Source organism: Onychostruthus taczanowskii, unplaced genomic scaffold, assembly GCF_017590055.1.
Source record: "Onychostruthus taczanowskii isolate IOZ18803 unplaced genomic scaffold, ASM1759005v1 scaffold9, whole genome shotgun sequence".
Classification (NCBI taxonomy): Eukaryota; Metazoa; Chordata; class Aves; order Passeriformes; family Passeridae; genus Onychostruthus; species Onychostruthus taczanowskii.
Window position 1 is genome coordinate 10,175,218 of NW_024506993.1, and position 135,807 is coordinate 10,311,024.

Sequence of the window (135,807 nt, forward strand, 5' to 3'; positions counted from 1 at the left end):
AGAGGGAATGAGCAGGACAAGACTGATGGCCAGGTCTGGGGCAGAAAATAATTGTCTGTGCTGTCTGATGGTGAAGGAACCTGGGTGGGTTTTGGACTTCTGTTGTTTCCAAAGACTTTTAACAGAAGGATCTTCTCAGAGGGAGAAAGGTACAAACAGTGGGTGCCCCATCTCAAATGACTCTTTAGAAAGTTGTAACAAGGAAATCTGGGAGGAGTTTTTGCAACATCCTTGTTCTCTTTTGCATTCTCTGAGGTCTGTTTTGCTGGTCAAGCCAGACGTTGAATACTCCAAGCTACTCTCCCCTCAGAAGTAGCCCAGATGTTCCACTTGGACTGAGAACTACAAATCTGCCTCTCTCTGGCTGTTCACTTGACTGCCCTCATTAATGCCTTGGTCTTTCTCAAGATGGTTGTGTGGCTCTGGAGCCACAGCTGCCAGTAAGCACAGCTGCTCACACACTCACTGTGTCACATAACCACCAGTGGGGGTCTGCAGGGCTCTGGGGGCTTCTCTGTGACTTCAGATCCCTCTGCAAGTCAGCCAGGAGGGTTAGCTATAGCTGAGCCTGCTACTGACAGCGTGTCCAACCTGGTGCCAGCACACACGAGAGCAGTGGGACCCCAGTGGAGCTGCTGTCCTTGCCTTCTGAGATATTCCCAGCCTTGCAGAATGTGTCTTGTGGGTGTTGGCTGTGCAAGACTCCCAGTATGCCAAGGGGGGCTGGCCACTGCTCCTCCAGCTGTTCCTAAAGTGTTCCATGTCAGTGGTAACCCTTCATATTATATCAGAAACAGCAGCTAGAGATGGAAAATCACCAAAGTGCAAGTCGTGCTGACATGCCCAACTCCTGACATCAGATTCCTCGGAAAGGATCCTGAGGAATCTGGGAACTGTGGCACATGATGGATTATTTCTGGTTTGGCCTGTCTCCCCTATGCAGCTTATTTCTGTCAGTCTCTGCTCCTCTTGACAGCTGGAGGGTTGTGGAAAGGCAGCTTGTCTCTCGCTGCCTTTACTCTTCCAGCCCTGCTAACAGGCTGGCGTCGTCTGAGTGTGACACATACGAATGGTGATCATATGTCCTGAGGTGACAAAGCCCTGGAGTACAGTCTGCTCTGTTCTTTCCAGCAAGGATGCAAAAATAATCGTGCCTGTTTGCTGGAAGCAAAAGACATGATAAAACTCCAGCCCCTGTGTCCCTTCACAGTTTGTAAGCAATTAGGCACCAAGGGAAAGAGCTTACATGGGTTGTAGAGAAAAGGCAGATTTAAAGTGCACTGCTGTCTTCTGATCCCTGCCAATAAAACCTTCAAGCTGCTCCCAGGCCTTTCTAGCTCACTGGGGGGCATGTTCCAAGCTCTCCCACCCCAGCTCTTTCCCTGACCTTGTTGTTGCAGTCAGATGTTAGCAGTCTGCCTGGGCAGCATTGGGCACAACTTGCAAATTGTAGAGCACGATGTCCTCTGCCTGCCAAGCCCTCTGCAAGGCTCTGAGCTCTGTGCAAGCATGGGGAGAGACACAGGGAAAGATGTTCTATGTAAGCACAAGCTTAGGGCCAGCCTGTGAAAGGCTGAAAGCTCCCAGCTCCTCAGTGGTGCCGCTGGGGTTCAGGATATTCAGTGCCTGGTGCATAGAGTGGCCTGCCCAGATATAACAAGAATGGTTTTTATTTCAGGCTTGAGTGATCCTACTTTATCGTGGGAGATGTGGCTTAGGCAGCTTCTTTTGTTCCAGCCTGTTTTGAAAAGACTCAAAGAACAGTACTACAACTCTGTGAAGTTCTTGATAGTTCAGCTTTCACCCTCTAAGAGTGTCTCACAGCAGGAAATAATCTGTCCAAATCTTATCCAGGAGCATGCAGATTAAAAAAAATTAGAGAACAAGCAATGCTGCTGGATGATCCCACATCTGCTGTGGGTCTAAACCCAAGGCTGAAGTCAAGTTTGCAGTGGCATTTTCACTCTGGATGCAAGTGTTCTTTTAGAGTCATATGTTGATGTACTGTGAGTATGGTGGTGGCTGGACTCACAAAATGTTACCAAGCAGCTATTTTATGTGGTTAATGCTGGGGTCAGTATTAAACAGTCAGTCCCTTTTATTAACCTTAAATTTTCATTTCACTCTGCACAGAAATTTATCCCACAGCCTAGGGCTTAGTGAAGGGGTCAACCCATCTTTGAGCTCATTCTCTACAGGGTGGAGCAGAGAATCTCTTCTAGCAGAGATCACAGGAAAATAATGGCACTTGTGGGAAAGGTGTTCTCACTTCAAGGACTGTTTGAATCCCTCTCACACAGGTAGAAGGAGGGATCACTGCAGAGACCAGTCTTTTCTGGGCACTGGGGCCAAATTTGATCTGTCAGCAAATACAGTCTCGTAGCACATGACACCTTCTAGGTATGCAAAGGGGGCAAGATGAGCCAGAAGCTCCTGCAAGAGCTCCAAAAACAGAGTGAAGCTCCTGCAAGAGTTCCAAAAAAAGAGTGAAACTCTTGCCCTGCTTGTCCATGGCCTCCCTGGAGTCAGCACGGGGGAAATTCAGAGCCATTCCCCTGCCATCTTGCTTCCCATGAGTACCTGGCAAAGAATGCCTGATGCAAAAAATAAACCATGGCAAATGCTCTGTTTCCATTACTGTATGGGGAATGACTGGCTTATGTAATGTGCAGTGTGAAGCCACTGCAGGGATCAAATATAAATATTGCCCTATTCTGGAATGTACTGGCGGCATAGCTGATATTTTTGTGGCTGATGAAAAATCAAAGCTCATTATCACTCCTGAGGTTTGTGTGTGTTAGTGTGTGAGTCTGTCTATTTCTATGTATTGAAGGCTCTGGGTCAAATCCTGATAATTCTATTTTTACTTTGTCACTACTCAGGCAAAACTTTCATTGACATTAATTGGAAAGCTACCTAAGGAAGGGTGTTGAGGGAGTGGAGAAGCTGGCTGTAACCTGGCTTGATTTTGGTTACTGAAAATCCCTTTCTTGAGATTTACTTTATATAACATACATTTCTTAATGAAGGTTTAAAGTTGGTGCAAGTTTGCACTGCACTACTGGAGCAATACATTGATTTATTTCAGCTGGGGTCTCTTTTGCTCTGCTTCTAGAGCAGAGGTGTCCTGTGTGCCTGTGGATCTGCACTTTGTGGGACTTTCCCCAGGGAAGGGCTGAGGGAGGGTCTGTGTTTGAAGTCACCCACATGGAGCTGGAGCAGTGCTGACCTTCTGGCTGTAGTTCTGGCATGCAGAGTATTTATCTTTTTTGGATTTTTTTCTCTGCTTTGTCACTGAAGGCATTTGGAGTTTGATGGAGGGATTCAAACAAATCCCTTTCAATCTCAAGGCTTTGCCTGCTCTTTTCCTTCCAACCTGCTGCTTTCCAGCTTGTTCTCTCTGAACTGCTGCCACTCCCTGACACAAAGGTGGCAGTTTGTCACTTGGCATGGCAGACCCCACGTGAAACCCCTGGGGAAGAACTGGCTTGTGGAGTGAAAGGCTTATCCAGCAGAAGAAACATGAGGTTCATACCCAGCAGATGAAACAATCCTCTGGCAATGAGCTGAAAATGTTTGCCAGGTGGGAACTCTAAGTGAGGGGCAGTCCGAAAGATGTGTCTTCTCTTATCACTAGCCTGGTTTATGATTTTGGACTCGCTCAAATTGTGTACTTGCTCCTCAGGAAGAATTTGGTTTGAGGAAAAACAGACAAATCCATTCTGGGCAGATGGTGCTGCAAAAAAGGGTGGCAGAGAGGTGGCAGGAAAGCAAAGGGAGGAGTGGGTGTGGAAGGAGGATGGAGAGAGGGAGTGTGTCTGATACAGGCTCAAGCAAGTCTGTGAGGAATGATGAGAGCCAGCCCTGAAGAGAGCCAGGGAGCTCGTGGTGCATGAAAATCGTGTCAACAAGAAGCAACTTGTGTGAGTGCACAGGGGTTCTCTTTTCCCTTCAGGGGCACTAATGAGAGTTGTCAGGCTGCAGCTACTTACTGGACACAGTCACAGGCTTTGTTCTTGTCTTTCTCTCCACATCCTCAGCTTCTCTTTTTTGGTGCTACCACTCAAACTAGTTCCCAAACTGCCCTGGGAACTCGGGAACAACCATCCAATTCCTTTCTTACCACCAGCCAACTGGGTTATTTTTTAACTATTCCTAGAGAGTGTGGACGAGACCATGCTTTGGGCCACAGTGGTGTCATGGAAAATAAGCATGGCAAATATTCTGATTAATGTTATGTTTTGCTATTAGGCAACCAGTGGTGGAAGAGCTGCCAAGAGCTTGTTGCTGTTCCTGCAGAGAAGAGGTTCCCAAATTGCACAGTGGCATTTAGTGGTACCCAAAGTCCTCTTTGCTGTTATCAGGCCTCTGAATCTCTCCAGAAAAGGGGTATATCCAGCCTGTGCTCCCACATCTACAGAAAGGTGCCTCCTGCCAGAGCAACTTCTGAGAAGAGATGGTGAATAGATCAGGAAATACACAGGCTGGTTATTCTCACTGGCACATGAAGCTCTCTGGAGACAGCAGAAGGAGCATCTCTCCAAAAGAGATGCTTCTACTCTGGCAATATCCATAGAAGAAGAAATTTCTTCTTTGTCAATCAACTTTACCATCAGACTTCAGGTTTATTACTGTTTGATATGATATGTTGTCACAGCTATTGGCCCAGACTGCTGATTCAGCTGAAAGAAGGCAAATTAGGCTTCAGATGCAGCCCTGGACTTCTGGGGAAACCATACTGCTTTTCCTGGGATATCTGTAGAAACAATAAAATGTAGAAATCTCTTTTATTACAAGCCTTTTTCATGAGGTTGCTGACTGACTATTTGGAAAACAGAAAGGACTCTGTAATTTGGATAATTTTGCATATGAAGGCTCTCATGTTTCTCATCTTCATTCATTAATATACTTAATGTGTAATTACAGTCAGCTATTAGCCATTAGCAGTTAATTCCCTGTTACTGATGAAGATGGAATTGAGTTGCCACTTCCAAGTGCCTTATTTCATGCTTCTTACTGCCTGAGCCTCCAGAGAAACATCTCTGAAATATCTCTGTAGAGCAGGCAAAGCATGACATTCCTAGAACTGGGCTGGAGTTGTGTTGCAACCTAAACAATAAGTATTCAGGATTTTCATTCAGTTTTTCATTTCACAACCTTTGAAAATGTTTTGGAGCCCTCCAGGAAGCTTCCAGGGTTAAATGAGCTCCCGAGGAAGGTGGTTTTTCTGGTGTGGGGATGGCCAGCATGACTTTCTGTGTTTAGAAATGTCTGTGTATGACTCCAGCTTCGAATCTAGATTTTCATCCCTCCTTCCCACTGACAGTGTAGGAAGACAGCGGGTGGGGGTTTTGATCAGTTCATCACCCAAAGTTTTCTTCCACTGCACAGGGAGAGGAGTTTTCCCCTTGTGAGACTGTGGAGTCCCTCCCATAGAGACAATTCTCAGTGAACTTCTCCAGCATGGTTCCAATCTCACCAGCAGCAGTACTCCCACACCTGCTGCAACGTGAATTCCCCCCACGGGCAGGCAGTCCTCCCAAAACTGCTGCAGCATGGGTCTCTCTTCCCAGTGTATGTGATCCACAGGAGTGCACTGAGGAGTAAACACATAGCACAGCTCTCTGCACTGACAAAAATCCTAAGGGTGCTGTGTCCTGGAGTGAGCTTGATCCTTTTTTTAAACAGATGTGTGACATGTTTAAGAGCAAAGAAAGGACTGCACATCAAACACTTTAGAGCCTGAGCCTGCCATGGAATATATTCCTGCAAAATACTGGGAGACCTCCAGTCACTGATGAGTGTGAAAGCCAAAGCTTTTTAGCACATAGCAAGATCAGCTCCTTAATAAAAATAGTGTGATATGGGTTGAGCAAAATTCCCTTTCCTGAGCCAAGAAGGAAAGGAAACATCTTCTCCAGGCATCTCTTAGCACTCTGAGACACTCATTCTGTGTTTCTTTGTGCACCTACTTTGATCCTCTGGACAAGAAGTTTCCGTCTTAAAAAACCTGAGCCTCTGTTCCCAGTCTGGTTGCTTCCAAAATGCTCCTTCCTCTCAGTCTGCTCTGTGGAGTGGCTTTTCTGATCACTCATTTACTGGGATCGTGCCAGCCCTTTAAAGAGTTCACGTTCAATTACTCCTCTGTGCCACTTTCTGGTCACCAAGGAAATGCCTCCAACCATCAAGGAGGCAGTGCAGCTGATGAGGAGGTTTCCAGCCAAATCCCTCAGCAGGAGGATAAAAAGACACACAGGAGCTGCTGAGAAAGCCATGCTCAAAGAAAGAAGTGATCACTTTAGGAGTACCCATTCACAGCTCCCCTCCAGCTTGCCTCTAGATTGTAACAACACGCTTTAAAAAAATTATTGCTGCTACTGCGGCTTGGGAATCTAGAAATAGGGGAAGCTCTAGAGAAAAAATAAATCAACCCCACAGGATATTTTCATATGTAGCTTGTTGGCTACAATAATTGATGGCATGGTTGTTATTGTGCCATTGATTAGCTGTGGCTAATCTGACTGAACCATCCACCCCACCCTTTGAGGATGAAGTGCTGAATATTTTTGTTGTCATTATCACAATTCTGGCTTTCAGTTCCATGGACAAGGGCCAGAACTGGAACTCCAGCTCCAGCCACTCCAAACATGGGTGGTGTTAGGAAGCTGACCCACAACTGAATTCCAAGTTTAGCAAATCTTTATCATGGCAGAAAACCCCAGGTGTGACCAGCTTGGGGTCAGTCTCTGGCCTCACTTGAATTGGTGGGGTTTTGGCAGTGGAGACAGGAGATTTGGAGACAGGAGTGCTGGCTAAGAATTTCAAGCCAGGATTGTATTTACAACTTGATCGTACCTTAAACTGGATACTTCAGTGGTCCTCAGTTTGTACCCTCTCCTAAGGACTTAGGTAGAAGCCAGCTAATTAAAAATGTTGTCTTAAGTGTCTAGTTCTCAGTCATTGGGGAAAATGTTATGATCTTGTGCCCCATCTTCCACTCCTGTGGGATACACAGCTCCATTATTAGATGTTCTCACTGCAAATGGTTTAGCAGGTTTGCCCGTCATTTCTGGAAGCATGTAGTGAATTTTGTGCTCTGAAGGATATTTATCCCTTTAGTCATCAATGTCCCTCTGACAGCAGGCTTTCACTCATTGGAAAATGAGTGAGATGAGGGTGGAAGTCCTTAATGGGAATGCGTTATGAGGACCTCTGCCAGAATCAGTGTTGTCTATAGCTGGTTGTAATCAATCTAATCTGGCAGCCTTGTCCTCCCCAGAGACAGCTCAGGTTTCTCTGTCTGAAGAAGACCCTTGTGTTAAGGTGATGACTTTATTCTTCATGTCAATACACAGAGGTTGGAGGTGGAAAGAAAAAAGAGCAGTTTCTTGCAACCACCTCTGTTCCTTTTGCACTGGCACTGTGGTCAAACTTGAGTGGCTGTCAGCCACACACATGCCAAAACACAGAGTGGCTGTGCTTGGGAGGGTAGGGAGCCAGAGCCAGCCCTGCGCCAGCTGTGCAGCAGCTGCTGCCCTGGGGTGGGCTGTGTGACACTGCTCGGGGTGTGCCAGTGTGTGACACTGCTCAGGGTGTCCCTGCTGTGTGACACTGCTCGGGGTGTGCCTGCTGGGTGACACTGCTCAGTGTGTGACACTGTTCCTGTTCCTGCTGTGTGACACTGCTCAGGGTGCAACACTGCTCAGTGTGTGCCTGCTGGGTGCCACTCCTCAGTGTGTGACACTGTTTAGGGTGCCCCTGCTGGGTGACACTGCTCAGGGCGCAACACTGCTCAGTGTGTGCCTGCTGGGTGCCACTCCTCAGTGTGTGACACTGTTTAGGGTGCCCCTGCTGGGTGACACTGCTCAGGGCGCAACACTGCTCAGTGTGTGCCTGCTGGGTGCCACTCCTCAGTGTGTGACACTGTTTAGGGTGCCCCTGCTGGGTGACACTGCTCAGGGCGCAACACTGCTCAGTGTGTGCCTGCTGGGTGACACTGCTCAGGGTGTGACACTGCTCAGGGTGCCCCTGCTGTGTGACACTGGTCAGTGTGTGACACTGCTGAAGGTGTCCCTGCCGTGTGACACCGCTGGCTGTCACCACAGCACAGGGCTCTGACATCCAGCCTGCTCTCTGCAACACTGAGCCACATTACTATGCCCCTTTCCAACTTTGCCCTCCATTTCCAAAGGTTTTATTCTTCTGATGAGTTTTGAGCTTGAGGATTAATTTCTTTGGGCATATGTAAAGGAGAAGTAACACACTGAAAAATGAATATGTTATGAAAGTGTCTGCATTACTTGTGGAAAGGATGGATTGGCAGTAGGCAGAGGCAGACAGTGAACTTTCTACTACCTGGGACAGGGCAGGATATTGGGCAGATACTGGCAAGCAAAACAGTTGTGTGAAAAGGAAGAGTAAGTTTTACTCTGGGAAACTCTACCAAGCCATATCAGTACATCTCATCATGGGCTTTACTTTTTCCTTGCTCTGAAAGGATCACATTGTCAGCATCAGGAAAGGAATGCTAGACACTTATATTCCAGTGTCTCCTTGCACAGAATCCATTGCCATGTGCAAAAGATGCAGTGAGCTGAGGCACTTAGCATGAACTTTGAGGATTAAGGCTGTAATGTGGGAAAATGTTGGGCAGGTTTCCCTTGAGAGGCTCTCACTGTGTTCCTGTGAATGCAAACCTCCCTGCTTAGCTGCAGGGCTTAGATAAGCAGTTCTGCCAAGGGAGTAGTTAACTAGATGTGAAGAAATCCACCTCAGTCTACAGGCACGAACCCTGAAGCCTCTTGGACCTTGTGTTCACTGTAGTCTGAGCAAAAAGCCTTCCTCCTTGTCCTTGTTTAACCAAAACCAGCACATCCATGTACAAGCAGAGAGGTGGGCAGTGTTACTAGGCTTTGTTTACTGCTGAAGATTTCTTCCAAGACTCATGTTGTCTGTTTACTTTAAAATTCAGTGTTTAAGGCAAATCCCTTCTGTAGCCAGCAGAGAACAATGAGCACTTTTACTGGGTCCCATCTGAAGAGACGTGTTTAAGATGGATTTGATGGTTTGCTCCCTGGCTCTCCAGCCTTCCTAATGTTTAATGGGTATGATCCAGCCTGTTTCAATTTTGACATATTCAGTCAGGACGTCTAGGCATTACTCAGCTGGGTTAACAGTGCTCACAGCTTACATTTTCCACCTTATCTGTGAAAAGTAAAGATTTATGCAGCTCAGCTGATGTGCAGTAGCTGAGTAAACCAGAGCAACTCAATTGAGTATCTGAGAATGAGACACATTTAACTGTAATTTATAAAATACCCAATGATGTACCTCTAGTTGCTTAGACTTTATTATCTTCAGAAATTGGGTAGTTGATGTTTATCATAGCTAATTAACAAACTGTGGAGTGGGAAGGCAGCTCTAAAAGCCTTCTCATCCATCCTCTGCTGCAGCTACCAGTGCATAGATGTTTATGCCTGTAAAGATGTCAATTACTGGAGGCATGCTGGCCCAATGCTTCATTATCTCAGTAGTCTGAAACCTCTTCCTAAGCTGAAGCCCAGTTTACCATGTCTTAATTACCTATTTCAACACAGGTAATTAAACTAATGTATTAATTAACAATCAAATAAAGCAAAAAAAACCCAAGGATGTTTAAGTGGACAAGGGAGGAGAAGGGAGATTACAGTGCATCTGCAGGCATAACTAGATTCTGACAGTGAGAAGATAGTCACTGTCTAATCTGCTAAAGAGAAAGTGCTCTGTTTGTGGAAGGTTGGAACATTTACCTTTTCCAAAGTCACTTTCCTTGGGAAAACTGCAAGTGACTTTGAGGACTCTTCCAGTTCAAGTTATAGATATTTATTTATAGAGCACTTTGAAGAGTAAGGAGAGCTTCAGCAAGATCCTTTTTGCACCTGTACACAAGACTCTCCTTGGTACTTGTGACGTGGTATTTGCTGAGTTAGAGTGATAGTCCCTTGGTGTTATAGATGGGAAGGAAGTTGTTTTAAAGCTCATTCCCAGGCAGAGTTTGCTGGAAGGGTGCAAATTCTTCAAAAGCTCATTAAATTATTACCTTCTTCCTGGAGTACACACTGCAAAACATTTATCCCTGGTTCTTAATGTCACCATCCATTCAGACTCATTATTACAGGGCAGGTCACAGGATGTAATGTACTACTGACAGTGCTGCCACAGGCTCCACACACCCCACAAATATGGGAAGCTCAGGGCTCACATACTTATGGCTCCCATTACTCCAAACCACTTTGCTGCCAGGTCAGAGCTTCCAGGCAGGGCAAGGCAGTGTCCATTCACCAGAGTCTGTCTCTTGAGGCACAGCAGAACATTAAACACGTGGTGCTCAGCAGGCTGGTTCTCCTTAGCAGCTTGGCTCTCCGCACAGAGAAACCTGTTTGGCTGTCATTTCAAGGACTCTGGTTTTTTGCTTAGCACACAGATACATAAATAGATCTCGTCTTAAGATATCAAAGCTGGTTCGGGTCCTATTTGTGGCAGAAGCTAACTGCTAATGGAATGAAAATCCATAAATGTTGTCGGCAGCTTTTATCACCCAAATCTTTAAGGAAGCTTTATCACAGACTGTGCTCAGTTGTTAACTGTAATTATCCTGGTAGTAGACATGAGAACACTGAGAACAGGAGAGTAAAATGCTGCTCAAACTAGCAGCACATGCAGATTGCCTCCTCCAAAGCTGCTTTTTCAACAGCTGGGCTGTGCAGTCTCTGAAGTGCCCAGTGCTGCCAGTATCCTTCAGAATCATATCAAAGCTTTTGGTAAACAGATTGAAGAGCTACTTAGCATATATCATGTGCTATGGCTGCTCATTTTTTCTGACCCAGAAGGGCTCTGCATTTAACAGAAACCTCTCACTGCTGATACAGGCAAGCAATGGTTCTCCCTATGGCCAGGAGTGTGTAGGGGATTGAGTAATATTGTAGGTACAGGTTCTTGAGAAGCCAAGGCATGTGATGGCTGCTCTCATGCTGCTACGAGACCTGCAGGCAGCATGTGGGTTGTGCACCCTCTCTGACCATGCACTTGTTGCATTCAGGAACTGAGAATTTCCCTGCACCAAATAAGTGCACACGATAAGATGGCACACAAGCAAGAACATGAGGCCTTTTCCCTTTGCCCAGGCTGCAAACGAAAGGAAAAAACCCCCAAGATTTCCTAGAATTATGTTTGTCTCTGGTGATTACATACACACTTGCATGTAATCAGAATTCTAAGTTATTTTTACAGAGTATCTGGGCTTGCCATATCAGGATGAGATCTCTTTGCATGGTGGGGAATATGAACACTCCAGATTAGAGTTTGAGTCTGGAAAGATGTTCCTCATTATTCGGGACAAGAGGTTAGAGAATAACGAAATGTGATACAATCTAGAGGTTACAGAGTCTTTTTCTACTTGGTTTCCTACAGATATGTCTGTAGCTTTGTGTGAGTTAATTAGAGCTCCTTGTGTCTCAGTTTCCTTAATGCACCGCAAGGGAAATGCAGCCTAAGTTGGAAAGGGAGATCTATGTGTGTGTTTTAGCCAAGTATCTCCAAAGTCTCTCACAAATAGAAAGTCAGTTTCAAAACAAGCTCAGCTGGACAGGGTAGAATGAAAGGCACAGAAATAGTGTCTCCTGCTCCTGGAATGTGCCTGTGTCTGGGACTGAATGTTACAGCAGTGCTTTTTTCACAGCCTGGCACAGCAGTTCACAGCAGGGTAGAGGGATCATGCACTGCATACCTTTGAAGAAGAAGTGGTGATGCAAATTGGAAGAATGCAATCTACCCATGCTGGAACTCAGAGATTATCTGCATAAGGAGCTTCTTTCCTTCAGTCTGTACCCATGTTTGACAGCCTTTCTCAAGTGTCTTTTGCCTTTGTGCTATGGTGGCAGGAGACTGATTGCAGAGAGCTGTCAGAGGTGGGCAGGGCAGCTCCAGAAGCATCTGTGAGTGTCTGCCTGCATCCAGCTGTTTTCTGCACATGGGCACTGCAGCCACCTCACCACCCCCCTGCATGGAGCTACTGAGAAATGCATGCTCACACTTCCTTTGAAGTGGGCATCCCCCCAGCAGATCTCATGCAGTGCTTCTAAACTTGCTGTTTAGGTGGGAGCATGCCCTTGAATTTGGCCTCAAAAGGCAGAAGTGATCTTACTACAAGATCACAGGACAGGGGCTCATGTGGTACTGGTGGCTGCAGCACAAAGCATCAAGTGTATTCAAACACCAATTCTCTTTTTCAAATACAAAATAAGAACACAGAAAAACCTTGAAAAATACTGTCTTCCTTGCCTCTTGACTGTACAATTCTAAGTCTGGATCTTCTGACAGGTTGAGAATAAATATTCCCTCTCTAAGCAGTAAACAATTATGCTATGGGACTCCACTCTGTGGAGGACTGGACCTGGAAATATGATAAGTATAGTAGCTAATGCTCAAATAGAACAAACAAGACCCCAAACCTAATACTACCAGGGTTAATCAGCTGGGAACACTTTCTATTAAATATAGAAACCACTTGTCCATCTCACAAGCCAGTTATAAATAAATACCTTTTCCGTGAGCCTGATCAGCCTCTGCTGTGGAGCTGAGTAACAGGCAGCTGCAAACCTCCTAAAAACGTGAGCAGGCTGACACGCTGCAGCCCAGCTGCAGAGCAGGGACATAAGTTTTCCCCCTCATTTCTTTTTGCCTTTGGGTGACATGGTCAGAACAGGGCTGCAGTGGCTAAGGATGAGCAACATCCCTTTCTCCTGCCTGTGGAGAGCACACTGATGGGGAAAAGAAGCTGGGAGCTTTGCTTGGTATTTGGGAGAAAAAGGAGAAAAGTCATGACTGAAACAGAACTGAAGTGCTGAAAAAGTTGTTGCTGTTGTTTTCAGTGAGGAGAGTTGTCAGATTAGGACTGACATGAATAAATGACACCGTGAGCAAGAGTTTGCAGGTGTGCAGGGCTGCAGCCAGGGAAGCACCCTGTGAGTGCATGGTAACTGATGGGGAGATACCCCAGTATTTGCACTTTGAAGGGGATCGACTCTGGGTTCCATGATCTGCCTTTTTGTGCCTAATAACAGCAGCATCAGGACATTTATGTAACATTTATCAACTTTTCAGAATACTTCTTAACAAATAAATCTTCTTGAGGAAGCTCGTAAATTGCTCAAGGATCCTTGGAGGAAATATGACTCTGTTATTTCCATGCTGCTGAAATGTCTTCCCTGCCACCCAGCCCACAGGCAGGTCCTGATTTTAGAAGGTGATCTGTGGCATTTGTGTGTGCCTGTTCACAGCAGTGGAAGGACACTGGGCCCCCAGGTGACCAAGGGCTGAGTAAAGAGCACAGTCTGAGGGTTTGCCAGAGGTGTGAGCCCAGACCTTGGTGCCTCCCAAGGCTTCCAGAAGGTCTAAATGCTGTCCTGTGAGAGGTTTGCATTGAGACGTCTGGGGATTAAAATACATTTGCATAATAACTATGTGCAGTTTACACATTCATTTGGCAAGTCTTGAGACAGGGTACACAAAATGCACCTGCCTTGTTAGACAATTCCTTTGAAAAGGTGTCCCTGGAATTCTATAACTACATTTTTTAAAAGCTTATTTTTGGTAGTGAATGTGTCCACACTCAGACTTCATAGTCCTCTTTAAGCCCTGAGTTTCTGCTAAGACTGCCAAGCTTGAGGCTATTTCTTGTGGGGATCCTTGGGACACTTCTAGTGTATATTTTGTTTTGCTAAACAATATTGTTGGGACTTCGCAGATGCTTTCTCAAGAAAGCTTCAGCTTTTCTGGAAGGAGTTCAGAAAGGAAAGTTTGTTGCTATTTGCAGCAGCAAACAGCTAAGAAATCAAAGGCAACAATTCATAACACAGATCAGCAAAAGGTAAGAATGAAACTGTTTCCTGAGGAAATATTCTAACAAACCAGAATGACATTTCAAAATGATAATTTTTAAGTCACTTAATAACATTCATTTCAGTACAGCCATGCCCTAAGGAATAAGTGTCTATATTTAATTCCTCTTAAGCAAGAGGCATTTGTCTGTAGGGAAAGGTTGCTTTGTTCATCTTCCTTGGGGGCAGTGACACAGCTCCAAATATATTCAATAGTATCCAAGTTTCTGCAAAACTGAGTGGTTTTGAAAGATGGTTTATTTTAAGAGCTAAAAAAAAAAAAAAAAAAAAAAAAAAGAGAAAAAAAATCAGGGATCACTGGCTTACTTTGAGTTATTAGTTCCAGGCAGAAGTGAATGGAAGAAATTATGCTCTTGTTACCTACATTCCTACATTTGGAGCTGCTGCATCCCAGCAGAAAGAGTTGCTACTGCCACCTCCATCATGCTCAAGCACCTCTAAAACCTGTTATGAGGCTGTGTCCTGTACCAGGGCACTGCAAGTGTAAGTATTCTTGAATGGTTCTGCAAGGTGCCTTGAAGTGATCACTGCAAACTGGGAAACTGAGAAACACTGAGTACAGCTTTTACCTCATACTTTGGTGTGAACTACAGGGAACTAATTGCAGGGCTTAGCATAAATACAGCCATCTTGTTTCTTAGCAAAGGTGCAGTTATGCTAAATTAAACATGCTGAGATGACTAAGAATTATTATTCATCATGATATCTTACTGAATTTTCAGGGGTCAGGAAGATGACTCCCTTTTTAATACTAAAAATAGCATTAGCTGAACGGAGCGTATTTGATGTAGTCATGAGTAAACTTGGGAGATGAAGCAGACTGAGTAACTGCCTGTTGGTAACTAGAAAAAAACTCTGCCCATGGCAAGGGGGTTGGAAATAGATGATCTTAATAATTCCTTCCAACTCAAACCATTCTGTGATTCTGTGAAAACACTGATTTTATTTTTTTTTCTCTCCCTTTTACTCAGTAGCCTGAGCTGTTGTTGGTGGTGAGAAATGTACCCTGCAGAGGCAGCAAAGCACAGGTATGTTCCAGGAGAATGGAAAAAGGCTGTGCTCTGTGTCACTGCTTGTGACAGAGTTATTAGTCAAAATAATGGAAGAGCTCAGAGGTGACTCATGAATGAAAATAACTGGGTAATTAACACCAGTGAACATTTATTTAGGGAAAAACGGGTCCCTTCAAATTAATGCAGTTAGGCTGACAGGTTACAGGCAGAGATCTGTTATTGATGGGCTGAAGTGACACTATAACACACTGACAGTCTCCTGCTGCACAGGCAAACTTCAGGTATGAAAATCCATGGGCCAACGTGCCGCTCTTTAAAGGGCTAGCAGGGCTGAAATGGTCACTGGTTTGACAAAAAATGTCTGCTGCCATAGGGCAGTTAGTTTGGTTCTCTCTGGATTCAGCACTGCTGGCCAGTACTGGGCTCTGTGGTTTTGCACACTATTTGGAAAGTTGGTTAAGTGGGAAGTTTTGGGGAAACTCACACAAGGGAGTGGAAGCTCATCTGCTTCTCCTAACGTGAGGGACTCCAGGAGAATGACAAGAAGGGAAAGGGCAGCTTGGAAATGAGCTTATATCGTCATAAAGATGTAACTACTTTCAGGGGCTGAAAACTGAAATGGGTAAAATTAAACCTCATAAAGACATACTAACAGAATTTCTAACAGAAATGCTCCAGTTCAACCAGGAGTTAATCTGAAGACATATTATCACACAGGACAATGGTCCTCTCTTGCCTTGCAGGATATCAACCATAGATGTGCTGAAACCACAGAGCTCCAGCCTGGGATCTCTGACTTGTAATCAGATGGGTGAGGTTTGGGTTAAATAAAATACAAAATGAATACAATATAATCTGTTTCCTCACATTTTGCTTCAGGGCACTAACTGTGAGAAAATCACAAAGTGCTTGAATTCTTCCCAAGCTTGGGCAGTAGCCCACATCTCAGAGCAAGACAGCACATGAAACAATTCCTGTTTCCAAGCATTTCCTGTAAGGCCACCAGGTGCCTCTTTCCTGCAGTCCTGTAAGCTGTGCTGCTAATTCAGCATGGAGCTCAGTGAGGAAGGGCAGATTCCCTAATGCATTTCTGTTTTCCCTACTGTACTGCTCATGATACTTGAGAGAGCCCAGCGATGTAAACACACCCAGATGTGTGAAGCATGCCCTTGGCCTCTCTGCCATGCTGCTCTGGGAGTGCTGTGGAGCATTTCCATTCTGGGTTACCAGTTTCTCTGGGAAGGGGGCTGTTTGGACAATAATACCCACGTGTACAGCGGGCCTGGCTGCGTGTCCTTAAAAATAAAACAGCTGGATCCCATCCCTGGCTCACACTGTCGTTTTCTGTTGTGTGGTGGCACTGGCACCATGAAATGTCAGCTCTCAAAATGGAAATGGCTGGCATTGCTTAGGACTGATTCCAGCAAATGCCTTTTGGATAGAAGCACTCTTTTGCTGCCCCTTCTCTGTTACCTCGTGAGGAGAAGTATCTCAAATAGGTCATTGTTATGCACGGAGAGAACCCTGTTCCCTAAGCTCCCTGGGTTTCCAAGTAAACGAGCTTTGGAGGTAAGTTAGCAAAAGAGGCTGATTCATTAGCAGCAAGGGAAATCTGTGTGTTGGAGGGGAGCCCAGCTGCCCAGAGGGATTTAAGTAGTGACATGCTTCTCAAATCTTCATAGAACAAGCTGAGCGATACACACACAGGCTTGAACTGTATCACAATCACATGCTTGCTAGGCTCAGTTCTTATCTCATGGGTTTCTCTGGAGAGTATCAGTTGCTCCAGTCCTTCACAGGGCTTTAAAACTGTAAGGGAAGAAGTCACAGTGAGGTTTCCTTTAATGTGAGAAAATTCTGTATCTGTTTTCTTTTCCAAATTAGGTCACCTTGTAAGGCAGTTCTGGATGGAGTTGGTCCCTGCAGTTATAGAGGCTGTAAATAACATAGGTATTACAACATGTTTGACAGGATTTCATTGCGCCATCACTACTCTGTCCGAATATCATATCTCAAATTAATAACAAATTAATTTTATCTGCTGAAAGACCCCAACTGTCACCCTCCTGCCCGGAATGAGATAATTCTGGGCAGTTACTCTCTTAGAGGAGGAATGGGGCCAGCACATTCTTCTGGCATCATTACCGAGGGCAGCACAGGGATGAACGCTCCCCTTTGTCCAGTCATACAGAACTCAGGGAGGAGAATTCATCTCTTTGGAGCATCTTCTGCCTCTTTGTTGGTGTGTCAAGCACTGGTGCCAATTAGTGCCAGTGATGAGAAGGGCACTCCTCCGCAAGATCAGAAGCAGAAATGCACAAACTGCTCCCACAGGTGTCGGCTTATAAAGATCTCTGGCCCCTCCTGACCCGGGCCAGATTTGAACCATTGACCTAGAAGCAAAAAGCTTGAAATCCCTGCAGAAGCCGCAGGATAAACAGGACTTGCAGAGCCTCATTCGCATTCAGTTGCTGCCATCTAATGGCAGATGGAGAGTGGAAAGGCCTCAAGCAATAGAAGGCAACACAAATACCACCCTTGGGACTCTGGTAGGTGGCAAAACCTGCACAGATGGTTCTCATCAGAGTGCTGGGGAAGCGAGGGGATTTAGGCTGGTTTTATTCCTCTGAAGAATAGTTTGACAAAGGACTGCTGTGCTGCAACTCAACACAGAAGTGTCCCTCTACAAAGACCAGGTCTTCGCACTTCTTGTGCTCTTCTCTGCTGGGTTGTTTCCATACAGGAAACCTGAGGGAGAGTCTGTTGTTGTAGCCTGGCTTAACAACTGCCCAAGGGCAAAGGCAACTGAGTGTTGAGTGCCTATAAAAAGGGGAGGTGATGAGAAAAAGAAGGTAGGAGGTGACACTTTTACTTTTTCTTAGTAACACTGGTGCACACAAAACATCTGGACTTTCCAGAACTTTGTATCAGAAAGAGAAGAAGGTGGAGATTAGAACAAAATTAACACAGCTATCTAAAATTTATTTGGCCTGGCCTAGCAGACAATAAAGCTCACTTTCCTTCAAAGATTACATAAAGAAAACCAAAAACACAAGTCTCCTTCTCCCCCTTTAGCAGCTCCAGGAATTTCCTGCTGTTTCCTGCCACTAAACCCTCAGATTTATAACGTAAAAAGTATTGATCATGTATCAGTTTTACACTGCCTGTGTCTGTCTATGCACATATCTCCAAATAATTCTTTGCACTGCCTGTAGCTAACACTGTCTCACAGAGGAGAAAGGCTAGAGAATGCATATTTCTTTATGTGTCCCTGAGCTGCAGCAGGTGGGTATCCAGAGGCATGTCCCATGATGGCAATGCAGCCCGGTAAGCCATGCAGCAGTCTCCAACAGCCTTAATACAACCCCAGTGGTGACATGGGAGCTTTCAAGGCTCAGGAGTCCAACTAAGTCTGTGACCAGGGCTAACTGAAGTCATAAATCAAGATTTATATTTGAGAAATATCTCCAGTACTCCCTACTTACCCAAGAAATGCCATTTTATAGGAGAAAACTGGGAAGGAAATAAAAAAATCACAACTTCAGACAGACTACTGAAGAAAGCTGTAAAATTTCACTCTTCTTGGCTGAGGGAATAATTGCTGGACAGAAAGTCCTGTTGTGAAGCAGCATGGAGGTGACAAAGGGAATACTAATCTTATTCTTTTTTTTTTTTTTATTTTTTCCCTGCTGAAGGAAAGTCTTCAAAAGCACTGCAGAGAGAAACAGAAATGAGTGTATTGAGCCCTCACCTTGCAACTGCTGGTGCTGCCTGCGCCTCAGTGGGAGAGCAGAGGAAAGCAGCACCTGCCAATTGTAACTCAGGGGGGAGATAAAACATTTTAGCATGAGGCTGCTCAGCTTTGTGCCAACAGGCACTTCCCAGGCTGCAAGGAGCAGCTGAGCTATCCTGTCTGAAGGGTCACTGCACCTCTGTTTGCAATCAAGGTCCAGCCACTGCTCCCTTACGTCAAAGCCAGGATCCATCCAAACAGTGTTGCTGCACTTCCGAGAAGGTGCGGCCTTGTGCCGCTGCTGAAAGGCAGCCTGAGCAAACAGAGCCCCTGGGGATGCTCCAGGGCCTGGCACAGCAGCTCATGGCACACGGACAACACAGCTCTGGCAGGGCTGGGAGCTCTTGTGGTGCAGCTCAGCCCCAGGTGAGAGATCCCCGTAGATCAGCTGCATTCCTGAGCTGGAAGCGTTACCGAAGTGCCCTTGTCAATCAAGTTCCCCGGGAGACTTTGTGCTTGCTCTGTAGATATTTTACTTTGAAGCTCATTGGTAAAATGATAGGAGAATACGCTTAACAGGTCTAAAACTGTCTTGGCAACGTTGTTACTTTTTGAAACCGTGTTCCTTCCCCTCTTGTTTCTCACACCAAGACACCGGCTTCTGACCGCTCTCAGGGAAGTATTAGTTGCAAAGTAAAGATGTAAAATTACACCAAGTGAGTTGAAATTTAAAGCCTTGCCCTTACAGAGTGACGTTCAACAGCCACCGTGCACCCTCGACACGCAGCAGCTGCAGGGTTTCGTTACTGCCACTTACCAAAACCTTCAACTCCTTTTGGTGACCCCTGCTTTGAGCCAGGGGCACCATTTTATCTGTAAGAGCCCTTTAGAATAGCATGACATCTGAGAGACTTCAGCAGGATATAAGTTTGCTCTGGTACTGAGGTATGGTTTAATATCCTCAATTGTTCTGGAAATTTGAGCTGCATGATTCAGGAGACTTGCATGAGTATGGTTACTCCAGTGCTTAACGAGATTTATGTGCTTAAAAGTGATGGGTGCTGTAATCACATTTCTAACACGCTGATGCAGAACGGGAGGGGAAGAAAAACCGTATGAACGGGAGCTGTGCTCTGCCGGTGGTGGAGGCAGGCTTCTGCACAGGAAGCTCGCAACGCGAGCTCCCGCAAATGCCAAAACGAGGAGGAAAAAAAAAAAACAAAAACCGCCAACCAACCCAAAAAAAAACCAAAAAAAAAAAAAAAAAAAAAAAAAAAAAAAAAAAAAAAAAACACAAAAACCCAGACGAACCCAAACAGAGGAAACGTCTTTCCGCAGCTCTGAATTGCAGCCTCCTGTTTACGCTGCCCACGCTGGAAGCTGTCACCCTTTCCCTGCTATCCTCCCCGGGCTTCGGGAGCGGCGGGGGGACAGCGCTGGGACAGCGGGGGCCCCGAGCGACACCCGTCCCTGCTGGGAGCGTCCGGCTGCGGCCGGGGGGTACCGGGAGGGGGCCGGGGGCGCTGCCGGCGTGGCGGGGCGTGCGGCAGCAGGGTGCGGGCACGGCGCCGGGGCAGGACCGGCGGCTCTCGCATCGCCCCGGCCCCGCGGGGACAGCCCCGGCTCGGGCAGCGCACGGAGCCGGTAAGCGCCGCGCACGGACGGGGCCGCGGGTCCTCCGCCCGCAGAGCGGGAGTTTCCTCCCCATCTCTCTGCCCGTCTTTCCTCCCTCCCTCCACTCCCCCCCAGCCGTCATTGGGGCCTCCCAGCTGTTTCCTCCGCTCTCCAGATGTTGGGGGAAGAAGAGGGCTGGTCCTGCCTGGGGTAGCGCAGGGCCTCGGGGTGTTCCGTCCTGGAAATGAGAGCATCAGGGAACATCTGGCAGAGGTTAATCCCGATGAGGACTGGCAGGAGGTGATGGGTGAAAGACTTGGGGCACTGCCTGGGCCAGCAGCATGAGTGACAGTTCCATCAAGGAATGAGATTTGATGGCAGCAAAAGGGCTACTGGTTACAATTTTGCATGTTTATTTTTTCTTGTAAGATGTTGTGGAGTCGTGGCGACTTCTCTGTAGATAGATGAGTCATGTAGTGCATGTGTGTCAACTAAGGCACAAAAGGAAGGAAACGTATCCAGATCAGCACGAAGATCAAAGTAATGTCTTGTTACAGAGGAGTGGTGGACAGCTATGCTAGGTAGTAAGCACAGTACACACCTGGATGCTAGTCCATTGCTGAACTGTGGGATGCCAGGATATAAGGAAGTCACCTGCTCCCATTTCTTGGCTAGGGGTCAGGTCCTGAAAAGGGTTGGATTCTGCCGGGCTCATAAGTTCTTTGTGACTCCCAGTGTAAGAGCTGGTGGGTCAAAAGTTCAGGCCATGTGCAGCACTATTCTTCTGGGTGTTCTCAGGGAAACAGCCAGGATGCACAGCAAGCGCTGCAGCATGAGCACTGGTCTAGGAAGAGATGCAACTACAGAAAGGGAGATTGGTTCCACCCTATACAAAATTGAAGATAAAGTACTAGTATTGGGGCCAGCAGAGTATCTTGGGTTTGGGGAGTAAGTGGTAGTTTGCCTCAGGTTAATGGAGTGCACACAGCGCCAAATTTCCTGTCTCTCACCTACCTGATACTTCTTTTTGTTATCTCATTGTTTCTGACTTTGTTTTTCAGAAAAACGGTGATTCAAGAAAGCCACCATGAAAGGTGAGGAAGTTCGGCAGAGGAGAAAAGAGGGCAGGTCTAGGAATGGAGAGCGAGCCCGGCACAAAGGAAGGAGCAAGGGTAAACACAGAGAGAGCCGACTTGGCAGCCAGGAGGCAGAGGATGTCTCTCTGCATGCACAGCAGAAGCTGCTGGCTGAGGAGAAAGCAGCCATGGCAAAGTCACAGGAAGAGTCAGCAATCTCAATTTGCCTGCAAGTGCTCCTGCCATACCTCCTAGCTGGGCTTGGCATGGTCTTGGCAGGCATGGTTTTGGATTATGTTCAGGTAAGGGGAAGAAACTCATCTGACATACCTGCTGTGGGATAAGTGGGGGACTTTTCTTCACAGGCAGGGAATTTGTTCTGGGAATGGCACAGTAAGGGAGGATTTGCAGCAGTTTCCTATGCCAGCATGTCCCTCAAAGTCAGCTATTATGTACTGTACAGCTCTCAAGAGACACGTGGTGCTTTTCTGGTGCCTTTCCTCTGGATTAAAAAGAGAACACGGTACTAAAGAGTACATGAAGGCTGATTGGGAATGTGGAGTCCTAATTGATTTGTGATTAGGAATATGCAGAGATCTCTCCTTGGTCCTGGGAAGAGGGTGGGTGAGTGCAGCCTGGGGTGGCACGGTGTTTCCTGTAGCAGACAGAGGGGTGACATTGCTCATGGATGTGGCTCTGGGCAATCCTGCACCCTCTCCTTCCTTGCACAAGGCATCAACCAGCCCAGCAGTGTTAACATTTCATACAACAGCTCAGCCCTGCCTGTGCACCTTGTCCTTTCTTAAGGCCTCACAACAGAGGACTTGAATTCCTTAAGTCCCATTTCTGACTCTGTGGGAATCAGGATAAGGCCTTTCCTCCTATGCAATACAGACCTTTAAGGCAATGATCAGCACCTAATTTTAGACATTTTAAAGCTGATTATAAATTACCATGCCTTTGCACTCTGGGCTCCTCTTACAGCATGCCTTTTTGTTAACCTTTTTATTTGACTAACTAGCTGTGAGGTCAAGCTACCCTGACCTATCTGATACAGGGACAGAGAATCTGCAGTGCTTACATTGACAACTTTCACAAATGTGGAGCTGTGTTCCTTTGTCATTAACCCAGGGCTGATCTCCCTGAGCTAGAAGAGCTATAGAGGCTTAGGAGTGACACAGTATCCTTAACTGACCTTAGCATGTACTTGATACCCAGCAGAATGCCTAGTCAGATCACAGAACACCAGGCAAATGCAAAATCCAGTGTCAAACTACTTTTTGTCTCCTTAGAGACAAAGGCTCCCAAGAGCCTTGAACACTGAGCAGCCACTTCCATTTTTATTTTTTAGACTTTCTAGAGCTGACTGTTCCTATGGATCTCTGACATTAAATGTATGTTTCTTCCTACTGTGGGTTATTAAAGTGTGAAATGGATTGCAGATGGTTTTATGATGTTGGAGGAGGACTTTTCCTTCAATGTTTCTTCCCTGGGAGTGTTGGTTTGTTTTTTTTTTTTTTTTTTCCTAGAGGGAACGAAACTGAGCCACTAATATGAACAGAATGTGAGGCAGACCTCATTCTCCTCTGAAACTGCAAAAGTCTGTTTTCTGTTTTTGCAAATACAGATCTCACTAAAAGCCATCATAGTAGTGCTCAAAGTATGGGAAGTCAACCCATGCAACATCTCATAGGAAATGTGGCTTTTGGCAATGAGCTCAGTGGCTGTTTGTGCATGACCATGAATTGCTTGAGCACATCTCAGCAAGGACTTGCTGCTGCCCTCCCTTCCTCAGCCAGTCCTGGCCTCTGCCTGGCTGCTGCTGTTGTTTCTGTGGGACAGCAGTGGCTCCCTGAGAGTCCCTGGGCCCCAGGCACTCTCCATCTGCCTGCTTCCATCTCTCCACAAAAGTTCTCTTCTCTGCCCTTTCCTAAAGTGTGGAGGAGAAGAGCAAGGTTAGAAACAAAAATTCCCTGCTTGGTGTAAGAGAGAGCTGCCAGAGTCAGGAGTGTAGAGCTGGAGCAGCTGGACGTGCAGTCCCTGGAAAGCATCGCTCTCCCGGGAGCCCACGGTGCTGGGGTAGTGCTGCCTGCTGCCAGCACTGCCACGTTCTGAGAGCTTCTGTCATGTCTGTGTCTTTGCAGGGATGACAAGGTAGGCATGAAACTGTGCTCTCAGACACTTGCTGTCTTTCTGTTCTGTTTTTTGTACTGTGCCAGGGTCAGGGCTCACCCAGGAGGCTGTCTGTGCTTTGACTCCTCCAGGACAGTGCTACTTGTTGACTCTCTGGCAACATGAGGATGTATCTGTGTGCAGAGCAGGGCAGCAGTGCACCTCTCTAGGTTTTGCCATCTTGAGTGGCACAGCCATGAGCTGTTGGGGTTTTTTTTTTGTTTTGTTTTTTCTCTAGCTAGTTACAGTCTTTTACCCACTGTTGAGCAATGCTTTCTTTCTTCTCAAACCTAATATATGTTTTCTGGACAAATAAGGTCTATTTCTTTGCTAGGAAAAATGTGATGCATCTCTCTGCTGATAAACATAGTGTGGCTCTTTATCAGAGGCTCCTTAAATGCATAATAAAACGGCCCAGTGTACACACATGGGTCACCTGCACCAATTACCTCCCTGCATGCTGATTTATCGGTTGAGGGCTTTTTATGGTGCTTGCTTAGAAGGAGAGAGATGGAGCGTGATAAACTGATAAACCCCGTCAGGCTGATGCTTTAGTACAGGATATGTTGCTGCTGTGTTTTTTAATGTCATTTGAGTCATTCAGTCTCATTGATATTTCCTTTACATTAATGCTTCTGCCTGTCATCAATCTGGTTAGCTGATACAGTGGCAGGTGCGACTAGGTAGGCACATTATTAGAACTGGAAAACCTATGTTTTTGTCCAGAAATTATCTTTTGTTTCCTTGAAGCCTCTGTGAATTACTAACTAGAACTGGGCCTCCATACTGTCATTTCCCTCTTTCCAGCTGGTATAAAGAGGTTGGGTCATGTGTGGTTATTACAGGATTTTTATTAACCTGACTCTTCCAGATATTGTGGGACTTTTTTTTTTCCAGTTAGATTAGCTGAAATGTGCTCTCCTGTTAGCATTCAGCTAACTGGACCATTGTTAGGTGGTGGAGTCACTGTACACACCAAGGCAGCTGGGAGTGGAGAAGGTTTTAGAGGCTGTACCAAAATACCAGCCTAGAAAGCAGCGAAGGACACAGCCTCTGCAGCTTGCATTTGTTTTCCACTCTGCCTTGCTTCCAGGGAGATCTGCTCTGTCACCTCCGTTGGTGTGAACTCAGACCAAAGAAGCACTGTCTAAAGGGCCAAGAGCTTCCTCAGTTCCCAATTTAGCTGCAAGCATGTCATGTTCTCTCCAACTCCCCCGCAGTGCTGGGGACCCTGTCACAAGGACAGAGTCCACAAGCCATTAGCCTTTTCCTCTCTGCAGGGAATGTGAGGGAAGGGGTTGATCCACCCTAAAAGGTGGTTTTTAAAGCTGTTTGACCCTCTGATTCAATTAGTTTGCCCAAAATAATTATTAGAAAAGAGCCCAGGCATAATACCATGACTCTTTTCCCTGCATGCCTGACTTTGAGCTGAAGCCTTTACAGAGCAGGATACAAAATTTTTTTGCCGTATGTAACCACGGTGCAACTCTGATTTTTGACCTTGTGTAAACTCCTTAACCATGAAGCCTGTGGGGTGAGACCCTCCTCTCAAAGACAGTACTTCCCAGGAGCATGCAGGAGGAGCATGTTTAACTTTAGAACAGGAAGAGTGACCAGCTCACAGCATGCCCTTTCCCTCTGTGCAGAGAGATTATGGAGCTACCTTAAATGAGCTCGGCTAGGACTCTTATCTTGGCCTTTGCAAACTAGCAGAAAGTTGAAGTGATGACAGCAGATAAGGGTGCTTGCTTTTGAAGCTTATTGGCCGGTTCTCTGAACTTTTTTTCCCCCTGAGAGCCAGTCATTCAGAGGTACAGCTGGCACAGCCTGATTGTTCTGTCCCACCATGGAGCGGACACGAGGGGCCGGGGTCTAGAAGGGCAGATCTTGTGTCACAGCCGGCTCAGCCGTGTCACCTGCCTGGGGACGGGACCTGCGTAACGCCGTCAGCTGAGAGAAGCCCGGGCTCCTGCTTTCCTTGACCTTTCTTCACCTTGGAGAAGTGCAGAATGGATCCTGGTTGGTAACTCCCCACCTCCTCGGCCTCGGGACAGTGAGGAAAGTTCTGCAGTGCTTGTGGTGGGAGCGAGGGAGCTGGGCTGGTTGACAGCAGGCTCACACATTAAACCATCGTATCAAACGCGCGCCGCGCTCTGACAAGAAATGTAACCCGAGGAGAAAGGACACCAGTGTGTTTGAGCACGCTGAGGGATTCTTGTATGACTTGTTACTCTTTCAGTGCTGTAGCCTGAGCAGGTCTTACTGGTTTTTACTGAAGTGGTGGGAGCTGAATGGGGTGTGGGCTCGTTTCTATTCGTCCACAAGCATCTCTACAATCTTCTCTTCTCTTTTTTAATTCCCCCCTGGATATAAATCAGAGAAATTGTGTCCACCGAGTTTGCTGCCACCTGGGCTCAACCCAGCTGAACCAATTTTGGAGGAAACCCTTGCTGCAATCGTCTGGACGTGCTCCTAGAAGGAGAAGAAACTAAAGGAATTTGGCATCGTTGCTGTAGTTTGAGGAAAAACATTCCTTCTGGCTTTGGAGAGAGCTACAGAGAGGATCTGTGTCATGTCCTGATCTCCCTCCATTTTCCTGCTGAGCATGGGGTAACAGTGTGTGACCATGGTGGTCACCCAGTTACAGCTGGAACTGTGCTTCCACGGCAAGAAGCTGAGAGGTTTCACCTGCAAGTTGACCAGGTCAGCCAGTGGATTTCTCCCAGAGACTTCATTCTCCATTGCCTCCCAGATTTTTGTGCCATTCCTTCTGGCTGGCTTGGGAATGGTAGCTGCTGGCCTCTTGATGGATGTTGTTCAAGTAGGTACCTGTGATTAGGCAACTTGTAGTCAGAGGGTGGGCTAAGGCTCTGACCTTGAGTATTTGAGCTTGTTTGTTTTTAATGAGTGTGGTCCTAGCAGCCAGTCAGCAGTATGGCTGTAGGCTTTTTCTGTGCTGGAGGGACACCATCCATGTCCTTTAGATCAGTAGCTGGGTTCCTTGTGGTGTGGGATACTGGTTTTCAGACGGCTGCCTAGCACTGTCTGGGTGTTAGACTGGGTGCTCCCTTTTCTCTGTGGAGCTGAGCACTTTGGTAAAGATTCCTGTGAAGCAACTGGATCAGGCTGCAGCATATTCCCCTGTTGCATGATATCATTTCTTTCCTTCAAAAATTGCTGATAAGGAGATCTGGGTCAGGGTTGTTATTAACTACCTGTTTTACTTAGAGGCAAGTTCATGCTTTCAGTTCTTTGCAAACAACCTAATATAATCTTTGGTCTAGAAATCATTTAGATACCGTGATGAGAGGCATGCCACCATAAAATGATTAGCCTTGCCTACAAACTGTGTGCTTCTTGGGCAGTTCCTGAGGTGGGTATAAATTTAGAATAACTTCCCCTGGCTGCCAGGGAGTGCTGCAGCATTTACACCATTGTGCCCCCAAGCAGGATCTATCCCATCCGTCTTTCCTTTGTACTGGTGGCACAAATAGAAATGCAAAATTTGATCTCATTTGTGCATCTAATGCTGGTGGATTTACAAATCAAAAGGCTGGCAGAGTTTCTCAAGGATATATCCTACACTCTGAGCTCACTGGAGTACATTGGACTCTCTGGCATTAATACCACAGGAGGAGCTAAATATGGATCCTTGAATGTTTGGAAAGACAATACCTTGCTTGTTTTTTTCTTGCACTGGAAGAAACAAAGAAGGCAGAGAAGTCCAACTAAAGGGAGCACAAGGAATATCAAAGAAGGGTTAACTGGAGTGGCACAGGCTGCTGCTGGGCTGTGTTTGTCATCTCCACCTTGTGCTGTGCTTAGGCACAGACCTGTCTTGCAGCATTACAGAAGTTCTCAAACTGCCCAAGATGTTATGTTGATAGTTAGCATTTGTTTCAAAGAAGGAAAAAGACATAGCACATACCCACTCTGTACCTTGGAGGTACAGGTCTTTGTCTAGCAGAAATCAATTCGCTTGCTAAGAACTGAGCTGTGTTCAAAAACGTAACTGTATCCAAACTGATGGGAAACACAGGCCATGTATGTGTACATTGCACCTGTCCTTTAAATAACAATGGGCAGTCTAGTTTGTGCATTTGCTCACTTGACTCATAGAAATGGGGTCAGGTGTAAACCACAACCACAGGAAGTGTATATTTTGGTGAAGTATGTTGAAATAGAAATGGTCAGTCCATGGGTTCAGCTCCCAGAGGAGGGAGCCCAGTGCATTGAGAGTCACAAATGGCACAATGGCACAGGAGAGATGTCAATTTTATGAGCTGCCTTGGTATCCACAATCCCACAGCTAAAAACAAAACCAGTAGCTGGGAAAATGCAGAGATCTTAGCCTTTAAAGGTTTGGGATATTCTTCTGTGCTTCTTTGTCTTTGAGCTGTTTATTTTCAACTTCCTGCAAGTGTGAGAGACAGAAACTCACAATCCTGTCCAACTAAAACCTGACACTAAGTTTGTTTGCTTAAGGCCAGGTACCATAAGACTCATATTGCCAGGCATGAGGGCTCACATACTGAAACTACAGGTTTTTCAAGTCCAGGAGTCTGTTCTGTGGTTTGCCCATTTTCTAGTGGTTCTTCTGGCTAAGGAATGTCTTGCCCTATTTGTAGTTGCTGCAAAACATTCTTAGGAAACTCTGTGTCTGCTTTGGACAGGGAGATATATGGGCAAGCTTAAGGATGGTATCTAGAGCATAGATAATACTGAGTTTAGTCCTGCTGCCCTTCTTTTATTACATAAAAAATATCTTGAAATAACTTGGTTCTGTGTTGTGAGTCCAGCTGGTGCTGTCTTTTGCAGGTCTCATATGGCTGTAAAGAGAGCAAAGTGTAAATTGCTCATTTGTATCCCATCAAACTTCTCAGGATTTTAGCAGTTTCTGATCTGCTCTGGGATGAAACCAAGAACTGTTCATATTTTACTGTTTAAGAGAAAGATTAACAGAAGAGATTTATCTAGCCCAGTTGACTCTTAGGCACAGACCTGGGTCTCCCATGCTGTAGGAAAAGGATGCCCAAAGAAGAAGATGTTTGCCATTTTCTCTTCCTGTGTGTGCAGGGGATGCAGTCTCTCTGCAGGGCTGATAGCACAGCACAGGTTTTTTCCTTCTGGACATTTCTGCCTCTGTTCCAGAGGTCCTTGGCTGCTGGTCCATCTGGATTCTGGGCTGGCTGGCATTGCTGGAGACCTTGCAGGGCCCTGCCAGTGTTTGGCCCACTTTTTGACAGTAAGGTGAAGAATCATATTGAAGTTGGCTGATCAGATTTCAAACCAGAGAATTCAGGAGGAAAGCTTCGCTTTCATTTTCCCTCTCCACGCCACTGGAGTGGGACACAGTCCAAATAAAAGTCACAGATATAAGATATCTCTGTCCTTTGTTGACAAAATCCATGAGATGATTAGCTTTGAAAAGGATTTTGAATTGGCTTGCATTTTGTACTCTGAGATATTTTGATCTTTCTGTTGACTTGTGCAGAGCAATGGAAAACCTCTGAGGCTTCTGAGCTGTTGCCATGGGAGATGGATGGGGAGGTAACAGGACAGGTTGGGTCTGTGAGGACAGTGTGAGGAGCTGCAGCAGGGCTGCACTGGGGCTGGGGGCTGCAATAGGGCTGGGGGCTTCACTGGGGCTAGGGGCTTCACTGAGGCTGAGGGGCTGCACTGGGGCTGGGGGGCTGCACTGGGGCTGGGAGCTGCACTGGAGCTGGGGGCTGCTCTGAGGCTGGGGGTTGCACTGAGCCTGGGGGGCTGCACTGGGGCTGGGGGCTGGCTCAGTGCATCCATGATCCCCTCCTGGGGCTGGGGGCTGCACTGAGGTTGGGGGCTGCACTGAGGCTGGGGGGCTGCACTGGGGCTGGGAGCTGCACTGGAGCTGGGGGCTGCTCTGAGGCTGGGGGTTGCACTGAGCCTGGGGGGCTGCACTGGGGCTGGGGGCTGGCTCAGTGCATCCATGATCCCCTCTCTTCCTCTGAGGGACCCCAAGAGCAGATCCAGCTGCTGTGGGTAGAACATGGAATTATTAACTGAGCTTCTTCAGAGCTGAGTTGTAGGACTGATACTCCGTTATGAAAATGTGAAGTGGGAAAGAGTCCCTTTCTGGCTCTGTATCTGCCTGTGTGGGTTTGCAATGCTGCATGGAATGTTTTTGCTCTTTCTGGGCCAGTTTTCGTCTCAAAGGACAGAGGCATTTCCTAGGCTTAGTCCAGGTGTCTTCATTCAGGTGGTTTCCTACCTGCATGGCTCCAAACTGCCCCACTCAGCCACTCCTCCAGCTGACAGTCCTGCAAGCTGATGGCACAGGCATCATCTGTTTATTCTGTATTTCTGCAGTCACTAACACAATGAAGTCCTGGCTGTTGTGGTATAAATCATTAAGAATCTTTTCTTAGGCTCTCCGTGAGTCACTAATGAGACTCAAATAGAGGCAATTAAATCAGCTTTTTTTATTTTATTTTATTAGTACAGTTGTGTGATTATTAATTGTTCAGAGCTTTCAGGTGTAATTATATGTAAGGCAGAATCCCAAAAAAATCATACCTCATATGGTGAAACTTCTGTTCTGATGGCCTGAGACGTGCAAAATCTATTATGTCACAAGGATTGGAGATTACCTAGATATACCAAAGTCATATTTCCCATAGATGGCATGCACAGAAAATACAAACAGTTGAGTTTTTCTGTTGCTTTCTATTTATGTCTTTTTATGTGCAAGATATGCAAGGTCTTCAGTATGAATTTCTGCATGCCTCTGTGCTTTAAATGGTTGGGAGTTTTACCTTGTGACTGTGAAGTCTGCGTTTTCTCCTCTTTCTTTTGAAGGTGTCAAAGATGTGTTTGGGTCTTTATTCTTAATTAAAGAGAGAGGAGAGAGGGGGACATGAGTCTTTAAAGGAGATGTCCACCCCTAGCTTTTCTCAGGCATTTAAGTTCCATGTTAACAAATTTAAACAAAACTGTAGTGTGTCAAATAATTTTTGTGTTGTTGGTTGTTTATGCAGCAGTAACGTACCTTGCACATTTTGAAACGTGCCTGTTCCCACCACTGCCAGGAAAAGTGCCTTTTTGATATTGATAACAATGTTTTGCCTGTTATCTGCACTTCTGAGGTCCTTGCACCACATGCTCAGGGCTGGCTCAGCCCCAGTTTCATTCATCCTGACTGAAGGAAGCTGTGAGGTCTTCCCAGCAGACAGACACCACCACCTTCCCACAGCCTCCCATGGCCCAGCCAGAGAAAAACACTGAGCTGTTCCACCCTGGATATATTTCCTAACAGGCTGGCAGCTGAATATCTCACCATTTGTTGAGTCTGTCCAGCCACCTGGGTATTCAGGTTTATAGAATCCCAGTGGATGTGGAAAGGGTGGGTAGGGATGTGCTGGTTTGTTTTGTCCTCTAGTGCCAGAATTCAGGACCACCATGGGTACTAGCCAGTGACAAGTTGGAAGGAATGAACAAATTTATCCTTCATGTGATGTGCAGCTAAACTATGGAAGTGTGTGCCACAGGATGGCACATGGCTTGGAGGGGGGAGTTTGGATGGGGACCTGAAAGAGGAAGCCTTTCAACACTGGGAAGCGTGCAGAAAACCCCCACCAGCTCAGTACCCTGTGGCAGATAGTCAGAGTCTGGAAAATACACAGGAGAGTTATCCCATTCACTTGTTTTTGTAGAGTCTTGTTTTATACACCCAAATTGGATCATTGGCAGAGCCAAGGATGGGTTAGATGGACCTTTGATCATTGCAGCCACCCTTTTCTCCTTGTATTCTGCTCTTAGATGTTGGGCTTGTTACTTTTCCTTCATGCTGAGTGGCCCCGTCCAGTGATTACATCCTGATTTAAACCTCTCTGCCTACAGCAGGACTTTGCCAACACCCTTGAATGCACAGAGGAGGGATGAATTCTATTCCAAGGCACTCTATGGTACAAAAATCAGAGAAGACCTGTCAGTCAACAAAGTTTCTTACGCTTTCGGATTGTCTCTGGTGTTGCAGCTGGTTCAACAGCTTTGTACAGTTCAGCTTCAGAGGAGCAACAACAGACAAGTTATTGGCCCAGAAGTTTGGCTTATGAGATATCTTAATTCAAAACCTTTTCCAGGTGTACCAAGAATGTGCTTGGTAACAGGAAGATTTAGGAACTGCCTGTGGAGAAGAGATGCAAAAGTCTCATTCCGTCCCCCCACCAGTCTTAGATGCTTGACTAGAAGTTTGGTAAGAAAATACAGACACAACTTCTTGTTGTGAGATCATTTTCCAGATCTTTGGTTTTGTTCTTATGAGCTTGGTTAGCAGTAAAGGTTCCTGTGTCTAGTGTCACTGCAAAGGATGGAGAACATGCTTTATCTAATTTGGCTTGTGAACCTTAATTACGTTTAATGTTGGTCTCGGCTGATGCTAAAGGCAGGTTTTAATTTGTGGGTTTCCAAAATCTTCTGTTGCCCTTAGAAGGAAAGAACCTTCCCCATTAGTGCAGTGCTTTGTTGTGCATGAGATGAGGAAGAATACTGCAAGCTGAAAATTCCTTCCTTCCCTCCCAAAATGCAAAACATAAAATGCATCAGGGCAGCATCTGCCCCTGTGTGCACAGCACACCTGGAGGTGCTGAGACAGGAGCCTGCTGCCCTGGGGTGCAGCAGCACAAGCTGAGGTCACTGCCTTTGTTTCCTTCCAGCACTGGGACGTGTTCCGGACAATCACAGAAGTGTTTATCCTGGTTCCTGCCTTGGTTGGCCTGAAGGGAAATCTGGAGATGACACTGGCATCCAGGCTCTCCACTGCTGTGAGTGTTAACAAGCTGGTGGGGAGTGTTGGGAGGGGGGTGATTAGCAGAAGACATCAGGAGATTCTTCATTTATATAATCACACAGTGTATGAGAGATGCCCTTTTCTGCTAAGTAGAAACTAGTGGGGTGTGAGCATTAAAATAATGTGTTTGCCCTCATTTTGTAACTGGAACAGAGAATTTCCATCTGCACTTTGAAGGTGAATTAATCCCTGGGTGGCCACTTGCTGATATTTGGGGCCCTGTGACACATGAAGGAGACAAAGGCAGGGCTCCACAGCTGTCAGCTTCAGTGCTGGATTGCTTTTCTGTGGGTATTGATCCTTGAGGGCTTCCCAGCAATCCTACCTTGGGGGGAGCAGACTGAGGCTTCTTGGAACCTGCAGCAGCTTTTGCTGCTCTGTATTTGATCTCTTCTTTCTCCCTAAGCAATTTTTTTTAACTCTGGTCTTTTTTTATTATTCCTCAGGAGAAATTGTAGCTTACCAGAGCAATTTAGGGGGAACAAATGACAAGAAATGGTTTAATTTGTTCATCGTTTTGTCTTGTGAGGGCTGTGGTGGATATGCCCACTTCACTTTTAGCTGGGTGCCCTGCAACACCTCTGCACCTCCAGTGTGAGCCTCTGATGCCCCTGGGACACTGGGCTGGTGGAAAAGTGTCAAGAAGGAAGTGCAGGGAAGGCTGGGAGATGGTGACCTGGATTTGCCTCTCTCTGAGACCCCTTTTCCCCCAGGGACCAGGTAAAACTGCCTTCAGCAGCCACCTGTATCACAGAAACAGCTTTTCAGGGTACCTCTCTTCACTCCTAGGCTAACACTGGACAGATGGATGATGCCCAGAAGCAGTGGAAAATGGCCACCTGCAATTTAGCCCTTATCCAGGTGAGTCACTTCAGCTGGGAGATGCAAAAGTCTTTTTTCTCTTGCTGTGTTGCAGACCAGCAGCATCTGTTCCAGCAGTGCTGAATACACACCTGGTGATTTGGGGCAGGTATCCTCAACACAGCCAAGCAGAGCCAGGTCTTGACCTCCAATAAAGCTCTGTGTGGCCCCAGAGCTTGTAGTTTAGCTGTAAAACACATCTAGACATTCACTGCCTTTGTGGACAAACTGAACTAATAAAACTCCTTTTGCAGCAGGAGCTGTGGCACAATCCCTGTTTCACAGCAGCCCCTGGATAAAGCCTGTCATTTACAGGCACTGTTTGGGAATCAGCCTTGGCCAGGAGGGGAGAGATGGGAGAAATTGCCTCTTGTAAAGGCAATTCTTCTGCTTGTTAAAATCCAGGAGCCAGCCTAGAGTTTGCACATGGCAAGACCTCAGGGCTGGCAGCATGTGTCTGTGTGCTTTCCCTTATCTCCCTGCACAGCTCCAAGCCTCCCAGGAGTGCAGAGCTGATGGGGAGCCCATTTTTGTCTTGACCAGGGCTATTCCTTTGCTGGTGGACTCAGCGTCCTTTGCTGAAGTGTTATCTGCCCTTTGCAGGCCCTCAGAGATTTTCTGCAAACTTTGTCAGGATTTCTTTTCTGATCTAGTGGAGCCTTGCAGGGATGCTGTTTAAATACTCAAACAATCAGCATCTGTGCCAGGCTTTGCCCTCCAGGCTGTGGCAGTGCTGCAGTCGTGTGGAGCCAGGGCTGCCAGGAGCAGATGTGGGTGAGTGCTCATCAGCTGTCCTTTGGTCCCCAGGTCCAGGCCACTGTGGTGGGACTCCTGGCTGCTGTTGCTGCTGTGATCCTGGGAGCCATCTCCAAGGGCTCTGTGGAGCTGAGCCAGGCTGCTGTGCTGTGTGCCAGCAGCGTGACCACGGCCTTCATAGCTGCACTTTCCCTTGGTGAGTGGTTCTGCTTCCTCAGATCAAACATGCAGCACCCAGGTGGGGAATGAACTGTCCCTGTTCCACCAGGGAGGCCCAGCTGGCTTCCCTCTGGTCTGGCAGAGGGAGGAGGGGTGCAGGGAGCTATGTCTGCTGCTTCCATCCTCCCTGCATCCTGCCTTTGCTTCTCTTCCCCCGTGGTCTGTTGCTTTCAGCATCCACAGGCAGAATCAAAATGTGCTTCACCTGACACGTGAACAGTGCCCCAAGCTGTGCCTGGCTGTACAAACCCCCCAGTCCGTGTCTCTTGGGTGCCACACGAGCCATCCACACTGTCCCTTTCCCAGGGGAGGGTGAAATAATGTCACCCAGGGAATGGAGGGTCTGTTAGCAGACAAATCCAGACCACGCTCGAGATGGACTTGGGTCTCCCCACACCCTGAGCAGAGCTGTGGCCAGCCCTGCAGTTTGCCTGCTGTGAGCTGGCAACCAGGCAGTTCTCTCCCCTGGCTCTTCCTCTTCCAGGGGAATATGATGGGCTGGACAGCAGGAGCTTTTTCTGAGAGGCCTGAAGATCTCCAGTTTGTGGGTCTGCCATACGAGGGCAGCATGATACCCTGAATAGAGCAGCTGGCACAAAGGATACTGCGAGCTTTCTAAATGAAAGGGACGAGTTAGAACAACTGCATATCCCGAAGCTGGACTCAAAGGCTGACTGTAGATGCCTTTGATGAAAAACGTGGGATGAGGCAGTTGTTAAAAACCAGCAGCTCAGCTTTCATTGCTCTTCCCTACAATCTCCCTGCTTGGTGTGCTCAGAGAGGCTTTGCTGCTGTGCTGTCTCAGGTTTGACATCAGTTTTTTCCCTGGACATGCCACAGGCAGCCTGTGTGTGGGTGTGCACGATGGGAAGCTGCTGTTTTTATGGCCAGGGAGGGGAGCAGCACGAACTGTGCTGAGGGGAGGGTAGTGTGGGTGTCTGGGAGGGCTGCTGTGGAAATGTCACGTTGTGTGAGGATGTGTTTTTGTGTTAGGGATGCTGTATCAGGGAGCATGCATATGTGGCATTTCTTGGGGTAGAACTGATGCTCCTGTGCATGCTCATCTTTGGAGGGCTGTGTAGACAGGCACGGAGAGGTTGTGAGCTGGTGGGAATCACCATTTCTTGGGCTTCCTTTGGTGCAGCCTGTCAGCCACAGAAGGACTTTGAAGGGATGTCTTATGTCTTGTCTCAAGGCTGCCCTTTCTAGTTAGCAGTGGAGCCTGGCCAGGGCTTATTCCAGGTGCTTCTTCCACAGGCCTGTGAGAGATCTGATATCTGAGGGATTCTCACATGTTCACCAGGCTCTGGGGTTTGTGCTCCTAAACTTACCTGGGCAAGCAAAACCTCTCTTCTCCCCAGCAATGCTGAAAAGCAGCTCAGTATTCCAGGTGCACCTCAGAGGCCACCACCATAACCCCTTGACTCTGGAGCTGCTCACAGCATCAATATCCACCCAGAGCAAATTAAAGCAGCCCCAAAGGTTCTGGGACATGAGGGCTCAGTCTGATGGCTGGGCTGAAAGGCTAATTTAGGCTGCTATAAGGAAGCTCATTGCTCCTTGGTGATTCAAACTTTGAGAAATTTCAGTCTAATATGGAAAATATCTTTGTGCTGTGGAATCCAGAGGAGGGGATGGCACCAAGAGGCTGCTGCATGCCTCCTGTGTGCTTATCTATGAGTGTGCTTCGTGCCTGGTCCTGCTTCAAGGCAACAAATATTAGGCTGCTCAGGAGGGGAGCTTCTACATTTGGGCTGCCTGCTGGTATCTGCTTTGATCCCTGGAATTTGCTTGTGTGCCTCTGGGCCCTTGGTGCAGTTATACGGACAGAGTCATGCACTTCAGGTTGGTGAAAACAAAAGGACAAACTCCTGGGGGTGTCCAATCTCCAGCTGCATGGTGCTGCTGTGGGTAACGTGCTTCTTGCTTCTCTTAGACCCCCACATCCCTCTGCAGCTCTAGGGTAAAACACACCCAAATGCTCTCTCTGATGCCTGCTCTGTGTCTTCTCTAGGTCTGGTGATGATTGGTGTGATCATTGGAGCAAGGAAAGTTGGGATCAATCCAGACAATGTCGCCACACCCATAGCAGCGAGCCTGGGAGATTTGATAACCCTTTCCCTCCTGGCAGGAATCAGCAGCACACTCTTCAAATACATAGGTACAGTGTTCAGCAGGGAACTGCAGCTCAGCAAGGGGAGCTCACAAATCCTTGTGAAATTACTGCAGGCTGCCTCAGCATTTCTGGTATGATTCAGAATGGAGGCTGTCGTGCTACTGGGGTAGAAAAATGACCAAAGAGGCTTTTTCCAGACTCTCTTTTAGTAACAAACTGGAAGGCAGAGCCTGGTAAACACAAAGGGATTTGTCAAAGAAATGACCAACATGTATTGTGCAGCTTTGGAACAGGAGGCTGACATATGTGACACTGACTCTGTTCCTCGATCTGTCACTAGCCAAGCAAAACTACCTCATGTGCATGGGTAATAGCAGGTCCTTCTTCACAAGGCAATTCCAGGAGTTTGGCACTAGTAAAATATTCTTGTATGCTGTCACATGGAGAGTCATGGATGAACAAGATATTCAGTTGGAGGGAAGTAGCCTGCAGTGTTTTTTGCCTGCAGGACTCTGGAGTAGGTGCTGTGGTCTGTGCTGCCGGTTGCCAAAGGCTTGGGCGCCTGATGACCCCCAGAAGTTCAAAACATTGGTGATATATGTCTGTTGCTTTTAAAGTGTTAGGCTATTTACTGTGAGCCTAAGCTAGAACAGAAACAAGAAAATAAAAAGATCCAGGAAACTCAATTGCATTTGAAACCCAAACTGCTGCTTCAGACTGAGCAGAAGCAGTGAGGCAGCTGTTCTCAGTTTGCATAACTCATTCCATGTGCAAGCACAAGTGAGGGAGTGAAGGAGCACACACTGCAGGGAGAGGCCCATGAATCGCTTCCATCCTGTCCTCCTAGAGCTTCAGAGGTGCTTTTTTTAAATAGGATTTTTCCATGATGCCATTGCACCTGCCTCTGTAAAGCTAATCTCTCTTTCACTTGCTGTGCCTCAGATAATATCTCCCAGGGAGAACAGGGCAGAACAACATGATAACCTCTATGGCTGTGACCAGAGAGCATTTCTGGGGTTGCCAGAGTAGTTTAAAGAGCCTCTTGAGATGGAAAATAGTCAGCACACAGACACCAACATTGGGAGCATGAAATGAAGCAGGTAGAAGGATGGCACTGCTGATGGTGCTTGAACAAATCCATTTCCCTGCCCAGTGTGTAATAAGGTGCAGGTCACACTCTAAAAACTTCTGGGTCCTACCAAAATGTGTATGTATCCTGAAAAATACTGATGAACCTGTAAAGTTTGAAGTACTGTGTGCTACCTGATGCAGCACCTTCTCCTTCTGCACAATATCCCCTTGCCAGAGAAGATTATCAATTTCTTTTTTTTTAATTGCCTCTGGTTCTTCTCAATCCTGCATAAAGGAGATACAAACTGTGCCAAAGGGTTTCAGATTGCTTGTGGGCTGCCTGTGAGAGAATGTAGCAGAACTGGAATGTGGAGCCTGAAGACCATTCATCCTACCAGGAGTCTTTCTGTGGGCTCTGATAAGGTTTGATCAACTCCAGTGCTGTGCCTGCATTACTTAAGAAGGAATTAATTGCTCAAAACAACATGTGGTGTGGGTAAGAGACTCAGTACGGCAGCCAGGTCTGTCACACAACCCACCTGTCCTGGATGACTCCAGAGGGCAAAGAGCACTGACAAAAAGTCTTAACTCCCAGGAGGAGGCATTTCAGTGCCCACTGAAGCCTCCCAGGAAGAGCTGCACCTCTTTGTGTAAGAGCCTTTCTCTCACAGCAGATGCCATCACGTCAGTGCTGTCGCATCCAGGTAGCCCAAGGCCCTGGCAATGGTGTTTTTAAAAATGCACACTTCGAGCTGCTTCATCTCCCAGATTACCTGCAAAGCCAGCATTACATCCCACTGCCTTTGGCCCCAGCTCAGAGACCAGATGGAGAGCTTTGTTGAAGAAGCATTTTTGTATCAAAAGGGCTGGCATCAGCCCCATTGCTCGAAGGTGTTTCTCATGCTTCTGAGTCATGTTTATTTTCTTTTAGTGCTGCACATCTTATTTTTTAATTTCTTTGCTTCTAAATATCACTCTAAGGCTATGCCTCTGCTGAATGGAAAAAGCACCTAATGAAAACACATGCAAGCTAGCACAAAAGAAACCCCAGATCTGAACTGGCTTATAGGTGCCAGAGAACATTTGTTCCTATAGAGCAGACCAGCTGCTCGGCAATTCTGCTAGCTTGCCTCCTAAAGTATTTCTTATCTCTTGTTTTAGGTGAAGGTATGAGGTGTCTGCCCTAAGTGGGATACAGCTTCCACACAGGAGCTTCCCCACTGCCCTGCTGTTTGATTTGTACCCTGAAGCCCAGAAATTTTGTAACTTTTCATCTTTCTTAGTTGGAGGTGGAATTGGCGAGTTGTTCATCTTCAAATATAACTTGCTTTGAATCCTGCTGATTTTCAAACAGCATCCTCTAGCAGTGAATTTCAGGGATTAATTATGGATTTCTGTGGTGGAATGAGGTGGTTTTGTGGGGACTATCATGCTTCATGTGATTTTTCCTGTAACATAACTCGGTTGGAGCAAGAGTCCTGCTGCATTTCTTCCCATCTTTGTGCATTATAATTTTGGCAACCAGTGAAGCTCCGGGTATTTACTTCGAGATTTCTTTTCCTTGCCAGATGTGAAGTACCTTTCTCCTCTGATCTGTGCTGTATTCATTGTCATGATCCCTCTCTGGGTTGCTATTGCCAAGCAAAGTCCTTCCCTGGCCGAAGTCCTGAAGTCTGGGTGGCAGCCGGTTATTGTTGCCATGAGCATCAGCAGGTAAACTGAGGCACGGCTCCCAGCCCTGTGTGCACACTGCAGAGACACCCTGGGCTCACTTAGAGGGCCACCAAAGTGACACTGGCAGGGACAGCAGCAGGGTATTTGCCCAGAGCTTCTCAGCCATTGGTGGCTCTCCAACAGACTCTGTTATAAAGCAACTGTAAGTTTTACAGAAACTGTAAAGTTTGAAGTACTGTGTGCCACCTGATGCAGCACCCTCTCCTGCTGCAGAATATCCTCTTGCCAGACAAGATTCTCAATATATATTTTTTTAAATTGCCTCTGGTCCTTCTCAGTCCTGCATAAAGGAGATACAAACTGTGCCAAAGGGTTTCAGACTGTCTCTCTTATTTGTGAGGCACCTGATAAGGAGCCCCCAAAGGACTGGAAAAAGCAAATCATTCTAAGTCTCACTTGCACATCCAGGCACCACATGGGTGAAAGCCAGGAAACTGAAAGCACAGATGATGATCATCACAAATTGTCAGGCTTTGATCGTCACAGATTGTCAGGCTTCAACCTCATTCTTATCCAGCTGTAAAGAGAAAATACTGGTAAATGTGGAGCCAGGTAGTTCTGTCTTCCTGTGCTACATCTTTCAGCTGAGATCTGGAAGAGAATTTTTAAAAAGCGCTAAGTCTGGTATAGAAGTGTAACAAAACTTTGTGGGAGGATGGTAATGCTTTCCTAACCACCACCAGTTTTGCTTGGGGGTGGGCAAGGAGGTCCTTCTGAACTCATTGTGCCATTAAAAAAACCTGTAATGCATTCTGTAGGTGGAAGCTGATCTGTAAAAGGAGCACATGGTGAACAGCCCAGCCCTGGCAATGGGGAGGATGCAGTAACCCATGGCACTGTGCTGTTTTCAGTGTAGGAATTGCCCTGGGAAAAGATTGCTCCAACCTCATTTGCTGTCCTTTTCTTAACAGCATTGGTGGGCTCATCCTGGACAAAACTGTAACTGACCCAAACTTTGAAGGCATGGCAGTTTTCACACCTGTGATTAACGGTAGGTTGGGTATGGGGGCTCTATGCATGCTTTTATTTATGCCTCCCTTCCTCCCAAGGCTTCTGGCATCCACCACTGCCCCTACATTGAGATCAGTGTTCAATTGCCTGCTCCCATCATGAGTGGAAGTGAAGCTACTGGTCCCCATCACGTCCCTGCTTATGTTTTGAAGTGTCTCTGGAGCAAAATAGCAGTGAGGACAGAGTTGTGCAAAAAGGTTAACAGCATCTCTGAGAGTTACGTTGACACTTTTCATAAAATCAAACCGACGGGGATATCACAATAAATCCATTTTCCCTTGTTTCCTTCCCTCCCCTCAGTGATTTGTGCAGTGCAACCACCCCTATAAAGAATGTTGATAACTATTAATGTAATTAGATTATACATGTGTATGTATGTATCTGAGAGATTATATGCGTGGATAATTTGATTATTTGATTTTTTATATATATATATATATAACATATTTTGTATATATTTATATTATATCTATATTTATATCTATATTTATATAATTATATATTATATATTTATTTATTTATATTTATATTTATGCATGAGATAAATATCTATTATTAAAATATATATATATAAAGATTACATGCATGGATTGGGTATAATTTGATTTATATATATATATATATATATATCTCAACATATTTTGTGCATATATTTATATTTATATTTATATTTATTCACAATACTTTTATGCACAGACCTATCAGTACAAACTGCTGGGGTCCTGGTATCACAGAAGATCCACTAGCTTATTTTTGTGCTATTATAACATTCTCGTAGGACAGGCCCATTCCAAGGGAAACCCAGTTTCCCAGGGCCTCGTGCCACCCTCAAAGCATGGTGTCCTGTTGCAGTGCCAGAGGCGTCACCCAGCTGCCACCTTCCTGCATCTGCATGAGGACACCGACCTTGCTGACAAACCCTTTCCAGCATGGCTAGTGAAGGAGGCAGCCTGGGAAAGTCAGCAGGAATTTAGCTGGGCAGTGACAGCCCCGTGGCTGGCTCTGTGGGGACAGGTGACCCGCCTGGCAGGGCTGCTGGCAGAGTGGTGCAGTGCTCTGTGCCTTTGCACAGGCAGCTCTTCACTCTGCCCGTGCAAAGCGTGGCAGTGCACAGCTCAGGTCCCATCTTCAGCTGCAATCAGACAGCCTGAGTATTTTCACTTTGATTCCCATCTGGAAAATCTCACATTTAATGATTATTTCTTCTCCAAGGAAGGGAAAACATGAGAAGCCTGTAGCATCTGGCTCACCGTTATCTCTTCTGTGGCATTTCCACCCTGAAAATACTTAGGGTGGTGGAAGTTTTCTCCACAGATCATTATCCCTCTATAGCTGCTTTTTCATGTTTGCTACAATTAATCAGTCTGGAATGAATTAATTTACTTTAATTAGCTAACATTTTTGGGTTCTAATTCGTTCTCATGATTCCTTCTCATTTAACAAGTGTGTTAGGTACCTTCAGACAGATATATAATCACTCTCTGTGATGTTTTGCTGTCTTTCAAACAATAATGTTTCTCTGAGTGAGTAAATCCAAGAGGTGGCCATGAGCAGCATCTGCACTGCTTTCCCCAGGTGTTGCTCACTGTCCAACCAGGGGCAATTTCATCATCTTCAGGGGCCACATGGCATTTACATCCAATGCTGGGGAGAAAGGGAAAATGTTTTCAGCCAGCAGTCAGAAGAACACAATTACTGGAGCCTTCCTGATTTTTGGGAGCTGTTCCTGCAAAGTGAATAGTGCAGCACCCCTAGGGATGCAGGGATCATGTTTTCTCTTTCTCTCACTGCTGCTCTGAGTCAGTGCAGATTGCCTCACCTGAGGCTGGGTTTTGGACTGCTGTTTCCTGCTGTGGTGAAGGTGGTTTACAGGTTTTCTGTGTTTTGTCCTCACAGGTGTTGGAGGGAATCTGGTTGCCATCCAAGCCAGCCGAATTTCTACATTCCTGCACTTCTGGAGCATGCCTGGAGTTTTGCCATACAAGATGAGGCAGAATTGGCCCAACCCATGCACCACATTCTTCTCATCAGGTAGACCCCGAACCCTTGGTGTCCATGTCTCTCTGTCATCACAGACAGCTCCTTTCCCAAGCCTGGCTGGTGAAGGATCAGCTGGGTTTCAAAGACAGAACTTTCCCCTTCCTCAGAGAATATGTACAGAGGAAGCATCCTTGCAGTGGGCAGCATGAAAAAAAAGGCTTAAGGCATATTTGCTCACTGGCATGCAAAGAAAGTGGCCTTTAGGGAGCACTAAAGAAAGTAATTGAAAAAGAATCTTAGATTTGATCTAACAGAAAGTCATTTTAATGGGCAGCCTACAGCCATCACCTGTGGACAGAGCAGTGAATAGACCACAATCTTGCTGAAAATCAGCAATTCCTCCATCTTCTTCAGCACTGCAAACACTTAAGAATCAGCAAAACTCAATTTGGGGTCTGTTGTCTTTATAGAGTTCCTCTTGATTTTCCCTGTTAGGTTGAGAGTTAGTGCTAAATCCAACTATAAACTGGGAAAATCTGTTGCAGTGAGGCACAGCAGAAGTTGTGGGAGGCAGAAAGCAGCTGAGAGGAGTTTCTGCAAAAATCAGAGTGGATCAGCACGAAGCACAAAGCCTTTGGCATGTAGTTTCAGTGCTAGACAAAGCTGCTGGGCTGATCCTGCAGATACTTCCTATGTTTGTGTGATCTAGAGAAGGCATTAGCAATGAGGCTGGTGGGAGGGGGCAGCCCCAGGTTTATGCATTAAAATATGAACTGTGTCCTGTCCTCCCCTCACCCTCCCCAGCTGCTCTTACCCCTCTTTCTGTCTCTGCTCTGCAGGGGTGAATTCCAAGTCAGCCCGGGTCCTGTTCCTCCTGGTTATCCCAGGGCACCTCGTGTTCCTCTACACCATCCATTTGCTGCAGGGAGGCCACACATCCCTGTCCTTCACCTTTGTGATGTTCTATCTGGCTGCTGCTTTGCTCCAGGTAAACCCCAAACTCTCATCCTAAAGCAATCTGTCAGATAACATAAAACCAGCTTTCTCCAGGTTAAAAAGGAGTCACAGTAAAACATTCAGCAGCAGCCTCTGTTTCCTGTCATTTCAGGTGTGCTTCTGCCAGGAATCATGTACATTCTGTAGCTCCAGTAATAATTCACCCAAATTGCCAGGCTCTAGTTTCCCACATGAGCACAACTGTGCTTTAGGGTGAGTGAGGGATCAGGTGTGAGAGGAGGAAAAACTTCTCAGCATCCACTGAGCTGCAGTAAGTGCGCAGAGACACGCGTAGCAAGAAGTACCTTGTTTGAAAATGCTCCCTCCTTGGGTCTCTAAGCTCCAGGTATTTCCAGGCTGCCACTAGTTACCCCAGCAAGGTGAGAAGCAGTGAACTGCAGCCAGCAGGTTTTACCCACCCATTTTGGAAACCACTGTCACATTTTATATTGAAGACCCAGGGAATCCCTCTGGGCAGGGCCTTGTGGGCAAAAAACAAAGGGAAAGCCCAGGCCCTGAGCAGTTTGTCTTCAAAAGTGAAAGTTCCTGGTAGGCAATGAGCAGATCATCTGATTTGTTCTGCTTGTTCCCTTTTGCTGCTTTTCCTGCCCTGTAAACTTTATTTTTCTCACTCAGAAATGCATGTGGCTGTTGCCTGAACTCACAGAGGCTCTGACTTCATTTGCCCTTTAAAATGAGTGATTCATTGATTTGCATGATGAGGTGGCTGACTCTCACTTTGACTTACAAGCAGCCTTGTGTCTGAGGGTGAATTCCTTGTGTGTGTGTAAACAATCAGTTTTTCTCGACCTTTGCACAACCCTAAGCCCAGAAGCACAGCCACAGTTTAAAGGAAAATATTTATTCTTCTCTTTATGCATCGAGGTAACTCCTCAACCAAAGCCAAGCATGCAAATACAAGAATAAATGACAGCATAAAGAGCAGCATCCCAGCAACACCACTGACCCCAAAAGATTCCTGTGGAGACCAGTGGAGGAGGGTACACTCAGCCTGGCCCTTTTCCCCCCTCTGTTATACTTTATAAAGAAAGACAGAAAACAAAAGGGTTGGGGGGAGAGTTTGGGTCGGTTGGAGAAAGCAAAGATCAGAGCCCAGAAAACATGACCTCAGAGGAGTGATTGAATGGACTGGGGTTAACTATTCCAAAGTAGAGACTTGGGAAAAGTCTGGTTAATGGCCTTTAAACTGCCAAATTTCTGTAGGAAGAGACAGAATAACATTTGCTATGTGGTCATTAGGGGAGGAAACATGAAATCATGGATTTCAAATGGAAAAAGATTATGTTTTTATGTTAGGCCTTGAGATTTATGTTAGGCCTTGAGAAAAACAGTAATTTATTTATTTATGTTAGGCCTTGGGGGGAAAAAAGCTCTGGGGCTGATTGCTTAGAGTGTGGCATCTCCAACTGTGAGGGTTGTTTGGCACAAGTTAAACAAATTTTCCATCAGGAAAGATGTAGATGTATTTGATCCTGGATTGAGGAAGACGAATTATCTGTGTAAAACTCTCAAATTTCCAGCCAGCTTTAGTTTCTGTGGTTCTGTTATTTAATTTACTTCCCCATCTCTCCTCCTCCCTTTCTCCCAAAGCAGCCTGCAGTTTTCACCTTTAGAAATGCTGCCTCAGGCTTGGTTCCTGATGTGCTGTGGTCTCCCATGGAGGGACCACAGATGTGGGGTGCAAATTCTCTCTTCCTTCTTAATTCAATTAACTAGACAGTCTTTAATCTTTAACTGAAGTATTTTTTTCTGCCATCTGTTTATCAGAATTGGGAATGAAATAAGAATTAAAAGAAATCACAACAAAGATTTTTAAACTGTTGAGATAAAAAAAAAAAGACTTTTTTTTTTTAACATGTCCGTTCTGCTTGGGATAGCTTTGATGTAGAAACTGTCTCAAACTCCAGTTGCCCACTGAGACTTTTAGGAAAAACAAAGTAGACGTGATCTGAATTTCTAATGGAAAAAAGAGGAATAAAGAGAAAAAAGTCTGGCTACAAACTTGTCCTTTGGGGTTGCCTGCATATTCACAGAACCCCTTCATCTGATGGAGTGAGTGGAGCACTCCCATTCAAGGCACAGGGATAGGAACTGCACCTTTGGGAGATGCTTTTGGTGTGGCCAGGCAGTGCTGGTGAGCAGTTCAAGCAGGGTTCCATGCTTGTGGCTGGCAGCAGAGGGCTGTGGCACTGTGGATTATGTGATGCCAAAGGTTAGGAGCCAGCTACACCCATCCCATCCCATCCCATCCCATCCCATCCCATCCCATCCCATCCCATCCCATCCCATCCCAGTGAGGAACCTCAGCTCTCTGGAGAAGGTGTGAGTGCTCAGGGGCCCCTGTTAGCTCTGGCTCCCTGGCCATGGCCACCTCACCTTGGCTTTGAGCCCAGGGTTTGTCCGTGCCATTCTCTCTGCCCTCCTTCTCACTCTCCCAGGTGGGGATCCTGCTCTACGTGGCTGACCTGATTGTGCGCCTGATGTGGAGGAAGGCTCTGGACCCAGATAATTTCTCCATCCCCTACCTCACTGCCCTGGGGGACCTCCTGGGCACTGGATTCCTGGCCATCTGTTTCCGCCTGGTTTGGCTCATCCACGGCACAGACATGAACCTGGGCAACTGAGAGTCCCTGTGCTGCTCTCGTCCCTGGTGTGACACGGTGCTTCCCTCCGGGCCACGGGGGTACCTGGCACTCAGTGCTGGCTCACCTGGCTGGGCTGGGCTCCCCTGGCATACCTGGCACTCAGTGCTGGCTCACCTGGCTGGGCTGGGCTCCCCTGGCACCCCGACACCCACCTGCCCTGCCCTCTGTGCCTTACAGCCTGCCCAGCCCGAGGGATCAGCACCCACAAACTCCTGCCCTTGCAAGGGAGCAAAGCGGATTTAAGGAGCTCCCCCTGCTCACGCCTGGCAAACAAGGCAACAAGGAGCATTTGGGCCACTGGGGAGGAAGGAATGAAGGAAGGAAGGAGCATTTGGGCCATGGTCTCAATCCCCAGCACTGTCACAGCCCCGAGGCTGCTCCAAAGCCTGCCGAGGTCACTGCGTCTGATCCTGCAAGTGGATGTTGCAGCCCCTCCATCAGACTGTGACTTTCCACCAAGGGAAATTCTTTATTCACCCCACTTTTCTCCTGCTCCTGGAGTAGCAGAGCAACCAGGTCTTTAAACTTGTCTTGTCTCCATCACTCAGAGGCTCAGAATCTGAGGCAGTGAGCTGCTGGCTCATGCCCAGTGGAGGTTATCTAGGGATACCACCTACCTGCCCTGGCAGCATTGCTGGTGTCTGACCAAAAAGCTGGTTAGATTGCATTTTGGGGGCAGGAAGGTTTGTTTTTATGGTTTATGAAATGTCCAGTAGTTAAAATGTTTATAGAAACACACACATAAATAAAGTGGATAAAAAAAAAAAGAGTAATGCTGTGGATTTGCGAGTTGCTTTTTTCTTGCCATGACTCTGCCTGTTTTTAGTTCTAACTTGTCAGGTAGAACTTCTTGCTTTTTTCTCATCCATTCAGGATTGGACAACACAATTTTAATAGGGCTTCAGGAAAATCAGTGTTTCCTAAGGAAGCATATTTTGACACCCATGTGTTTCAGGTCAGAATTAAAGCCTCTCCCACAGTCACCATCCACTCTTTAACAATTGCTCTGGGATGAGTCCAGGAGCTGCCTGTGTTGGTCTGGGTGATATTCAGGCACAAGGCTGTGGCCAGTGACTCCTCAGGTCCTTGCTCCAGGGTGGCAATCTGGTGCTACCAAGGACATGTCAGGGAGGCTTTTGGGGCTGGAAGCAGCCAATTCTCACTGAAATTGAAGAAGCAATAGACTCCTCCAGATGATAAGATGCTGAAGAGTCAGGAGGTGAGGATATGGATCAAACCTTTGAAAAATGTCACTAGGCTTCACCTTTATTAATTATCTGCCTTCTTCTTGGAGAAGGGAAAAGGGGAGGTCACGTTCTCCATGATGCCTTATTCAAGGACCTGGCCAGCTCTAAAACACTTGAACCTCAGCTGTGTTGAGTGCCTGCTGGCCTTGGATGTTTCATTTCTCCCAGTTCTGCTCTGGTGTCCCAGAGCCACTGCAAAGCTGAAGCCCCTGCATGGCTTCCACACATGGCTGAAGGTCCCTAACAGTGAGAGCTGAGCAGCTCTGGGCTGCCAGGCATGGGGAAAAGCACTCCCTGGAAGGGAGAAAAAAAAAAAAAAAAAGAGCTGTAGCCTCCCCTTTCCCCAAGTTTCCTTTTCCTTTTTTGTCTTGTCATGAAGGACAAATTGCCTGGTGCTGCTGAGCTGGAGAGGCTGTGCACAGCAGCTCCCTGGCTGGGATGTTTCAGCACACATTGCCCTGCCTTGGGTCACTGCCTCACCCCTGCTGCAACCTGTGGGGAAAGCAAAGCATCTGACTGCCAGTCCCAGTTTGAGGAGCACCTTAGAGGATGTTTATGTATATATTTTAATAACTTCAGCTTAATGCTTTGCTTTGTAAAGCTTCAATAGCTCAAATTTGGCACTGGCTTGAGCAGTCCTGGCAAGTAACTCCTCCTGCCTCAACACCATGTTCCTCCTCCTTGCTTCATTGTCCCCACCACCTCAGAGAGGTCCTCTCTGGAGCTTGGTGCTTGTGCTGCTCTTGTGAACCAGGTAAGGCTGCTGGGGGCACCCCAGCCCTCTACAGGATCCTGAACATGTGAAACTCCTTCTGCTTTTCTCTTAATAACACAGATTTGCCCCTGCTTCCTCCAGTCCTGCAAAATACCTAGACTGGAGCCAGTGACTGGTGCAAGGGACGCCAGTCACACTCCTCCAGCATCAAATCCCAGTGCCCATTGCACAGCTGCTTCTCTGCTGTGTGCCTCCAGCAAAGCCCTGGCACTGGCATGTCCCTTCACTGGGGGATTTCTGGGCAGAACTCGGCTTAATCTGGTTGTCACTGTTGACAGAGGACAGGGATGGGAACACATAATGGATGCCATCTGTGTCCTACTTGTGGGACTCAGCTGTGCCAAGGTGACCCACGCTGCACCTTGCCTGTGCTGGGCTTGGGGGTTCCCCCCTTGCAGGAGGCACTGGGGCTCAGGACTGGCGTGTGGAAATGACAGAGGGCACAGCAAGACGTGCTGCTCGCCAGGGCACCCCTTGGTGGGCAGCCAAGCATCAGCCTTGTGCCTGTGGACATAGTGCAGGGAATGCACTTAAGACTTGAAATTGCTTCCAGCTTCAAGAGAAATGATATAACCAAAGGAAATGGTTTCAATAAAAGGGGATTTTTTCCTTTTTTTTTTTTTTTTTTTTTTTTTAAGGGCAGTGAGAGGCTAGTTATTTGGCTGCTCAGCCTGTTTACTCTTTCCTCTTCTCTGTGCAAATGAGAAAGGGTCTTTGCTAACAAGGCTGATATGTAACCCCAGAGCACAGCTTGGATCAGCATTCCTGTAACTCTCTCTGAACTTGCTCCTCTAAGAAAGCAGCCCCAGCCCTCCTAGTGAGTGGGCAGCACTGCTCTGTCCCCTGGCACCAGTTGCCCCAGCCATCCCAGGAGGCCCAGAAGCCCCTGAGTTGTCCAGGCATCCTTCCCCTTCCCTTCCCTTAAAAGCAGAAATTTGATGCTTAAATACCTGCAGGCTCCTCAGCTTCTAGGAATTTTCAGTACCTCGCAGCAGGCCCTACCTGGTTTTATGCTCCCTGTGGTGCTGTGGTGGAGCAATTTGGCCAGGGAGGAGATTTGAGGAGGGGGTTGTTTGACTCCCTTTTTCTCCACAAATTTCAGTTTCAGAGCAGACTTGTGTGGGTAGCAGAGCCCAGACAGGGTGGGGACATTTCACAGGGATTTCTGTCTAAGCCAGCAGGGAAATCATTGCCAGCCTGGCTTCTCTGCTGCTGTCTGTGTCATTACTGTGGCCAGCTTGTCACTGGGCTGCACCCACCCTGCCAGGGACACCAGCACCTCAGCTTCAGCCAACAGTGGCTTTTACTTGTATTTAGTCCTCACAGCTCCCAAATAAGCAATAGCCTTAAAAAAGGAGGTGGAAGAAGAGAGCTTCTTCCTTGCTGCTCTTTAGTCCTTGGCTGCTGACCTGCCCCTTTGGGCTCAGTGCTGGTCCTGCACTGAGAAACCCATCCAGTGCTCTGAGATGCTTGTGGAAGGCTCACCTTGCTGTAATCTTTAGAGGGAATAAAGGAAAATGTGGAGTGTTGGCAGAGAATGAGATTGGCTGGTTTTGAACGCTGTGCGGCCATTAGGCAGCCAATCTAGACTCTAGTAGTGGGCAGTGAAACAATATATACATTTTTTTTAGCATCCCATGGTTTAAATTCCCACTGTATTAGCAGTGCAGGTAGGCTCACTCCTGACATCAGCCACTAGCTGTGCCCAATAAACTAAATCTCAGGCTGATATCAGTGTTGTGGGATGGGGCTGAGGAAGAGCACAGGAGTTTGGGAGGAGGTGGGTGCCCTGGAGCACCACGTCTGTTGGGGTGCTGGGCTGGCTGCTGGGACCTTGGGGAAATCCCAGATGAACCAGGGAGGAAGGGCAGTCAGGGGTTCCCCCATTCCTGGGTTCATAAGGGTTTTTCTTTGCAGGCAAAGAAGGGGCTGTCACCGTCTGTAGATGCAGATGGGAACAGGGTTTTTTTTTCAGGGATAGTCAAATCATTTATTTTTTCCCCTCACTGCTTCCACTCACTGCCTCCATCCTAACACAGTAATTTTCCAGAAACTCTCTGTGAGATGGAGCTTCCTTACCAGGGACAAGCAAAGTGCTAGCCAGCAAACACAGTAAGTCTGAAAAGCCTCCTTCAAGGGAGACACTGCTTCCAAGACATACTTGAACACACTTTTTTTTTTTTTTTCTCTTCAATGACAGTCTATTTAATCCTCCAGCTGGTAAACAACACAATCCATGGTGCACAGGAAAGTCTGGAAGGAAACCTCCTGATCACTGAAGCTCCATTTTGTTCCAGTGGAAGGAGAAACTCAACAGCTCCACATGGGCCATGAGGGATGGGGCGAGGAGCTCCATAGCACAGCAAACCCACAGCACTGGCAGAGTGCTCAGAAGGCTGGAGCTGCTGGAGGCAACGGGAAGAAGGGGCTGGCTCTTCATTAACTCCTGAGCCATGCTGGGCCGTGGCAAAGCTCAACAGTGCAGCAAGAGAAGGTACTCTCTTTTATGCTGGGGAGTACATGAGTATTTATATAGTAAATGGGATGGTGTACAGACCACATATGTAGACAAACATAAGCCAAATGTCTATTAAGTATTATAACCATATACAAATGTAATCTCTCCATTTATAATACATAGATTGACCCAGCAATAATTCTATTATACATTATAATATAATCATTATTCTCATTGTATATTTGTGCACACATGAACGTATCAAAGTGATGCTGTTCTTGTTTCTTGTGTCCCTGGTGCTCTGAGAGCTCCCCAGTAGCTCCCAAGCCTTGAGCCAGACTCCAGGACCAACCTGACTCATTTAGAGTCTCTTGTCCCCAAGCTCTGCAGCCTGAGGCCAGCATGGGAACCTTTCAGGGGGCTGGGGGGACATTACTACCATGGTCCCCTGTTCAGCGAGGCCAGGAGTGGCACCTCCTGCTGCTCTCATTCCCTGCTCAGAGGGGGCTGCTGCTCGGACAGGCCCGGGGGCGATGCCCTGCCCTGCTCCTGGGTCAGACCCCGGGCATCCCCTCGTGGGTCACGGCTGCACGTCAGCCGCTGCCACATCCCCTCTTCCAAGTGCAGGAGAAAACCAAACCCACCCAGTTACACTTCAGAGATGGCCCAGGCCTCCTTGATGCTTTCTCCTCTAAAAAGAAAAAGGGACGCAGTGACACAGTTTAAAAAGCCCAGCCAACCAGGAGCCCTGAGAGAAATTGTTCCCAGCGCCCGCACAGGGAATTACACCGCCTGTAGTTGGGATCGCCGGACACACGGGGTCCTCCTAGCTCCGTCCTGCTCCGTCCTGCTCCCGTCCTCCAGCGCTTTCTGTGGACCGGGAAGTTCGGACCGTGCCTGTGGCGCGGGCGGCGGCTGCCGGCCCCGCAGGCCCTGATCCCAAAGCATCCCGGCCCAAAGCATCCCGGCCCCATAGCATCCTGATTCCGCAACATCCTGACCCCAGAGAACCCTGACCCCACAGCATCCTGATCCCGCAGCATCCCTGCCCCACAGCATCCCTGCCCCACAGCGTCCTGACCCCATAGCATCCTGATCCCGCAGCATCCTGACCCCACAACATCCTGATCCCACAGCGTCCTGATCCCGCAACATCCTGACCCCACAGCATCCCGGCCCCACAGCATCCTGACCCCACATCGACCTGACCCCGCAGCATTCTGACCCCACAACATCCTGATCCCGCAGCATCCCAGCCCCACAGCATCCCGGCCCCACAGCATCCTGACCTCACAGCATCTTGATCCCACAGCGTCCTGATCCCGCAACATCCCGGCCCCACAGCATCCCGACCCCGTCCCACAGCATCTCGATCTCAGAGCTGGCCCCACAGCATCCCGGTCCCAGCAATCCGGCTTTGGCATGGCCTGAGTGATTCCCGTCCCAAAAAGCTCCAGCCAAGGCTGAAAGTGTTCGCTTCAGAAATACGAAGTGCTCCTTTTCTGTTTGCATGGTTAGGTTTTCCTTTGGAGAGATTTGGATTTAGGCAGAGAGGAAGCCAAGAGTATGACCTAAATAGTTTGGATTCTGGATGCTGTCTGTTGGGATTTTACAGAAACAGCTCAAAGGTGGGTATTTCTAAAGGTCCAATTTCTAAATGGCCCAAACCACACCTTTACAGGTCCTGCTTTCAGAGGCTCATGGCCAAGGCTGCAGGGCTCCATTTGGTCCATTGGTGTGTGGCTGGGCTGTTGACTGGGTCCGTGGGTCAGGTCTGATGGGATCCATCAGCCAGGACAGGCTGCCAGTCAAGCAGCCATTCACAGCCGGGACCACCTCCCCACTGCCACTGTTGCAGCAAAGACTAGAAACCACCTGGCTGAAGAACAAAGCCCAGAGGGTTCTGTTCCCTCAGTTTCACACCAAAGAAAGCCCAAAGCAGCTCCCAGCCAGCCAGATATTGCCTAAACACCCACAGACAGCACAGCTGGGAGTGAGTGTTTCTGTCCTTGCCACTCACTGTGCCATCAGCTCTTTAGAGCTACTGACAGGGAACAGTATTTAGGAAAAATAAAAAACAAAAAAAATCCAAAAATTAATCCATTTATGACCCTACATCTGACCCCAAATTATGATTCATGACCAAAAGTGATGAAAAGCTCTTGCAGTGATTTGAACAATGATTTTTCCAAGCAGAGGCAGCTCTAAGCAGGGAGCACAAGACTCCTGAGAAAGCAGGAGGATTGCACTCCAAGCCTGAATGCTGCAGATGAAATTTGTTGCATCATATAATCTGTTTTTGTGCTTTGTGTTTCAGCTAGACAGGGGGATACCAAGATAGCATGAGAAAGGCCATTTCTTCAAGATCTCCAGTGCAGATTGGGAGAATCAGTCACACTGCCAGGATCACCAGCAGCTTCATTTACTTTCCTTTTTCATTGCTTTGCTAAAGCCAATCTCCAATGGAGCAAGCAAGGAGGGAGTGTCAGCACATAGATGCCAGTCAGAGGCAGAGAGGAAAAAGGTTAAGATATAACAGCTGAAAGTTGTTAGATGGAAACACCATTTTTTTACAGATACTGAGAGCACTGTGGTTTTATAAAACCTCCCATTGTATTGCACTAATAAGTCACATGTTTGCAGCCAAGCCAGCAGACACACTCAACAGCATCTATTACCAGTGTGTTTATTTACAACACAGGCAGCCAGCAAGCCAAAGCCAAAAAGAAAAGAGAAAAGACTGAAATATGGACTGGCTTTAATTTAAAATCCTAGGGCTCGGTTTGTCATTTTCTTTTGTGTTTCGCTCCCTCCTCCCTGTTTTTTCTTCAAGGAATGATTATCCAAAGGCAACTAGGAAAAGGACTGTTTCCCTCTAGGTGTCTCTCTCCCTGTTTTTATCCTCAATTTTTCTTCTCTCTCTCTCTCTCACACACAAACATACACACACAGACTTTTCTGGCCTCCCAGTCCAATATCACTTCTCCATTACCACAGCAATCTTCCACATCCCAGCCCAGTGTTCCCCCAAACACTTTATAACTTTTATAAAGGGGCTGCACACAGGAACAGCCCATGCTGTCATGGGAAGAGATGCCAGCACCGCCAGCAGAGATTTAATGAATTTGACCAGAAATCCAGAGACATGCACACACTGAGCACTCTGCAGGGGAAAGTACTGAGGACCTGCTGCAAGCCTTTCCTCTCTATCTTTGGAGAATTTTGCACCCCAACTGAGAACATGTGGAAGGAGAGGAACAAAAAATCCCTGCAGGGATAAAAATGTGGTCAGAGTAACACACCTCTGTGTGTTATACCCCCCTCAGTAGGGCAGAGGGACAGAGGAGAACAAGACAAAAGAAAAGGTGGGAGCAATTTTAAATAAAAGGAAAAAGTTACATTAAATTATTGCTTTAGATGGCACAAAGGACAGAGGAGAACAAGACAAAAAGAAAAGGTGGGAGCAATTTTAAATAAAAGGAAAAAGTTACATTAAATTATTGCTTTATTTCTGGTTCTATGCAAGTCTCTGATACACTCCACTCTGACCCCTGAGACTCCATGTCTGCCCCCAAACAGCTCAGTAAGGAGAAGAAAGACCTGAAGGGATCCTGCCCGAAAAAGGAGCCTTCCCAAGATTTGGATCTACAGAGGAGTCTCTTAGTTACAAGAAAGTCCCCAACCAAGGCAAGAAGTGTCCAGTCCCACCACCATTCCCTGTAGATATTGAAGGGTGGGAGGGAAAGGGAAGGAAAAGCTCCAGCCCCAGTGTATCGAGAAATGTTCTTCCTCCAGAGCATGCATGAACAAGGCATCAGGAGGTGGAGCAGACCCTCACAAAAGGGCACAGGGAAGAAGTCAACCAAGAGATGAGCTCAAGGCAGGAGGAGAGGAATTGTGGCGAGGTGAGAGTTATCCAGCTCTCCCTCACCTCTTTCCCCGCAGGCCCTGCCTCACCGGATACGGAGGTACGAGGGGATGGAGTAATTGAATAGCAAATAGTCCATTTTGTATAAATTAAAGAGTCTCCTTTGGTAGAAGGGGCTAATGTCCTGGAAGAACTGGGCTGTCATGTCATCTGTCGTCCTGGTGGTCTTGGACGAAGCCGGGAACTTGACGCTCGTGTCGGCCCCCACCAGCTGCAGGATGTAGTTGGCATCTTCGGCCAAGGTCTCGTACTTGCCCACCACATCGTAGTGGATGATGCAGGGGTGGCAGAGCGAGTGCACCCGCTCCCAGTGCTCGTTGAACGGCTCCTCCTGCTGCGTGCGTGGATCCAGCAGGTAGTACACGAACTCCTCGAAGCGCACGTCGTCACCCTGCTCCAGGGCGCGCTCGCTGGGCTCCTGCCGGTGCCGCCGGATGATCTTGGTGCCGTAGCGCTTGTGGAAGGCCGTGTTGTAGCTGAGAGTGAACTTGTTGCGATAGGCCGAGACCAGGCGCTCAAAGGGCTCCCGCACGAAGAGGAACTTGAGGTAGCTGCGCAGGCGGGAGTTGATCTCGGGGACGCTGTACTCGGACAGGGTGCGCAGGTTGGAGGGCACGTGGGCCTCGTGGGCGGGGATCTCCAGGGGGTCCTGGTACTTGCCTTGCCCCGTCAGGACCATCATCACCCGCTTCCAGTTAGTGCAGGCCACCTTGGGTACATAGCAGTAGAGCAGGCCGTGCGCGTCGTCCACTACCAAGTGCCGCAAGTCATCCGGCCGCAGGAGACGCCGCTTGCGGGTGTAACGGCTGCAGATGTTGCTCAACATCTCCCGTCTCTGCTGGTGAACTGCCTGCAGGGACGACTGCTCAAACTGGGGAGAAAAAACCCAACAGAGATGGTCACCAGCTTGCCCAGGCTGATTGTGGCCTACACACAACACTTGGCCCACAATCATCCTCACTGCCTCCCCTTTACTGGGTGGGTCAGTCTCCCATGTGGGATTTTGGAGACAGCACTCACTTTGAACACATCTTGATTTGGGGCACTTAATCCTTGGACAGCCTGGCATCAGAAGAAAGGACAAAATGTGATGAGGAGCTGGATGAGGAGAAAATCGAAGGGGGTGAGGGAAGAAGGGGTGGTGCAGAGACGGTCAATGTCAGAGCATTTTTTCAAAAGCAGACACACACACTGGGTTAACATGCTCTCCCTCACACCAGTCTGGGGAATGCATGGCCCCAGGGATAGAAAGCACAGCCTGTTTGCTGGCACAGGGCCCTGCACACCTCCTGCTGCTATGGGGCATTGCTGCCTCACACTGACACCCACACACATGTGCTTGCTGTGAACACCCAGCCAAGGGCAGAAACGTGGCAGAACATTTGGGCATGCTGGATGGAAACGGCCTGAGTGTTCTGCCAAGGAAAGGCAAATGGAAATGGTCTCTAACACTGATGATCAATCCCTGGTGAGCAGGAGGGGAGCTGGAGATGAGGTGGGGTGGCAGGTATGATGGAGAGGAGCAAGGGGCTGAGCAGGTAGTGCTGGGGCCCTTCCTGAGGGCTTTCGACTCCTGAGGGACATCTTCCACACAGGCCAGTCCAACGCCTCAGCTCTGGTCACAGTTTCCTTTGGCCGCAGGGACAAGGAGCCAACACATGGTCCTTTGACCCTTCTGACCCTCACATCAAGAGCTGGCAGCTGCTACACTGGCTTACCAGAAGCCCAGAGTGCCTTAACCCCTGACCCAGCTAAAAACTCCTTACAGATCTGGGGACGTGACCTCTCCTGTCATGGTTTTTTTCAGAAATCCCAAAATGTCATTAGAACATCTGGGGAAGGAAACCATTTCCAGGAAGTTAGAAGGGGAAGGTCCCCTCCTCCTCCTGCCCACTCTGTCACTGTTTTGCTCACAAGGGTTGGGAAATTTTGTGTTCCTCGTTTCTGGGAACATCCAACAGCCTCGTCTGGGAACAGCAGCACCAAGCACCTGCTAACCTGGGCTGGCCCTGACCCTGCAAGGCTGTGGCTTTCGTGCCATGCAGTGACCACCACCTCCCAACATCAGAGTGGCTCCCACTTTGGGATTGTAAAGACAGTCCTGCCAGTGTCACAGGGTGCCACAGCAAACAGCTCTGCAGTTGCACAGACCTGGTAAGCTCCAGATGAAGGTCAAGGGCAGGCCTTGCTGCCTGCATGGCTGCTGAGAGCTGTCACTGCCCAAGCATGCTAAAGGACACCCTTGGCCAGGCTTCAGGTGCTCCCTCACTGCTCTCTGGGGGTTTGGAGGGACAGCTGTAAGGGCTTGTAAAGCTCCCACCAGGAGCTGGACACTAAGACAAACTGTCCATCCTGTGGGTGATCCAGCAGACCTGACTCCTTCAGAGAGACACTACCATCTGGGCAAACAGCTCCTTCTGCAAGGGATGAACCAGACTCTTTTGGATCTTATTTCCACAAAGGAAAGGACCTTGTCCAGGCCACCTTAGTGACCACTTAGTGACCAGGAACCTGTATGGGCAGTAATCTGAGACAAAGGAGAAAGCATCCCATCCTTACTCCTTCCAGCAGGGACATGATAAGGGAAAATGCCAAAATGAAGGAAATTCAGGTGAACAGATGCCAACTGCCAGCAAGGTATGACTCTGACATTGTTGGCTACTAGGCTACAAAGAAAATACAGCACCTAGGGAGGTGATAACTACAGCTGAAGAAGCATTCTCATGCTGCCTTGCATCACAGCCAAACCTTTCAGTAGAAATTTCTTTGTTTGGAGCTTCCCTGTCAGCTTTTACAATTGGAAAACTTTTTTGCAAGGGTTAAGAAAAAGAGGTATTTTAATAATGTGACTCTTTTCAAGTGTTTTCCCCTGCACTTGCATAATTCAAAACTATTGGACCAGAGAGACAGACAGACAGACACTGTCTGCAGGCATGGCAACAAATAAATGTGACTACTTTTCAGCAGCCGCCCACTGGAATAAATGCATGTCTTGCAGTTATTTCAGAGCAAAATTGCTCCCTTCATTTCCTTCTCTTTAAAACCCAGGGAAATTAAGTATCACTTTAAAGGAAATAGCACCACGACATTCCAGCAGCGCCAGGGTTTGTTGGCATCATGGCCAAGCGAGTCCATGTTTGTAATTTTTCAGAGAGCAAATGTGCTTTGGCTGCTTACAGACATAAGAGCATCAGCCTAGACAGTGACACACAGTAACAGCTATGGGAAGAGCTGACTCTGGCTGCATGGGGCACTGCCCATGGGCACTGGGGAGGCAGCAGGGATGGCAGCCCACTGAGGGGCCACCAGCACTGCCCTCTGCTCTTGGGGGCTGCAGCACATGACAGCCCCATGGAGACGGGGAGATGCAGGGCACATTTCATGGGGGCATGTGGCATGGCACCCGTTGGAGGGTGGTTTCCCACAGGGCTTCCTGCAGGGAAGTTGTGGGTGAAGATCCCTCTGCAAAGGGAAGTGTGGCTGAATTAGGGGAAAACTGCCTGCCCAGGGGGAAATGCAGCAGAAAGAAACCAAGACTTTTTACAGCTCTGACCACAAGCCCCACTGTAAAGGGCAAGCAGGACACCTTCCCTGATTCCTGCACAGGGAGGGACCCACTAAGCCCACCTGGAGGGGAGTGATCCTTTGCCCAGGCTGTGCCTGGCTACTCATTTCTCAGCAGATATAGCTGGCACAGCTCAGAGTGATGGAGAGGCCTGAGATGTTCCAGGATTATAAATCCCCCATGGCTGAGTCCAGCTACATCTACGTAAACATATATAAGTGCAGATTCCTATGTGTGTGCACATATCTATAGCAGCTAACACAGAAACATCTGTCAATTATTAGCTCAGTAAGGACAGCAGTGAAGCTCTTGCCCAGCTATGATGGCACAGAGTTGGCTTTGAAACGATCAGGTGGCAAAGTCTCCCAGGTTTGCCCAGCTATGGCTCAGTCCACTGGTAATTAAAACATTTACCCAAGTACCAGCAAGGGCCATAAGCAATGTTTGTCAAGTTACTCCCTCAAGCAGTATGGTCTGGTCTTTTAGACACAGCCAGAGGTTCAGCTGCAAGGGCCCTGGGGGTGGCTGGAGCTGGCACAGTGCCCCACACACTAGAGGAGTGGAAGAAAGGGTCAGCACTCAGTGCTCCACTTGATCTTCACCCCACCACTTCTGTGTCCCTGTCCCCTTACCTGGTCACTCTCATACAGGGCCTGGAGTGGGCTGCGACCAGCCTTGCCTTGCCAGGTGGATCTCATCTCTTCAGAGGCTGAAAAAGGAGAGAGGAAAATCAGAGGGGCTGGAAGGGTCTGCTTCCCTTGCCTTCTCTTGAGATGCCCAAGGTGGGATAAGGCAACCTCTCCAAGAAGACACAAACTCATTTTGCTCTGGATGTGATGCTCAAGCAATGTTCTTCCATCCCCCTTACTCTGTAACAAAATCTGCAGTTAGGATTCAAAAGGTCCAGATCTACTTTTTATCAAATAAAACACCATAAATAAAAGTAACAATTACAATTTCAAGAACTACTAGGAAAAGTTTGATCCATATGCTTTTGGGAAATGCCACTTTGTCCAGGCTGTATGTTTGAGGGGATGATGTAGAGGAGACAGGACCCTGCCAGCATTGCCATAGCCCTGGGAGGGGTGAGACAGCCTCTGTCCTTGGCAGAGATGGAGGGCAGGTCCAACACTGGCAGCTCTGTGCTGAGCCCCCACCGGCTCAGAGTTTGCACTTCCAGGCTCAGAGACACGAACAGCAGCACACAAATTGGTCAGGTGCTTTGTCTGACCAGTAAATCTATTGAAGCTCTTATTTGCTATTTATATTTTTTTTTTCATCCCTTCTAAACCAGCAGCATCTGCTCTGGTGTTTGAAGCTGAAGACAGCCTCCCAGGCAGTCCTTGCCCCCTCCCTGCCCTGCAGATCAGCTGTTTCACTTTGGAGGTCCATTTGCAGCAGCTCCAAACCCAAGGCTGGATGTGGCCAGCCATAAGTGCACCAACCTAAACCCAATCAGTGACAGCTGCTCAAGTTCTCCTGATCATAAATTATTTAGGGATGCAACCACCTTCCAGGCTGGGAAGCATCTGCTCCAGCTCAGCCTCTGAGGTCCCCTCAGGGACCTGATTCCAGCAGAGTGGGGGCAGAACCATGTGGCCTGGATATCCCAAACCCAACACGTGGAGCCAGCCATGGCAGGGGCGCAGGCTCTCACTTTCAGCAACACTTTCAAGCAGTTCTCCCCCACTCACCCACCCTCTGCTGCTTGGCTCTGACTCTCTCCATTGGCAGAGGATGCCACCAGTTTCCACATGACAGGTTTGTAACCATGGGGGCTGTGCAGCCCTGGAGTTGGCTTCCACAGAAGGAATCACACCATGAGTTTTAAAATGGAGAATTCTGTTTTTTCTGAAGGGGAAGATAGGACACATTGTTCAGGAGACTGTGGCCTGGGAGGCTCTTCCAGTCCTCCAAGTTCCTGGAAAAAGCATCTGCCACAAGACATTTCTGGCAACATGAAGGTTTCTAACAGAAGCTTTTTGCATGACAGTTTGGGGCTCTGGATCTTTTCATTCACTGACCATCACCAAACAACCCCACATTTTTTATACAAGTCCCAGATGGCATCTGTACAACCAAAATAACCAGAAGGAAAAATCCAGATCCTGTGTTCATTTTGACATGCTTGTATTTTGCTTAAATGAAAACTGCACCAAAGCACAAAGTCACCATGGTCTCAGCTAAACATTATTCATTCCTGGAGCTGTAATTAGGAGGAAATGACTGCCTGACCTCACAAAATTTCATCAGCAGTGCCTGTACGCTTGCGCGTCCGTGGGAAATGACACTTCCTGCAGCGCTGGATTGATCAAGATGTGACTCAACGAGAAGGTACAGTTTCTTCCTCAATCCTCTGTATCAGTTACCCCACAGGAGGCTGAAATAGCATCTGTGCCAGCGGGAGATAAGCAGAGAATCCAACGAACAGTGCTGGGCTGAGATGCTCATCCCAGAGGAGCCCCGGTTCACATTTCCAGGCTCAGCCCTCTGCAAATGACAGGGAATGAGATCGACCTTGAAAACTCCCCTCACTGCAGCTCCCATCTGCAAACAGAGAGCACTGAACTTGAGCCTCTTTCCCCTTTGGCTGGGGCTGATAAACTCCTGTTGGATGGAGAACTGTGACCCTGCTGAGGGCTGCCAGCAGTGCCTTGCAGCAGACACTGCTCCTATATTTAGTAAAAACAATGTGGAGGCGTTTGTTTTTGAGATTAACACGTGCATCAGCCAGAACCTTTCTCATGGGGACAGAAGCAAACCCCGGGTGGTTCAGGCTGACTTAAGGCTGTTAGAAATGCAAATAGCTCGTGCTGGTGCTGCACAGGGCAGCGTGGAAACGTCCCAGGGAAAGGCTTCAGTGCCTGCTGCAGCATCAGGTCACAGCCCCGGCGGCGCACTGGCTTGACAGGAGGCTCTTTGGGCTCAACAAAAGGCAAATCTGCAGCAAAGAGGGGAGGGAGCAGAGGTCAGGCAGGTCACAGCCATGCTCTGACCTCTTCAGTCCTCTTTTTTTCAGAGGGACAAGCCTGGCCAGTGGCTGCTGCACTTTGCAGGGCTCTTGCCAACAGCCCCAGCAGGAACGTTGCAGAATGGATTTCCTCCAGTCCTTCCCCAGAGCAAGATCTGGCAGAGAACAAGGCATCTTTTCTGGATAGCAGCAAAACCCCTGGGATCCCTGCTATGCTTTTGCTGCACAGGGTTCCAGAAAAAAAAGAGGAAGAGATAAAAAAAAAATGGAAAAAAAAAAGTCCCTGCCAGGCTGCTCTCGTGCAGCTGGAGGAGGCCAAGAGTGCTGAGCTGGCAGGGGACGACACCGGCACTCAGCACTGGCTGCATCCTGAGGCTGTGAGCTCCAAAGTGGTGACACCATCCCTGCCCAGCACTGCCAAACCCTCCAGAGCAAGGCCTGGCCTGGCAGCAGGTTTTGGGTTTTTACAGGGCTCCACTGCAGGAAGTCTCCCCGCTCAGAAACTGTCTGCTCACACTACACATGGCATCCCAAGGAGAAAAGCAGCCAGGATCCTGGCCGGGCCATGATGGTGGCTTTGGAGCCAGGGTTAAGCCCCAGGGCAGATGCAGCATGAGGGGGGCAGCATCTGCTGTGTCCCATGGGATGGAGTTCCCATTCTCCACTAGGCTGGGTCAGAGCAGCTAAAGGCGTGTGAACAGAGACAAGTCCAGGTTGTCTGTGCCCAAAGCATCCCCAAAACATCTGGGATCACAGTGGTAGGCAGGCCAGGGCTGCTGCAACCTGCTTGAGCCAGCAGAAGGCTGGAGACAGTGATTTAATGGAGTGCACCCCACTAAGATCAGCCTTTGACACCCAACACAGCCCTGTCCCATGACCCCAAGCTGTGGCCACCCCTGCCCCAGCACCTGCAGCATCACTGCTCACACACTCCTGTTCCAGCCCTTCCTGTTGCCAAATGCTGGCGGGAATTTGCACATCCCTCCTATTCCACTCATTCATGTTGAGGGCAAGTCAGGCTTCCCATTCCCTGTACCACTGGTTTATCAATCTCTGGAATGCCCCTAGGACTCCCAAAAAGTTTGGGAAGGCCAAGGAATACTGAAATAAATTACACTGTTGAGGAGGGAGTAGCATGTGAGTGAGTTAATGGTTTCTGTTGCATTTTGGCACCATGGCCCTGAGTACCGCAGGATATTCCATCATGGAGGAGCTGCCAAGATCTTCGCATCTTGGATCTTCTGACTTTATAGCTTGTTACTGAGGTTCCCAGATTCCACCACATGTAGTGGTAACCCTTGGAAAGTTAGCATTGCCACAATTGCATCTGAAAGCAGGGACATCACTTAGCCAAGGCATATCAACTTTCTTAAGGGGAAAAATCACCAACCCTTGGCAACTGCAGGATCACTATTTTGGTGAGAAGTATCAACACAGTGCATGTCTGTGATCCAAATCTGAAGTGGTTTTCACTGACAGAGGCAGAAGGAAATATCACATTTTTCCTTTGAATCTTCAAATGATGAGGCAAGGGCACAGGACTGATGTGGAGCAGGAGACCAAAACCTCCATGCTAAGGCAGAGACACTGACCAGAAATCTATGAGTAAGATGAGCCTGAAAGGAAGCTCAGGCACATTTTTGCGTCTCCTGTGCTACAAGGGCTTTCAGACTTTCTTTTGGAGCTTAAAAATATATCACATTTCCTCCTTCCTTTCCTCCTGTACCCCATATTTCAGTGCTGTTCCACCACAGCTGAAGCTGCTCTCTTGCAGTGTGACACCAACACCGCAGCAGGATCTGGGGCTTCAGTGTCTTGCCAGCTGTCCTTAGAAAAGGGAATAGATTTTTAAAGCTGTGAATATTTAGGTGAACTAGCTGATTGCAAAGACAGCCAGACATGTGTGAGGTGAGGGAAAGACTGGATCATGCCTATTTCCAGACTTCTGGATGCAGCAGTGAAAGAATATGCAGTTTTGGCTGCAAAGACCCTTAAAAAGGGAGGGAGGTTCTCTGCAACCACAACAGCAAATCCAGAGTGTGAATTGAAGAGTTTGGCTTGGAGACAAGATTCAGGCAGGAACAAGCCTGCTAGGCTGACATCAGCATTACCCAGGCTTTAGAAAACAGTCTGAAGAAAAGAAAGCAATTAAAACATGTGGGTAGAACTGGATAATAAATAACTTAGAAGGAGAATCAACATGGCACTAACCAGACACAGCTCATACCCATGCAAACTTGTCTGTAAATAAAATAAGCTGTTTGTGTTTTAGATCAAGCCTATGTGGTAGATCCTCACCCAGATACACACAGTGTATAAGAGACAACACTCCACAAGAAACAAGGATTTCATGCTCTTCAGTCAGAGAGGATGAAGTTTAGAAGGTGAACTGGAAAGGTCACAAGCAACAAGAAAGCAGGTGGCACTTAAATGAGAAATACTGGGCAGAAGGCAGATTTCTAGAAAAATACCCCCCAGATTAGGTTTGGGATTAATACTTTGAGAAGGAGTTGACATAAAAACAGAAAGATACTGATGATGGACAAAGACTTGAGAAAGGCTGCTGTGGCAGGGAAAGACAAACACCAACAGGGAAACTGAAGTTCATCCTGGATGAGGGGAGTGGAAACTTAATAGGATTTAATTTCACAATGTTGGAATTCAGCAGTTTCTGCTGCTTTGCTGCTGGAAGTGGCAGGAGGTCCCAGATGCATTAGTTCTGGGCCATCAGCTGCCAGTGTGACAGTCATAAAAAAAGGCAAGCGAAGCCCTGAAACAAATCAGGTGAGATATTTGCCATCACAGCAAAAAAAGCATTATCCATATGCTATTATCCATAGCACTGGTGACCCTCAGCTGCAGCACTGATAGCTCTGCTCTCCTGGGCCAAGGCAGGTCCAGAGGTGCTGAGAAGGGCTGCCAGGTGGCCCCAGGACTCGCTGTGCTGTGGGAGCAGCACGAGCTGGATGTGTGTATGAGCAGAGCTGGGATGCCATCACCCCTGGGAACAGGCCAGCAGAGAGGATGGCAGGGGTTCCACATGCAGGACATCAGCACTCCCACTTGCTCAGGTGCCAGACTGGAAGAGCTTTGGGAAGTTTGGGAACCCCAGATCAGTGGGAGCGGGTGGCTGGAATGCAACAGGAGGAATCCCAACTCACTTTGGGCTTGAGGATGAAGCTTTCAGATATTTTCCAGGCTGGACCCTGAGGCCACAAGAAGCCAAAAACTCCACATGTGGTCTCCAGTATGAAACACTGGAGAGGGCTAACACCTGGAGAAGATCAGTGGTCTCCAGACAGGGGAAGTGAAGAGTCAGCACATGTACTTGCACATGAGCAGGCACCCCAGAGACCCTGAGGAGCTAATCCTGACCCCACCACTGCCTCCCTGCCGCCGTCTCACAGCCCCAGCCTTGCTTCCTGTTGTGTCTGTGCAAAACCTAAAAAAAGAGAAAAAAATAATTGCGGTGCCTGAAATGATCAGTGTAAATTACAGCCTGCAAATGCCAGCAGGGCAGTGAGAGAGGTGCTTCTTTGCTCTGTAGGAAGAGTCAGTTCTCAGGGGAGAACTGAATTCCCTCTTGGAAGGGAATGCTCTCTTCCACACCAAAGAAAAAGTTCTGAAATTGAAGGTGATATTTTCAACTTATTCTGACTTGAGCAAAGGAAAAAGGACTGGTGACAGGAACTGTCTGCTTGGCACACACAGCATGTGAGCAGCTGAACTGCATTCAGGGGAGAAGGAAGAGTGTACAGAGGGAAACAAATAACTGTATTACCAGAAGGGTTAACAATGCCCAGAGCTCTACAGTGTACAGAGATCAGCACTTGGTTTAAGTCATCACTGGAAGAGGCAGAAATTAGGACCTGCATCTCTTTGTGGGCACAGCAGTGAGCTTCTCCAGACCTTTCTGACTGCTCTCCAGGACCTGCCAGGGGCAATGAGTGAGTGCTTCAGCCTCAGCAGTGACAGCTCACTCACCCCGACCACAAAGACAGGCTCCTCACTACTGAAATAATGCACCCAGAAGGATCTTGCCATAGAACTTCTGAGAGGATACTGTGACTGTACTAGTCAAAGCCAAACCCCAGCCTCAGCCACTGGCTGCTAAACCTGTCCAATTTTCGATTTTAACATCCAAGCAGAAAAAAAAAAAAAGAAAAAAAAAAAAAAAGAAAATAGAAAAATAAAATAGAGCTTGGCAGCAACAGTGATGGATCCAGACAGTTATTGCAGTCAGAGCTCAGTTTTCCCTCCTGGCTTGGTAGCAAAGACTGAGACATACAGCTAGACACACAGACTTCATGAGGATGGTCCAGGACATGGAGGCCAAGAAATCCCACATGGAAGCACCAGCTGAACCCCTAGTCAGTGTTCAGTGGTCCACGTGAGAGCCCTGACTGGAAGGATCAGAGCTATAGGGTCAAACAGTGCTGTCTCCAGAAAGCAGTTTAATTCTAGGAAGCTCTGGATTTCATGTTTGGGCTCCTATTGGTGGAGAAGGCATTTCCTTAATTTCTGCCTAAACACAAAGGCTGATTGTTGTTTGTTGTTTTGGATTTTTTTAAAAGACGGATATTTTTCAAAACTACGAAGATGTGAGAATCCAACACCAGAATCCCACAGAGAACTCCACACTCACTGCCTTAATGTTGTGGAAGGCAGTGACCTCTCTTTGATGGACAAGATGACCAAATAAGTGACTGTTTGCTTTCTCACATCATACTTCTGGCTGTGAAGAACTATGTGTCAATTCTAGTGTTCACAGAGCTAAGGGACGACATTTGGGAATTATTCCTATTTTAATTCTTACTGAAAAGTTTTGACTGGGAATGGGAATTTTTTGGTTCCAAAAGCAAATAAAATTTTTGGCTTCAAAGAGGCAATCAAACCTCCTTAGATTATTGTGACTGCTCATTTTCACTGCATCTAGAAAGTCATGGATATAGACAACAGGGGCTTAATTAAAAAACTTAGGAAAAGAAATCTAATAGACCCACAAAATTGATTTGCTTAAATGCATCCTTCATGTTTGTGAATTTAGACACAATCACCTCTGCTGGGGAGCTGCAAGAGTAAGGAGGTGTAAGTGGCTGGGCTCATCCACGTGTCTGCACCCAGAACACCCAGAGGGAGTGGGCAGCATCCATGCCCCACTCTGGCAGGTAACTGGCAGCAGAGCACATGCACAAGAAAGAATTTTGGGAAGAGAGAACATGTCACAGCAATATTCAGACAAGCACAAGCAATGGCAAAAAGCAGCCAGCCCTTTGGAGAACAACCAGAAGGGATGATTTCTGGTCTTTTCCCTGGGTTTCTCCCAGGCACAGCACAAGTCCCCAAGCAGAGGAGGGCTCAGATATCAACCCACAACAGCCTGTACCTTGCACAGCTTCCAGGTAGCAGTGAACAGATCCCTGTGGAGCAAACAGTGTACTTGACCTCTTTTGTTCCTCCTGGAGCTGTGCCAGTGAGTGGTGAGCAGGAATGATGGAGGGGAGCTGGCATCAACTCGCAACCTCTGCAACTCTGATATTTACAATACAAACATCCACTTCTTGTTCCAGACCAACATCCTCTGTAGCTCAGGAAATGCCTCTGTGGCCCTTCCCACCACTGCTTCTCTTTCCAAGGTGCTTTTCTCCCCAGTTATGCCTTGTTCAGCCTGCTCTGCCCCATGACAGTGTCCTCTTGCAGAGGCTCAGCACTGTCACAGGTAACTGGCTGCCACCTAACACAGCCCCACGCAGAGTGGGCACAGGCAGACCCACCACTGGCCTCCTCCAGTGTTTTCCTCGCTGATGAACAAGCCAGCAATGTATAACCCAAGCTATTGCTGACAGCCTGCCCTTGGCTGTGTGAGCCAAGCCTAGGGAAGGGCTGGCTGCTGTGCATGTCTCTCTGCTGAGGTGCAGGACGGGAGTCTGTTGGTGATGTCTGTCTCAGCTCACTTGCTAGGGAACAGGAATGATTCTCCATCAGACCTTCCCCTGCCAGCTTCCCTCCTGCTCCCTACAGACAACTGACAATCTGGAGCATCCTGGGAAGCAGCAGAGCCTTCCCCATGCTTGCTCCAGAGCATTTTCAGAGAGAGCAGAGTCAAGGGCCAGGATGGTTGCAGCCTGCAGGGGTCCTGGAGCAGGTCCTTCCCAGATAACCCAGCCAGGCTAATGTAGCGTATCAGAAGGGCAGGACCTTTGTGATTCTGCCTCCTGAGCAGATCAGCAGGCAGGCACATCCTTGTGCCCTGCAAAGCCATCTCATGATTCATTCCTCCATGTCACCAGTTGAGCCACAAGCCACTGGCATGGCACCAGGAAGCACAAGTGTCCCTCTGAAACCACTGCACCCTAACTCTCAGGCTCAGAAATTGCCTCAAGTAGCTTGGTTTTGAGCTATATAATTCTATTTTGAAGCATAGCCAGTGCCTGGGTGTTGTTAGCCTGGTTATCCCCATGGCAGAGGGGCTCCATTTGGTGGCTCCTGACTTAAAGATATTTAATTCAGCAGAAATTAAACCAAGTGACTTGAACTTGGCTGGATCAGACAGAACTGAGTCCCAGCAACACACGGGTGCTTGAAAGCTTAGCTCAGACTTTTTTTCCCAGAGCTGCACATTTTCTCCCATCCCCCCTAGTCCTCTTGAAACAGCCAAACCGAGTAATTAAACCCCCCCACCTCCCCTCACACCCAGCACTTGGAAACAGAGATACAATGGGAGGAGGTTACCCACAACACTAAGGGAAAAACCACAAGCAAAGCAGCTCAGGGCCAACCTGAGCAGGGCAGGACAGGACGTGCACATGAGTAGGTTTGCACAGAGAACAGCCCACGTGCAGTGAGCTGCAGCAGGAGATGACAAATCTGCTCTCCCATCAGCCCGGATGGGTGAACCCGCTCCTGTTTGCATATGGGGCAGGGTGGTTTTGCATCTCCACAGGCACTGGGCTCACACAGAAGTGATGTTTTAGCCACAGTGATAAAGTACCATTCCAGGGCAAGATGAGGGGTAGGGTGCAGCAGAGGGATGAAGGCTCCACAATGGTCCATCATCTTCCTCTTCTCCAGTACCTGGCTACATCACTTTCCTGTGGAGCCAATGGAGGGATCCTACCAGTCTCTATCACACAGACCTTCCTCCCCAGAAATCTCCCCTTTTTGCACAAATCACTCTCTTGTTTTCCTCGGAAGCTACTTAAGGCAAACTCCAGTCAGTCACAGATGGCTCCTGAAGGGTGATGGAGTACCCCCTCACCAGGACTCATTTTTGTCCCATGTCTCTGCTGCTGAAGAACCCCAGTACCCCCTTCCCAGCCACTGCCCTCAGAGGAGGCTCCACAGGCACTGAACTGAGGTGACACAGCTCACTTCTGAGGAGGTACAGCGGTACAAACCTCTTAGCCAAGAGGGAAAGGAGCATTTTCCAAACTCCTTCCATCAACTGCATATGCTCCACAGCTACCATCCCCTGGGACAAACCCTTCTGCAGCACTTTCCACCCCAAACCACACAGCTCCTACACACACACACACAGATGTGAAGGCATGGGAGATTCCTGGACCTCACCATAACCAGGTGTACATAGGCAAGATGTCCAAGATTGCTTCCTTTGGGAAGGACATGAAAGGAGGTGTCACCCCCTAGAAAGAATACCCTTGTTTTCAGCAATCCCCGCTTGCAGCTTCTGCAGAGTGCCAGGGCTGTGTGGCACAACTGGGTGGTAATGGCAGCCAGGCTCCCTGGCACTGACAACAGCCTTCCTCCAACCAAGAAACTCTCTCCAAAGAGGGGACAATGAGTCACCGTTTTACATGGGATCACTCAATGGACTACACTGCCTTCAGCAGGAAAAGTCATTCACTCCTCCAGGGATGTGGCTGCCGGCTGGAAGGCAGCAACCCACGGACAAGAGAGAGACAAGGGGTGTGCTGCCTTCAGCAAGTGTTAATGAGGGTGTGGAAGAAGGTTTTGAGCTGTTTTCTCTGGGAAGTGATGGAAGGGAAGAGCCATGCAGAGGGGTGAGTACATGTCCTGCTCTCATTCCAGCCAGACAGAACAGCCAGGCCTGCCAGAAGCAGCAGTGGTTGTGGTGAATGTCTGAGGGTGGAAACACAGAGCCTCAGGGAACTGAAGTGGGACCAAAAATCCAAGCACACCTGCCTCCACTTGTGCCCAAGATCCCTGATATCTGTGCACAGTCATCTGAAGGCAGCATCCCTGTAAATGGGGCTCGTGGGACTGGAATGCCTCTGGCATGCTGCATTGGGGGATGGAGAGGCAGCATCAGAGAGCAGCATCAGAGAGCTGCATCACCTCTCTGTCTGATATTGGGGCACTTGTCCCACCCACACAGTGCAAATTATTCACAGCACAGACACACACACAGAAATCTGAGGGCTGACAGGCATAGGGACAGCACAGAAGCCCCAGGCACATTAAATTAAACAAAAAACTCACATGGTTTCTGCAAGAGGCAGATGGATGCTCCCTGCTTCCTCAGTCTGGGGTTGCAGTGACCCATGCTCATGACTGTCACCTACCCACAACCATTTCTACACTCAGTGACTCATGCCAGATGCAATAAATCCACAGACAGCAAACACGGGGCAGGGGCCAGCGGCATAAGGTGCCCCTGGCACCAAGTGCCACCAGACTTCAACTTTCTCTGTCTGGATCCAGTTCAAGACAGACACATTGTCTTTCATCAGAAAATGCCTCAGCCCAGCCTCTCAAGTGCTGTGGCAACCTCAAGTGCCCCCGTGACAAGAACGGCGCAGACGCCTCCTGAGCGGGCGCTGCAGGACCTGACCCCTCCCAGCCACGGGCTCCTCACAGCTGTTCCCCTGGCTACCAAAGTTCAGGATCTTCTCTTTTAGCTGAGGCATGTCCCAGCCATGCTCCTTGTCAGGAGTCACACCTGCACAGAGCCTTCTGAAGGTCACACATGGGGCTGGTAATGCCATCACTACAGAAATGTGATAACTAGACCTTATGTCACATCACCACTCCTTCCTCCACTGATAGGATCCAGGAACTGCCTCTCCAAGGGGCAATTTCTCCATGCCCACTCCCCAGGATCTGGTGTGCCTTTGGCACAGCTCATGGCTGGAAACAGGACGCTGGGTGAGATCAGCCCCTGCCACACCACAGCCTGCGTGTCCCACTCAGCACCACGTGGGATGTGGGATGGGAGGCAGGGAGGGAGGGAGGCAGCAGTCCAATGTTCAGAGCTATTTGGGTTTTGCTCCAAACCACTAAAAAAGAGAGATCTCTGCTGAAAGTGCTCCAAAGAAACACAGCAAGCACTGCTGACAGTATAATCTCCACTGTCCATTTCTATTAATGCTCACACAGGTTTAGCAGAAGCTGGAAAGCTCGGAGCTGACTTTTCACTGCTCAAGGCATGCAAGAGCTCCCAGATGAGTAAAGCCAGCATGACCCTCCGTGCAGCCCCCATCAGTGCCCTTTGGAGGAGCACTTGCCTGGCAAAAGAGACAATGGACTTGTGTGTGTTTTGCTCCTCGTGCCTGGCTGACAAACCCAGCCCAGAGCTTCACATTTGCCGTGCACACTCAGCACTCTGCGGCTAAGCCAGGCTGAGGGACGATCCAGCGCGGAGGGGTTTGCAGCCAGCTCTGTCTCTCTGCCTTCCATCTGCTGTACAAAAGCTCAGGCAGCAGCCACAGAGGTGGCTCTGGGGTTTGAGGGGGTGTCATCTGATGGATGTTTTTTTAAGCTGCTACAAAAAGAACATTAAACTCCTGACGTGAGATGGGGTCAGAACATCCTGCACTAGTTTAGATTTCTACTGCATGTCACACACATTGGGCAGGAAAATAATTATCTTTCTAACTTCACTTTTTTGCCTTTCCTTTTTTATTTTTTTTCCCCCAACAGGAGGCTGCTCAGCTTTTAGCTGCCTGGAAGAGACCTCTGAAATCTGAAATCCCTGGTCTGTCCAGGCTTGAGCCAGATGCCTACTGTTAAGGGAGTGCTGGCTGTACCCAAGCCAGTGCAGGGACTGGCTGCCACTCATTCCAGAAATGACTGTGATTCAGAGATCTGGCTTCTGGACATGCTTTAAAACCACTTGTGCATTACTCTTGATGTTCAAGATCCTGGAAAGTTTACTTAGGAAGAAGTTAGTGCCATTGCCATTAGGAAGATATTAAAATTACATTAAGAGCCTCCTTGTTTTCTATAAAGCTTCATGAAAGCTCTTTCCTCTTTTGGCTCCCACTTGCTTGCACAGCTTACTTTGCCTTTATGTTTCTAAAGATAATTTTTCTTCATTTCTTACTGATGACACCTCTTGGACTATCACAGTGCCACCATACCCAGGGTCAGGGCCTGGCACAGCTGGCCTTGGCTGTGTGGCTCCCTCCTCCCCAGAGGTGGGGATGGCTCATGCTCTGTTTTTCAAGAAAGGCCCTCTTATTCCCATTTAGCCAAGCTGATTCAAGGATCAGCCAGGGAAACTCTAATCAAGTGATGGAAAATGGTGACAGTTATAGGGTTGGCTCACAATAAATCATGCAGAAAGGGAAAGAAGGAATCCAGCTGCTTCAAGGAGCTTGCCAAATGCCCCAGCATCGTCTGTGGGGATCATATTAGGAACAGAGCCAATGGCAGCTGGTGTGGACACTCTGCCCCATTCAGTGCAGGGGCTCTTCCCAAACCTTCATGTCTCCCCAGCAGCAGGAGGCTCTGGTCACCTGGTACCAGCCTGAGGCAGATGCCAGGAAGGTTTTATAGAAAGATCACAGGCATTGTAGCTGGAGGGATATATTTTGCTGGGGCAGGGTCCCTAGGTCTCTACTGTCACAAGGACTGCAATTAAGATCTTTATAGGAAACAGAAAATTAACAATATCCAGCAGGAACATGGCCTCTGCGAGCAAATAAAGTATTTGTGTGTAAGTACCATGCAATCTTCTGTTTCCAAATGGTTAATTCCTCCTATAAGCCAAGCTAGAAGCTTTCCAAGAGCAATTTCTCTTCCCCATTACGCCTGTCATTCTCCTGGCCCCAGTTGGCTGCTTGCATTTATAATTCAAGCTGAACTGCCAGCATTTCCATTCCTTGTCAATAAACTCCTCCTCTGCAGCCTGCTGCCTGAAGGCACTGCAGAAGAAGGGCTTGCACTGGCAAACAACCCTTTGTCAGGATGGGCAGGGGCTGATTTTCCCTGGGCAAGGCTGCACCAGAGATCCAGCTCTCCCCAAAGCCCCGCTGGTGTGGTGTCCATACCCCTGCAGACCCCTCTGGGCAGGCTCGGGCAGCCCACAGCTGCTCACACAGTCCCACGGGGCTGCCAAGCACAAAGACCATCTGCAGCAGTCTGCTGCCTCCTGCTCAGCTGCTGAGGCCAGCCAGGCCAGCGTGCAGGGGACCAGGCTGGGCTTGCTCAGAACCTGCCCGCGCTCAGCTCCGGTCTGGGCAGATGCTGTCTGTGCCCTCTGCACACAGGCCACCTGCACAGGCACAACAAAGAGGAGTCTCTCTAATGTCAGATGGCTCAACTTGCCTGCTGAACATGTCTCAAGCCATCTTCTCAGCTCTGTGCATCTGGGATTGATGAAAGCCTCAACAAGCTGATCTGAGAAAAAAATGCCCACTCAGCAAACTCTTCCCAGTGCAGTACTCTGCACGCAGCCATCCCTCCCTGGCTCTCTTCATCTTCTCTTCTCTCATCCCTTCATGGCTCTCATCCCTCTGCTCCCAGCACAGCCAGCTGTGTCCTGCCTTTCTAAATGACACAGGTCATCAGCTGGTGAGACTCTCTGACTCAAGATACACAACAAGAGACTTTACAAAGAGTTAAAGAGATGCACGAGCTCACAAGAGGAGGAGAGGAGTGAATTACAGCCTGCTGGAGACTTGGGAGATCCATCTCTGAGAACCATCTCCAGCACATATGGTCCCACCACATGACCCCTCCTGCCTGCTTCTGCTTCATTTAGTAATGACCACTGCTGAGGCCACCAAAGAGCCCTGTCTCCCCAGCCAGCATGCTCAGCAGAGGACACAAACACCTCCAGTGCCATCGCAGCTCTGGGGCACAACAGATCACTGCTAGCTCCTTGTCTGAGTTCCTGTTGGATTTAACCCTTCCTGAGCGTGGCTGCTGGCTCTGGGGACATCCCTTTCCTTTTCACAGGGAGTGAGCAAGCTGTGATGGGGACCTCAGGAAGAAGGGTACTGGGAGGTTTGTGTCTACACCACACAGCAGCAGCAGCTGTGGGCTACTGAAGCAAAACTCCACCAGCATCAATTCAGCCTCGTTTGAGTCTCACAGTGCCTGTGTCTGCTGATCCTATTAAGCTAAAGGGAAATCAATCTCCCTGATATTGCCAGGAGTAAACTTGGAAGAGACCCAGCTGTAAATATGCTATCCCTGCACCCTTGCCAAAAGGAAGGGCCTGGCTCTGTAGATATGTGCAGGACTGAACTCGCTGCCTTCCCCTGCCATGGGGAAATCTGCCTGTGTACAGACGCTCCCGCGGCAGGCAGAGCCCCAGACTAGCAGGGCAACACAGTACACATGGGCTGGGGAGCTGCTGAGGAGCTTCTGACCTCCAACTAGTTTGTGCTGGTTTCTCAGGTGCCTGCTTTGAAGAAAGCTCTCCAGAACAGGCAAGGCAGCCCCAGGGACACCCACACCCGGCAGCTCCGAACAAACATCACCTTTGAACCTCACGTCGATATTACCCATCTTCCTGCAAGGTCAGTGAAGCAACATCTGGCCAGACAGCAGGCTTGGGTTGGGTTCCACATTAGCAGTGAGGCTGCAAACTCATAAGGAGAGAGAGCACTGCAAGAGATGGCTCCAACATACTGCTGCTCCCTCCCTGGAAGAGCTGGGAAAGCAGTCAGGAGATGGAGGGCTATAAATCAAGTGGCATTTACATGGAGAAGGAGAAGCTGTGAGCACGTTGTGACTGGAGGCCAGGACTCACAGGTGTACCATAGGTGACAAGCTGATGGGAAGGGACCTGTGCACTACTGTGAAGATCCAGAACTTTGATGGCACATCTACTTGCACAAGTACCATGGGTAGAGATGCCAGCACCTGCCAATCTGCCATGGCCAGGCTAGAGGCTTCCTCATCTGTCACTGCAGAGGCAGCAACACCTTCAGAGACATTCTTTGGGGAGACAACTTCTTCAAGTCCAGTTGGATGCTGCTCTGAGGGAGTCTATGAAAATTAAGTCCAGTTGTGAAAAAGCTGGGTCTCACCAGAATCAGGTGCTTCCTCAGCACTGCAGGTCTCAGTGCTGTGCTCAGCACGGTCTGTGTACATGGCCCTGTGACAAACTCACACCACCACACACAGCCCAGGGCACTGTGGTTTGCAGCAGCTGCCAAAACAGCTTCACAGTGTGACACCACCCCGAGGGTTCAGTGGCCAGGGCTGCAGCCCTGCTGGGAGCACTGAACACCTTTGCCATTCCTGGCTCCTGTGTACCAGGGATCACTGGTAAGGTGAAGGGGAGGTGGGACATGCAATAGACAGGGAGGCAAGCAGGACCCCAAAGAGCCAGGCCAGGGCTGTCAACAGGGCTGGGGATAGCTGGGGCTTGGGGAGCCCTGCTGTAGGTCACAAAGCTCTCATCACAGCACAGGGAAGGACCTGAGGTGGCATGGGACAGCATGTTGAACCGGGACAGAAAAATCAGCAGACACTGAATCCACACACACTCACACCCTCAAAACCAGGTTCTCAACCATTTTCAACACCCAACGGTGATTCTCCTCTCAGCAGAGCTGCCAGAGGATGTGGCTTATGTGGCCAGGCTTTCCTGCTCTGGTAGACAGCGACAAGCCACCTCAGCTGAGGATGTAGCTGCAGAACCCAAGGGTGATGGAGCTGCTGCAGTCCTTACTAGAGAGGAGAAACCCTGCTTCCTTCTCCCAGGAAAGGCCAGCTCCAAGCCCTTCCCAGCCAAATTCCCATCAGTCTGCCTGCCCATAAATTTACAACTATTTATTTAGTCAAAGCTCATCCAAATATTAAGAGCTCAGGGGCACTGTGGGAAAACAGGAGCAGGCGGAGCAGGCAGCCTGCTCCTCCAACAGGCTGCAGGAATTCCCCACTGGCTGGTTCAAGGTTGGAAACCTCCATGCCCTGAAGCTAAATGTGTTCAGTGTCAGCAAGCTAAAGGGAGTGGACTTGTGCAAGGATCTCTGAGGCAAGCATCACCAAGTCTAGAAACCACCTAAGGCAGATCTTTGCCTCTGAGACTTCCAAAGGTGGGAGGTGGGGAAGGTTACAAGGCGGGGACCTTCAAAAAGCCTACAGACCCCACACATCCCAGTAAGGGCTGCTGCAAAGGTCTGGGAAAAAAAGAAACTTGCTCAAGAGCATTTAAAATAAATGCTGGAAGAGAGCTCAGCTTCTCTCCCACTTGCCCTCTCCCTGTCCAGCAGAAAGATGTCCCCACATCAACAACTGGCAGGTCAGAAGGACAGCACCAGGTCCAAGATGGAGCTCCAGTGCCATGACTGTGGCCCTGATCCCATGTGGTGCCCTCACACAGCCTTTCATCAGCTTTTCAGACTGAAAACCCACACTTGAAGCAGCTGCCCAGGGCGAGTCACAGCAATGTGTGGGGCTGATGCAGAGCCCAATTTGCCAGCGGCAGGGGAGTGTGTGTGCACAGTGTGTGTGTGTGTGTGTGTGTGTGTGTTTGCTTTGTGCAATCACTGTCCTGCCTGAGGGGCTCAGGCTGAAAACTCACTCAGGGCACTGCTGAGCTCTGGCAGATTCAGCCCACCAAGAGGGGAGCAGAGATTTGTGGGCTGTGCAGTGGTGGGGTGACAATTCAGGATGTCGGCCACTGCAGGTTCAGGTTCCTCTGGGTGTCCTGGGCTTGCTCAGCTCCATGCAGAGGGGTAGTGGCACTGGTGGCTGCTGGAACCACCCCTGTTGCCTCCTGCAGAGGTACCAGTGCCTGCCTGGGGCTGCTGCAGCCAGCACACCCCAGCTCCTGACAGCACGAGTCAGGCACTGGCAATGTTGGTATTGTTTGTGTACTGGATCCAAGGCACACAGAGCCATTTCTTGTAGTTATGATATTTTATTAAAAATACTTAGGATTTTTCTTTTCCTGAGGAGCTGAAAGCCTCAAGAAAGAAATGTAAATAATAATTATCTGCTGCTGTGGAATGCAATAGGTGCATCTTCTATTGATTCATGTGGATTGTTTTCAATTGATGACCAATCACAGCCACCTGTACCACGGCTGTCTGCAGTCACAGGATTTTGTTATACATTCTATTCTATTCTTGTTCTTTGTAACCTTCTGATCTTTTCTTTTCTTTCTATTCTTTTAGTATAATTTTTATGTAGCATTTTAGTATAATATATAACATAATAAATCAGCCTTCTGAAGCGGAGTCAAAACTTGTGTCTCTACACATGTGGGGTGTTCACCTCGACAATTTCTCTGTCCTCTGGCTCCCCTTCCCTGTCCCCAGGAGGGACACACTGGCTGTCCCTCAGAGCATCGTGCTCTCCTTCCAACACATTGAATGAAGCATCACCTCTGTTCCCCAGCTCATTGAACTGCAACACAAACAAAACCAGCCCCGTGGCCCAGTGCTGTCTCCTGCACTGGGTGATCTCCTGTGAAGGACCTGCACGAGGACTTTACCCAAGCAGTGGCCACCCAGCTCCTAGGGATTCAGAGAAACTCTTTCTTTTCACCTTTGCCCACGTAGGCCTTTGACTTACACTGAAACTTCGGCTTCCCAGTGGAAGCCACAGGATACTGGAAAATGGAGAACTGAGCAAGAAGAGCATTTGGGGGTTGAACCTGATTTATCAGAATTCTAACTGACTTAAACGGGTAATTTACTAGAATGACATGGGATACAAACCTGCAACAGCAAACACTGGCATAGCTGGAATAAATCACAACAGCCAGCCATGAAGCAAGGATCCCAGCATCTGGAAATGAGCCTCAGGGATGGGGGACAACCTCAGGGCAGCAGCATATACAGGGGGCATTTGGCAATATCTCCCACCATCCAGCCTTGCTGGGAGGATTTTACTGCCAAGGGGGGAGTTCCAATTGAAGAAGGGAAAAATTAAAATATCTATGTGAATCAGTGGGGAAATTTCAGACAGCTTGTGGTTGAATACAGACCTGTCCCACAGCTGCAGATCCAGACAGGAGACAGAAACAGGGTGCCCCTGTTTACAGCACTGCAAGCTCTGCAGGTACAGGTACATGCATGGGAGGGAACAGACTGGTCTACACTGGGCAGCAGAGCCTGGGACTGTGGGGTTCAACTCCCCATTGACATCATCACTCCCCTCCATCCATGGCAAATTTTACAGGGGGAAAAAGTACCTCCAGCTCCTAGGGTAGGCCCATTTGTTCCTGTTTTCCCTCTCAGTGCAAACTGTGCTATGCAGGCAGGACCAAGGCACAATGGTGTTAAACCCAGGACTTTCAGGCCACCAGAGACTCTCAGTGAGATGTTTCCCCCTTGACTGACTGCTAGCAGTCCTTAACTGCCTTTGAACAAGGAAAGATTTGGGCTTTTGCCCAGCTGTGCCTCAAAGGCTCAGAGTGAAACATCCCCCCTTGGCCCCTCAGAAGTATTTGGGGAGTTAAGCTCTTCTTTGGGTACTCAGCTCCAAGGGGCAGTACTGGGAGTTAAGTGCCTAATGCCTTTGTAGTTTCTTTTGGCTTCTGATACAGAGTTCTGGGAAAGACAGCTGTGTTTGCACTGGAATTAAGATGGAGGTTTTGTCATGTTCTCCATTCAGATGCTTGCAGGAACCACGGACCAAGAAATAAACCCAGCACATAAAAAATCCCAACACCCTCAGGAGAGCCCTGACAATTGCACCAGCACTCATCTCCCAGCCCTGGGCCTCACTGCCCTGCTCCAACACAGGCAAAGCCCTCCTGGTGCTGTTTTCGTGGAGTTCTCACTGCAGCACATTGGAGTTTCGTATGTGGGGACAAAATGCAGGTGCATTGTGCTGCCAGAGAGAAACAGCCAGGCTGAGATGCCAGAGGAACGTGGGGCAGGAGAGGCTGGATGCAGCCAGCAGAGCTACCAGGACATGAATTTCTCCTGCAGGGACAGAGTTAACTCTGGGTGTGCTAAGCCCACTCCTTTCCCCTCTGAAACCTCTTGCATGTATCAGAGATTCTCAGGAAACTGTGTAAAGCCAAAAAGGACAAGAGAAAGCATTCCTCATGAAAAGCCTGGCCCTCAGGAGCAGATGGGCTTCATTACTGTCCTGCTCTCAGCACTGGACTGAGTGGATTTTTCTACCCCGACAGGTCATGGATGGAGTGCTTCATGTCTTTTCCAAAAACAGCAGATCTGAGGGCGTCCAGCCGGTGTTTGCCAACATCTTGGCTGACAAATGGTACTGTACTTCGAGTACTGGCTCCTCAAAAGGAAGGAGCTGCATCCTGGGCATCACAATACTATGACTGGGAAAAAGAGCTGGGCAAAACTGCCCCATGAAGAAATGAAATGAAATGAAATGAAATGATGAAAGAGAAGAGAAAAAAGAAAAGAAGAAAAGAAAAGAAAAGAAAAGAAAAGAAAAGAAAAGAAAAGAAAAGAAAAGAAAAGAAAAGAAAAGAAAAGAAACAACACCATCTGAGGGTGGCTTGATTTGTCATCCCTGCTGGTGCTTGCAGCCTTAGCCAGGGTAAAAGCAGCATCTCCCTCCTTATCTGGAAGGCAGAGGACATGTGTCAGCCAGCTGCAGGCACAACCCAGGCTCGGAGCATTCGCTGGCTGAGCCCCGTGCACGTCCCAAGGCAGCGGCTGAATTTCAGCCTCCAAATACCTTTAAACAATGGGGAGGAACTGAGGACTAAAATAGGCTCTTTCCTGTTCTGAAAAAAATATATCCTTGGTTTTCAAAGGTCTGCTTATGTTTAAGTGTGTATTTATCTCCATTCATGCCAGGTCTAGGTGCAGTTGTAGAGCTCTGCAGGTCAAATCACTTATCAACTCTGGAATGTCTGTAATAATTTGTATCCCTCTGAAGAGACCAATCTTTAGGCACAGAGATGGAGCTGGCTGAGATCAATAAATTTGGAACAATGAGAAGCAAGAGTTTCTCCAAGATCTGCTGGTCCTGAGGGGTGTTGGGCTGGGCAATTGAAACCACCTGAGAACTGGCAGAGAGTGGTGGCACTGGTGTCTTCCATATCCACCTTGACATCAGAGGGCAAACAAACACACAGAGATGGTGAGGCAGTTTTCTACCTGTGCTATCTCCTACATGCGTTGATGTGGCTTCTGGCACTGCTGCTCATCCTCCTGCAGGGCCCCAACCCTTCTCTCTCAGGGCTGGTGAAGGGGTTGGAGAAAAATTTGCTCTTCCAGAGCTCAGAGGAGATCCAACTGGTTGATACAGGAGCAGATAAGGATGGAGAGAGGGCTCTTGCTGCTTTCTGACTTGGAAAGATTTCTGGAATAGGATCACAACCCTGGCACTTCTGGTATCTCTTGTTGTGAAAGAGTCAGACCAAAGGCTGAGTACATCTCACCTGCAAGGCCCTGTGAGGTCCAACAGCTCATGCTGACAGCAGATTGTGAAACAACATGGGGAGTGCAGAAGCCAGCATTGAGCAAGTGCTGCTAAAAAGACCCAAGAAAGAACAGCTGGATGCTGCAAATGGACAGAATCAGAGAAGAAATAAAGGAGCACTTTGAGATTGAGAGCTTTTCTTTCTTTCTTATTGGAGAAAATCTGCCAGCCCTCCAAATGTCTGTACAGTTTGCCTACTCATAGTTGCCCCAAAGACATACCATTGGGGTGGCCCCAGAGGACTGCCCTGCAGAAACCCCAGACCAGATGAACACAAGGCCTTAGAACCTGCCAGTCACCTCCCTCTACCTCCTTCACATGTTTTCCCTTCCCTCTATCCCACATCCGTACCACCAGAGCCATCCCACCTCCCCCACTGTTGCTAAAATCGGTGTGGTCCCCACGGGAACAGCAGTGACCAAAGCTCTGATGCAGACAAGGAATGGCAGCCTCCAGTATCTCCTGCTGTGCCAGCCTGGATGTGCTGCCAGCAGACTGAGCTGAAATACCAGCCTGAGAGCCCTGCTGTGTATTCCCACCTCCGTGCAGAAAATGTACAGCGTGCACAAGGCAGCACAGCTAACGGTGCGCTGCTCCTGCCGGGAACACAGAGGAACATCAACTCAGACGATGGATAACAGCCATGCCAAGGCCAGACAGGATCTCCTGGATGGCTGTGGGGTGACACCAGTACAGCCATGGACTCCTGGTGGCCCTCACCACCCCCTGAGCCCAGCTGAAATGGTCTGAGGCTTGCCTGGGAGCTGAGCACACTTGCCCACGCCACCAGCCAAGTTGCAGGAGGTGCTGCAAGGTGACTGCTCCAGGTAAACCCCAGAACTGCTCCAGGTAAACCCCAAAACTACTCACTGTGGCATGCTTGGAAGGTCCAGGACCAGTGTGCTCAGCACCATCACCACAATACCTTCCTGCAATGCAGACATCCTCCCCTTGGCCATGTACCTGTGAGCCTGGAGCCACAGCTGATGGCCAACAGGACAGACAGGTCAGCACCGACTTGAAGCAAGCAGGGGACAGTCCATGGCACAGCTCCACGCCGGGGCCAGGGCAGCGCTGGGCCTACAGACCCCGTGTCTGCTCACCAGTACATCCAGCAGGAAGGGAAGGCAACAAAAACCACCAGGGCCACAAAGGCAGGGCACGCTCAAGCACACAAGCCCACCTCCCTGTGGAGCACCAAGAGCTGTCCCACCCCTCTGGCAAACACACTGAGCCCATTCCTGCCTCCAGGAGGTACAACAGGGAATTCTGCCACTGCCTGCAGTACAGACTAATTCAGCCCCCCACCAAAATAACCAACTCAGCAGCATTTAGGAGCAGAGTTATTTTAGCACAGGCTGGTGTGTGGGTGTTCCTGAGGCAGAACAAGAAAGCCTTATTCCAGCCCAGCCACAGAGCTCAGCACAAACCACCCCATGCACAACTGTCCAGATGGGCAAGGCAACCAGAGTGGTTAATTCCTGCCCCTGAGCTGAGTGAGCCCTGAGCACTCTCAAGCTTTTAGATTTGTATCATCATTCTCCCCATTCCTTGTCCTGCTCACAGGAAGGTCTGGTCTCGATGTGCCATTAGCAAGGATTAATTCAGCATGTTCCATGTAATGGACTGTGGGTGGCCCAGGGAAGGCAACCTGCTCAATCCTGCTAATGATGGAGAAAGGATCTGACTGCTCCTGGGGGAAACTCATAGACGGCTTCTTTTTTTTCTAGCATTTTTCTTCATTATTATATAAAAACCAAATGACACCAGACAAGTAGAACTCCAAATAACCCCCAGGCAGACATCACTTTAAAGATGACATTTTCATTTGCAAATTGTTTACCTGTTATTCTAACTTACAACTTCTAAAATTCAAGCAATTTGCCTCAGTTTGTTTTCCTTTGGGATAAAAATGAAGCAATCTCTAGCTTGTTTCTTTTCTGTATATGGTAATGACCTTTCCTCTGCTAGTGTTTCTCACTGATCTGAAGAGGAAAGGAAAAACTGTAAACTGAAAAATAATACGGGAAAGAAATGGCACAAAAATGAAGGCTGGACCCAGGGAGACAACTGTGTGGCTAGAAAATAAACTGGTGCTAGAGAACATGAATATTGCTTTAACTCACCTTTTTATTGAACCTAAAGGGGCAAATCTGCAGAGGGCATGCACATCCTCACAAATGGGTTCCCATGGAGTGACAAACATTACCTGGTTCCAGCAGTTGGAGATCCCTACATCAGACCTATCAGCATCTGTGTGAACTTTCAAAAATGACACTTGGCCCACGTGAAAGAATAGATTTGCAGGGCATTGCATTAGCATTCCAGATCCAAATTCTCTCCAGTGCCTCGTGAGACACCACCACCATTACCATCACCTGGTTTGCTCTGACCTCAGGGGAACTCTGTGTGAACCTGGGTTGAGATCAGGTAAGGAATTAAAGTCAGCTAAGCACAGAAAGTTCTGCTGACTCAGACCAGCAGAATCTCTTTTTTGAAAACTAGAGCCCTGAAAAGAGACATGTTTTCCAGTCAGATGCTAGAAAGCATATCCAGTATAAAACACAATCATCTCTTCATTAGCACCCCTGGAGATTAAAGCTGATTCAGTGCAGCACTTTTTTTTTACTGAGCAGTCCCAATATTAAAATAAGATGCATAAATCATTTCCTTAAGAAAAGAAAAAGTTACTAAGGAATGCAATACTGATTATGGTCTTCTGGGATTTCTGAATTCATCTGACAAGCTTCATATGCTTGTCTAGAAATAACAAATGCTTGCTCGAAACCCAACTCCTTTTCAATCTTACTCAGCCAACAAGTTATGCCTTTTTTATTTTTAGGAAAAAAACACATTAAAGTGATGAAGCAGCCCCTATAAAAGGAAAATCACATTTCATTTAGTCTACACTGATAAAATTCCATTAACGTTTCAGTCAAGTCAGTCTTCTGAATTTTAAGATGTAACTCCAAAGGCCCCATTGATGGATTGCTGCTGTACTCAGAAAACATTAGTACATGGTTAAAACGGCAGGAATTATCCAAAAACATCTAATAGAAAAGAGGAACTAATTTCCCCAAAGGACCAGAAAAGGCAGGGAAATAAATTATCCGCCCAGAACAAAACGGTTCAGATTTTAGTTCAGAATTGTTTCCCAGCTTGCGACAGATTTCTAAGAGCACACACTAGAGAAGTCCCTGGAGCCATTCAAAGAGACTCCCAGGAGTTTTAGTGACCGCGGCTGTGGAGCGGCACTTGCGGGGCAGAGCAGCGCCGCTCTCCCGTCCCGAGCCGGGTCAGCCTCGGCAGGGCTGCGCCAAGCTGCGCTCAGCTCCGTGACGGCACAGAGCTCACCACGGCTTCGTGCCCCGCAGGGACAGCGGACGGGACACGACCCGGGAGAAGGTGCCTTCGGGAAGCACACACGGCTGTCACCGCGGAGCGCGGCGCCGGGACGGGAGCGCCGCTCTCACCGCGCCGAAGTTCCACGGGCTCAGCCGAGCGATGGGCAACCCCCGGCGGCTCCACCGGCGGACACAACCTCCGCTCGCCGGAGACCGGAGGACACCCGAGGGGCTCCAGGAGCAGGGAAGGGGCTGCCCGCCGTGCCCCGCTCCCCTCTCCGCCCGCCCGCCCGCTCCCGCCGGGGGACCCTCCTGGAGCGCGGCGGACCCACCTGGGCTGAGGCTGCTCTGGAAGTAGAAGAGGACGAGCAGGAGCGAGCCGAGGCCGGCGGCCAGCGCCAGCCGCGGCGCCCGGCTCCGCCGCATCCTCGGCCGCGGCTGGCGGCGCAGCGCAGCGCCCTCGGCCCGGCCGGCGGGGGCGGGGGCCGGCGGGGGTTCCTCGCCCGGTGCCGTGTCCGCGCCCTGCCGGCGCTCGGGAGTGCGCGCTTCCCCGCCCGGCTCCCGTCACGGCTCCAGGACTGCCCGGGGGGAAAAGGGAGCCGATGATGTGGTGGCAGGGTCGGGAGTTTCCTGATGACTTTCCTCTGCATGGTCAGTACTTCGGAAGCATCACAAAGTTTCGTGGCCTTAAAATACACGTGGCCTTAAAATACACTTTTTTTTTTTTTTTTTTTTTAATAGTCTTTTGGCTACCCCCGGTTCTGCAGTATTTTACTGAAAGCAGTAATGCTTCTGACTAATTCCACCTCAAGCAATAAATAAATTTCTGTAGAAGGAGGACACAATTTTCTATGATTCTCGGCATGCTTTTGGAAAGTGAGAGCACAAAGTTCTCTTACTGCATCCTCTATCCCCCAGGCTCTGCAATCACAGGCAGAACCAGCCCAGAGCTTTTGTTGGCCCAGTTTTGAAATAGCAGCAATGCTTTTCACCCAGCTCTAAAACACTCGAGATCTACTCAAAGGCCACCTGCCAAATTATCCAGACCGAGAGCTGGATTGTACTGACAGCACCCATTCACTGCTTCTCTTCAACCCCAGCACTCTTAGCTTTAAGAAAAAGAGGACAGCTCAAGGAGAAGCCACAGGGAATCACAAAGCCTGGGTATGTGCACATGCTGGGCTTCATTCTGCCCTCATTTAGGGCAGAGGAAACCAGGAGGAGAATCTTGATGTAGTGAAGGAAGCTGGAATGAAATAAGAACACACAGAGCATCTTGCGGGCTGTGTTGGGCTGTGACCTGGAATTAAACAGCTCTTTGATGTCCCTGTTGGATGGTCTAGAGAGGGGCAACAGAAATGAGACCACAAGTGGGACCCTGACAGCCCTCCTGGCAAGGGCACACCAGTGTGAGCAGTAACCAGCTGGAAGGAGCCTCGGCAGCAGAGCCCTGTGCCTGTTTGGGCCCTGCAGGAAGGGGGAACTGTGACCCCCGGCTCCAGGGAGCAGGAGACAGTGCTAGGGGAGCACTGCTGGTGCCAATGGCTCTGCACATGCAGCCTGCTCTCTGTTGCAAATGGTGCAGTAATTTTGGCCCCTTGATGAGTGTGGAAAGACTTGGGGTTCAGCTCACATGTAAAGATGGGCTGGGAGATCTCAGGGACAGCAAAAGGGATATCTGGTACTGCTGTCCTTGGGGCCAGAGAGAGTTCAATGACTGAATACATATCCAGCCTGTGGAACAGGAACCCCATTGGAGTAACTTTTCAGGAGCTGGAATGTGCACTCAAGACTGTTGGTGCATTTTTCATTATTTGCATCTTGCAGTACTCCCTTGATGAAAAAATCTAGCCCAAGGCTCCCAGAGGATCTAGGGAAAATAATCATCCCTTTAGCCCAGCTTCCCCAGCTTCAGCAGGAGGAATAAAACAGTAGAAATAAGCAAACTTCACCCATAGTTGAAAATTCCCATTAAAGAAAATACAGTAAAGCATCCCTGCAGAAACTCATGCACTGAGCAGGACCTGTTGAGTCCTGGTGCCTGCTGTCTGTATTTCATCCCCGGGGGCAGGGCCAGGGCCATCTGTGAGCACATCACATATGTGAGGCTGGTCCTCAGCAGCCTGAGGTGAATGTGCTGCTCAGATCCACAGGGCTGAAAATGGAAGAACATCATGAGCATTTCATAGGATTCCTATGTGGACTCAGCTGCAAATGCTCCCTTTTTCAAAGGACAAACCCCTTCCAGAAGGAGAAAATCCCTTTTAGAAGGACAAGCCCATTTTCCAGGGAGAAGATGTACATTTTGATAAGAGCTGACTGCTGGCAATGGCACCAGCTGCTGGGAGGTCAGGCCTTTGCTGTTGCCTGTTCTGAGTGAGTGACAGACCTCCCAGGTCACACATGCTGCTCTCTTGTACCATCCCCCTTCCCCTGCAGCCCCACAATTCCAAAAAGAGCAACCCCAGTCCATTAAGGCAGACAACAGTGACCAGTGACCAGTGCTTGCTTGAGAAGATCACTGCAGATATATAGAAGGGCACAAGATGAAGCTGTCAGAATCTCAGATTATGATCCCAAGCCTATTTCTAATGGAATCACCAGATTCAGTCTGCTTTGGAGAAGCCCTTCTCTCCCTCCCCAGGCCCCACTGGTGGCTAGGGAACAGCAGGTGCACAAAGCACACATGAAAATACAATTGCTCAGCAGCATATGTGAAACGAATGTGGCAAGCATTGATGCCTGGTGTCTTAATCTGTTGCTTTGCCAGGTCAATTGGAAGAATTGAGAAATGAGTATTTGCAGTAGAATGGCAATGGCTCCTTCCCTGACAGGCTGTGAACTCCTTGTGGAAGGGCCACCCTGATCCCTGCCTCCACAGTGCCTCCCACTGTGGGGTTCAGAGCATGGCTGGAGCTATTTATGACTATTAAAACAATACTGGTAACCAAAAATAATGATCAAAAGGTGCTAAAAACATGCTGTGGAGGGAAATTATTTCTTACTGCCAAGGTCTGAACAGCAGCTGGCTTGTAGGTGAAGAGGAAGTGCTGTTTGCCTGCAGAATGATGCCTTTGATGCAGTGCAGGCTTGATTCCCTCCCTGCTCATTAGCAGTGCTCGTTACTGTCTTCTCAGCAGGTTTCTGCCACATGCTTTGCTTTTTCCCAGGACCTTGGTGCCACTGAGTGAGATTAACCCCGAGCTTTGGTCTGGTGACCATGTTGAATAGAAATTAAACAGCGTCTAGTTTCTGCTGGAAACGGAGGAATCTGTTCTACTCCTCCCTGAGGCGCGGTTGTCCAGCCACTGTGAAAAAGCCTTTCTAGAGGATAGTTTGACTTTGCACCCAGTTGTTTAATTCTGGAGCCACAGAGGCAGTTGTCCCTGGCCTCCTGCCGGTGACACTCCCATCTGCTGGTGGCCCTGGTGCACTGCCAGTGCTGCCACTGCCCCGGGTGTCACCGAGTGAGGGCTTGGGCAGAGATGTGGGGAATGACACTGGTGCAGCACAGGCTTTCCTCAGCAGCTGGGAGATGCTCCAGGCATGACCATGGGTCATCTCCTCTCTGTTTCCTAAGAACTGCACTAGACATCCCCCTGCCTCTGGGGTTTCCATGGACCCCTGTGTATCCTGATACTCAGTGCTGTGTTTTAAATTTTATGGCAGCACTGTAACATGCTGGCTGAGAGGGACCTTGCACAGCCTCAGTCTGTCCCTGCTTGAGCTTGTTTTGCAAGTTTTCCCAAGATGGACACCAAAGATCTTGCCAAGCAATCCTTTCCAGATTGACAAACTCTCTAAAATTTTTCCTAACACATTATCTGAACCATCTTTATCAAAACAGGAACCCATGACATTTTTCCTGAAAGATAGGCAGAGTTCCTGGTTCTGTCACTCTTTTGTATTAAAAGGAAAAATCTCAGCTGATGAGAGCACCAAGCTGGAATACTTGCTTTCTCAAGCAGTGCATTGATTTTCCATCATTTTCTGTAGCCCTTTGTACCTGCAGAATGTGATTTTTCAAATGTTATTTCCTAAATGCACTATTGTTTATGCTCACTTTGCACTGATGTACAAGAGTCTTCACAGCAGCAGAGAACCATGCTGGGGTGGACTCTTCACCCCTGTGTGCTGGACTAAATATTGGTAAGGTCAGTATACAAAAGACACAGGTTGGATAAAAGGTAAAAATGACATTAAATACCTCTGGAGAGGTACCTGGAAGATTACTATTTACACAGACTATAGCAAGATGATTTGTGCATCTTTTTTAAATCTGCAGCCATATTTTGCCACTTGTTCCTACAAAGTAGCACTGATGCCTTGAGAAATCTCCTTGGTCTCAGAAGGGCAGGGCAGGGAAACAACAGCAGTCAATCCCAAAGATATTCCACCCCCTGAGGAATCCCACTGATGAGGTGGGTATGAGAGTGTACATTGCCTAAAGTTAATCAGGTTCTTATGCCTCCTGAGAAGAAAAGTGCTAAGGGTTAGAGCAGTGCACATAGCACCTGATTCTGAGTAGTCAATATTGTAACCTGGGTAAATTCCACAGCTTGTCAACCTTTCTGTTACCCCCTCACCAGGTAAAAAAGAAAAGCTGATGACTTCCCAGGGACTCTTTTATCTCCTGATCTCCTCAGAAATCTTCCTAAAGACCAAGGAACTAAAAACAGGGCTGTATCTTCTTATTTTGACATGCTGGCCTATGTCAAAATATATTTCAAGGAAGCATTCCTTTAACTTTATTTCTGCCACAATTTAAAAATAAAATAAAGAAAAAGAAGCAGCTTTGTTCCTTTAAAAGCACCAGTGGTGGTGGAAGCAAACCAAACTACAGGCTCTAAGGACAACCCTCTGCCTGCATCTACTGGAAATGCTGTTGGTATCATGGAAACTCCCATCAAACTTTTTATTCAGTGGTGTCAGCTAGGGACTGTATTGTCTTTTGTACCAGGCATTTATATTTCATTAGTTTATATACTGTTCCCAGCTGGGAGCTTGCTTTCTGCTGATGTCTGATTGAGGGGCTCTCGTGGGGAAGGGATGTGATTTACAGACACACACTGCAAAGCCATCTGACCTTGGCACAACGATGGGACTGGTGCAGTTCCCCCAACAGCAAACCTGTCAGGCCTGCCATGAGGAGGATGGTCAGGGTTTGCCTCCTGCTCTGCTGTTTCTTGCACACCCAGGGGAGAAGGCCACAGCTTTTCTCCCTGCTGCCCAAAGCAACTGGTTGGCTCTGCCCTGCACCTCTGTACCAGTTGTGGTCAGGGTTGTACAAAGAGAAGGTGGTGGCTGAGATGATGGCTGGTTTTCCCAAGGAAACCCAGTAAATCTCTGCAGAAAACCCCACCAGGGTCTTGCCCATAGTGGGGCAGAGCACAGCAGCTCAATGCACAGCTGCTCTGGCTTGCAGGGGAGCCCAGCTCGGAGGAGATGGAGGGAAGGAATTCTTCTGCTGCATCACACAGATCTCCTGTGAGTGAGGCTTTGCACAGAGCAGGAACTCTCACATTCAGTGCTTGCTCTTACAGCCTGATTATGGTGGCTGGGAATAAGGAATTAGAGCCTTTCAAGCACAAAAAAAAGCCACGCATTTCAAGTGTCTTCTGGAGGTGGGAATTTTCCCCTCTTTTTCCTTAAGCAGTTACTCCCTCCAAGGAAGAACTGTATCTGCCTTATCACAAGGGCTCTGAAGAGAAGGGTAAAATCTCCTGAAACAAGACCCATAGAATTTTCCTCACCCAGTTCAGACCAGGTACATTGTCAGGCTTTTTATAGGACCCAAATTACCTTCTCTTGCAGGCTTCTCAGTATTTGTGGTCCCTGAGTATTCACTATTTCATAAAAATATCTTCTGTCCTATTCATACCTTGTACTGCAAATCTCAACAAATAACATCAAATCCTGTCTTGGGGGAAAAAAAAAACCCTATCGTTATATAGCCAAGTTCCAAATCCTGTCTTGGGGGAAAAAAAAATCCCTATCGTTATATAGCCAAATTCCTCAGGGCAGGATGGTCTCTGAGGGGCCCAAGCCTGTAATTTTTGAAACAATGGAAAATCCTGACGGCATCCTATGCCTTGCTGCTTCACCTCACAGTGTGACACAGCAGTATTTAAATCCCTGGGGGGATTATGAGAGCTGCACTACTGCTGAAATTTGGGGTTAAAAACAGGTCATGGCCAATCTTCTGGCCAGTCAAATGTTTCATTTGACTGCTCTCTGCATCTGGGGGGAACACACTGCAGGGTCTGCAATAGTGGGTAGCCCTAAACCCCACAGAAATTCACCATGACCTGGTTAAGGTCTTTGGGAATCCAGTGCTGGCAGCTCTGTTAAGCCTCTGTCTGCATTCAGGCACTCTTGGACCTCCCCAGCAGAGCCAGGTGAGATGGGCACAACATCTGCACCACCACATGCTGACCTTGCTACCACAGTTCCAGCATGTCAGAACAAGAAATTCTCTCCTTGGAGGCACAGTTTTCATTCAAAATATTCCCAAAATGGGGAAAGAGAGGCTTGGAGATGCCATCAAGAAACCTCTCCATATTTCAGAGCAATTTTTTGCTTTCTACCATTTGTCTAAAGTTGGTGATGGGGAAGCAAAAGGCAGAGCTTGCCCATGCAGACACAGTGCCTTTGTGATGGATTTGGAACCCAGGACTGTTAGATTGAAGCCTGTAATGGAAAGGCCAGATCTTTGGCTGCTCTAAGCATTTGCTCAGAGACTGTATTCATTTTTATCCCAGCTGAGAGACCATGTCCAGGATACATGCATTTGATAGAAAGAAATTGATTAACAGTGTGCTTTTATACTTTCACAAAAGGTATAAACCAGCTTATTCTAAACTGGGTTTTATTTGCTTGAAAGCACATAACTCAGCAGCACAGACAAGCCTGGTATCTCAGGAGCAGAGCAGGTAGCAAAGACTGCTCAGAAATCTCTCTGGGAAGTTCTGTTTCCTGGACTTGTATTGATTTACATGGACTGTTCGTGACCAGAATCCTAGGACCAAAGAATCTGCTCTTGTGATCTTCTGCATCCAACCAGCCACAGCCAAGAGACAGCATGAGAGAGACCTTAGTTTTGGTACCTTGTTTGAAGAGTCCCCTTCTGAGCACAGCAGCACTGAGCACAAGACTGTGACCAGGGGTGTTGCATTCTGTAACTCCCCAGGTCTGAGGAAAGGCAGATTTATCCCTAGGTGTGGAGTGAGGGGATGTTTTGTGGGGATAAATGCTTGTGGCCAAGGGAAGCATCTTCCCAGCCTGGTGGGGCACTGCTAGCACTCACATTGCTGCTACAATGCACACATCCATCTGAAGTGGCTCCAAAGGGAAGGGGGGAAAGCCCACGCTGTAAATAGGAAGTGTCAATTGCCATCAATGCTCAGAACAGCACTATAGAAATTTCCTCAACCACAGAATGAACATGCTGAGAAACTTCTCTTTGTCCTTAAAACCCTGTGTTTTAAAGACAGGGACAGAGGTCCCATTTGTTCTTGTCTCTCTCACATCAGGGCAGCTTGAGCAGGTCTGTCCTTTCTCCTGTCAGCACACCTTGTCCTGACAGCATAACCAGACCATCCTGAAATACTGACATTGCTGACTCTCTACATGAAGCAGGCTGGCCCTAGGGAAAGAGAAAAATGAACAAAGATATCAGTATGGAATGATATTTTCAAAGAAACCTGTGTGACTTAAGTAGTGTCCTCACTGACCATGTCTAGTTGAGGTTTTAGGTTCCTAAATCCCTTTAGTACTGCTGATACGTTCCCTCATGACTAAAACCAGATCTTCTTGTTTACTGAAGGAGGTGCAGTTAAAATAATCATCATCATCAACTAAATACCATTAGTGAGTACATACTGCCACAAAGTCAAACTCAGGTTTGTTACTGCAATTTTAAGCATAAAGAAGTAATTGCATATGTCTGAACATGACAGGGCTGGTCTAATCCAATTCAAACAGCTTCTATTTCATGGAAACCCTGGCTGAAAAGGTATATAAATATTCTTAGTCCAGCTCTTGTTCATGATACTCTGTGTTTTCACTATTCTAGGAAGCCTGAGATACTATTTTTATTTAGACTAAAAATAATAAAGGCTTTTCTCCAATCCTCTGGGTGCCCTATTTGAATTACGTCTGCATTAGAAAATTCCAGCACTGCTAAAATCAGACAGCCACTGACCCATAATGTCTAGGAGTCTATCAAGGAAGCATGGTGTCTGCCTCCACCAGAAACTATATCCAGAGGTGTCTTGTGAAAGAAGTTTAGTCCTGGAGAGGTACCAAATCAGCTTAGTGTGGTGTGGAGAAAGCCCATTCCAAGTCTCTGAGCCTCTGCAAAGAAAACCAAGCCAGCTGGCTTCTCTCTTTCCTAAAGAAATCTTCCAAACAAGCACCTCATCCCAGTGTCCACAGACAGAAGGGAACAGGGATTTGCAGCTGGAGCTTTTATTACTACCACAATCAATCCAGGAGAAGCAACACAAGGAGCCCTGCAGACTGCAGACCAAACCCCTCAGATCAAAGGTTTCCAGGGAGTGCCTTGGGCTCTTCTTGCAGATTGGACATGGAAGGATGATTCATGAGCTTGTGTGTCATGGGCTTCCAGAAACTCAAACTGAGAGTCCCAGCTCTCAGTGCAGCCTGTGCCCCACTCTGAGCCCCCCTGGAGGAGGCTCCAGCATCCAAGCAGAGAGTGTGGCTGCCTGAGTTGCTGCTGCTCTGCACTGCCCAGGGCATGGCCAGACCTCCTCTCAGAGCACCTGGCTTGTTGTGGTGGCACTGCTGACAGTGTTGGACAGTCTGGCTGCTACCAAATCTATACATTGACAGCAGATAAGTCAGGTACTTTTTAAAGAGGTTGCTGTATTTCCAGCTGGTTGCAGTGAGACAGGCTCTAAAATAATCCACACAAACACCCATGAGCCTGACCTGCTCTGAAGTCTGCCATCAGTGAGAGAAGAAGAGAAAAAGCTACTTCATTTCTACAGATGTTCTCAGCATTAGAGTAATTTCAGCAAAGCCAGAGAGAATTCCAGTTCCTCTCTCAGCTGAGGAAGACAGCACAGTCATATGCCTTGCCCAAACCTTCTTTCCAATGAACAGTGCAGCCAGTGTCATTGCGGGGGAAAAAAAATAAGGAAAAAAGTGAAGTGAGTAGAGTGTTGGTGTTTTTTTTTCTTTTTGGCTGATATTTTGTGGTTTCAGCTACAGCTAAAAGCAGCAGTAGCAGGTTACAGCAGAAACTGAATATGCTACTGTGCAGAGGGTCAGTTCAGTGAACTGGGCAGATATAAATGGGCTTTTAAGCTTCAGAAATTATTTTAAACAAAACACAATTATCTCTTTCAATGAGGGCATGTCCAGAAAGCACCAGCTGGACACAGTACAAGGTAGCTCAGGCATATGTTGCAGCGTTTAAAACCTGAAGCAATGAGAACTGCACTGAAGCTTGCTCTATTTCCATTTGGCATCCTGGAGCTAATGGAGTGAAGGAGCTTGAACAAAGTGCCTCAGTCAGCCTCTCTGTGGCTTATGCCCTGAGATGCCCCTGGCTAACAATTCCATCCTGCAGTCCTCCAGAGGGCTCTCCCAAATGCAGGATGGGGGACTACAGCCACCCCCAACCTCCTGGTTTGATCAAAGCAAGACAAGGAATACCTAATACTTAGTAAGGGATTAAAAACTCACTGCTCAGATTGCAGGGGTGGCAGAGAGGGACATGCTCTGAATGAACTATGAATCCACACTGTACTGCAACATGGATCTCATCCAAGCTTGCATGGAGTGTGCAGGCTGAGGCTCCCTGTGCAGAGCTCCTCAGTGCACCACGAGGCTGGGGAGAGCCAGGGGCTGCTGCTGTGCCTCAGCCTGCTGCTGAAGGGGGGTCAAATCCCTCTGGGCTGAAAGCACCCGGCTCATGTCACGTTTTAATGATGTCCACAGACCATGTGGAAAAGCTTCAAGCTGCCCAGCAAAGCAGCTGAAACTGAGCTGTAAGATAACCAGCGAGAGGGAATCATGGTTAAACATTATCTGGAAATAGGGCTGGCCCAGACTATAAACTCTGGCTTCATGCTAGGAAAAGATTAGGAATTAGGGGGAAAAATGTAGTAGAGGTCTGCTGTTCTGACAGTTACCATCCACACTACAGTACAGTGTATATATATATGCACTATATATATATAAGAGTATATATATACGGCTGTCCTGTACTTTTTGTCCTCAGTTCTCTCCCAGTTATGTGTGTGTGTGTCTCTGAGAGTCTGTCAGGCAGCTGTGTGGTGTTTTACTGCCTGCTGGGTTAAACCACGACTACTGTCTTCTATTCTGCTCCTGTAGCTGTACTTTCTCTGGTCTTTGGTTTGTAGCCAGCCAAACTATTCCTGCAGAGCTCAGCAGAGACTCATGGTGTTAAACCAGCCAAGCACGCGGTCAAGGCAAATGCTAACTTTCCAGAGTCTCCTCTCAGGGTGTCCAGAGCTGGACAAAGTGGGCATGACTCCATGGATCTCGTGAGCCCCTGTCTGGGCACACAGGAATTTATAGCTAAGTGCTTGCTACAGCTTCAGCTGAAGAAAATATATATTTAACTAATTGTTTTCTAATGAAATCTTAATTGAACAATGCAGAAGATGAGCAAGGAAAACCATTCTCAGCTGAAGTCTCTCAAATGTATTCTTCAATCAGTCAGGACTGCAGAGGGAATCTGAATCCTAGATCCCAATTTTTGTGACCACTGTTAGGAGTAGCAGTGGATGACACAAAGCAAAATCTCCTCGTTTTGATTGCAGTGCCACAAACATCTGTCCTGTGTTCGAAGAAGTCTGATCTGTGACTGCATGTTGCTGTTTGTGAGTGTGGCAATGAAACTTAGAAAATTCCTATGAGAAGACTACAAAGGAAAAGGTATCAGTCAACAGCAGCATGGAACCTCTTCATGTCCTTCCTTAATATGTTAAATAATAATTGAATAAAGTAAAAAAATCTGCAACAGATGAATGAAATATTAGACTGCACAGAAACACATGGCATTGCTCAAAATATCAGCTTTTCCTGCATGGAGAATTAGTGCTAGCTCTGTATGGACTTAGCCATCACAACTTTCCATCCACTCCAGCTTTTGAAACAATTAATCTCATGGAAGCCAGAGCAGGAAATCCTGCTGGGGAACCAAATGCTTTTGGTGAGAGATCCAACAGCAATGAAAACAAATGCACCTGACTTTCTGGGCTGTGCTCAGAGAAAGTCCCTGTTAGTTACAGTGACAGATGTGAATATTTCTGTATTCTTGCAGCAAGTCTTTCTTGCCAACTTTAAATCATATTAAGTGATATTAAGTAATTATCCTATTAACTAAGTGGGGGCAGGAGGGGGAGGAATCTTTTCTTACCTAGCTTCAGGTATCTGGTTTTCTCCTTGTCCAAAAAACCTCTCTCACCCACCTGCCCATAAGAATATTGGCTGTAAAATCAATCAACTACCAAAGAAACCAGAAGAAACTCACGTAACACAAGCATTTCCCAGATGTTCAGTGTCCATACCCTCTCCAGACACAGAAAATACAGAGAGGTTTTATCAACTGGGAAATGTTCACAATGTCCAGACTCATAGAACCAACTAAAATCAGCCTATCTGTTGACTTCAGGGAGGGCAAAAATGTACATCTGATCACTGGGAGAGATTTGTAAGGAGTGAGGGGAAGGAGGCCTGAAACCCCAAGTGTATTTGATTGAAAGAGGGGACAGCAGAAAGTTACTCATCTTGGATGGTGGGATTGAGGACAGGAGCAGGGAAAGCAAGATTTCCAGGAGACGGACTGCAACAGGAGGCAGTGAAGTGGGCTGTGGTTTTACTCTTTGTTTCATAGAGGCTCTCAGACAACCCTTGCCTGACATCAGAAATCCCAATCAAGAAATTACAAGCTTAGAGTACAACAAATGTGGGTGGTAGAATTTCTTTGATGGAAGGGATGAAAACCTCCACCATAACCAAAGTAGTGAGAGCAACATCCAATATTTAATCTCTTTAACCTTGGCCAAAGAACAGCTGAAACATTTTTGCTGATATTTAAAGCAAATTAATCAGTATGAAGCAGACATTCTCTGATTAGGAAGTTTCAGCCCAAATAGTTTCAATTTGGCAAAACTATGAGCAGCTGATATGAATTATTGTTGCTGGAAGTGCTGGTCCACTTTAGCAATAGGTGGTGTACCTGTATCACTTGCCATATGCACAAAATTCAGTATTGCAAAGACAGAAATGAAGGCTGACACTGTTAGTCACTAACACCTAAGCAATTGTAAGGAAATCAGGAAAATCAGCTTTTTCCTTGGAGTTAAGAGGTGGTAATTTCACCCTCTCTTGCACAGAAAACATTGGTTGCTGAATTTAAATTTTCACAGGTCAAAAAAAAATTTCAAAAAGCCCTCCAGGTGGTTTCTAGTCCATGCAGTTAACTGAGTCTGTGAATTTGGACACCCCCTCAAATAGAGATCTTATTTTCCAAAGCCTTTTGGAAAATCTAATAAAGATTAAATGAGAGGCATTTTATGATCCATTCCAACACAGAGGCCAGGAATGGGAACAACAGGGGACACTGCTGGACCCAGGGCCACAGGTGCTGTGTCTTCTCCACAGTAGAAGCCCAGGGGTGAAAATGGGGGCACAGTTTGTGTAAGACATGGACTGAGCCATGTAGGAGAGTGAGGATGAAGAGGGAGGTGATGGTAAGAGGTGCAGAAGGAGCACACAGTGGGTGCACCAGTCTGTGAGCTGGATTGACTGTTGCATAAGAAAAGATCAGTATAATGACAGAATGCTGGGCCTCAAATATAAATCCTTCAACCAGGTTCTAGGTGAATATTTTTGCTATTAGCTGAGCAAGACAGGTGAATTGTCACAGTAAGTTCAAACACAAAGAACCCCAAAGACTCACTAGGATGAATGTTTGCTGGGCAATACCCTTTAGGATCAGAATTGTAATAAAGCACATCAAAAAAATGAGTACAAGTGTCTCATTAAATTGTCCTTAAAAGCCACACCCAAAGACAAGCCCTGTTCCCAGTTTACCACCCTGCATGTGTCCTGTGTAAAAGCAATGGGAAGCAGCTGGGGAATGCAGAGCTCTGCTCACACACTCTGCAGAACTTCCCAAAGCTGGCACAGGCAGAAGGAAAGTCCACAGGCCCAGGGTGTCAGCAGTTTCCCCCCCACATTTCTGCTCTGGAAAGGGGATACTCAATGATTCACAGCAAGCTGCAGTTCGTGTGGTGCCACTATAGAAATACTTGGCTCAGAAGAGGCTGTGTTGCCAGACAAGTTAATGCCATAGGGAACATGACACTTTTATAGCTCTTTGTGGCAAAAAGTGGGCAGCCAAGAGTACAATGAATCTTGAAATCTTTGTAGGAGCCCCAAAATAGTTTTTGTGGGCTTATGGGGTGAGAACATGGAGCTCTATTACCCTACCAACCACAGGTTCCTTTCCATTTAACCCACTCTTTAACAAATTACATTTTTATTACAATTTAAAACCATCTGTTGCATGTTTGGTCTTTAACAAGGACTTCTAATCCATACTGCCCTCTTCTAAACTTTAAAGTCATATCTCCAGACCAACTGAACATGGACAAAGTAGAAAGTGAACACAGCCATTACCAAAAAAGCATGGAACAGACTTCCCCTGGATACATGTTCCCACAATCCTTGTACCAGGATGAAGTGACTTGCCTGTGATGGAAGAACAAGTTAATGGCAGAGCAAAACAGAACTGAGGTAACTCGATTCATAGTAGTTTGCTCCAAAAAAGTTAATCCCTCCTAATGCACATCTAAAGGAGTTTCTGTGAGGAATATCCAGGTTTGTTACACACCACCCTCCCTCTCCTGCCTCTGTGAAGGCTGGTGGTGCAGCAAGCCATGTGCTCAGTGCTGAAGGTGTCTGAGGAAGAGCAGGTATCACTTGTTGAGAGAGTTAAGTGTTGTCAGGTGATGCTTGCCTGTCCTGCACTGCTAGGGCATCAGTGGGCAGCTGCTGCAGGAAGACAGAAGTTTTCAAACGTGTACAAAAGCAGCCCATGTTGTGACAGAGGATCCCCCCAAAATGGAACCATGGGCAAATCCCCATGGCACGAGCTGGAATGCTGCCATCAAAGGGAGAGGGCATTTAGCTTGTACTGAACACCCACATTATGTGAATATCAGGGATCTGGAGGGGTTTTCTGGCTGTTTTGCTGACCTTTCAGTATTAATCCAATGTTTTCTTTGTTCAAGTTCTTTTACTTTCACAGTCAGAGTATAAGTTCACTTTCAGTTCACTTCCATAGTAAGGGGTAAACCTGTCACTTTGCTCCAGCTTGCCCCAGGAATTGTTATATTATCAGCGCAGCCAAACACCAGCACAGAGACATAGCCTGGGTTGTTATCATTTCAGCAGGTTCTCCCTCGTGCACATGCACAATTCAGTCCAAACAAGCTCTCGCAGGGATTTGGTTCCCCCCTGCAGCACAAGGACCAGCCTCTCTGGATGGGATTTGGGCACCAGCCTCATGAGCAACCATCAATATCCTGGTGCCTTGTGCCAGGCTCAATGCCAGCCAGCTCAGAGGAGCCACATCCAGGGATGTGCAGCTGAAACCAGCCAGCAGTAAAAGTCATCCATGGGAATTGCTCCCTGGAGCTCATCAATCCCTGGGTTACAGAGCCTGTGACTGTCAGCCATGTTGGGCAGGCCGGCCTGGCTCTTGCAGGGAGCTTCTCCTCGGCTTTTGACCTGGCCGAGCATTCACACAACATAAACAGTTTTGATATTTATTTCCCAGTGCTGTCTTGGGTATTTGAAAGTGTCCACTGTGCCTGTTTGGGTAATCTCCTTGCTGCTGCTGCTGCAGAGGAAAGGCTGGCTCCCCTGGCAGTGGCCAACATGGTATCCAGATACTCTGCCAGCTTGGGCAATCCTCAGGGACAGCCCATGGATTTCTCAGCAATATCTGTTATTCACCATGCCTTACACAGAAAGTGGTGGCTCTTGGCTCATTCTGATTCCCATCCCCTGTGCATGTCATGGACATGAAGGGGTTTTCTTGCTCTTCTGCTGACTTGCAAAAGAGCCTGGAGAGGGTGAGGAGTCCTCCTGCAGCACAATGCAAGGATGGGAAGGGCTGCAAGACTGCGTGGAGCAGCCAAGCAGGCTGCTCTTGTTGTCCCTGGTTGTTTTCAGAAGGCAGCAGGTGTTGCTCTGAAGCAAAAGAAGAGAAAGGCTCACAGAATTCAGGTGTCTGACTGAACTTACACAGGTACACAGGAATGTGAGGGTAACACTGATCTCCACGTCTCTGAGGGGAATGGAAAACATTCAGCCTTCTACTAAATTCTCTTTATTTGCAGATTTGTTTTATTTATTGAGGTCTCTCACAGTTCAGGAGTATAAAGAAGAGTTTGTTTAATTTACTGTCAAGTGCCACACTATGGTATGAAGTGTTTCATGCACAGGCAGGATTAAAAGGTTTTGCTGAACTGAAAAGCAGAGTTGCATTTGATCACCTTCAAAGAGGCCAAAAAAATAAGAGAATGGGAGGAAAATAATTTTCCATAGGTTGAAAGGAGATGGAAGTTAATTATCCCTCAAGGTTAACTTACAGCCTCCTATTCGTTCTGGGTGTTAATGTTAAGTCAGCTTCACTCCTGCCAATTTGTCTCCTGCAAGACACCTTTAACAACTAATCCAATGTTTTCTTTGTTCCTTTCAAGTTCTTTTACTTTCACAGTCAGAGTATAAGTTCACTTTCAGTCATCTTCCCCTTGGCTTTTTGACCTGTCTGAGCATTCATACAACCTAAATATTTATAGCATTTATTTCCCAGTGCTCTCTTGGATCGTTGGAAATGTGCAGCATCTCTTGTATGGGTCATCTCCTCAGTGCTGCTGCTGCTGCAGAGGAAGGGCTGGCTCTCCCTGGCAGAGATCAATATGGTATCCAGGTCCCCCTTCCAGCTTGAGCAATCCTGGTCAGCAGCCTATGGATTTCTCGACTCTATCCCTTGCACTTTCTGATATAATTTTTCTTTGCAGGTTTTTTCCAATCTCTGGACATGTTAGAAGAAGTCACTGCCAGAGCAGGCTATTGCACAGCCTTTGAACTGTCACTGTCCCTGTAAGACCAGCAGACCCTTTTGTTCTGAGCCCTGTAAGTGGAGGAATAATGGCACAGCCTTGACTTAAAGGTGCTTGTTCTTTGGGGTTTTTTTTTTGTTTTTTTCATCTTGCAAACACCAGATCTTCTGGACCAGACAGGCTTTGCTCAGGGCAGTGTTCCTAGAAGTAAGATTGGTTTATCTTTAACCTCCAACTGCACCCTGAGCAGGAACAGGCTGTGGGTGCAGATGGACAGAAATTCCTCTGGCTCAGTTTTTTGCTGGCCAGATGCAGGTGGCTCCTGGCCAGGCGCCGTGGGGCTGCATGAGCGATGCCCTGAGCCTGGCACGGGGAGCAGAGCCCCCTACACTCAAACCCAGGGGTGGAATTGACTCCCCACTGTCCATCCCAGACTCCCTGGGCAGGGCAGGGCAGGGTGCCAACATCTCACTGGGGTTTGTCTGCTTGGCACAGCTGCTTCTGACACAGGCAGGAGCCTCACGCCCGCCTGCGGATGCAGAGCTATGCGTTTTTATACTTCTTTTTTTTCCTTTTAATTTGAATCTCTTGCAATTTTATTTGCAAAACCTTGGTGACCAAGTGAATTGTGATTTACAGTGAGTTACTTGCAACGCCACCCAATCAGGGGAAAACCCCACCAAAAAAAGAAATTAGCAGAATTTGTGGCGTCTCTTGTAGCATCTGCCACATGACCCCAGCTGGGGAGGAGGTGGCTCACTCCTTTATCACCCTGCCTGGATGCCAGGGAAGAACAGGGCAGCTGAAAAACTCCAAACACTCTGTGAAGCAGGGTTTCATTAAAATAAAATACACCCAGCACATTGCATTGTATTGATTTGTAATTCTCACCAGTGGTTGCTTTCACAAAGTAATTGCAGATGCGTACTCTTGTTGCTTGCAAAGAGAGCAGTCAAAATTTTTGTATTGCTTAACAGTCTCTGCATCAAAGACCTCATGAGAGGCTTGGACACTTTAAAAGGATCAGCAATTATTTGTGGTGCTGGCTTTGAATTTAGTTTCTTTGCATATTCACGCCAGTGATATTTTAACATGCACATAACAGGAGGAAGCAAAGACTGACAGTAGGGGATCCAGCTGAAGTGAAGCAGATGTCTTTTAAATTCAGAACACATACAGCACAGAAACACTGAGTGATCGAACACAAACTAGAAGCGAAAACAGAAAAAACAAATTTTATACTTAAAACTGAGCACTGCAGAAAGAACAAAGAGCCTGAGTGGTGCAAAACCAACTTATATTAAAAAACTCTTCGCTCTGAACACTCTACTGCATTGCCAAGGAGCACAGGTTAGGAATTTCAATAAACTTAGTTTTATGTTGACTGTGTCCCTTTAATTATTACTTTTTGGCACAGCATGTAGGACACCTCCAGGCCAAAACACAAGTGATGTTGAAAGTGCAACTGTTCCTTCCCTTTGGGAATGAAAGTTTTCTGATTATTATATAAAAATATTTGGATGTATTTTTTAGAGATTCACCCTATTAGCAACTATATTATTAGCAGTGAGTCAGAGAACGTTTTGCTGATGTTTTAAAACATGTAACTTAAGGTCAGAACTTAACTACACCAAGCAAGCAGGCCTGGTGTGAAACAGCCTTATTCTCTCCAGTGGGATTGCTGTAATGAGCAAGGGTTGGCAGCATGTGATCTTAGATTGTGAACTCTACAGAGCAACTTCGTTTTAATTGCAAGGCACTGGGCACATCCAGGCAGGAGCAAAAGGAAAGGATAAAAGAGCAAGTGTAGAGAAAGAGCAGATAATTATAAAATGAAAAAAGAACCAAGGGTGGAGGGTTTCTCTTTTTGCTGGTTAATCTGGGAAACTTATTCAACTGTGGCAACAACCAGTGGTCATTAGAGGAGCGCTGTGACACCAGGCAGTAAAAAAAGCTCAAATCTAGGTTTTTTCAACAATCATAGGCCTGAAGACCAACATTCTGCTTCCCTCTTCTAAAAGCAGACCTGAAATGTAACCCACATGCCTGAGGCTATCTTTGGTGCAGGAGCCCTTCTGGATAAACCGATGTGATGAGCCCTTGGCAGTGGAGCAAGGTTACTTATAGCTCTGATTTGGCTTTTGCACAGCACAGGGAGGCCATGAGGAGATGCTGGCAGGCTGGGGAGGCTCAGCTGCTTTGTTTTGTTGATACTCACTTAAGATTTTATGAAATTTTGATCCATACAGATTAGACAACTGCCTCCCTCCCACACTTTAATTTCACTTGGGTTCAGGGAAAGCTAAAATTTAAAAAAAAAAACCAAAAAAAAAAAAAAAAAAAAAAAAAACCAAAAACTCAGCTTAAAACACAGCTTCTGTTTTGGGCATGTGCCCACTGGCTTAACTCACACTAGAGGGTTGGCTTCCCCCAGTATGGAGAACATTCCAAAAGACTTTTCCCAAAAACCTTGTGTTTCCCTGGGCCCTTGCACAGCCACAGGCTGGCTGTGAGGCAGAACCACAAAGCATTCACTGTTTTGCTTTTTGCCTGGGTATGTTTCTATTAAATCTTTCCTGCCAGAACCACAAAGGACAAGGTGAAGAGGAAAAAAATGCCAAGGCTGTCAGTGAAACCCTTCCCGAATAAGGTTAGAAAGAAGATTAAGCTTAATTTCTGGAAGGGGACAGCAGAAAGGCTGGTAGACTTCAAAATGAGCTACAACAGCTGTGTTTTGGTTGGCCAACAGCAGCTCCTGCATTGGCTGGTCTGGCTCGGCTTTGTGAACAAGTCAGATTATTAAAATACAGCGTTCAGCAAACCCATCCTTGGAGCACTTGACAGTACTGCCTTCTCCTTTGTGTGTCGCTGCTTTGACTGAATGTGGTAACAAAGCAAAGAGAAGTAATAATGTGAGGTGCCCATGACAACAGAGTCAGTGATAATCCTATGGTGCTGTCCTTAGTTCAAAGCAAAAGATACCATTTACTGGCTAAAAGCACTGTCTTTTTGTTTCAAAAGTACCTTTTGGGTAGGGAAATGCATGTCTTTGTCTGGCTTAACTGCTGGGCTTAATTGGCCTTATTTTAGAGCATAATAGATAAATCAGCAAGACATGGCAGAATTCAGAATAAATCAAGCTAAAAAGCTTTTCATAACTCACCACAGAAGGAGAAAAACTGCCCATTTTCTGCAGTAATAAGCTATGCTACCAACCTGAACAGCAGTTTAAAATAATTAACAATACCAAAAAAGAAAGGGTGTGTATATGAGTGGTTCTGCAGAGCCACTCCACCCTGTACAATGGAAAAAAATTAACTGGGTGGACCTGCATTCCCATGCCAGTTCAGAATGACTGCACTTTATATTTCTGTGCCTGGAGATATACATTTCTTGCACGTGATCACAAGCATTGAGGCAAAAGGAGAACTTAAAAAGCAAACCAGGACAAAAAAGCACACTCAAGAAAAGAAATGGAAACAATTTCTACAACGACATAAAAGCTTAAAAAGCAAACCAGGACAAAAAAGTACACTCAAAAGAAATGGAAACAATTTCTACAACGACATAAAAAACAACTCACAGTGAATTTTCAGGAGTGCTGGTTTCCTTCTTCACAGTAATTATTTATTAGGCAATGTTTCCTGTATGATATTTAGAATTATTTTGGGAGGATGTCATAACATCTATGTTTATTAGGTAACTTTGGGGACCTTGCTGTGGGAGACTATAGGAGAAAAGAATGAGAGATAAATTGTCTAAGAAAGATTGAGTGCTCTGTTTGAATGCAAAGAGCACCACAGACTTAATGGAGATGGGAAATAACCGTGCAGTGCCCTTTCTCCTGCAGATGTAAAATGTCTGGGATTCAGCTTTAACCTGGTATTTAGGACACCTCTCATGTTGACAATAATCAGGCAAAAAAAGCATGCAAGCACTGCCAGTTCTGGCTGGGAAGGAAAGAGACCAAAGGAGAAGTGGATGTGCAGAAAGGCTGCGAGATCTGGAACAGGAGAAGACTGAAGGAAGGATCCTTGGGGTGACAAAAAAAGCCTGTGCCATGCACCAAAAAAGCCCACAGAGCAGCTAAGCGTGCTTTTTACAGAGGGATTGCTCAAAAGGGCTTTTATTGCCAGTGAAGAGCTTCAGGATAATTCTACTTTGAGGCCTGGACACTTGAGGTTGATCAATAACTCTGCTGCTGATGGCAGCCTGGGGACCTCAGAGCCCTGTGCCACCACTTTGGGACAGGGCTGGATAGAAAGTCAGACAGAAAAGTGGGCTGGGCTCTGACATACATTCAAACAATGTTTGTTATAAGCTATGAGAGCTGTGTTGGTCTGGGTCTGGTCACCATCACCTCTTTGATGATAAGTTTGTTTCCTCAGGAGAGTCCAAGAATGAAAGCCAGCACCATTCATTCCATCTATGTGACAAATATATTGGACTAATACTTACTTTAAAAAAAAGAAAAAAAGATGGATGTGTAGTTTTTGTTTGGAAAAACAAAAGTCATTGTATCAGTTGTACACAGAGAAATATTCAAAGTATTTAGGTTTTGTCTCTGGAGTCAAAACAACTTGATTTCCTCTCCTTCAATAGCATGTCCCTTTGGTATTTGACATATTTTGTTTTTTGAAATTCCAATTTTATTGTTGTTAGTGAAATAGATTATAAGGATCCTCCCAGAATTCACTCATGAATAAATGTTGATTTATTAATATCCTAAAATCCATCATCTTGGCTGTTTAATCTTAAGGTGACACTACTGCAGGTTTATGTGGGGGTCCCTCCAGGTGTGCTCTCAACCAGCACCTCTGTGGAGACCTGAAGATATTGCTGCTGTCAGCTCTGCCAGCATCTCAAACATCAGCATCACTGATCACTTGGCAGAAGCAGAATCTGCTTGGCAAACCTCAAGGAGGAGGAGGAGGAGGAGGAGGAGGGGAATTACATCTAAACACCACAAGGACTGGAGGTACCAATCTCATCTGATGCCAGGAGTCTGGGCACTTTCTTGCTTCACTCTGCTCTTTCTTTTTCCTGTTGTGTCAGACTCAAGCAGAGGGAGCTTGGTGAGAAGAGCACAGACTCCAGGCACTCCTGTCCTCTGGCAGCTGAGAGTGCAGGTCAGACAGTGGGAGCAGGGGGCAGGATGCATCAGAGCACTTGGGCTGCTCAGGAGCATAAAAGCTGCACACAACTGTGTCTTTTATGTGCAATTGCTCTTCTCAGCCATGTCCAGTTTATGGAACTGGGAAGCTTTTTCCTTGTTTTAAAAGTAAGCTTTATGGATCAGCAGCAAAATGGTAAGGTGAGTCTTCACTGTAAAGTTTTTATTTACAGCAATGATGGAGCACAGAAAGAAAAACTTGGGGTTTAGCTCTTCAGAGTTTGGAGTGACTGCAGTTAGAAATATCACCCTTTGACTTGTAGAAAGAGCACATTTGATCTGGGAATTGCTCAGACAAGGAAAATCAATATGGACTGGTATAATTTGTTTTTGACAAAAAGTTGTTCTACTCTTGACTGCTAAAGGCTTTACACCATTTAGTAACAGACATTTTTCAAATAGATGGCACTGAAGACTCTAAAACCCACACACAGCTTTTCTCTTGGCTGCTGGTTGGAGTTTTAGGCTCAAGTAGGATGTAAAACAGATGAGAGGATGAGGCAGAATTCTGCAGAGGAAAGGCTGAATATGGACACTGTTGACATTAACTCCTGGTTGGGAAAAGCTTTAAGCTCCACATGAAGGTCTGTGAATATCTACCAGACTCTTCTGTCCAGGTGGGTTTCTCCATGGCAGCATTGTGTCCTGTCCTAGAGAGCAGCACAGAGCAAAAGAGAATAGTGCCAGGCTCTGCTCTGCAGCAGCATTTTAAAGCTGAAGGGAACCAGCATAACCATCCAGCTTTGTCCTTTCAGGGATAAGAAATTGCTCTTTTCAAACTCTGAATTTGTTCTGCACTGCTGCTAAGCTGGGAGTTCTGCCTTTTTTTTTTAATTTTGTCATCTGATGAAATCTATATCTAGAGGAAAATAGCAAATTCATCTCACAAGATGAGTGCAAATGTAAACAGACATCTAAGTAAGCTCTGCCTTAATGCACAATTTGATTATTTCCTTTTCTCCATCTGCTGTCTGCATGGAGCTACTCTGGCATTTCCATTGTGCCCAATTAACACTTTCTGCTGCAGTAATGCCTTCTGTCTTATCACCATGTTGTCCCCATCATCTGAGCTGCAGAGCAAGGGTGGCATCCCAGCCATATAGCCACTGGCTCTTTCACTGGGGACCTCTGAAACTGCTGGAGTCATTTGGTTTGTGATGTTTCAATTTTCAGATGGAGAATTGAACATGTAGATCTGGAGTCTTTGGGAACAACACTTCTGTAATAAAAAAAACCCAAAACAGTTGCTGGCAGTTTTCATTATGGGAAAGCAGATGAGTTCTTAAAAATTCTTTTGTCAAAATTAAACTCTTCCCCTTGTCCTAAAAAAATACCATTTCTCTGTTTGAAGTGTACATCTGATATTTTGCTTTTTGATTAAATATCTCTGTTTTCTTAGAGAGACTGCTGTTGTTACTCAATTTCATAAATGTAGCACACTGAGGTAGGGAGGGACTCGTTCACTTCTCTGTTCCCTCAGACTCTATTTAGGACCTGCAAAAAATTGACCTATAAGTGAGTCTTATAGTGCAGCTGCCTTATATGTGCTGTGCCACCTCATCTGTAAATAAATTTTTTTCATTAAAACAAGTCTGTTAATGTCCATCAGTTCAGTCACTTTCATGGCCTTGGCAAGTCAATGTCCTCCTTGATAACAACTTTCCTGTTTGTTTTCAGCTGCTTTCTCACGTACTCCTCTAAGTGACCCCAAACAGTGCATCATAGGAACACATATGATCATCACTCAAACAAGCACAGCGAGTTTCATTTTGGGTAAAAAAGCCTGAACAGCATTCTTTTTAGAAGAAACCTTACTTTGGTGGATGGGTAGGATGCACTGTACTTGCACCATAAGAGTCTTCCCGAGTCACTTCCTTCACCACCCACCCCAGGGCACATTTTCCTGGGAGATTCCCCACAGCCAGGAGGTGATTCCATATGCAGCAGCCCACCCTCACCTTCTGACCTTACCCTGCACAATATTCAAGCAGTGTTGTGCAACCAACAGTGTCAGGGATGCCAGAGCTGGGAGCTGTGCAGAGTTACAGGGGAAACTGGAGATACAGCGGGGATGAGGGATTAGTTACAAAATTAAGATGGAAAGGAGTGATTTGGAAACTTTACTCTTTCCCATAAGTACTGATTCAGTGAAGCGTTCTTATTCTGCACTGCAGTCATAGCCAGCAGCATATACAGAATAAGGATTGAAATATTTTGAAGTGCTGTCACAGTGTGAATGATTTTCTTTAGAGCATAAAATCAGACTGCAAAGTTATTTTCTCTCTGCAGCAACACAAGAAGAATATGAATGTCATCATCTCTGGCCCTGGGCACACAGGAATGCAGAACTGGCCTTAAACAGATGCTCTTTTTCGTTCTGAGTCCTTCTAAGAAATGTAAAATCCAAAACAAATTCTAAATCTGGCTAGATGTCTCATAAGAGGAACAGGATTTCTGCATAGCTGAAACAGCATGACTTTGATTATTTGAAAACGCATGATTTAATCATTTCATTATGCATACCTTTTCTCAGCAGGCACCACAGCCTAAAACAGACAGGGACAAGCATTAGATAAAACAACATGCTTTGTAGCTGAAGAGATTGGAATCAAAGAGCTTAATCTTGCAAGGTACTGGTATCCTCAGTGCCTTTGGACTTGGCTGCAGACAGCAGGAGTGCTGCACACAGCTGAATTGAGCCCTGGCAGAGTCCCCTGCTCAGAAGAAGCATCCTGCAGTATGACTTTGATGTCTCCTTTCCCCAGTGCGATCTGCCCGTGTCCCACACTCCTCCCCCTCACTGCTCACCCTGGAGTGAGGAGGTGCTGTCAGCATCCCGACACCCACCACCAGCTCAGGCTGCTCTGACCACCCCCAGCTCCCTGCCCTGCACCCGTGCAGGTCTGTCCTGCCTGGGAAATCATCATGGGAGAGACCTGGATCCCAGATCTGTCTCTGGAGGACCCTTTTGCACCATACAGCCACTGTGCTCAGTGTCCTTGTCACAAGTCACAGGGAGCTGCTCACTCAGAGTGCGCTCACCACACCACACAGCTAGTGAGTCCATCATGTGGGGCTGGAGTGCACACAGCCTGTTTTCCCCACTCAGAACACCTGGTGTTCCCCTGTCTACAGTGCCAGATCCTTTTTCTCTAGGAGAGTGGAAGCAACAGGGCCAGTGCTCTGCCCGATCCCAGAAAAAAGGCATTTCCCACTGCCCTTCCCTGCCTCCCCAAACACCAAAGAGTAAAGACATGGATTACAGAAAATAAAGTTTCTGCACAAAAACATGTTTTAGCTCTTTAGAGCATCCCAGACAGAGAGCCACAACTGCTGACACAGCCCAACACAAGTCCCTGGGACCTCCTAAATGGCATGGGATGGGACCAGAGACCATTCCCCACAGCTGGGGCTGGCTGAGGGTCCCTAAGGGGCAGAACAAGTTGATTATGACTGGGGAAACAGCCACCCATCCATTATCACTGTCTGGGGCAGTTGGGGCTGCTGGCTTCAACAGAGGCTGTGGGGCTGGGCCGAGAGGTCATGGTGGGCAGAGGCAAGAGTGCTGGCCTCCCCCAGGCCCACACCTGGTCCTGGGGCTCTGACAACTGGCTTTGGGGGTCCCCATCAGGGGATGTGACCATGCATGAGAAAGGTGGGCTGAGCAGGGTGAGAGCAGGAGCCGTCACCCAGTGCTGCCTCCCTGCCACAGCCTCATCATTTCACCTTGGGCCTGCTGCACCTGCTCCTCTCTGCTCCCCAGGCAATGGCGTTCTGAGGGGTTTGGCACGAGCCTTGTAAGCTCAGGAAGGCCATCCAAAGCTGCCTGAAATCTCTGCAGAGGGCACCAGGGGTGTCCCCACCCAGCAGTCCGTGCAGATGTGTCTCAGCCAAGGTGCAGAACCCCACCAGGGAGAGCAGGTCAGTGAGGGAGCCAGGGCACATGGCCCTGTCCCCGCTAGAAAGGAGGCTGGCAACACCAACCACTGTCCTGCACACTAAACTCGATTCACCCAGTGACCCAAGGAGGCAAAGCTCAGTCCCAGGTCCTAAAATGTGGTCTCATGGCCAATTAAATGCTGTTCAAAGGGCAGCAGAGCATCAGGGAGCGCTTTGATCTCAGAGATGCCAGCCAGATGTGTAATATCTGCTCAGGTGTTTGCCAGATATCAGTTTACAGTCCATGCACATCAGACAGACAGGTTTCTTCCTGGCTTTGCTAACAGAAGCAGCAGTTCTCAGAAATCACAGAGAACAGAAATAATCCCTACCTTTTTAAACATCAAAAACTGTAAAGCTTCACAGCTGCGCAGCTCTGAAATTGAATTGAATGACTTGACTTGCCAAAACCAGAGATCAGAGTTCTAGGTCTTTCATGCCCCAGCTGAAAGCTTCAATAGCACTCAAAGGAGGGCACAGAGCTGCCTTTCAAATACCGATTGTGACTTTAGAAGCATAATTTGTTCTCACCCTTCAAACACAGTAACCTCAGTTCAAAATGGATGTGGGAATGAAAAAACTGATTTTCAACATGAGCATTTTATTATTTGAAGAACAGGTTTTCTTTTTTTCTGAATTTATATCTAAAATTGGCCAAGGAATCTAAATTTTGAATAGGTTTTAAATTTAAAGTAAAAACATTTGAATCCATCTTTACATAGGAGGGCAGCAATGTGTTTTCTCTGCAAGTAGTGCAACAATTCAAAAGAAATACTGATGGAAGCACAGACTTGATCCCACAGGGATCCAGAGAAAAAGACTTGTGGTATGAAGCGTTCAATTCCCAGAAATTACTTTTCCCACTGATCCAAAAGAATTCCAGGTCTTTTGACTTCTCCTCATGCTGTAGGACCTCATTGCTCAGCCTGAATATCTTTCTGCTTAGCTACAAATCCCTTGCATTCATATATTGTCCCAGCACCTGAAATACCAGCACAGCTCAATGTAAATTGTGTATTTATCCTCCTAATGCCCCTTTGAATTCTGGCACTGCTACTACCTAGATTTTATAGCAGGGAATACCAAGGCAAAGGGAATCTAAATACCTGGTTACCAGCAGGGGTTTTTACTCATTAGTCACTGTATTAATTCACTTAGGTTATTACAGAGAAACAAAATGTCATTAACAACAGAACAACTGATTCCAGCATTAAAACCAGAACTATTTTGCTTGAAAACACACAGAAGGGGATCAGCCATTGTTTTACTCACCACAATATCTCTTTTGATACTCTGAAGGGAGGCATGAGGAGAAAACATTGTCATCATCATCTGGGGAAAACACCTGTGGGGGTTCTGACAGGCAAATAATAAGTTTATACATATACACATGTACATATTTATATAAACCATACCTATATGGTTTATCATACTTTATATTTACAAACCTTCTATGCATATATAAACTTATATTTAGGTATGTAATTGGCAGAAAGATGTAAAAATGTTACATCCATAACTGTTGTAAAATTGACTATCTTCAAACAGAACATCCTGAAGCCCTGAAAACCTATTCTCTCTGACAAATACTTTCTCCTTTTCCCTTGTTTAGCACATCCCTGAGCTGCAAAGCCCAGAACCACTTTCTGTCATGACAGAGAAAAGAAAATAAGTCAGTAAAAGATTTAAAGTCAATGAGAAATTTTAGAGCTACCTTTGCTAATGCTACCAGCACTTTCTTGGTGAACACTGGTGTGTGTGTTCCACTTAAAGCTCACCTAAAAAGCAGTGCTGATAATGCAAAACTCAGGGCCTGCTTAAAATGCTGAGTGGGGCATCTACAGAAGGGCATGAGCTGGTTATGCTGACACTGAACAAGAAGCATCCCATAGCCCTGAGCTGTGACCTTCTTGAACCAATGCTTTGTATCAATTTTGCTGATGCCTGGACCTTGTGTTCATAATGCCCCGGTGTGAAGCTGCATCTGAGCTTCCCTGCACCTTTGCAGCGTTTGAAGAGTAGGATCCAAATTTTGCATCTTGAGACCTTTCACGGACAGTGAAAGGTTTAAAAATAAACAAAAAGAAACCCCTAAACCTGCTGCATATTTTACATTCTCATGCTTTGAATCCATACAAATGTTAGGAACAAGTCAGACAACAGATGCATCAGGAAATTAGCTCATCTCTTCCAAGAACACACATTAAAATGAAGAAAGAGATGAAGATCAGGGGACCTGGTACCCTTCAGGACCTACTGCTGAAAGCTTTGCCTCTAGGTGACAAAGGGGGAGATGGTTAATCCAAGGCAGACCGAGGAAGATAACATTTCTGTACTTGTACAATTCTGTACAACATTAGTCCAGACAGGAGTCTATTAACAGTGTCTGATGGAAGCAATTGTATTATTTATTAAACTGACAAGATCAATTGGCTGCTTTGTACCCATATAAAGAGAACTATTGTACTTTCATGTCCTTTTAAACACAGAGAATAAAGCACTCCCCAGGGTGCTTTCATGGGCTGCCTTCGATTAAGAGTTCTGAGAACATCTGATATTGGCAGAGATGGCTCTCCAGATCCCAACTGGATTCACAGTCCTCACAAAGAAGGAAGATGGTAGCAATTATAATTATCAGTGCACTGAGAAGGAAGGACCTTACCTGACTTAGAGAAGTGTTTTTACTCAGTCTTCCCAAAGATTAGGCTCTCAAAGCTGAGGGAGACCGACCTGCTTTGATAGCACCTGCAGCAAAGTCAGGACTAGTGCCATGGCACAGGTAACTGCGCATGGGATGTTCATTCTCTTCTTCACCAGAAAAATGAGAGGAGTGAAGGAAGATACAATTTCTATGGCATGAGTAATTTTTAATAGGACCTAATTATGGCAAGCAAAAGTGTTGTGAAAGTTATCAGCAGGTTATAAGCTGTGCAATATATTTATATATTAACCCCATGTAGCACTACAGGCTTGGGAAAGAGTGGCTGGAAAGCTGCCTGGTGGCAAAGGACCTGGGGACATTGGTTGACAGCAGCTGAACATGAGCCTAAGTGGCCAAGAAGGCCAGTGGCATCCTGGCTGTGTCAGCAATAGCGTGGCCAGCAGGACCAGGGCAGGGATTGTCCCCCTGTACTGGGCACTGTTGAGGCCACAGCTCAGATCCTGGGTTCAGTTTTGGGCCCCTCCCTACACAAAGACATTGGGGTGCTGGAGTGTGTCCAGAGAAGGGCAAGGGAGCTGGGGAAGGGGCTGGAGCACAAGTCCCATTGGGGCTAGCTGAAGGTGTTTGTCCTGGAGAAAAGGAGGCTCAAAGGGCTCCTACAAGCCCTGGGAGGAGGTTGTAGCCAGGTGGGAGTCAATTCTTCCTCTGGGGAAGAGCCCAAGTCCATTGTTATTTAGGACATGGTACTAACAGCACGTGTTAGCACACACCTTTACCTGCAGAGTGGTTTGAGGAGCACATCCAGAGGATGCAACTCTATAAACTACAAGATAAGCACTTTCAGTCCATTCAGAGTGGATAAATATGCTTGATAAATTAATAGCAATGCTGTCTCGGAGCAGCTGTTTCTGGGCAGTTATGGAATTTTCCAAACATGTGAATGCACCTTTTACTATGTGCTCCTAAACAGGGATGTGCACTGACTGCTCCAAAGCTGGAAGCAGCTTAGGGAAGGAAAAAACTCTTTTTGGGTATCAATGCAGTGTTGATCTGAGTATAATTGAATCACAATTATGTGCTTATCAACCTAGAACTAAAAACTCCTGCAAGCTGCCAAGTACTGCTGTGACTCCTGTATGTGATGAAGCTCAGGCTGAGCTTCTCACAGCTTGTCCAGAGACTGGAGATGTCTCTGCTCACAATTACAGCAGAATAAACTCCTAACAACCCTGCTAGAGAACTTCTGTGGGTTTGATCTAAATTTACCTCAGTGTAAAAGAACAAATTTTGCCTTATATTCAAACCCAGCTTCTATATTGGATTTTGCCTGGTCCTTGCTGTGAACATAGAAAATACATCTATTTTAAGCTGAAATCTGTACAGTCAGTGTTCTCAGTTAATTACTGCCCCAAAGAGTTTCAGAAACAGTGGCAAATAGAGCTACATCATATTTCCCTTAATTCAATTCCCTACTTTTCTATTTTTCCCTGTTCCCCACCTCTGCCACCTGGATTTGACATTTTCAGCAGTGCTAAGAGACCTCATGGCCAACCAGCTTCAGTTTTGAGAGTGGCATTAAAAATTCTCACTTTCTAGTATTTCACTTATGCAATTTTAATCGATAGCCTGTTGCTACTTTATCTCTTCTGAACCTTACAAGCCTCAAGATTGGTGTTCAGCCTCGGTGCTGTCACCATCACCAGCAGGAAGCAGCAAAGCCCGTGCCCCACCTCCCGGCTGCTGGGCAGCACTGCGGGGATCCAGCTGCCAGAGCCCCTGCAAAAATCGGGACCTCAGCTACAGAGTCCCGGCTGCTCTGACTTTACACAATACTGACACGTCTTGGCTAAGGAAGTACAAAATGGCTAAAGAGAATATATATTTATGCGTATAAATATATAAAAATACATAATATATTTATTTATATAAATTTATAATATACAAATAAAATAGTATGTATATAAAATATATATATTAATATAAATAATAACAATAATAAATAGAAACAATAATAAAATAATTATATTAATACACTTTTTATATATTATATTTATTATATATTTATAATTATATTTATTCTAATTATATTATATGAATAAATAGAATTATCAATGATTCATATAAGTAATATTAATATAAAATACTAAAATATATATATACATGCACACACTTTTATACATATAGATATAGATTATCTATATCTATATCTATATCTATATCTATAAACAGCAGCATCTTCTGCAAAGATCAGTATTGCAGGAAATTGTTTCTTGTTCCAAAATTTAACAAATCTGCAGCACTATTTATGTCTTCATTTTATTTTTAAGCTGGTTTTTAAGGTACCTCAGTGTGGTGCTGTCATCAGAAAGTATCTCAAGTGGAGAAGAAGCTCAGATTCTCCTGATGTGGGGTACCTGCTCCTCTCAGCATGAGGTGATGTTGGGAAAGAGCTCTGGAGAGAAACTGGCAGAGAGTGGAAGGAGATGGCGAAGAATCACCCATGGAAAGGAAAGGATGGAAGATTAAATAAATATTCATGGCAGGGAAGGAGGACAAGGAGCACAAGTGATGTAATACACAAGCAAATATTCAGGCTTGCCCATCACACACCACCAGCCAGTGCCCATCTTCCCAGGTCTAAAACTTCCCTAGATTTTAGGACCTTTAGTGTAGACTAGCTCGTAGTGAGTTAATTACAAAAGTTTTCTTGTTCACTTTTAAAACATCTACCAAGAGATGATTCATTAATTTTGTCTCAAATTGCAGTGAGAAAATGAATCCTTAACTCTACTAATTTGTGTGTAAATTTGACAAAGACAGCTGACCTTGCCTGCAGGAACAGCTAAATGTGCTCACAAGACAGTCTTGGTGCCTCGAACCATCCTGTGATCCCAGCCTGTACTCACAGAAATATAAACAGATTTAAAGGAAACAATTGTGTGAGCACACAGCATAATTTATCCTGCTATGGGTCATTAGAGTCCCAGCACAGTGACTAATGTTTCATTCCCTGTAAATTGTACTGAGTGAGTAACAATTGTGGAAAGCACCTATTCTAGGATAGAATAGTCCATCTGGATCACAGGAACTTTCTTCTTATCCAAGCATTTCTCAGGAGTTTCCTATTTTCTGTAATCTCTCAGTAAGGACAATTTCAGGATGTCTGTAGAACTTGTTTTCAACATTAAAAAAACCAAGCCCATAACACACAAAGACTCCCAAAACATACACAAACACCATTTTTTTCAAGAGCTATAAAATCAAAACTCTCAAAGTCCTTTCCAGTGTGACCTCATTCCGAGAGACACTTCCTAGGAAGGGAGCAGCTTAAGGTGAGTTTCTGTTTCATCATCATTCAGGAGTTTTCTTCAGCAATAACGCTTTCATTGTCCAGCTGTGGCCTGAGGGCATCACAGGATTTTTCACATCCTACACAAGAGCAAACAGAGAGCGCTGCTGTGGAAAACACCTTCAGTCACAGCAGTGAGTGCCTGGTGTCTGCCATTTGTGTCTTTCTGGGATCTGGTCTAGTAAACTTCCCTGAAATAATCTTCTAAGCCCTGATTAAAAGACATGTTTAAGCATTTATTGTATAATGAAGTGACATTGTGAGCACAGCAACATCCGGCTTAACAGCGTGGAATACAGCTCTAGAGTACACATTTACAGAATCCGATATATCTGACTTACTCACTGTATAAGAGACCAAGCAGAATCTGAGAGGTCTTTACATCCTGTGGGGTCTCACAAATCCAAATCTGTGCTGATTTTTATGTCTGCTCATTGCAAAGTCTTCAGTCAAGTACTTTGATGTCAGCAGTAAAATGCTTTCCCTTCCTCAAGGATCTCTAAACCACTGACTGAGCCATTCAGTAACCTGAGGAAGTTTACTTGGGAAAGAGGAGAAATAGACAAGCAGAGCACTTAACCCTGGTAAAGCCAAATCAGTTGCAGGAAAAGGAAGGGAATTCAACCCCTCAAAGAGAAACCACTGCAGTTAGAGTTCATTTTGCTTCTGAATTCACAGACCAAAGTAAACATATTTACACAAATAATGTGGACAGGGATATAATTTTTAAATCTCAATTTCTGGTTTTTTTTATGAACTCTGTGCCTTTTCCAAATGGAATTGTCTGTCTGTCAAAAGGGCTTTAAAAACCCCAAAAAATCTGTTTTGGCTCTTTCTTCACTTCTAATTTCTTGTTCTTTGCTTGATGTATTCTGAAGGTGTTTCTAACAGGGGATTAATTTTCAGTGTCAGTAAGCTAAAAAAAAAAAAACAAACAAAACCATATAAGACAAGCCACTAGCAGAAAGAAAAGCCTGCTTTACACTTGTTTCCTAAACCAACAGCCTGTGACATGCCAGGGCCAGAAAGCATTGATTATAAACAAAAAGGTGCCATCTCAGATTCCCAAAGTGAACCTGGCTTTCAGAATCCTCTGACAGTGTGACACTTCCTACCAACAGCTCCTTTGTATAGGGAGAGCAGAACAAGCAAACTAAACAAAACCACAGGAAAGCCTTGCAGGCAGCGACAGCATAATCCCATTTATTCATAGCTCAGCTGAAGTGCTGCCTGTAAAACCCTCTGCAGTGATTTATTTTGCTCTCATTTCAATATTGCCAAGAACCCTGCCTTCCTGCCACAAATCTGCCTCCCTTTTCCCACAGAATAACCCAAACAAATACAGGAACGTTTACACTAATAAATCCTGTGTTGGATTTAGGTGCCTGTGTTAAACTTGGTGTATATTTCCAAGCTCTCTCCTGCAAACACAGAGCTCGTTCTGCCAGTAGATGTCACCCGGAGCAGGGAAATGTCTGTGGCAGCCCTGGAGAATCCCGGTTATTCCACCTGTGTGTCAAAATGCGCCCAGCACCCACCTGGGGTTTGGGAAGGAACCCCAGGAGGAGGTGGCCAAAGCACACAAGGTCAATCAGCATTTCTGCCTTCTGCCCCAGCGGCACCAGGGCTGGGGGGACACGGTGAACAGGATGACAGTGACACAGGGTGACACTCAGTGACACACAGTGACACAGTGATGCTCAGTGACACTGGTGGCAGTGACACATGGTGACAGAGGGTGACAGTGACACATGGTGGCAGTGACACACGGTGACACAGGGTGAGGTGACATTCAGTGACACATGGTGGCAGTGGCACACTGTGACACAGGGTGAGGTGACAGTGACACACATGGTGGCAGTGGCACACGGTGACACAGGATGAGGGGACACTCAGTGACACACATGGTGGCAGTGGCACACGGTGACACAGGATGAGGGGACACTCAGTGACACACATGGTGGCAGTGGCACACGGTGACACAGGATGAGGGGACACTCAGTGACACACATGGTGGCAGTGGCACACGGTGACACAGGATGAGGGGACACTCAGTGACACACATGGTGGCAGTGGCACACGGTGACACAGGGTGAGGTGACACTCAGTGACACACATGTGACAGTGACACACGGTGACACAGGGTGACAGTGACACACAGGGTGGCAGTGGCACACGGGGCACTCTGTGCAGCCATCTCGATGGTTTCATGCAAACCTGTTCCTCAGGCTGCGGCTCCAAGCAGAGCCTGCCAGGGAAGCACGCAGGGAGATTCCAAAGGTAGGAGTTCCCAGGTCCCTGGCAGCTGCAGCTCTGGGGTGATTATTCAAATTGCCTGTCACAATCACTCCTTTGGATAAGGAAGGGTAATCCCCGAGCTGATTTCACTCCTTGCTGCTGTGAGCTGAGCCCAGGATCACCACGGTGGTGGTTTCTGACAAGGCATTGATCAAGCTGTGCAGAGGCAATATGGAATTTCAGGATGATTAAAAATCAACATTCCTTCAAGAATGGTGGCTATAAAACAACTCTAAATGCCTCTGAAACCCACCCCTACCTGCACCCAGAAAGATGAGAATCCAGCCCACACACCTTCACCTCTGTGGTGGGTGCATGTACAAAAAACCAGTTCATGGCAGCAGAAATCTCACTGGAAAAAATATTTTCTCCACCAGTGAATAAAATGCAAATATGAAGTTTAGGTGAGATATAAATGCTACACAAGAAAGACCATCGGCTGTACCAAATAGTCTAATGAATATGTTGTGTTATGCCTCTACATCAGGACAAGAAAAAAAAATCAAACTAAAAATGCAAAGGTAAATCTCCAGGCTTTCAAGCTCCCTACCTAGAAGGAGAGATGCATATTTCATCTTGAGTACTGCTTTCACCCAAAGCATCCTTCTGAAAAAGTATTCTGAGTAATTTATTTTGCTAGATCTTGGTTATTTGTGGTACTATGTAAGGTTTTCCTCCTGTAATTCTTGAGGAAAAAGAACCCAAAAAACAGAGGCTGTGAAAAGTAAGTGAAACCTCAAAGATATAATTGATCAAAAGGTATTTGCTTCCACAAAAATATCTCTTTAATATCTTCATCAAAATTTAAGCTTCAGTGAACAACTTCAAATATGGATTCCTTTTTAAAAATGGAAGAGCTACAACAAATACAGAAACAAGCAGAAAAGTTTCACAAAACCACCAACAAATTTAGTTTTTTGTGTTTAGTGAGTGGAATGTAGAAGGAGCAGAGTACCAAGGAAATAGCTGGAAGGAGAATGGGGGAGAAATAGGTAAGTGCTACTGTGTTTAGTCTTTGTAACAAAATTCTTTTCAGAACCCCAGCCTGCGTCACATAAAGAAACCCCCTATTCAAAAGCCAGTTTGTTTGCACAGTCTAATTTATGGAAGAATTTTGTGTGCTTTTTTATTGTGAAAGGTTTGCTTTTTTTCAATGGGCAGCAATCGCTGCTTTAGTAGCAACTCCTGACTAAAGCAGGATGAAAAATCTTCCAGGTTTTGGCTAGAAAAATAGCAGTTCTTGCAGGACTTGTGCCCTGGCTCTGGATTTCACAAAAGGTTCCTTTCTTCCTTCCTTTCGCTCCCAACAATGCTCCTCCAGAGATCTGCCACAAAGGGTTGTTCTGAAGTATATTTAGCACATGGTGGCAGGCTTGGCTGCTGGGATCAGTTCTTCTTCACTCTGAACTGATTCTTACATTTCTGAATGCAGCAGCTCATTCAGAATTCAATTCCTCGTTTTTCACAGCAGTGCAAGTTCAACTAAATTTTTTACAGGTTCAAAAATCAATCAGGCAAACCCAAGACAGAAAAATCCATGAGGTGTCCCAGTTAAAGCTCAAGGAGCAGCAACACTACAGCGATGCTGTGAAGATGTACTGGAGGGCTGCCATGGGATGTTTTCCTGGTCTTTTAATTTCCTTTATGCTGGGCTCTGTAGACCTCTGGTCTGGCTCATTATGGTTGCTCATACTTTACATTCTCATCAAGAAACCTTCCAGGTGGGAATCGATGGCAGTGACCCCAGGAACAGCAGCTTTTTCTCCCTTCTGGTGTTTAAAGATGGAATTTCAAAGATGGATGAATGTGGTAAGGATATAAAAAGAACAATATTTTATGAACATAATAAAACTGGACATCATTAAGTTTAAAACCTCATTTATCTACATATGAATATGCTTGCAAAGTTCCAAATCAAGGTTCCACACTAGGAGCCCTGTCCCATTCCTGCTTAGTTTTTCCTCCAAATGATGCTGTTACTTTCTTTTTTCAGCAGCTTATTCAATGCAGAAGTCAAAGGGGTGTGATTTATTCTGGGTTCTCCACACTAAATAGCCCAGTGCTATTGTGTATAGACAGCAAGCACTTCAGAGAAGTAAAAAAAAAAAAAATTTTCTAAATAGAAGTAACCCAATAAAACATTTATATATATATATATTTATATATATATATATGAATTAGAAGGTTTGGATGTAAATTATGAACCCTACTTTTTTGCCTTTTACACAGAATTGACCATGAATATTGATATTTTTGGGGGGGCACTTACTGCAATTCACAGGACACTGTGAAATGGCCAAAATTAAGGGATTAAAAAATCCAATAATCCAAAATTTTGGATCTTGTTGAAATTCAGATTGTCCAAATTTCCTCAAAGCAATACATTTTGTTCCAGATCTTCTTTCTCATGGAACAGTGGAGTTTATTTTGCAGGTGATGAAAACAGACAAAAAAAATTAGCTGAAGGAAAGGGAAGATCCATGAGGTTAAGCATTTTTTTTTTACATATTCCCACTTTTTAGCAGTTACCAATATCCAAGAAACATCTGTACATATCAGTGAGAAACTTAGAGCATTAACTGCACAGCAAGATATAAAGATAATTTTTAAAAGCTTCTAAGATACCTTCAAAAACAGTGAGGAAACAGCACTGGAGTGTTATCAAGAAGGCTCTCAGACAGCAAATTCTGCTAAATATCCTAGAGCTTTATTGAACAGCTTGCAGTGGTAGATAAAGGAATCAAGACCATCTATGAAACAATCTTAAAACTGATTTAGTGATTGCCTGTGAGTACAACTCAGCCCAGGCTAGATGAGGCTCAGGAGACCTGAGACCCATCAGGTGCCCAAAACAGGTCATGAACAGAGCTTTAAGTGATGCAGACCCTGCGTGGGGATTCCTCTCTGGGGAATAATTTTTTGCCACGTTGCCACAAGAAGACTCCATCACCTAGTAATTTTGTTCCATTTATGAGGCACTGAGCAACTTCAGCAGGCAAAAGCCAAATTAACCTTGGAAAAGCAAAGCCCATCTCAGTTGAGATGAGGCAGCATTTTACCATGGGGACCTAAACATGTGCACAGCCAGCTGAGCCTACTGACAAACACCAGCGTGGGGCATCCTGAGCCAGCACAAGCCTGTCTGAAACATCACAGCCTGGGCTCTGACTCCAGAAATGCTGAACTTGAGCTGATTTCTTACCATTGCTAGCAGAAGGTGTGGTCATTTTAACACTTTGAATCCTGTATCAACACCTCCCAGACTGCTGCTTTCTGGTCCAAAGCCAGAAGTGTACAAATGGACTTTTTACCTCCATACTCGGTGGCTTTGTCCCAGAAAGGCTCCAGTCTCCCCATTTGTTACTGCAGATATTTCTGAATTCTTCTGTTTCTTTTGATGTGCTCCTCTGGCCTTCTATTGCCAAGTATTTTCTCTTCATCTCTATGTTCAAAGCCCAGAGCTGCAAATGTAGAAATTAATCACTTTGAGGTTTCTCTGTGTGGATGAGCACAGCCTGTGAGGACAAGCAGTCTGTGGCTCATTTCAGCACCATGGGCAGGCTAATCTGCTGAGCTGTGAGCAGGGAAAGTGGGAGGCTGCCCTCCACAAAGTGCCTGGAGCACCTGCCAGAGGCACAGAGCGTTCCCTGGTGCCAGGGGTGCATCTCCAGCTGCAGCACAGTCCCAAACATGTGACCAAGGGGCAGGAAGAAAGAATGCACTGCATATAAATCTAACCAGCACATTCACAGATCTCACTGCTTTCACTGCCTGGCAGAGCTGACAGAATCCAGCTGATGTGGAGCCTTATTCCCAGCCTCCTGACAGACGTTTTTAGAACTGTGCTTGCTGATTAGGGACAAAAAATGTCATGAGTCCAAAATCACCTGCTGTTTGCATGGGCTGAACACCTTCTGGTGAGATCATGAAGCAAGAGGCTTGAAGATCAGAGGACAAACTGGCATCGACTGACATGGCACAGTCCCCAGTAACAGTACTCCAAAGTACTAAATCTGCAGCAAAAAAATGTAGAAAACAAAAGTTTTTTCAATTCTATGAATGCCTTCTAATGAATTTCTGTCAAAAATCAAATGCTTTTTAAAAAAGTAGATTTTAACACCCTTAAAGTCAAGATCCACACCTTCTTATCTACCAGCTGCACTGCTGTGAATCTGCCAGCACAGCCAGGCCAGGGAAGCAAGGGACACACATCATCCATACAGAACAGGCAGAGCCTTGTTTTGGGAGTATTCCCCAATTCCCCAAATCTGTGACGTAGCATTACTCCTCTAAGAACCCACAATATGCTTGAGATTGGATCAAGATTGAACAAACCAGCATGTTAGAACATATTTTGGAGATAGGAGAGGAAGGGAAATGAGCATTGTTTAAGGAGTTGCCTTCCATCCCCTTTCCAGATAAAGCTGGAACGCTGACTGGCCCAGCCCACGTAATTGTGTCTAAACCACGACATGCACACTCCCTTCACACATTTCTCAGGAAAACACAAAACAAACAGAAACCCCAACCTTCCAAAACAGAAAGGGAAACTTGGGGTTTTACCAGACACTAAACACCAGAGCATTACTATGATTTCAACTGAATTATTCATCAGAACATTCGTTCACTTTCAAATGCAAGAGAACCAACCAAGAAGACCTCAGCAAAGGTCAAATATTTGCTGATACACCTTGCATGTGACACAGCTCTGACCATGGAAAATTGAATCTAATCAGTGATATTGGTTAAACTACATGTGGGTGGATTTTAGGTGGGATGTAAGCAACTACAGAAATCAGATTAAGCCTGGGAGAAACTGCAGCATGTGATTATCATGTAATAATTACTCAACATTTTGACAGAGCTCAAGACTGGGCTCAGCCCAGCCCTTGACAATGAGAAGGCAGCATAAACATCAGGGTATGAAACTCCACCAATTCTGTTAATCTGCCAGCATTTCCTCTGTGGGAAGTCCATGAGCTTCTGATGAAAGCCCAGGGCTGCAAATTCAAGAGAACCCCTGGGGTTCAGAGACAAGGTCCAGACCCCTGGAGAAGTCAGCTGCAGTAGAAATCTGTGAGGGTAACCTTTTGGAATTGGGTCGCCACCAACTGTCCGTGTATGTGGAGCTCTTAGAGAAACCCATCTGGTCCTGGCATCCATCTGATCTGCTCTTCATGCTGTTACCACAGCAACTGACACTTAAATGAAAAATCTTTGAGCAAGCTGGATCTATAGACAGCCCCACCAAATCACAAGGCAGCAAAAGTGGATGCTTGAGGCGGGTCTGGGGGGCATTTAGCTGTGTATTCACCAAAAGGGGTTTCAGCCTTGTTTTCTTTTTGTGCTTTATCATTTGACAGAATAAGCATCAGCACACCAATTTTCCTTTATCAACAAGTCCTCTGTAGGTCAGTCTCAGCAGTGATAGCTTTTCATTTGGCCTGCTTTGCAGTCTAAATAGATCTTAAATATTTTGATTTCTTCATTGTTTCCATATCACACACAAATTGAACATTTTTTTTTTGCTGTAAACACAACTGTCAAGAGAAGTAATAATAGCCATGTGCTTTTTCAGAATTAAAAGATGCTTTACAAGAGTATAATTTCTAACTAGATCTTCCCAATGGCATTTAAATTTGCCATGTTGGACTTGACCCAAATTTCTTTAATACTTTAGGGACATGGATCTGGAATTCAAGTTCTTTGCAGGATATTTTAATGTTTGGCAATACAGATGTTAAAACTCATTTTATTTTCAGGGAGGGAAAGTCTGTGTTTGTAGTAGAGAATATTACATGGGTTGAACTAACCAATCTTAATATTCTCCCAGCTAACTCTAAAATAAGCTTTACTTCTGTGTCTGGAATAACAGAAATCTGAGAACTAAACTTAAGCTCTGAGTCTTCACAGCAGGACAAACGAGGGAAGGTTTTGCCCCGGTCCATGAGCCAGATTTAGGCTCCAAAAGCAACGCCCACACGGGTGACATTGACACAGAACGTGAAGGGAAGTGGGAGCTGGTGACTGAGGACAGGGGAGGTGACACTGGGACTGGCACTGGCTTACACAACCCACACCCTGAGCCTTTCAAATCAGTGCTGAGCATTGCCAGTGGAACGTGAACAGAGGAAAGTGACACCATTCAAATTCTTATTCTTTGAATGCATCTTTGAAATTTCTTCTCTTATTACTCAAAGTCTACAAGTGAGTGGAACTATTTTACATGTAAAACGTTCTGGTTTAGAAGTATTATGCCTTTCAAAGACCAAGAGGGAGGAGAGAAAGAGGCAAGGAAAGAAACTGAAGGACACCACTGAGAGGAGTGAGAAGCATCTAAGATCCCTGAACCTGAAATGGAGAAACACATTTCCATAAAGCTTCACTATTACACATTTTGCTCCCTAATTTCTTTCAATTAAAAGAACTGAAAAAAACTTTCTTGCACAAAACCCCTCCCAAATGCTATTTTGCCACTGCAACATTTTTCTAAAAAAAAAAAAAATCCCAGATTACTTGCATATTAATAACTCATGAGTCAAATTTCTTTCAACTGGCTATTTAAAATTGTCAACAAAATTCATGTTATGTAGAGCTCTGATTGGGGAAAATCAGAGGGGATTTTGTCTTAATGTTTCCAACCTTTCCCTCACCTGGCCCTTTCCTGCTCTGTCATTGGTTACCAAATTTGAAAAGAGGAAGAAAGTCAGAGCAGCCACCATGATTTATTCAATCAGGAGCAGAACAGCGACCCATAAAAATTTCTGGCACAAACCTTCCTGTGAACACATTTGCATGTTTATTAGTTAAACTTTGCCGTCTGCAAGCACTCTTGTGAAAAAACAACAAACCATTAGTACAAGAAATGGTAGAAAACACATTTTTAAAGGCCAAAAATTCTAGAGTAAACTGAACATTTTTATTGCTGGAAATGTTTCAGAATCGGCCTGTCCTTCAGAAAGTCTAAGGAGTCCCAAGGTACAAATTCCATCAAAAAACAAGTCTGAGTCTTGTCTTCTGAATTTGGACTAAATTTTGAAAATCCCAATTTTCAAATATAATATAGATTTTCTCTGTCAAATGGAAATATTCCAAGTAGGAGAAACAACCCAGCAGGAAGATATGGTGTACAGAATATTAAAATAAGCACAAATTCTTAAATAAAGTTGAGACATTTCATGATTTTGGATGAAGCAACCCTATGAATACAAAGAAACTTTTTACTGTCCTCAGCAAGGTAAAAGCTATTGACATAACTAGGAAGGAAACTAAGTAATTAGGGAAGAAAACTCCAAACCTTAATTTGACCCTTTACTTTCAGTGATTAATTTAATAATACTTATACAATAATATTGAAAATCTGGTTTGGAGAAGCAATATTCCATGCCATGCCCAGACAGCCTCTCTTCCTCAGCAGTAAATCACTACCCACCACTTTCAGTCTGTGAGGGCAGAGGACGATTATTCATATTCATATTCAACACCCTGTTAACAAGTGTTTGTTCTTGTCCTTCTGCAGTGACTTCACAGAGCTGTAATTGACAGCACAGATGTCACAGCTCCTGTCTCCAGCCCAAGCAATTGTTTGAAAAGCTTCTGAGTTATTTAACTGCTGGTGTTGACAGGAAGCTGGACATTTCTGCTCTGATGAGGGCTTTGTTTTAAGGCCTCTCAGTCCGTCTTACCTTCTGTTTCTTCCTATCTTACGTGCCTAAAATACTGCTAATGGCTGTGCACAAAAGGCTTCCCATTTCAACATCACGTTTGTATTTTGCGGAAGACTCTCAGGAATTTTTGAGATTGTCCCAGATTAGAGAGAGACCAAATCCATCATATGGCAATCAGTTTTAATAGAGGCAAGATCACAGACTCAACTTTTCCCTGTGTGTTCCCACTAAGATCATAGTGCCTTCTGTTCTCCCAAAGTCAGCTGTTAATACAAATTTTATGCAGAAAAAAAAGGATCCCACCAGCAATGTGCTGGACATTTGTATTCCCAACAAGATCCTGTTAAAGGCTGTTAACAAACCTGGTGGATGCCAGTCTTACTTCACATATTGATCTGGTGGAGCAAGTACAAGGCACGTAGACTTCTGGTCTGCATTAATTTGTACTATAACTCTTGGCACAGGATCAGCTGGCAGTGGTCTCCCCCACGTTTTAAATAAATTACCTGAAGTAGTAATTGTTTGTTATCAGTAAGGGGGATTTAATAAACAAATATACTTGATAAATCAACGTGCAGACAAATCAAGACATCCACATATAAATTAGTTTACTTTAACTTACTAAAATGAGGCTGCTGGAATGATGATGTTTCAACACACCCAAATAACATTACCAGTTTGTGTAAGTTGGCATGTTAAATACGTCTCTGTCCATTCTTTGATCTTCAGAGCTTTGCTTCTAGTGACAATAGTCAGTATCATAAGGAGGGGTTAGGCTGGAAAGCCCAGACTATTGTGGTTTTTTCCTATTGTCTTAACAGAATCAATGAAATAAAATGATGAATTATGTTGTTATATCAACTGAGCAGCTTATATAATGTACCTCTGTTCCCACTAAATTGAAATTTAGTGTTTTAACAATGGGCTTTACTCTTCCACTCACCTGTAAATGAGCACTACTGGAGCAGCACTGAGCCCAGTTCTGCCCTTCTCACCAGCTAAATCTGTTTCCTCTTCTGTGAAATCACTGCTGCTTTACATCATTATGAATTAGGTCAGAAACAAACCCAGTGACTGCTCATTCCAGCTAGTGAAACATATGAAGAGTGGCTGCAATGACAGATCTGTAATAATGCTTCTCATCTGCAGTCAATTAAATTTAGACCACGCAGAACTATAAGAGATACACAGTGGAAAATTTTGGCAGGGTGACTGGCAAGCTGTAGCACATCTAACAAACTTGAAGACTTTTAAATTCATCTTCCCTCTGAACTTCAATCAAAGGCTATAAAAAAAAAATCCAGCTGAATACAATAAAAATTTAAACAGCGAAAATCATTAAAGCAGACACTTCTCGTTACCTCACGGTGACTTGCAGAAAAACCTTGTCAACGTCAGCTGCTCATCCCTGGCGTTATAATCATAATTCACCTTGCTGGAACAAACAGCACGGGAATGTCTGCATCTGCTAAGATTGTGTACCACAGGCAGATGTGAGAGGAGGCCAAACATGTTTTTATAAGTTACAAAAGAGAAAGATTACTTCTAGCAGAGGGGTAGGAGCTTTTGGAATGTGCTTTTGGACATAGGAGTGTCTTTTGAGAACTACTGAATATATCTTCAAATGAAAACTATAAATTAAGTGTAATTATTTTTGACAGCTTGCATGAGAAAAATAAAGCATTTATCCTGTCATTGAGTTCCCTGTCTCAGTGCGCTCTCAGGACTTTGGAATCTTCCTTGTGGCATGTCCACACTGCCCTTAGCAAGACTTCCTTTGGTTTTTTCTCCACCACAATTGTACTTTTTTTTAAAAGTACGTTATCTTCCTTCAAAAAATTTGTGTCTAAAATATCTGTCTGTCCTTTGGCTGTTTTGATTTTTGACTTTTCCAGCAAACCTCACCCCACAGCTGCAATGCTCCCCCTCAGTCCGTACCCAGCAGCAATCACACCCACATCCTTCTCCCCTCCTCACAAACCCCAGGCCTTTGTGCCTCTGCCCTCCCTGTGTATCTTTTATTTCATTTATCATCATGCTCTGCCCCAGAATTTCTCAGAATTCATCTGTTCCCCCCTTTGCATTTGTCAGTCCAGCCTTAGCTCTGGTTTTGCCTTTATTAAGTGCATCCCCCACCCCCCTGCATTTTATTCAATCAGCCCCACAAGGCAGAGCCTTTCCATAAAGGGCAGGAATGATTCCTCTGCAAGATCTGCCTCACTAATTATACACTTAACATACATTTATCTGTTCCTACAGCAGGTTCCAGCGAGCAGGGGCCTTTCTTCTGTGCCTTGTCATTTAGAGCAGTGCCACTATCAGCCACTTCACAGTGACATGGGCAGCGCTGTGCTGCAATTAGAAGGGAAATTTGCCAGCAGATGGGGTTTAAACTCTTCTTGACAAAGAAAACACCATCAAAACAATCCAAACAATTGGCTGAGTCCCTGTTTACAGAACCCTAAGGGTTATCTGGGAACCCCAGGTGAAACGTGGATTGTCTGTAGATGTGGAATGGATGGTTTAGTTTGGACAACAACCTGTGACAGGGAAATGGGCTCGTGTAGGCTGTAAATTGTTCTCCACGTGGAACAAAGTGCATGGCCTGAACTTAGAGGCAGGTTGTTTTTAGAGAGATGGCACTTTCAAAAAAAAAAAAAATTCTTGAAAATGTTCTTAAATATTACATCTGAAACATGGTGACATATATTACCCTATTTTGCCTCAAAAAATAAATAAAAAATTCTAAGTATGATATAAAAAGCTGACAATACAAAATCTTTACTAACCCACATTCCTGCAGTGTTGTTGCTCTGAGATCAGTCTGTCAGATTGCACTAAATCTAATGTAACGTGTTTATAATCCAGTAAATACATTTTTCAGGAGCAGGTTTCCACAAAACAGCCATTTTCCCAGACAGAATGGGCTCACTCTCACCCAGCTCAGCCCAGCAGAAACCCAGCAGGAAAGAACCAAGGAGGAGCGAGGGTTGTCCAAGGAGTAGTTGGAGTTGTTCAGAGTAAAGGAATTTCTGTGATGTCCCTGGTCAGTGGAATAGCTGAAATAAGTAGGAAGTAGAGCCCAAAACCTGAGTCTGGAAGAGGCCAGAGCACTTTCTTCCAGAGCAATATTTCTGTCTTGGAGGGGAGATCAGCAGACCAAAACAGGGTAAGAATATTCTGATTAGAGAAAACCAGATACATTTAAGATTTTTAGATTGGACTTATTAGATAACAAAACAGAAAAGAAAAGGAAAAAAAAAAAAAGAGTTTATATAATTTATGCTGATTTTTTGCATAGTTTCTGACAGAATTTGAGCGGTTTTGATCAGCATTTGCCCCTCAGGGTTTCTACAAACAGGTTCCATGTAGTATTTCTGGTGGAGTAGCATGTACAAAGGGTCTGGAAATTTTCAGCAGGCATCAGCAAATGCATCTTAAATTTGCATTTGAGAAGCTAAACACAGAAATCCTGTTTTTCAGATCACCAGAAGAATGGGTTGATAAGAAGATAATTTTCTCTGTGTGTGGCTTTGGGCTTAGAGAGTTCAGTAGAGCCTGTGATGGAACTCTGGGTGCCATCTCTCCTGTGTGTGACCCTCCTTCCACTCATTGCACTGAGTTTCTGAGTATTCCCTATAAGGAGGAGAACAGGTGGATAAGAGACTCCAGCAGGGCTAATGACACAGAATTAAACTCAATACTATTATCTGAGCTCTTTATCAATGTTTTGAGAGGAGATATCTTATTAAGAGATCAAAACCTACAGCTTTAGGACAGGGTAATCTGACCTGAACGAAGACAGCCAAATTCAAACTTTTCAGTCAAGAAGTTTATCTGTATTAAGTTTCAGAGTGGGTTCTGCAAAGGGTTTGTATAAGTTTTTCTCCAGAAGACAAGCTGATGAAATAGTTTATGCAATATATGGAAATGGCAACTGTAATTGTTTCAGGAAAACATCAAATCAATTTTTATACAGGTATTTTTCAGATGGACAATCTTAGAATGTATTCAGTTTCCCCTCACCTTCAGGAACACCATTTGCAAAGGTGAATTTTCACCTGATGTGTTAATTACTTCCTCAGCACAAGCTGAAGCTATCTTACTTACATGAATATTAGTTATGTGCTTAATTAAAAAAAAAAAAAAAACCCTCTAATCTTTTTAAGTGTCATTCTGGTGTTTTAAGGAAAGTTTCACCATTTCATTGATCGCTTTCAGATCAATTTTATGAGCAAGCACAGGAGAACAGTTGCCATTATCTCTGCATGGATTGAAACTCATCAACACTGCAGAACATTTTGTAAAATAAGTATCAATGATAATACTGGGGATTGAAACCATAAATTGACCAGCATTGGACCTAATTCAGCACAAAAAGATTAAATACCTGAACAATCCTTAAAGCTGGAAGCCGTGCTCCAAGGAGACTCTTGGCAGTTTATTTCACATAAGTTGTGTCTAACTGGATGGAAAAGATGCATTAGTGTACAAGGAATTACCACTGCCAGTATTGGTGAGGAAATAATGAAAATGTGATTGGCATAAATCATTCAAAAATCTTCCTACACAATCCTGATCCATATATTGGATTGCCTGGCATTCCAGTTCTGAGAAGTACTAAGGTCAGACTTACTCTGGAGTACTGTATTTCTTAACATATTTTATTGTAAATAGAAAGTGGAATTCTGATCCCATGGGAAATTCCAACATTTTGACATTTATTTTCAGTGCAAATAACAAACACACAGGGTTTGAATCACTGAAACTCTTATATGCAATAGTATAGGAATAGCAAAATAATGTAAATATCATAGAAGTTGAAATTAAATGAATGAAATGCCAATATATAATATTTCAACCTTGCCAAAAAGAAATAAGGTAAAATTATTCATTTTGATATTTTCCCATCAAATTTAATCTAAATCAATGTATTCACTTAAGATGATTCATTTCTGATGAAATTGCATTGTCTGAGTATAAAATTGGGTTGGTTTTTTCAGCTCAGTCTCATTATTAAAGATTGATCAGATTGTAAAAGTGTTGGGGAAAAAAACATTAGGAATTCATCTTTTACAAACTTACTATATTGAGGTAATTTTGATTAAAATTTCACTATCCCCAAGAAGGAAAAGCAAATAGTCGCAGTAATTGTCAATCATATTCAAAGGACTTACAATTGGCTCTAAAGTGACTTCATAAGAGATAAGTAACTGAATTGCTGACATGAATGTGACCATTTGAGCACAAGTTCTGTCTTTTCCTCTGCAGGTCCTGTGGTTTTCCACCCTCAGCAGCAGCCCCTGCTTTGGTCACTGTTCCAGTGTAATCCTGCCTGTGAGAATTTAGAGCTGCTCTGTTGTGCCAACATCACAGTGTCCAATTCACTGCCCTGGCAGGGAGGTAAATTTGCATATCTGACTTTTTACCCGTTCAGTTCTAGCTCCTGCACCTTCTTTCTGTGGCTTCCTGTATCATCTTGCTCCCCCTTCTCTTCTAATTGTGATTCCTTCATTCATACCTCTCCAATCATCCCTCACCTCCTTCTTTAGCTTTTCTGCTTTCTTACAAAATACTCTACAGAATTTGGGCTGCCACAGCCTAGAAAAGTTCTTCCCTCTCCCCAGGAATAGTCTCCTAACTCATTGACCTGTCTCTCATCCTGCATTAAGCTTAAACACTTCAAGATTTTTTGGGGAAAGAAACTCCACATTTATATAAATGGCAAGATTTCAGCAGTATTCAGAAAACAAAGAATAAATGAGCAGAAACTTTCATTCTGTAGGGAAGGCAATTTACACCAAGCTAATTAAGGCAACTCATGAAGATAAGGGATGCCTTCTGTTCAGATGTTACTGTATTTTATCTACAGCCTGTGCGGCTTCTGTACAGACATGACACATCCACTCCCCAGGTGCAAATGGAGATCAGACCTCAAGTGTTTCAGTGTCCTTGGCTGATTCTTACAATGGTTCCTTCACTAATCCTGCAAAACAGGAGTAAAATTAGTCTGAAACAACAGATTACCCTGGAATTGCTAATAAAGCAATAAGGAGGACAAATAAAAGAACTTAGTGTAACATTCTGGCTGTTGCCCGACTTTTGGTGCCGTTGTGCATGGAAAAAATCTGTCTTGGAAGCACAGTTGGACCTAGTCATAAATACTGAACCTTTCCTCATCTCATGCACCACTAAACTTCTTGCAGATGCTTAAGTGACTTAAGCAAAGTACTGCAGAGAGCAAAAACATCAGTGAGAAGTGGCTTTAGTTTAGCACAGCTGGCCCTCAGAGGCAGTGGCTCTGTGAATGACCCAGCACACCTTCCAGGCTGGAATTGGGAAGTTTATCCTCCTGCAGGCTGACATGAAAGTATTTCTTACCACACAGTCAGCATTTCTTTAGTCAAATATGTCTGTTTCAAAACTTCTCTCTCAAGGAAGTTTCTCCTCTCCTTGAGTCCATGTAATTAGCCCAGGGTGGCCCTGCCTTGTTCCACCCTAAATTCCTGATGGTATTTCTATACCATAATTGTGAACATTTATCACCAGCAGTTCTCTAGGCAGTCTTGTGACTTGGACAGCAGAATGGAACTGGTGTTTAGCATTGGCTTTGAACACTTCCCTAGTGCTAAACAACCTTTCATTACCTGCACTTGGCAGCTGCCCAGGAAACTTGGGCTTCTCAAGCCCATGTGAGTCTGGGAACATTACTAAAATAGTCTTCTCGGATTCCTGGATTTTCATTTACTTCTGCTGCAACAAAAGTATTTCTTTATTTTTTCAGACTGCTAAAACCTCAGAAAGCTGGTGGCACAATTTCTTCCCCTTTATACACAGCTGCTGATCACCTGGTGAGCTGGACCTGTGCAGCAAAACCTTCCGGAGAGTCCTTCAAGTCAGTTCCAGCAGATGAGGTTGCCTAAAACTTAAAGCTTTCCATTTGGTATGTAACCTAAGTGCATTTTTTTGTGGTTGTTTTTGAGTGAAATAGCTGAATGTCATCTCAGGAAAAGAGATTCTCATGCTTTACTCATTAGGGAAGGCCGCAGTCTGTACCTTTCCAGAGATACAAGATAAGTGACAAATGGAGGGATTCAGTGATCTATCATTATGTTAGGTATTTTTCCCAACATAAATCACCACCCAGTCTATTGGGTGCTCTATCAGGAATGGGCTCAGCAGACAAACTGCAAACCTTGGCACACTCAGTGCTGAAAAACCAAAACCAAAACACAACAGCACACAGGAATACACAGAAAAACAACAAAGGGCTGGGGAAATACCTGAAACACTTCTTGGCCTGATGTGTTGTTCTGGTTTCACACTGCTGTCTCCTCATGCCATGTGTGAAGTGCTGTTATATGTTATTGCCATTAATAGCACTACATAACAACAATGACCAGAGAGAGGAAAGAAAATCTAGAAGACAATTGTCTCATAAAAAAGAGCAAGCCTAATAAATTGGCCATGACTTATTTATTCTTAATTACAGATGGCTTTTATCTTTCCAAACATAAGTATTTTTCTCATAGTAAAAGGAGCACACACAGTTCAACTCATCCATTTATGTACTTATAGGATTTAAAACTTTAAAGTAGGGTTTTTCACCCTTTTAAACTCTAATGACTCCAATGATGCTTCCATGTCCATTTAATAAGGAATGCTAATGAAGCTAGTGCCTGGAAACAGAGAAAGGTCAAAATTCCCAGTTGTTTGGGATGAGAAACACACATTCGAGCATTCAGACCAAATGGAAAAATCAAAAATGTGAACATGCACTCTACAGCTCTAGATTAAATTTTGGCCATTGGGACAGTTTCTTGCTCAGGACAAAATAACAAAAAATTAATCCTGATCATTAGGATCTTTTCTAACACTAATTTTAACATAGTTGATGTGCTTCTAGGAAACACTGAAGTTTTTGCAAGTCCACGTTTTACTGCTGACTTAGTACAAAATGTTCATCTTGCTCTAGTGAAAATCTCCTTAGTTCTACCTCAGTGTTTCAGTTTTTTTGCTCTGCCCCCTCTATACCTTGGGGCAGTCACTTCATATCTTGCATACCCATAGTGTTTGCACAATGCTGTGATTTTCCCTCTCCATAAACTTTTCCAGGAAATGGAGTTCTGTGACTGTTGCTCCTTTCTTATCTTCACATCTCAGACTGGAGCTGCAATAAAGCTCAGGAGTTCTCAGGACAAGAAAGCTGCCAGGAGAGATCAGCTCTGCTCACTCTGTGTTCTTGGACTGAGTGCTGCAAAAAGCTTTTCCAGGTGCAACCATCTCACAGGTTGCACAACACAAGGTGACTCCCAGCACCTTTAACATCCCAGCAGGGACACACCCATTCATCCAGAGCCACGGATAAGTCAGCAGAATAATAACCTTCCCCACATTCAGCTCGTCGTGAAGATGAGAAAACCCCTGTGAACTCCAGCAGTGCCCAAACCCAGGCCTGTGAGAGCAAGTGTGAGAGTCTGACCAGCCCTGAATCATGAACTGCTGCCCTTCAGTGGCTTCACTGCGCTGCAAAACTGCTGCATTATTCATTCAAAGCCATGGTGCAACTTCCTTTTATTGATTGGGATTTAAATCTGGCTCCAGCGAAGGGAAGGGTCAGAAAACAATTACTTAGGGCTCCACAGAGCCCCCACCAAGCTGAGTTAGATAACACCAGGAGTCACTCCCTGCACTTGCCCCATAACCTCTGCCTGAGGCCACCACTACTCTCCCAGCAGCTCTGGCAGCTAAATGGGGATTATTACACCTTTGGCTGTATGAGTGTTGTGTGTTTGTGTATAAGAAAGAAGGAGGATTGGTTTTTTTTCCTCTTACTACATTGGTAGATCTCTCACCATTTTCTGGGAGAAAATATTGAAATCAATGGTGTCTGAAGATTAAAGCCACAGGCAGAGGCTTGTGCAGTGCATTTTGAAATTAACCACTGCTTAAGAGCAATGACAAGCAATCATATAGATCTGCACTTGTAATCCACTTCTACATGCTCACTTTAGTGAAAACAGATACTTTAGTAACATTCTCTTATAAATAGCTTTGCAGCTCCTAGAGAATCCAGTTTGTACTTTGTAATTTCTCACACTCTGTCAATACAACCCTTTAGCAGCTTTCAGACGCAGAGCTGATCTCCACTGCCCTCTGATACACCTGCACACGCCCTCTGAGACTTCAGGTGTTGCCAAATTCTTACTGAAGGCAGAGTGCAAATTGCAGTGAGAACTGCCCTGGAAGTTGTCTAGCAGATTTCCCTTAGTGCCCAAAGCACCCCAAGCTGTGCTGTCAGATTTAACAACCTCTAAAATGCTATTCTGAACCAGATTTCACTTACTGTGTTCCTAGGCAAATGAGTTTTCACCTTGGATTGATTCTATTTGAGAAGCTGCATTATTTTTTCTTCCTCAGCTTTCCCTAGAGCCACATTAGATTTTAATATCTTAACCACAGAAGAATAGTAGCTTACTAATATTTGTGAAGGCCACACAGGTTGCCAGAACTCCATGGGACTCATCCTCTCCTGCCTGCACTCCATGGAAATCACCACAGAATCACGGAGGCGTTTTGGTTACTCAGGAATTAAAGACCATTTAGTTCCAGCACATCTGCCATGGGCAGAGACATCTTCTGTTGTATCGTGCTTTTTGTTTTATCAGTGGGTCTATGGTTTGATTTGTGATTTAGTATTTTTCCTTGGTGCTGGTTTTTTCTTTTGTCTCCACCCTTTTCCCAGAAATGTCGTCAGCTAGTTTCTAATTTCTATTTCTCCAAACTTTACCCATTTCCTAAGACCGTTTTTCTTCCTTGGAAGTTTATTGGTTCACTCCTGTTATTCCCCGCCTGGGTTTTTACTCCCAACTCTCCTGATTTGTTGGAAGTTGGGTCTGCCCCTGCCTTTCCCCTGAGATATAAGTCTTTGTTGGCCCCTTCATCGGGGCCCAGGAAGAAAGAGGGGAAGAAACACCATCAAATAAAGTTTCCCTGGGACCCCTGTGCGCTGCCTGTGTTTTATACTGCGCCAAAACAACTGACAACTGGGATTCAAGGAGCTCCAGGGGGAAAACTGCCGCCCCCCACTCTCACATCAGCTAGCGGGTAAAGAGAAGCGGCAGAATCTTCCATTAAACAAGGTTGCCCAGAGCCTTGTCCAGCATGGCCTGGAACACTTCCAGGGAAGGGACATCCACAGCTTCTCTGAGGAGTGTGTTCCAGAGCCTCATGACCCTCACAAGGAAGAATTTATTCATGACATCTAACTTAAACCTGCTCTCTTTCAGTTTAAATCCTTTGTGTCCCTCAGTCACAGACCCCACAGGCAGCAAGGATTTGGGATAGCCACCTAAATAGGCTTTAATATGGTATTTGCACTGACACGACACACTTGCATTTTGTTAGGGTTTTTTTTCAGATTTGTTTTTAAATACAAGTGGAAAGACGAACATAAATCTAGCCAAGAATGGAGCCAGGCTTCCTGATTCCTAATGTCTATCTTAAAAGCCATTTTATTAATTCTGGTGTGATAGCTATGTGAGTATTCTGCAATAAAGCAGAAAATGGAAGTGACAGAAAAGTAGAAAAGAGAGATAATTCTACCTAGAGACAGAGCAATCCATGCCCCACATTACTGTGAAATGCTGTGATAAAGGTTTTCTTTTTCAAGTTCCTGGTTCCAATTTCTGCTTTGAATCAATGGAAAATGGATTTGACTCTGATTTCACCAGCCAGAGAACAGAACCATGAGAACAGAACTATCAGAACCAGAGAGAGCAGATCAACCAGCCCTGGTTTGATTTGACAACTTAGCTCCTGGGGAGGAAGTGGAGACTTCTTTACCTCTGATGGTTAATTAAAAGAAGTTTCTGTACTTGTGGAATGACTTTTGTTCCTTGGGAAGGAAGGATGCAGCTGAAGGTGTCAGATAATCCATAACACATTAGCTTCTTTTCCACCTGCTCCACAACACTCCTGAGTAAACCTCACCGAAGGACCAGAATAACAACAGCTCAGTGAAATAAAAATTGGTCTGTGAGCCTCATTTCCAGTGCTCCAGCTCCTGATCTATAAGTCTGATACTGTAAAAAAAGAGCAGAGCCCACACAGGGGTGCAGGGACAGGCACCAGAGCAGGTCACTTCACCATCCCCAGCCCTCCTGTCTGCTTCAACTTCTTGCACCTGGCTGTCCAGAGAGAAACTCAGTGGAGCACTAATCCAAGTTAATCCTGGGCATTATGGATGAATGACACCTATGAACAGTTGTGCTGATGCTTTACCTGAAGTTCTGCATCTCACTGAGCACAGCAGCAGCAATCCTCTCCTGGCCTGAAGGAGAGCAGGAGTGCAGCAGCTTTGCTGCTGGGAAGGGACATGAGAACATTTTGTGACAGAGAGGAGAGACAGCAGAGGCAGTGGCCCATACTGTGAGTTTTGTAACAATCTGGTCTACAGTCTGTATCTTAAATGTGTTCCTTTTTGTATTTTTCCTGTTTGAGATACACAGGAAGTAATAGAATTTTTGCTCTGGGTCACTTGGTGATTCCCTAGGAACACATTGGAGCAGCCTTTGGTAATCAGCTCCACTGCAAAGCCAATGAAAGCACCCAAGAGTCACTATTATATTACACAGGAAATAATTCAGCAAGATTGGAATTATTTTATTGGAGAGTAAAACAGAGCCTGTTTGGAGATGCTACCTATTTAAAAATTCAGTGATTATCTGAATTGGTATTTTCTTTGTTACTTAGGAGAGACAATATTTGAAAGGGCCTGAAGAGAACTAAGTATTTCTTTTCTTTTTGTTTATTTATTTTTTTTAGAAAAACTCAAGCTCTCTTTTTCTTTCTTATGACTTCATTGTGGGAGAAATTATAAATAGAGTCTGGAGATAAAAAGGAAATAAAACTAATAAGTTTGCTTGATTATTTACA

General features: G+C 46.3%; 2 protein-coding genes and 1 long non-coding RNA gene across 13 annotated transcripts; 2 read left to right on the top strand and 1 right to left on the bottom strand.

Moving 5' to 3' along the window:
* The first annotated feature begins 13,829 nt into the window (after positions 1–13,829).
* Positions 13,830–15,787, top strand: LOC121347164. The gene is made up of 4 exons (XR_005954181.1): positions 13,830–13,906; positions 14,257–14,420; positions 14,909–14,965; positions 15,694–15,787. It is a non-coding gene; the product is annotated as an uncharacterized LOC121347164 (long non-coding RNA).
* Positions 15,788–19,444: 3,657 nt separating this feature from the next.
* SLC41A3 (solute carrier family 41 member 3) lies at positions 19,445–50,537 on the top strand. 10 transcript variants are annotated; one of them, XM_041425565.1, is made up of 11 exons: positions 19,445–19,628; positions 21,359–21,675; positions 32,239–32,346; positions 33,162–33,233; positions 34,041–34,185; positions 36,223–36,369; positions 38,964–39,108; positions 40,041–40,120; positions 42,037–42,171; positions 42,960–43,108; positions 43,229–45,565. In XM_041425565.1, exons 2-11 carry the CDS (start codon positions 21,385–21,387, stop codon positions 43,331–43,333), a joined length of 1,377 nt encoding a protein of 458 aa, XP_041281499.1. In that variant the 5' UTR covers positions 19,445–19,628; positions 21,359–21,384; the 3' UTR covers positions 43,334–45,565. The 10 variants fall into 10 exon arrangements, with proteins under 10 accessions (XP_041281499.1, XP_041281504.1, XP_041281497.1 ...); XM_041425570.1 differs by lacking the exon at positions 43,229–45,565 and adding an exon at positions 50,005–50,537 and having other exon boundaries at positions 19,446–19,628; XM_041425563.1 differs by lacking the exon at positions 43,229–45,565 and adding an exon at positions 45,576–46,551 and having other exon boundaries at positions 19,448–19,628.
* Positions 50,538–53,749: 3,212 nt separating this feature from the next.
* Positions 53,750–83,117, bottom strand: CHST13 (carbohydrate sulfotransferase 13). Of its 2 annotated transcripts, none has more exons than XM_041426081.1 (3): positions 82,982–83,117; positions 58,388–58,464; positions 53,750–55,061 (listed from the first exon to the last, which is right to left on the bottom strand). In XM_041426081.1, the coding sequence occupies exons 1-3, from the start codon at positions 83,073–83,075 to the stop codon at positions 54,216–54,218; spliced, it is 1,017 nt and encodes a 338-aa protein (XP_041282015.1). In that variant the 5' UTR covers positions 83,076–83,117; the 3' UTR covers positions 53,750–54,215. The 2 variants fall into 2 exon arrangements, with proteins under 2 accessions (XP_041282015.1, XP_041282016.1); XM_041426082.1 differs by having other exon boundaries at positions 82,978–83,117.
* Positions 83,118–135,807: the final 52,690 nt, after the last annotated feature.

Bases quoted from the DNA above. Each gene is read 5' to 3' on its own strand.
- CHST13 (XM_041426081.1), bottom strand. From the start codon at position 83,075: ATGCGGCGGAGCCGGGCGCCGCGGCTGGCGCTGGCCGCCGGCCTCGGC. The intron at 58,465-82,981 runs GTGGGTCCGCCG...CTCCTTTTTCAG, and splicing joins CCAGAGCAGCCTCAGCCCAG to CCTCTGAAGAGATGAGATCC. The intron at 55,062-58,387 runs GTAAGGGGACAG...TTTTCTCCCCAG, and splicing joins CCCTGTATGAGAGTGACCAG to TTTGAGCAGTCGTCCCTGCA.
- SLC41A3 (XM_041425563.1), top strand. From the start codon at position 21,385: ATGAAAGGTGAGGAAGTTCGGCAGAGGAGAAAAGAGGGCAGGTCTAGG. The intron at 33,234-34,040 runs GTGAGTCACTTC...TTTGGTCCCCAG, and splicing joins GCAATTTAGCCCTTATCCAG to GTCCAGGCCACTGTGGTGGG. The intron at 36,370-38,963 runs GTACAGTGTTCA...TTTCCTTGCCAG, and splicing joins CACACTCTTCAAATACATAG to ATGTGAAGTACCTTTCTCCT.